The sequence below is a fragment of the Labeo rohita genome, chromosome 22 (assembly GCF_022985175.1).
Source record: "Labeo rohita strain BAU-BD-2019 chromosome 22, IGBB_LRoh.1.0, whole genome shotgun sequence".
Taxonomy (NCBI): domain Eukaryota; kingdom Metazoa; phylum Chordata; class Actinopteri; order Cypriniformes; family Cyprinidae; genus Labeo; species Labeo rohita.
In genome coordinates, this window is record NC_066890.1 from 59,617,495 (window position 1) to 59,761,673 (window position 144,179).

At 34.0% G+C, this 144,179-nt stretch overlaps 4 protein-coding genes across 9 annotated transcripts; 2 read left to right on the plus strand and 2 right to left on the minus strand.

Moving 5' to 3' along the window:
* Window positions 1-6,506: 6,506 nt before the first annotated feature.
* On the minus strand, window positions 6,507-76,378 carry kdm4b (lysine (K)-specific demethylase 4B). Of its 5 annotated transcripts, XM_051094917.1 has the most exons (22): window positions 76,276-76,372; window positions 71,236-71,641; window positions 69,469-69,644; window positions 69,132-69,246; window positions 68,751-68,944; window positions 60,395-60,444; window positions 52,913-53,016; window positions 39,938-40,075; window positions 33,307-33,503; window positions 32,134-32,369; window positions 31,848-32,035; window positions 31,637-31,760; window positions 25,993-26,171; window positions 25,614-25,815; window positions 19,499-19,575; window positions 19,287-19,342; window positions 19,063-19,171; window positions 14,353-14,538; window positions 14,113-14,280; window positions 12,572-12,691; window positions 11,365-11,457; window positions 6,507-8,641 (listed from the first exon to the last, which is right to left on the minus strand). In XM_051094917.1, the coding sequence occupies exons 2-22, from the start codon at window positions 71,626-71,628 to the stop codon at window positions 8,297-8,299; spliced, it is 3,450 nt and encodes a 1,149-aa protein (XP_050950874.1). In that variant the 5' UTR covers window positions 71,629-71,641; window positions 76,276-76,372; the 3' UTR covers window positions 6,507-8,296. The 5 variants fall into 5 exon arrangements, with proteins under 5 accessions (XP_050950874.1, XP_050950869.1, XP_050950872.1 ...); XM_051094912.1 differs by having other exon boundaries at window positions 14,113-14,538; window positions 76,276-76,378; XM_051094915.1 differs by having other exon boundaries at window positions 14,113-14,538; window positions 31,914-32,032.
* Window positions 76,379-77,570: 1,192 nt separating this feature from the next.
* Window positions 77,571-94,532, minus strand: uhrf1 (ubiquitin-like with PHD and ring finger domains 1). Of its 2 annotated transcripts, XR_007825314.1 has the most exons (18): window positions 94,382-94,532; window positions 91,506-91,668; window positions 91,114-91,374; window positions 88,724-88,872; window positions 87,602-87,817; window positions 85,132-85,247; window positions 84,856-85,042; window positions 84,622-84,745; window positions 84,428-84,535; window positions 83,346-83,450; window positions 83,156-83,262; window positions 82,889-83,051; window positions 82,015-82,152; window positions 81,806-81,923; window positions 81,575-81,726; window positions 81,358-81,456; window positions 79,088-80,598; window positions 77,571-78,921 (listed from the first exon to the last, which is right to left on the minus strand). XR_007825314.1 is itself a non-coding variant. In XM_051094918.1 (17 exons), exons 2-17 carry the CDS (start codon window positions 91,656-91,658, stop codon window positions 80,449-80,451), a joined length of 2,346 nt encoding a protein of 781 aa, XP_050950875.1. In that variant the 5' UTR covers window positions 91,659-91,668; window positions 94,382-94,532; the 3' UTR covers window positions 77,571-80,448. The 2 variants fall into 2 exon arrangements, 1 of the variants encoding a protein (XP_050950875.1); XM_051094918.1 differs by having other exon boundaries at window positions 77,571-80,598.
* Window positions 94,533-95,226: 694 nt separating this feature from the next.
* On the plus strand, window positions 95,227-100,661 carry ticam1 (TIR domain containing adaptor molecule 1). The gene is made up of 3 exons (XM_051094919.1): window positions 95,227-95,326; window positions 95,407-95,460; window positions 98,080-100,661. The coding sequence occupies exon 3, from the start codon at window positions 98,191-98,193 to the stop codon at window positions 99,892-99,894; it is 1,704 nt and encodes a 567-aa protein (XP_050950876.1). The 5' UTR covers window positions 95,227-95,326; window positions 95,407-95,460; window positions 98,080-98,190; the 3' UTR covers window positions 99,895-100,661.
* A 1,313-nt stretch (window positions 100,662-101,974) lies between these two features.
* timm44 (translocase of inner mitochondrial membrane 44 homolog (yeast)) lies at window positions 101,975-111,315 on the plus strand. The gene is made up of 13 exons (XM_051094921.1): window positions 101,975-102,053; window positions 102,591-102,698; window positions 102,776-102,949; window positions 103,039-103,119; window positions 105,323-105,472; window positions 105,629-105,765; window positions 106,178-106,263; window positions 106,631-106,723; window positions 108,339-108,463; window positions 108,550-108,600; window positions 108,690-108,779; window positions 108,967-109,077; window positions 110,449-111,315. The coding sequence occupies exons 1-13, from the start codon at window positions 102,024-102,026 to the stop codon at window positions 110,566-110,568; spliced, it is 1,356 nt and encodes a 451-aa protein (XP_050950878.1). The 5' UTR covers window positions 101,975-102,023; the 3' UTR covers window positions 110,569-111,315.
* Window positions 111,316-144,179: the final 32,864 nt, after the last annotated feature.

The window sequence follows — 144,179 nt, forward strand, 5'->3', positions numbered from 1 at the left end:
CCGAAATGGTCCCGGCGGATCTGGAACAATTGTGGGGTGTGATTCAGCAGCAGTCGGGGGAAATCCTCAGTCTGCGGCAGGAGCTGGTGGGGCTGCGGGCGGAAGTCAACGCGCTGCGCGTCGAGACCGCGGGTTTTCGGCAGCAGTGCGAGACGCTCCAGTCCGACCTCACCGCCCTGCAGGCGGACTATGATGACCTGGCTGCTGCGCAGATCGCCCCCGCAGATCCAGGCCGCCCCGCCCATCAACCCAAGATCGCACTGCCGGAGAAATGGGATGGATCCGGAACCCGGTGCGATGTACTTTTAACTAACCTCTCCCTTCTGTTTGAGTTCCAGCCAGCACGTTATCCATCAGATCGCAGCCGGATTGCTCTCCTCGTCTCTCTCCTCACCGGGCAGGCAGCAGAGTGGGCTGCGGCGGTCTTGAAAGCTGACGGGATCGCGGCTCACTCGTATCCCGAGTTCACCACCCAGCTCAAGGCCGCCTTCCAACATCCTGAGAGCGAGGTGGAGGTGGACTCTCGTTTGTACCATCTAAGGCAGGGCGAGCGCAGCGTCAGCAAATACACCATGGACTTCCGTACGCTCGCCGTCCAAACCAAATGGAGCGACGCGGCACTCCGCACAGCCTTCTACGAGGGCTTATCGAACCGTCTGAAAGACGAACTGGCTGTGCGTGAGTTGCCGGCCACCCTGGAGGGCATGATCCAGCTCGCCCTCCGGGTGGATCAGCGAATGAATCATACTAAACGCTCTTTCCATGTCTCCACAGGCTCCACCCTCCGTCACCGTCATCTGGATCCACCCGTCACCCACGCTGTCGCTGCGCCATCTGCACCTCCACCGGCCGCTCCAGAGGCCCACTCATCCGGAGCCGGGGAACCCATGCAGATAGGGCGCACCTCCCTGACGGCAGCAGAAAGGGCTCGACGCTACCGCGAAGGTCTCTGTGCCTATTGCGCCTCCCCAGACCACCACCGCGCTATCTGCCCTCTGCGTCCGGGAAACAGCCAGACCAGGTGAAGAGGGGGAGGTCTTCATCTGGTTCCGCTGCCATCAAATCCTGTCCCGCCATTTCCCGGCTGCTCCTTCAGGTATCAATCCTCATGGGCCACCAACGGATCGTGACCACCGCATTTGTTGATTCAGGTGCGGCTGGGAACTTTATCGATCAGGCTTATGCCGCCCAGTTGGGGATTGAGACTGAGGTGTTATCCCAGCCTCTAAATATCACAGCCATTGACGGTCGCCCCCTCAACTTCAGTCCCGTCACCCAACGCACTAAAGAGCTTCACCTTCAAATCGACAATCACTCAGAAAAAAATTCACCTCTACATCACCTCCATCACGTCACCGCCGATCATCCTGGGGCACCCCTGGCTCATCAAGCACGATCCCTTCATCTCTTGGACCACCAACCGCATCGTCCACTGGGGGGCGACCTGTCAGGAGCTCTGTCTCCGGGCGGAGGCTGGGACGTGTTCCGGGGAGTCCGGGGTCCCCGATGTCAAGCTGGAGGAGATTCCCGCTCCGTACCGCGACTTGGCCGAGGTCTTTAGTAAGGGTCGCGCTGCTCGCCTACCACCTCACCGCCCCTACGACCTTGCTATTGACCTCGTGCCGGGCGCGGTGCCTCCCCGCGGTCATCTGTACTCCCTGTCGGCCGCCGAACACCAGGCGATGGAGGAGTACGTGGCGGAAGGACTCAGGGCCGGCACTATCCGTCCTTCCAGCTCACCGGCGGCCGCGGGCTTCTTCTTCGTGAAGAAGAAGGACGGGGGTCTTCGGCCATGCGTTGACTATCGGGGGCTTAATCAAATTACCATCAAGAACCGTCACCCACTACCTCTCACTAACACCGCCCTGGACGCCCTCTCTGGTGCCCGCTTCTTCACGAAGCTGGACCTACGGAGCGCATACAACTTGGTCCGCATCAGGGAGGGTGATGAGTGGAAGACGGCCTTCATAACCCCCACTGGTCACTACGAGACCCTGGTTATGCCGTTTGGTCTGTGCAACAGTCCGTCCGTCTTTCAACAATTCATCAATGACGTTCTCCGGGACATGCTGGGTCGGTGGTGCTACGCTTACCTGGACGACATCCTCGTATATTCCAAGACGCTCGAGGAACACACCCAGCATGTCCGAGCAGTACTCAGAAGGTTGCTGGCCCACCAGTTGTACTGCAAGTTGGAGAAATGTGCCTTTCACCAGCACACCACCACATTCCTCGGCTTTGTGATATCATCTCAGGGTGTGGCCATGGATCCCCAGAAGCTGGAGGCTGTGCGCTCGTGGCCCCTACCTACGTCGCTCAAACAGCTCCAACGTTTTCTGGGGTTCGCCAATTTCTACAGGCGATTCATCCAGGGCTTCAGCGCAACTGCGGCACCTCTGACTGCTCTCACCAAACCATCACGTGGAGACTTCCAACTCACACCTGAAGCCGTTCAAGCCTTCAAGAAGCTATGTCACCTGTTCACCACCGCTCCGGTTCTCATTCATCCTGACCCGACTAAACCCTTCGTTGTCGAAGTGGACGCTTCCGATGTGGGCGTAGGAGCGGTCCTTTCGCAACGCGGTCCAGACGAGAAACTACATCCCTGTAGTTTTTCTCAAGGAAGTTCAATCCCACACAGCAGCGTTACGGGGTAGGGGACCGTGAACTGTTGGCCATCAAGTGGGCTCTAGAAGAGTGGCGTCACTGGCTCCAGGGCGGCAGCGACCCATTCACCGTCTGGACCGACCACCAGAACCTCACCGTCATCCGCCAGACCAAACAGCTTAACCCCAGGCAGGCGCGGTGGGCTCTATTCTTCGAGCACTTCAATTTCCAGCTCTCATACCGGCCCGGCTCGAAGAATACGAAAGCGGACGCCATCTCACGCCAACACCAAAGAGACACCACCTCCTCGGATCCCGCGCCTGTCCTGCCTCCACACATCATCCTGGCTCCTCTCCAGTGGGGGTTAGAAGAGAGAGTCCGCCAGAGTCACAGCCAGGCCCCTCCTCCACCCGAAACCCCCGCTGGACGCCTCTTTGTGCCCGACCATCTCCGCAGAGAGGTTCTCCAGTGGGGGCACGATTCCACCTTGGCAGGTCACCAGGGGGTCCAGAGGACATTCTCGTTTATCGGCAGGGCGTTTTGGTGGAAGACGTTGAGGAGAGACGTACAGGAGTACGTCCAGGCATGTAACATCTGCGCTCGCTCCAAGACCATCAACTCACCTTCCACCGGCGAGCTGCAGCCCCTCCCCATCCCCAAGCGCCCCTGGAGTCACATCTCGGTCGATTTCGTCACTGGACTCCCTGACTCGCAGGGCAAGAACACCATCCTGACCATTGTGGATCGTTTCTCTAAGGCTGTGCACCTGGTGGCTCTCACCGGACTCCCCTCGGCCAAGACCACCGCGGAACTCATACTCGAGCACGTAGTCCGCTTGCATGGGTTCCCCAAGGACATCGTCTCGGACAGAGGGCCCCAGTTCACGGCCAAGTTCTGGCAGGCCTTCTGCCGTCTGGTCGGTACCACCTCCAGCCTATCGTCCGGTCACCATCCTCAGACGAACGGCCAGACGGAGCGGGCCAACCAACAACTGGAGCGCTTCCTTCGATGTTTTGCGGGTGAACATCAGCGCTCCTGGGCACGCTACCTCGTCTGGGCTGAACTATCTAACAACCTGCACACCTCCTCGGCCACCAATCTAAGCCCTTTCGAGGTATGCTACGGGTACCAACCCCCGGTGTTCGAACATCAAGAGCCGGAGGATGATGTCCCGTCCGCCCAACAGTTGGTCCGCCGGTGCCGGCGGCTCTGGAACCACGCTCGGACTGCCATCCAGAAGGCCAATCGTCGGTACACCATTCAACACCGCCGCCGGCACCCTCCGGGACGATTGTTCCATGTAGGTGACAGGATCTACCTCTCCACCCGCAACATCAACCTAAAGACAGAGACCAAAAAACTCACTCCACGATTCATCGGACCCTACAAGATCACGCACCGACTAAACCCTGTCACCTTCCGGCTCCAGCTGCCTGCCTCTCTCCGGATCCATCCTGTATTTCATCAATCTCAACTTAAACCTGTCTTCTTCTCCCCTCTGTCTCCCCAGGTCACTGCACCTCCCCCGGTCCGGATCATTGACGGTGGTCCTGCGTACACCGTCCGGCGGATCCTTGACTCGCGAACCCGGGGCCGTGGCACCCAATATCTCGTTGATTGGGAGGGCTACGGTCCGGAGGAGCGTTCCTGGGTCCCCGGGCGGTTCATCCTGGATCCAGCCCTCATCCAGGACTACCGTCGTCGGGTATCCTCCGCCTCGGGACCGTCAGGCGCCGGTCCTGGAGGGGGGGGGGTACTGTCACACACACCGGATCACGTGAGGTCACGAGGACCCGGAAGTAACTTCACGCAGGTATTTAAGCAGGAAGCAGGTGTTGTTTGGCACCAGACATTGAGCTCATGCTCACCTCATCGTCAGGTCCCTTCAACTTCGTCACTCACGTGAGTAAACTCTCTGCTCTTCGGAGCGCTTATTTGCCTGTCTGTGTGCGTGTGAGAACGCGGATTTCTTGGTGGAAATCTCTACTCCTTATCGGAGCGTTCTCAGACCAACTGCGTGATTTACCTGCTCACTCGTGTGTTTCCGCGTTTGAGTTTTCCGTCACGCTACAAGGGGACACATCTCGAACCTTTCATTTCTCGTCAAGCCTCCGTGACAGCATTACTTTTGAATTTCTAAGAAAATATCTAAGTTACTTTTTCAAATAAGTAACGTCAGTTACTTTTTTCCCCATTTATTGACTGACAAGTCTCCTGTGGGGAAATCGGGAGTAAACATGATGTTGTATTCTAGACTAAATGTGAACATGCATTAACTCATCTCACTCACACAAAAAAAAGATTCAGTATTCCTCAAAATGAATAAAAACAGTGAAATGCAAACTCAGATTATGACGCAACCCTGCAATAATTAAATATGTTAAATAAAACAAATATACTTTATGTATTTAATACCATTTTATTAATCAGTGTCTTTGCTGCTGACCTTCGATGATGCAATTCAGCCATAAGCAAAAATTACTTTAGATAAACCAACATTTGTGCTTCATTTTTTATAGCTGAAGAGTGATCTCCTGCATAAATGTACTTTTCTTTCAGCCTGAGGTGAATTCATTCACTTTTGGTGTAAAAGGGTTTTTACATTAGAATTATTTTATATTAAAAACAAAGAAGCAAGCCCTGCCCAGATTTAAAAAGTAATGCAAAAGTAACGTAACACATTACTTTCCATAAAAAGTAACTTATTTCGTTACTTTCTCAGGCAGTAATGCAAAATTGTAATGCATTACTTTTAAAAGTAACTTTCCCCAACACTGGCATTAATTGCTTTATGTTTTGGATAGTTTCCGTTAGTCCAGATCACTTAAAAAAAAAAAAAAAAAAAAGAGAGAGAGATTTAGAGCCAGTGAATTTCTGTATGTGATATGTCGTGCCATCCGAACGAGTCTATTTATGCAAAGCGCTTTCATAAGACACTACTTATGTCTTTAGCAGCGGCTTTATTTCCCGCGTTCTGTTCTATTATGAGGCGCAGCTGCGCGTGTTTGATACGCGTCGCGCTCCGGCGGGTTAAAGTCATCCGAGCTTGAACTTCCACACAAACACACGGAACTAATGAAGATACGCAGCAGGTAATGAGCGCAGGTGTCATTTCACATCTCCTCAGTTCGGCCCCTACGGAGGCAGCTGTGTCTCGAAATATCTCCGAGCGTAAGAGGATTCATAACTTTATGAACAGAGTTTGCGCGGGGTGCATTATGGGATGTACAGTGGCGCCAAACAAATCCTGACTGACGTTTAATTTTGGTTGTGCGAAACAATTAGCCGATATTTTAAAAGCCTAATTGGTTTTTAATCAGATAAAGGCACTTTTAGAGCGGCTAAATGTCAATGAGGCCTCGATTTGACAAAACAACACTCAGCCAGATTAATCTTTTTGCCTCGGATGATTCATGGCGTTTTTTCCATAATGGTTTATTTTTAATGACTCCGGTCTCCGAGAAAAGCTTTTAATCTGTTCGATTGTAATCGTTTGAAATGAATAAACAGCAATTTACTGACCTCTGAACTTTAGAGAACTACTTTTCAGAAACCAATTTATAAAATGCCACATTTTCAAGCCAAAGCTCACTATAGGCCAATTGATTTTCATGACCTTTACAATCATTTGTGATTACTAGATAAGGATTTGAAGAAGCATTTTGACTGAATTTGGTGAAAGCAACTAATTTGTGAACTGGGTCAAGTGATTCATTGTAAAAACCAATTCAATTGCTCACAAATTGGATATGACTTAATACAAAACCTAGCCAATTTTCTAGAAAAATAAATAAATTCAACATTAAAATTCCACTATACATTTTCTTCTTCTTCTTGGTCTTATTTAAAACAGGCTTTTCATTGCTTTCCCAGGGAAATAAACGCAGTCAAACACAAAGCACAGTTTCACTTCACATTTTATTAGAATCTTTCCTAGTACTTCTGCACAGATAAACATTTGCCATCATCAGTATGCAAGCTGTGGCGGGTTATTTCATTAAACCTGCCTCTTGTGACGTTTCTGTTAATGCAAAACAGAAACCCTGGGAACAGAGGAGTACAAATGCCATCGACACACCGCATCTAGTGTCAGAGCGGCCGTAGGCGTCACTGGCGGGCGGAAAACAACAAACGCTGTTGAGACGAGAACGGTGGTAGTCACATCAAACGGAAGGGAAGAGGATGCGCTCGCTAGGTTCGAACCACAGTATGCACTTCATCTGTAAAAATTCATTATCTTAGAGCTGTAATTCAGATGAAAAAATAGAGAACATTTTCTGCACTTATTTTTTAATAATGCAATAAAAATGTATGCAATTAATCATTTTTCAAAATGTCTACTTAAAGGAATGATAATTAGATCCTAACATGTGTGGCAGCTCTTTCGGTTTAACGAAAGAGGCGGAGCTAGGGATTGCGGGAAGGGTCGGAAGAATCAGGCGTCCCCCAAGGCTATGTACTGGGTCCGTCTTGGCTTCAATCTAAAATGACGATCCAGTCTCGTCCCAGAGTTTGTTTCCAAATTATTTGGAGGCCTTCCGATCGATAATCGCTCACCACACAAGACAAAACAACAAAGATGGGCAAACAACAAAAAGAAGAAAGCAAATCCGTAGCGACAACCCAGACCCTTTATTTCAATGTGACATGGCATTTGAAAAGAATAGAAGTTACACTGAAGAAAATTTTTTCCAATTCGCGAGCAGGACGTCTAGTATGTACACCTCATAGTGGGTCACATGACCCGGATCGCCCCTCAGTAGTCTAAGACCTCTATAGCACCTTGAGAAGGCGGATTGCGTGTGTGTTTAACATCACCTATGACTATACGCTTAAATGTACGCCACTTCAACCTCTTGAATAAAAATGATAAATTCAACTTCCTTTTTTTTTCATCTTTTAACATTGTGTTGCAAAGATTCACCAAAATAAAAATCAATAAAAATAATAATCATAACAACAACGGTAATCATAATAAAAAACAGACAGGGTGAATAGTATTCAATATCAACGTCTACCAAGTATGCTACAAAAACAAATCATCTGGCGCTGAAAAACATTGTATCGTCGATTATAGAAGAATACATGAAGACGCGCAAATCTATCGGACACGGATGTGAATGCTAACTGAAAACTGTAGCTTCTGATGCTGCCATAATCGTGATTTTTCTTTATACAAATATTAAATCTATATGTGACAAAAGACATTTAAATACTTGTTAAATCCCACGACCCCTGACTAGAACTCTTCCTGTGACCCCTCCGGACACTTGAGTACAGAGAAAAATACCTGAAACTGTACAGATATAGACTGTCTTTTTGATCTGTGACCGGGTAGCGTGACATTTTGGCTCGAGTTAGAAAAATATTTAGCACTCGTTAGAGAAAACAATCAGGTATAAAGTAAACAGCACGTACAGTGAATGATTATCCCATCTGAAAACGTATGGCGGCTCAAAAGAACCGGAGCGAAGGATTGTGGGAAGGGTCGGAAGAGTGCGGCGTCCCCCAAGGCTATGTACTGGGCCCGCTTCAGTCTATAATGACACACATGCGTCCCACACGCACCGTTCACGGGTGGGAGACTCGGATTAGCACGACAGCGAATAAATGAAACAAAGACATGCAGTGGATGAATCAAAAGTCCGTACGAAGCGTCGACGAACAGATGGTGCCGCACGGCAGCGCTTCAATACATCGGCTCGACACCTTGTTCGCCCTCCTCTGGAGGGAAGTCCGAGTTGAGGAGAGACTCCATGTAGGCTATGTAGCTGGAGCTGTGAGTGTAACTCTCGCTCGGTTCCGGAGCAGAAAGTGTGGGTGCTGAAACAGGAAGTGAGGCTGGGGGAGGCAGGCAAGGGGCAGTGCTGGTGTTTGAAGTAATACTAGCGGGCAGGAAAGCGGTCACTATTTCTGGAGGTAGCGCCGAAGGCTCGATGGCTAACGTAGGCGGCGGGGTCGGCAGACGTGGGCGTTTCGCAGCCAGAGGTTCGTCTGACGGTTGCGCCTGAGGTTGCTGTTGGTTCACAGTTGCCTGTTGAAAAGAAAACAAGATAATTATCCTTTAGCGATGTCAATCAATCACTGTTAGCTTGAAAAACCTTCTGGTTTGACAACCCACAGAAGCTGTAAAGTGTTAAATGAAACGTATATAAAGCGCAGAAACAAACTCGCCCCAAAGTGAATAAAAGCGCGTACTAGACGAGACATGACCCTCTTGGGCAGCTCTTGGGTCAGAGAGTGAAGCTTGCAGTGCTTCAGTAAGATCTGACTTTTTTTTCTTGCAGTCGCAAGTTTATTTCACGCAACTTTTACTTTTTACTGGCAATCTCAAGTTTATATCATGCAGTTCTGACTTTTATGGCAATTTCGAATTTATATTATGCAAATCTGACTTTTCTCACAATTATGAATTTATATCACACAATTCTGACTTTTTACGCAATTACGAATTTATATCTCACAATTCTGACCTTTCTCGCAATTACGAATTTGTATCACGCAATTCTGACTTTTCTCACAATTACGAGTTTATATTATGCAAATCTGACTTTTCTTACAATTAAGAATTTATGACACAATTCTGACTTTTCTTGCAATTACGAATTTATATCACACAATTCTGACTTTTCTCGCAATTACGAATTTATATCACGCAATTCTGACTTTTCTCGCAATTACGAGTTTATATTATGCAAATCTGACTTTTCTTACAATTAAGAATTTATGACACAATTCTGACTTTTCTTGCAATTACGAATTTATATCACACAATTCTGACTTTTCTCGCAATTACGAATTTATATCACGCAATTCTGACTTTTCTCGCAATTACGAGTTTATATTATGCAAATCTGACTTTTCTTACAATTAAGAATTTATATCACACAATTCTGACTTTTCTCGCAATTACGAGTTTATATTATGCAAATCTGACTTTTCTTACAATTAAGAATTTATATCACACAATTCTGACTTTTCTCACAATTACTAGTTTGTATCACACAATTCTGACTTTTCTCGCAATTACGAGTTTATATTATGCAAATCTGACTTTTCTTACAATTATGAATTTATATCACACAATTCTGACTTTTCTCGCAATTACGAGTTTATATTATGCAAATCTGACTTTTCTTACAATTATGAATTTATATCACACAATTCTGACTTTTCTCGCAATTACGAGTTTATATTATGCAAATCTGACTTTTCTTACAATTATGAATTTATATCACACAATTCTGACTTTTCTCGCAATTACGAGTTTATATTATGCAAATCTGACTTTTCTCACAATTATGAATTTATATCACACAATTCTGACTTTTTACGCAATTACGAATTTATCACACAATTCTGACTTTTCTCGCAATTACGAATTTATATCACGCAATTCTGACTTTTCTCGCAATTACGAGTTTATATTATGCAAATCTGACTTTTCTTACAATTAAGAATTTATATCACACAATTCTGACTTTTCTCACAATTACTAGTTTGTATCACACAATTCTGACTTTTCTCGCAATTACGAGTTTATATTATGCAAATCTGACTTTTCTCACAATTATGAATTTATATCACACAATTCTGACTTTTTACGCAATTACGAATTTATCACACAATTCTGACTTTTCTCGCAATTACGAATTTATATCACGCAATTCTGACTTTTCTCGCAATTACGAGTTTATATTATGCAAATCTGACTTTTCTTACAATTAAGAATTTATATCACACAATTCTGACTTTTCTCACAATTACTAGTTTGTATCACACAATTCTGACTTTTCTCGCAATTACGAATTTATATCACACAATTCTGACTTTTCTCGCAATTACGAGTTTATATTATGCAAATCTGACTTTTCTTACAATTATGAATTTATATCACACAATTCTGACTTTTCTCGCAATTACGAGTTTATATTATGCAAATCTGACTTTTCTCACAATTATGAATTTATATCACACAATTCTGACTTTTTACGCAATTACGAATTTATCACAATTCTGACTTTTCTCGCAATTACGAGTTTATATTATGCAAATTGACTTTTCTCGCAATTACAAATTTATATCACACAATTCTGACTTTTTACGCAATTACGAATTTATCACACAATTCTGACTTTTCTCGCAATTACGAGTTTATATTATGCAAATTGACTTTTCTCACAATTACAAATTTATATCACACAATTCTGACTTTTCTCGCAATTACGAGTTTATATTATGCAAATCTGACTTTTCTTACAATTAAGAATTTATATCACACAATTCTGACTTTTCTCGCAATTACGAATTTATATCACACAATTCTGACTTTTTTTCCCCCTCGCAATTGAGTTTTTCTGGCAGTTGCGAGTTTGTATCACCCAACTGTGACTTTTCTGGCAACTGCAAGTTTATATCACACAATTTAGACGCAATTCTGAACTTTTTTCACAATTCACAACTTTTTTTTCCTCGCAAATCTGACTTTGTCCTTGCAACTGCGAGTTTATATCATGCAATTCTGCAACTCGCAATTGTATGTTATAAAATCAGAATTGCGCAGATATAAACTCAATTCTGAGAAATTAAGTCATAAACGTGACTTTTTCGTGAGTTTATATCTTGTAATTCTGAGAGAAAAAAGTCAGAATTACGAGGTTACATAAAGCAGTTCTGAGAAAAAATAAGTCAACATTACTGTCAATTTAGTGTGTAGAAACATACACTACTCGCCCCAAAGGAAATAAAAGCGCTTACCAGACGAGACATGACCCTCTTGGGCAGCTCTTGGTTCAGAGAATGAATCTCGCTACGTTTCAGTAAGATCTGTGTCTCGTCCTGAAACTCCACCTTGAAAGAAATACAGATAGTTTAGACACCTCAAATCATTTTTTGTCAGTTTGCTCAGAGACCATCTTTGTAACACTGTGGAAGAGCAGAATGGAAGAGCATCCAGCAACAACATAACAAGCTGCAAACTTTCAACCAGTTTGCAATCAACACCCTATTCCAGATCAATTCCCAACAGCTTCAAGACCTGTCAAACGTACAGACATCCAGTTACAGATCGCCCGCGGCAGGTGGGAGAGCGCTGCCGCGTCTAGCAAAGGTAAAAGTGACGTCATGAAAGCGATAGGCGCTTGTTACGAGTGCCGTGACTCACGGATCTGATAAATAATGGAGTCTTCTGGCGGAGGAGAGAATCAAGCGGTTCGTTAATGCTGACAGAGGAGTCTCTCAAGAGTTCAGCCGAGCAATGAAACACTGTGTGTGTGTGTGTGTGTGTTTAGGTTTTAATGAGAAAGAATCTGACGTGAAGCAAAACTAGTTCATCCAATGTGTCAACCAATGTATTAACATAGTTTGGTAAGGCAAAAAACTAAAAGAAGAAAACATCTGATTTAGCTTTCTGGTTGTTTTCTGAGTCACTTTTCTATTCAAATGTGACCCAGATGTGAATGAAACCATCGGCCCATCACTGCACAAGAACACAACATCACTTCCTGTAATGAAGCGGCGGGTGTATGTGAAACAGCAGATAAATGGCGGTCTGCTCTCCCCGTCTGCGGTCCATCACACCTCATAAGCTTCATCTACAGACTCCGTAAATCCCCCATGCACCACATCTGCCTAGTTTTCTCATTTTCCCATTAATCTTGCCTTCCTTCCTCTCAATATGTCAGCGGCTCCTCTGTGTACAAGGAAAGCAAACTTTGCACCAAATGTGGGACTCCTGAAAGACTCGGATAAGGCTGGGAATCACAAAAAAGTTGACTTAAAGATGTAGGTTCTTGACCTAGACGTTGCGTGTCTTTACTGGTACAAAAAAAAAAAAATACACAAAAAACAAAGAACGAAAGAAGATGAAATGGCCTGGTTTGGTTTGAAATGGATTACTCTAATCTAAGAATTGTAAAATGGGGGATACATAAATACAAATAAAAATGTAAGATGTGCCGATTACCTGGTAGTATCGGTGGACGTGTTCCTTGACGAAAGACGCGTTGAGAACCCGTCCGTCGACTGTCTTGACCACCACGAGTTCGCCCAGTTCTGGAGGGCCGTTCCTCAGGCAGTCGTGACTCTGAAAGAGAGAAATCAGAGATGATGGATCAAACTGACAGTTATAGCTCTGAAGTCGAACTGGATGAGCCCAATTAACGCGTCAGAGCCACTTGACGGCCATAACAACCTACAGGTAGATTTAGCCAATCTAAAGTTCAACCAATCAGCATCCAGGACAAGAATTATGCATTTAGATGGCAATAAGCTACAAGATGCCATACATTACAGTTATTTATTTTTATGATTAAGGAGGTTTCAGTAACCAAAATCTCTAGAACCTGATTGGGTGAGCCAAATGAATGCGCAAAAGTATGGAAGCCCATTTTCACCACTGAATTAAAAAAAAAAAAAAAAAAAAAAATTGCAACTTTTCACAATTCTGACTTTTTTTAAACTCAGAAATGCATGATATAAACTTGCAATTCTGACTTTTTTCTTGCATTTCCAAGTTTATATCATGCAATTCAAAGTTTTTTCTTGCAGTTGCGAGTTTATATCACGCAAATCCCCCTTTATTTTACAATTCCGTTAATATCTTTCAATTCTTACTTTTTTTCTTGCAACTGCAAGTTTATATCACGCAAGTCTTACTTTTCTCTCACAATTAAGAGTTTCTCTCACGCAATTCAGACTTCTTACTCGTAATTCAGACTTTTTTTTCCCCTCACAATTCTGTTAATATCTCATACTTCTGACTTTTTTTTGTGATTGCGAGTTTATATCTCTATAACTAACATTAACTTGACCACTAGTAAAACTACTAAATATATTGTAGAAACTTCAGTTTTCTGTAAAGCTGCTTTGCAACAATTTGTACTGTGAAAAGTACTATACAAACAAACTTGAATTGAACTAAATTATGACTTTTTTCTCATATTCATATTATGCAATTGACTTTTCACTCACAAATCAGACTTTTTACTCGCAATTCAGACTTTTTCTCACAATTGCAAGTTTATATCACTTTTTACTTGCAAATTCTGACTTTTTTTTCTCAAATTGCAAGTTTATATCTCGCAATTCTGACCTTTTTCTCACAAATGAGAGTTTGTTCTCGCAAATCTGACTTTTTTGCAACTGAGTTTACATCATGTAATTTTCGTAATTTAATTTAATTTATTTATTTTTTAAATTCAGTAGCGGAAACAGGGTTCCATACCAAAACCACTTGGCAACCATAATCACCATAATAATAAAAAAAAACTATAATAATAATAAAAAAAAACAACATGATAATAATAAACCATAATAATAATAATAATAATAATAATAATAAAATAATTAAACAAATCTAGATTTCCACCAGGACTATGCATTTTATAAGGCAATATGTCACAAGAGGCTGTATGTTAGTGATTTTATCATGATAAAGGTGGTTTTAGCAAATAAAAACCACTGTAAATTCCTAAAAATGACTATTTGTTGGTGTTTCTTGCTCACCAGCAGGTTCTCTGGGAAGACGTTGTCACAGTAGGAGCCGTCGTCAAAGTTGACCTCGTAGTAGTTCTGCGTGCCGATGCCGGTGATGGTACAGCGGTAGAACCAGCCGTTGCTGCTCCTGCCGATGACCTCCTGACCCAAAGACAGCTCACGCGAACTATTTTTGACCTGCAGTGGAGGTAAAGCGTCAGTTTGAGGATCACCATGTGCATTAAGATCCCTTCTTAAGTGGCTACGCACCTTCTGATTGGTTTGTTTGTGTTTGTGGCAGGTGACGGACACCACGTACGGCCAATCGGCCGGCTTCATGACCACTCCGGCGAGGAGGGCGCAGGTGACGTGGAAGGACGTGGAGCAGTTGTCCAACGAGCACTGGATGCACGCACCAAAGATCTGCTTAGTCGTTTTGTGGCAGTAGACGCACTTCTGCAAATCATAACAAGGAAACGTAAACATGAAACATGAGTTACAGCCTTTGTAATGTGACAAATTGTCAAGATACTCAATGACATAAAGTGATTTATCAAATAAAGAATGGGAATTCAAGTCAAGGCTATAATGGTAAACTGAAAAAGCAGCTTGCTCTTCAATAACAGATTTCAAATAAAAACATTTATTAATGTGTGAATTATAATACACCTTAAGAAACATTCACAAAGAGTGAATTTTAGAAAACAAAACAAAATTTAAAAAGATGAAAGAAACAAAATGTAAACTGTAAACAAAACGAAAAACTAAAGCACAAAAAAAAAAAAAAAAAAAAAAATGAATGGAAAATGGAGAACAAAACAATAAAACAAACTAGATGAGTAAAGTTTAGGAACAAACTTTGAAGCTGGCTTGATAAAGCCAAGTCTGAAAGTTTGGAGCAATTGTAAAAGCTTAAAGTTTGAAGGTTTAGATACAAAGATTAGAGAGACATTGCTAACATGTTGCTAGCATGTTGTTAGCATGATTAACATCTCATTAGCATGTTATTAATGCGATTGGCATGCTGATAGCATGATTTACACATTTTAACATGTTGCTAGCTTGTTTTTAACATGGCTAGCATGTCGTTAGCATGGCTTTAATGCGATTTAGATGTTAACATTCAGGTAGCATGATTAACATGTTTTGATGTTGCTAGCTTGTTTTTAACCTGATGCATGTTGTTAGCACGTTTCTAGCATTATTAACATAGTATGTTGCTAGTATGTTGTTAACGTTGCTAACAATTAAAATGTTACTAGCATTTTGTTAACATGTTTTTGACATGATTAACATGTTTTTAACATGTTGCTAACATTTTACTAACATGTTTATAACCTGATTAGCATGTTGGCTGCATGTTTCTTAACATTATTTACATGTTTTAACACAATTAGCAATTAACATCTAGAATGATTAATGTTAACATGTTTCTTAATGTAATATGGTTTTAACATATTGTTAACATGTTTTCAATGCAATTAGCACGTTTTTAGCATGATTAGCATGTTGTTAAAGTATTGCTAACATGTTTTTACCACAATTAACATTTTTCTAACATGTTTAACATGTTAACATGTTTCTTAAAGTCATTAAAATTTTTTAACATGTTTTTAATGCAATTAGCATGTTACTAACACGATTAGCATGCCGCTAACGTATTGCTAACATGTTAACACAATTAGTATTTTGTTAACATTTTTAACGTTTAACGCAATTAGCATGTAAGCATATAGCTAACATAATGCTAACATGTTAACAATTAACATTTTGCTAACATGTTTCTAATATGCTTAACATGTTTAACATGTTTCTTAATGTGATTAACATGATTTTTAACATGTTTTAAAAATATTTTTAATGCAATTAGCATGATTATGTTGCCAACGTATTGCTAACATGTTTTAGTGCAGTTAGCATTTTGCTAACATGTTTCTAGCATGCTTAACATGTTAACGTGTTTAACGTGATTAACATGTTTTTAACAAGTTTTTAATGCAGTTAGCATTTTAGTATGTTTTTAACGTATTCCTAACATGTAACATTTTGTTAACATGTTTCTAACATGCTTAGCATGTTGCTAATGTTTCTCAACATGATTGTTTTTAACATGTTTTTAATGCAATTTGCATGTTAGCTTATTGCTAACGTATAGTTAACATGTTTCTAACATGTTTTTAACATGATTAACGTGTTGCTAGCATGAATTAAAAAAAATCCAGCTAAAACCAGCTGATTTAACAAAATTCAGTTAACCTTTTAAACCAGCTAACAGGTCTCAACAGGTTTAATTTGAAAATTGCTCGACCAGTTTAGCTTGCTCTGCTGAAAAAAAAGAAAAAAAAGAAAACCAGCCTAGGCTGGTTGGCTGCTTTTAGCTGGTTTAAGCTGGAAGTAGCTGGTCTCCCAGCCTGACCAGCTAAGACCAGACTGGATGACTAGCTAAAACCAGCCAACCAGCTTAGGCTGGTTTTAGTTGTTTTCAGCAGCAGGGTGACCAGCAAAAAAATGGGCAAAAAACACTTTAAACCAGCCTGGGAGACCAGCCAAAACAAAACACCATGTGACTGAACAAAAAACAAACAAAAAAGTAGATGTTCAGTAACAAACAAAGATATTAAATGAGGAAAAAGTGATTTTATGAATCCATAAATGGGTGTTTCATACCAGAACTGTGCCTGAACCGTGCTAAGTCAATGCTAAACAGCTATTTGGCTTTTGGCTAACATTATTTCCATGTGTCAGCTGAAAACCAGTCATCTCCAGAGCACAGCAGCAGCTCCAATGAAAGATTACAAAGATGAACATTTACTATTAGTTATGTTCACAAAGACAGTCTATTTGGATTTCACACTGACTTAAATGCAGAAATCAGGGTTGATTTTATAGCATGAGACTATTTAAAATAAAAGCACTCAATATTTTAGCATTTCTTTGCGAAGATCCTCTCAAATGGAAACATTTTGTGTCTGTTCCTCCCTGTGTGTCTCCTCATCTCCTTCATTTCCACATAAACCACCTCCAAAGCGCGCGCACACACACAGATATCGACAGGAATAAAAATTCTTTATTAAATTGTCAATACTTCATTTCAGCCCCCTGTGGCCAAGCGGCCGTAATGTACGGCGGCCTTTCGATGCGGCGCCGGCTCGGAAATATTTCATCGGCCGGTGAAAGCCTCTGATTTATCATTTGCCGGGGATTGATCGCAAGACAGGCCAACGGACAAGGGAAGAGGAAAAAAAACGTGTGATTTACGAGCATCGAGCTCGCAGTTATTTATTCATACATCAAGAGCCGGCATCCATTTTGTGTGGTGGCGAGCGGGAAGATAAAGCGGCCTCCTTTTAATCTACAAAACGACGCCGTTTCTTGTTCTAGAGCGAAAACGTGCAATTAACGAGACTAAATGTTTCATCTTCATTCGTTACTGGCGTTTTTCTGCTTGCTAATGGCGAATGGAAGCTGAAGTTGTATGTATGAGAGGTTTAGAGCATGTTTTTCATTGCATCGTGTGCTGAAGCAGCTCTGGGTTGTGTGTTTGTGCCGACGCATTGAGCAGAGCTGAGACGTGCGGCGGAGGAGGAGAAACCTGCCTATATAATCAATGCAGTTCATTTAGCACAGTGAGGAACGACACCTGATTATTCAGGCATTGCATGTCATTAATAATGCATCATATCCTCTGAGAAAGAGAGAGAATGACAGCAAAATGACAAAAGAAAACAAACTTAGAAATGGAAGAAACAAAAAGAGTGAAAGAACGAATAAGACAAAAAAAAGAAACTAAATAATGAGCAAAAGAAAAACAAAAGTGCGAATGAATGAAAAACAGAGGCAGTCAAATGAAAGAATGAAAGGGAAAAGCAAAAATGCATAAATGAAAAGGTAGAAAAAAAAATGCCAACAAATGACTAAAGAAATGAAAGAAACAACAGAAAAAAGCCAAATGAGAAACAAAGAACAAATGAAAACAGTAGAAAATGAATGAAACTACAATATGAACAAAAAAAGAGTGACTGGAAGTAACAGAATAAAAGAACAAAAACAAGAAACAAAAGATCAAGAAAAATGATCTAAAACAAAAAAGCAGAAAAAAATCCCCAAAGAGTATGAAAGGAATAAAAAACATGTCTAAGAAAAACAAACAAATCATAAAACAAAAACAAAACATAAAAAGGAACAAAAGAATAAAAAACTAAAAGAACAAACAAAAACTAATGTAGAAAATGAATGAAATTAAAACATACACAAAAAAAAAACAATAAATGACAATGAATGACAAAAAACAAATCAAAGTATAAAAAGAGAGAAGCAAGAAAATTAGGAATAAACAAGTTACAATGCACAAATTAAATCGAACAAACGAACAGGCGAAAAATGTATGAACTAAAATGAAAAAGTAAAAAAAAAACAACAACAAAACAGCAAAAATGAGAAAAATTTGTGAAATTACGAGCGAAATTAACTAACATGGAACAAGTTGAAAAAAAAAAAAAAAAAAAAAAAAAAAAAAAACTCTACAAACAGAGCAAAACAAGAGACAACGTAAGAAAAAAAGAAAAAACAAATCAAACAAATGAGCAAAAAATTTACAAATTAAAAAACAAAATGGCAAAAAGAGAAAAACGTAAGAAAAACAAAAGGAATAATAAAAACAAATGAAACAAACAAACAACCCAAAAAATTATGAGTGAACTAAAACGAAAAAAGTAAAAAACAATGCAAGAACACAAATAAAAGGAATGAAAAAATGACCTAAATGACAACGTGAACAAAAAAAAAAAAAAAAAAAAGCAAAGCAAGAAACAAACAGAAGAATGAAAAAGAAGAACAAACATAACTAAACAGATCAGTGAAGCCACAAATGAGCAAATGAACGAAACCAAAATATAAAACAAAGCAAAAACACAGAACGAACAAAAAGTGAAACCTCCATTTTAACTCATTAAAATAACGAGGAGGCGTGTCTTGACTCACCAGACTCTTCCTGGTGTCGGGTACGGCCGTCACGTCCACCGGCTCTCGCTCCACCGCGTTAACGAAACGAGCCTCGGCCACAGCGACGGCGCAGATCACGTGAACCCACCTGCGGACGAGACGCCAAACGCACGGTTCGTTTGTCAAATTAGCACGAGCAGATGCCGTGTAGCTCCTCGTAATTGACGTGTGATATGAGAGAAACAGAGGCTAAAATATTAGACCTGTCATCTGTGGTTTTCTTCAAAGCTCCTCCTCTTAAACTGCACAAACAGCAGGCCTGTGACAATAAACAAACACCAATCAACAATAACAAACAAAACTTTACTGCAACAATAACAGAGGTTCAGTAAACAGATTTCTGCTTAAGACTTACATGATTTAAACTACTAAACAACTAATCCATGTTTGCGTGAAAGGCGTTTGCGATACTTACAGCTGTCCATTCGGCCGCAGTACATCGTGAACACGTCCAGCCCTCCTGTTTCGTGTCGGGATTGACGCCGTAACAACCTGACGAAAACAACAACGGAAACTTAGCCATCTACAAATCATACCGATAAATGTACATTTGTACTTAGTTATTTATTAAACAGACTGTGTTTGATTCATCAGTGTATGTTATTTACAAAGATAAATTGTTTCTTTAATTCTTTTTGCATCAAAAACAACTTCTGTTTGATTTAACAAAAATGAACGAAGAATGAAAGAAAAATTAAAACAAAAGACTAAACAAAAAAGCGAAACAAAAACAGATAAGCTGAAAAGTAAACAAAATGTAAATTAAAAAAAAAAATAAAAATAAAAGCAAAACAACAAAATGAAAATCAACAACAAAAAAAAGAACAGTGAAAAAAAGTGTTATTTAAAAAAAAACATTTTGTGATTTGTCATGAAATAAAACTTAAATATTAACTTTAAAAAAAAAAAAAAGTTCAACAAACAAAAGAACGGAGAACAAACAAACAAGCAAAAAAAAAAAAAAAAGAACCAAAGTTAAAAAACAAAAACCAAAAAAAAACAGAACGAACAAAAATTAAAAGATTTTGTAATTAACCATGGAAAAAAAACATAATTTTTTACATTTCTAAAACTTTCAAAAAAGTTTAATAAGAAAAATTAAAACAAAAGCTAAACTGAAAAAATATCCAACGAAAACAATCAACAAAAAACTAAGAATAAGCACAAAATCATAAAATAATTATAGAATACTAAAAAAGCCAAACAAACCAATGAACGAAAACAAAAGTAAAAACAGACAAAACTAAAACAAAACAATGTGTACAAATGTGTAGGTTTTTATAATTTTCTATTTAAAAAATTGCTTTATTCACCTACATTTAATATAAAAGAAATGAACAAAAAACAAGATCAAAGAAACAAAATCAAGCAAATGAAAATCAAACAAACACGCAATGAAATAGAGCAAATTCATTAAAATCAGTAGCCAAACTGAACAGAAACAAATCAAAGGGGAAAAAAAACAGAATTAAAAAAAAAAGCGTAAAACGTAAAAACAAACAAAACTAAAATATATTAAACATATTGTGTAAGATGTACTAGTGTATGTTAAAAAATAAACAGGTTTTTATCATTTTCTATTAAAAAACTTTCTGCACTTACATTTAATTTAAAAAGAATGAAAAGATGAAAGAAACAAAAATCGAGCAAATGAAATTTGAACAAACGAACAACGAAATTGAGCACAAAAAAAAAAAAACAAATTCATTAACACAAAATCAGAATCAAACCAAAAAGGAAACAAATTAAAGGAAAAAAAATAAAGAATGAAAAAGCAAAGACGAAAGTAAAAACAAACAAAACTAAAATATATTAAACATACTGTGTACGATGTACTAGTGTATGTTAAAAAATAAACAGGTTCTTATTTTCTATCAAAAAACAACTTTATTCACTTACATTTAATATAAAAAAATGAAAAGATGAAAGAAACGAAATTGAGCAAATGAAATTCGAACAAGCAATGAAATTGAGCAAAAAAACAAATTCATTAACACAAAAATCACAAATCAAACTGAAAAGAAACAAACAAAAGAATGAACAAAGAAAACAAAGAATGAAAAAGCATAAAAGAAATGGAAACGAATGAACGAACGAAACTAAAATATATTAAACATACTGTTTACGATTCACTAGTGTAGGTTACTTTTAAAAAATGTAGGCGGGGACAAATAATAATAACCAATAACATCATAGCACAATTTTTACTAGCCAATCAAATCACAGCTAATAAAATCAATATTCACTTTCAGTTGGAAACACGTTGTGTTACGCAAATTATACACGTCGCAGAGCCATTTCGAGTCATTAATCGTTAAAATATTACAACTTGTTAGTTTCTAACAAAACATAAAGAAACGAAAACGTCATATTTGAGACTGGAGCAGCACAGGAGAGCCCTGATGTCGTCAAGTCGCCGTTCCCCATAATTACCGCAGACTCCCTGCGACTATAAAATGGCCCGTGATACGGCTCACGCGAACGGAAAGCCACCGTTGACACGTTGTCATTTACAGCTCTGCCCCGTCTTATCGAAATCAGCAGCTTTCAGCCGCCGCGCCAGGTAAACACGAACGGCGGGGCGTCGCGTCCGAGCCCAGCCGGAGCCGTAATGGAGGACGGGATACAAACACGGCCTCCGGGCATTAGTTTAATATGCGACGCGCGCGCATGTTCCGCCGAGCCGTTTTCATAAGCGCCGCTTGTGAGTTCAAGCGTACGAGCGCTTAGCAAAAACCCCAAAATAGCACGGAGAGACGAGGATGCAAAGACAGCGTCGACTAACAAGCTGTCTTTCACTTCACGGCCTCCTCTTCAAGTCTTTGGAAAGCAAACAAGCTGGAAATGCTGCTGTTGTTGTTTTTTTTTTCTTTTGTCCTGGAACGGTTCATTTGTGTCGGTGGCTCGCTGTCGCCTCTGCAAGAGGAAGTCAAGGGAATCTGAGCGTTTAAAACACCTCCGGGGAGCCGCGGGATCTGCTTTCAGCGGGAAACTCGTTGCATGGAGACAGTAAATGAAAGCAGTGAGGCACTTCAGGTCAAAATGGAGTGATTTTATTATGGTAAAGGGAATTTTTACCATACTAAAGGGATGTTCATGCAGTAAAATCTCTATTACATAGATTTGAGTGGCTTTTTGGTTACATAAAACCAAGTTAAGAGTAAAATGATTAAAGACATGATATTTTTCTGTAAAATATTTGTAAAATTATTAAAAAAAAAAAAAAAAAAAAAAGTATTATTTTTTTTATTATATTTATATTATAATAATTTTTAAAAAAATAAGGAAACGAATAAAAAATATATTAAGATAAAAAGAAAAATTAAAGAAATAATGACATTAACAAATAAAAAAAAAAAAAAAAATATATATATATATATATATATATATATAAACTAATTAAAGAGAAAATTCATTTGAATAAAATAAAATAAATAAATAAAAGTAAAGAAAAAAAAAAAAAGCACAAGAAACCAATGAGAATTAAACATGACAATAACAAAAAAAAAAAAAAAAAAAAGACAGGTGAAAAAGACAAAAAAAGAAACAAATTAAAAATGTATTTAAAAAAAGAAAAATAATGACAGATGAAAGACAAAAAAATTAAGAATAAACAAAAAAAAAGCAGAAACAAAAGAATGAACAATACACAAAACAAATTACATAATATATAAAATGTATATATAGACAGATAAAAAAGCTAATAATATCCATTTTTATTAAAAGCAAACAGAAAGAAGAAAATGAGCAAATAAAAATAATCATATTTTTTATTTTTATTAAAAACAAAAGAAAAAAGAAAAGAATGAACAAGTGAAAAAAGAAAACATTTAAAAATATGTCTTTAAAAAAAATTAAAGACAATTTAAATAAAAAATAAAAAATACATAAAAATAAAATTAAGAAAAAAAGAAACAATGACAGTCAAAAAAAGAAAAAAAACAATGACAGACACAAGACAAAAAAGAATGAACAAAAAAAGCAAAGAAAACAAAATGAACTATACAAAAAAAATTACATAATACATAAAATGTATATATACACAAATAAAAATGCTAATAATAATATTTATTTTTATTAAAGAAAATACAGAATATAAATATCAAATGAAACAGAAACAAAGGAATGAAAAAATGACAAAAATAAAGATAAAAAGAACCCAATTAACAATAAATGAAATTAAAAACTAAAGAAATAAATTAAATAAAAAACAATAATTATATAATAATGATCAGTATTATTATTATTATTATTATTATTATTATTGTTAAAGAAAAAACATAAAAGAAGTGTCACAAAAAATACTTTAAAAACATTAAGTATAAAAAAAAAAAAAAAAAAAAAACAGAACAACAAACAACAGAAGAAAAGAATACGCCAAATGAATTAATAAACAAACAAAAACAACAACAAAGGAAAAAATTAACAAAGCAATAGTTTTATGTACAAAAATATATTATTACTATTATTTCAGTCTTAACAAGAGTTGCATAAACTATGCTTCTACTAATTAATACAGCAACTGTAGGCCATTTACCATACCTGGTACAGTAATTTATAACCGAGCTGACGTATGAACACAGGTGCGTGTTATATATCAGCTATTTCAATCAAGCGTGGGTCACCGGTTGAGATTTACGAGCCAGAAATATGTTTCATAAGCTGTGCTTCTTTCAGAAAGCCTGAGCGGAGCTGACAGCAGCGCAGGTAAAATATGAGCAAGTACTCTTCTGACACACTGACGACTTGAATTAGTTTGACAGAGTGAAAACAGCGACGGTAAAGTGATTAGCGCCGCTAAAAGCAGACTAACACGCCACAGCGATCGCACTTCATAAATCTGAACGACTCGCCGTAATGAACTTACAAACAGCCACCGGAAGGTATCTGAGCGAAACCGGGCGCTTCGTTCTTTCGCGGGTAAATCTAATCACGTCGTCAGCCGACGGCAAATATCACGGCCGGATGCGTCAGGAAAACACAAAAACATCATGAAAACTTAAATCGTTTGGTCTAAACTGTCATTTTTCATTTAAAAAAACCCAAACGGGCCAATCAGAGCGCGGCGTCACCTCGATGCTCCCAACACGCGGCTAATTGGCTACGCGGCTTAGAGAGAAACCGTCCAAACAAGCCGCTTTCCCGTCTGTGTTTTCCTCTTCGGGAGTTTCTTTTCTGTCCTCGTCTAAATAAATAAGTCAAGTTCAGCCTGACTGACGGTAAATTGGCTGGAGTGACGGCCGAGGCGCCGTAAGAGGCTCTCGAGGCCCCGCGACCAGATAAACACAGAATCAAGGGCGTTTATTAGCAAACACAGACTGAAATCTGAAATATGCAGATTTGTGCGAAGGAGGCAAACAAACAGCTGGAGACAGAGATGCAGATGTGAAAGACAGGAGAGATTTTGAGTTAAACTACTTCCTTTTTAAGAAGGAAGTGAAAGAAACTATTGCAACAAAAATATTATGTTAGAGGTGTGTAGATAGAACAATCTGTTTATTTTTGGACAGGTGTTAGCTATATTTGACGAAATACATTTGATAAAACAGTACATAAAATATATTACGAATAATTATTTTTATTTTTAAAAAAAGGACTCAATCAATTAAACCAATTAACCTGAAAACAAACAAATAATAATAAATCTATTTAAAAAACTAAAATAAATTATTTTGTTATTTTGTTATTATTTTTGTTTGTATTTTGTTATATTTGTTTTTTTATTTACTTATGTTTTACATGTAAAAATGCAAATGTAAATGTATTTTTTTTTTAACATTTATATGACTATATTAATTTTTACAGGAACAAGTGCAACACTTTTTACTTGTACAAGAAAGTCAAAATTTTACCAACAACTATATTAAAAAAAAAAATAAAAAAAAAAATTCTTTATTTTTGGACAGACGTTTGATATATATATATATATATATATATATATATATAAAAAATACAAAATTTTATATATATATATATATATATATATATATAAATAAAATATATAAAATTTTGTATTATATTTGTATATAATCTAATATATATATATATATATTCTTAGCAATGTGTATTACAATAAATATATAATACATACATACATACATACATACATGCATACAGTAAGTCATTTGAAGTGGATCAAAAAGGTGCATCAAAGTTGTCCTAAGACAAGAACAGGTATTGTTTTGGTTTTAGGACAACTTTTTTAGGTTTTGATCCACAATGTTGACTACAACGTGTATGTGTGTGTATATATATAAAGTTGTCCATATATATATATATATATATTTATATATATATATATATATGTAATACGCATTGCTAAAAATATTTGTATATAATCTAATATATATATATACCTTTATGACTGGTTTTGTGGTCCAAGGTCACATATATAAACGAAGAACTAAGTCATGGAGTAACAAGTTGAAGGAATTCATCTTGCACATTTGTATAGAAAACCGCATAACACATCAAAGCCATGACAAAACTCTTCGGATTATGAGAAGCACATGTGAGGTGTGTGAACTCACTTGCGTGGACCTGTAGTCCGCAGCTCCCGCAGGACAGGAGGACGCTGGTGCCGTCGTCGCCAATGTGGGAGTTCGACGGCAGCGGTTCTGTGTTCTCGGCACCCGCGCTGAAGCACATCTCTGGGACCAGCGGACGCGTGCGACAGCCGACCCGGGACACCAAGCCGGATGTGTCTGAGATGTGGAAGGCGTCCTTAATGGGCTAAACACACACAAAAACATATGAGAGAGGAGAACATACTAAACTAGAGAAATAAAACAACTTTCTGTCTAATTGGTCCAAAAAAGCACCAAAGTGGGCCAGATTTTGTGCTGATACTCATAAGTCTGATTATGAAAGGCTCTTTCGGTATTTTGCAGTGTGCAGTGTGTACGTTACCTGTGTGTACGGACAGAAAAGCGTGCAGATGGCGCAGTGTGGCTCGATGGTCGCCATCGCGGCGTTGAATTGTTTCTCGGCAAGGAAGTTTGGCGAGCGGTTCTGCCACAGCGCGATCTCCTCAGACTTCTTGGCCTCCGGCTGGACGCCGCCACCTACAGGCAGCCCAGAGTACAACTCTGAGAGAGAAAAAAAAAAAGACGACAGGTGAGATTCACACATCAGAGGAGTAACACACGAGAACAATCACTGAACAAAACCTTACAATCAAAACATCTTTACTAGACAAACAAATAGACAAGGATGGATGGATGGTAGATATTCGTTCTATAGATAGATATTGTTTAGATAGATATTTGTTTGCTAGATATTCGTTCATTCGATGTAGACAGATATTGTTCAGACTGATAGATATTTGTTCGTTCATTCCTTCGATAGATATTTGTTCGATAGATAATAGATATTCATTAGATAGATATTGTTCAGATAGATAAATAAATGAATATTTGTTTGATAGATAGATATTCATTTGTTCGTTAGATATTGTTCAGATATATATTTGTTTGATAGATATTCATTAGTTCAATAGATAGATATTTGTTCGATATAGATAGATAAATAGATATTGTTCAGATAGATAGATATTTGTTTGATAGATACTCATTCGTTTCATAGACATCGTTTAGATAGATGGATAAATATTGTTAGACAGATAGATAGACAGATAGATAGACAGATAGATATTTGCTCAATAGGTAGATAAATAGGATAGATATTTAGTTAGACTTGTTTAGGTAGAGAGATATTTGTTTAATAGATATCCATTCGTTTGATTGACATTGTTCAGATAGATGGATAAATATTTGTTAGACAGACAGACAGACAGACACACAGATAGATATTTACTCAATAGGTAGATAGGATAGATATTTAGTTAGACACGTTTAGGTAGATAGATATTTGTTTAATAGATATCCATTCGTTTGATAGACAGTTTAGATAGATGGATAAATATTTGTTAGATAAATAGATGATAGATGTAGATAGAAAGAAACAGAGATATTCATTTGTTCGCTTGTTCATTCGAATAGACATTCATTCAATAGATAAACAGATATTCATTCGAGATAGACAGATATTTGCTCAATAGGTAGATAAATAGGATAGCTATTTAGTTAGATGTGTTCAGGTAGATAGACATTTGACAGATATACGTTTGTTCTTTTGATAGACTGATAGATATTCGTTTGATATTTGTTCGTTTGACAGATATTGTTCAGACAGATATTTGTATGATAGATATATATTTGTTTGTTTGATATAGAGATATTGTTCAGATAGATGGATACGTGTTTAAATGATAGATATTAGTTTGATAGATAAATATTTATCAGATATATAGATATTTGTTAGATATTCGTTCAATAGAGAGATATTGTTCAGATAGAGAAACGGATAATTGTTTGATAGATGTTCGTTTGTTCGTTCGATAGATCGTTCAATAGATATTTGTTCGACAGATATTGTTCAGATCGATATTTGTTTGATATATATTGTTAGATAGATAGATGATAGATAGATATTTGATAGATGTTCAGTCATTCGCTTGTTCATTTGTTCGTTCGACAGATAGACAAACATTCATTCGATAGACATTCGTTCGATATAGATATTAGACGTTTAGATATTGAAAAAGATTGTTCATATACATTTGTTTGATAGATATTTGTTTGCTCATTCAATATAGATATGTTCGTTTGATAGACAGATAGGCAGACACATGATAGATATTTGTTCGATAGATATATATTAATTCGTTCAATATTGATGGATATTGTTCAGATAGATAAACAGATATTTGTTTGATACATGTTCAGTCATTCGCTTGTTCATTTGTTCATTCGATAGACATACGTTCGATAGACAGATATAGACAGGTATTTGTTAGATATCTGTTCTATAGGAAGACATTAATTTCGATACATAGATAGACAGAGAGAGAGATAGATATTCATTTGCATGTTCGTTTGACACACATATATTCGTCCAACAGATATATAGACATTTGTTTAGATAAATAGACAGATAGATAGACACAGGTTACAGGTAAATTAATTATATAGAAGTGAAACACGGCTCAGTATGAGTGCTGTCCTCCCTCTCTGAGCTGTGACTCTACAGACAGCAGGTGAAGATGTATTTTTGGAGAGTTTTGATGCCCCTCTGTCCTGTATTTTGCCCCCTACAGTGACAGCGGGCGGTGCAGGTTTACAGCTGTCTGTCTGTTCATAACACGCAGCACAGACAAATCAATAACGGTCTTTCAGCCGCCGTCTTATAAAGCGCTGATTGTTTGTGGCTGCTTCCTTTCATACTTTATTGCTTTTGCTCTTTGTGCTCGCAAGCACACGCTTTCACAACAAACAAACACAAAACAACATCTCGCCCATCAAACCAGAACAATCTGAAATGAAACGCCAGCCTGAAATGTTCTAGAAACATTCATATTGCAAAAACATATCTAACTTTAACAACTTGTTCCTCAGTGGAAAATGTGCCATCAGACATTTATTTAGCATGCCAAGTTTTTTATGTTCTCCTGAACTACATGTGACGACAAAACTGGAGTATTTCTTATATTACTCCACTAAAACAAATAGGTTATTGGCTTTAAAAAAAAAAAAAAGAAATCATACGAAAATACATAAAAATTTCCATTTTTTTCACATCCTTTAAAAATGTCATTATGAAAGTAATTTATGAAACAAACTAATGAAATGTCTCTGAGTTGTACGTTTTTTTTTAACGTTTAATGTTGTTTGATTTTACGACTTACGATTTTACATTTTTACCATTTATATATGAATGAATGCACAAATAAATTTAACTACTATCATTTATGAAACAAACAGATGAATCTAGGTACATTTTTTCGTAAAACGCAAATTCAACAATTTAAGTAAGAATGGTTTCACGAACGTCATTTGATTTTTATGGATATTATTACGAACTGCATTTAAAAAAAAAACAAACAATCAAAACATGTAATTCAAGAATGGCTTCAAGAACAATTTAACGTTTTTACGACTGACATTGCTAAAGCTATCTTTTAAAGAGGAGCAAAATAAATTAAGGTAAATCTTTCGCAAAGTTAGCGTTACATCAATTGCCACATTCAATTCACGCACATTTGCATGAAGTTGTAAAGTTGTACGAACAACCTTAAGAACATCATTCCATTTTTTTCATACGTTATTCTGAATTTCTGAAAAATGAGAGAAAGGTTGCTGTACATGCAAGAACAAAATTTACATGCGTCACCTGATTTTAAGAATGTCATTACCAAGTTTTTGCATCAAATTCATCAAATTACGCAAAAATCGTTTTACGAACTTCATTCAACTTAACAGACTTTATTACAAACTGCATTTCTAAAACACAAGCAATACATGTAAGTTAACAATAGCTTTATGAACTAATCGCTATTTGTTGTATGTATTAAATTTATACACGTCATCTGATTTTACGAACGTCTTTTAAAAAAAACGAACAAAGGAAGTTTAGATCAATTTTTTTGCAAAACTACACTAACGGAAATTTCTGCATTAGTTTCAACGAATTATGCAAGAATAATTTATGCAATCTGCATTTAATTAAAAAAATATTATTTATGTGTTATTTTGAATATAATTTTTCAAACATGCCAAAAACGAGTTTCTGTGCATGCAAGAATAGCTTCAATAAACAAATTTACACACGCCATCTGATTTTAACAATGTCATTACGTACTACTTTCGAAATTTGACAAAAAAAATCCGGCATATTTTTCGTAAAACTATACTAACGCAAATTTCTGCATTAAATTCAACTAAATATACAAGAATAGCTCACGAACATTACATTTTACAGACATTATTTCAAACTGCATTTAAAAAAAAAAAAAAAAAAAAAAAAAAAAAAACATAAAATAAACATGTAAATGAACAATAGCTTTACGAACAATTTTAAAAATATCATTACGAACCACCTTCAGAACATTATTAAATTTTTCAAGTTATTTCGAATATTATTTTTCAAACACGCAAAACGTGATTATGTGCATGCAGGAATTGCTTCAGTAAACAAATTTTCACACGGCATCTGATTTTAAGAACGTCATTACGCACTTCTTTTGAAACGTAAACAAAAATTCTGGAAAATGTTTTGTAAAACTATACCTAACGCAAAATTTCTGCATTCAATTGAACGAATTATGCAAGAACAGTTTACGAACATTCCATTTTATGGACATTATTACAATCAGCATTTAAAAAAAACGCAAGCAAAACATGTAAATTAACTACAGCTTTACGAACAATTTAAAAAATAAATAAATAAAAAATTACGAACAACCCTCAGAACATAAATAGATTTCTTTCGCAAGTTATTTCGAATATAACTTTTCAAACATGCCAAAAACGAGATTATGTGCGAACAAGAATAGCTTCAATAAACAAATTTACACACGGCATCTGATTTTACGAACGTCATTTTGAAACGTGAACAACCATTCTGGAAAGTTTTTAGTAAAACTATACTAATGCACATTTCTGCATTAAATTCAACTAAATGTGTAAGAATAGTTTACGAACATCACATTTTACAGACATTACTACAAACTGCATTAAAAAAAAAAAGCACAAGCAAAATGTAAATGAACAACAGATTTACGAACAATTTTAAAAATATCATTACGAATAACCTTCACAACATAATTATTATCTGATATTAAGGACGCCATTACGAACTTGAAACATGAACAAAACAAATTCAGCTAATTTTAGCAAAACTATACTAAATGCAAATTTCCGCATTCAATTTATTGATTTAAGCATTTTATTATTACAATCTGCATTTAAAAAAACCCAAGCAAAACATGTAAATTAACTACAGCATTACAAACAATTTTTAAAAAGTAAAATAAAAAAAATAATAATATTACATTACGAACAATCCTCAGAACATAATTACATTTTTTGCAAGTTACTTTCAATATAATATTTCAAACATGCAAAAAATAAGACTCTGTGCATGCAAGAATAGCTTCTGATTTTAAGAACGCCATTATGAACTTAAAAAATGAACAAAATGAACTCATGCAACAAATTTACGCTAACGTAAAATTCTGCATTTAATTGAACAAATTATGCAAGAACAGCTTACGAACATTCCATTTTACAGACATTATTTTAAAAACAAGTAAAACGTAAATTAACAAAAGCTTAATGAAAAATTGTAAAAATATTACAAATAAAACTGCCTTCAGAACATAATTAGATTTTTGTAATAATAATAATTAGATGTTACTGTGAATGTAATGACGAGTTTCTTTGCATGCAAGAATGCCATTTTAAGGATAAAATTACGAAAATCACTTTTTGTCAAAATTCAAAACAAATCCATGAAAATCTTTCAGAATTCTGTTCTTGCATAAAATTTAGCATCAAAACGAATTGATAATTAACATAAAAAGGATTTATGAACAATTTACGCCAAAATCTGCTCGTGCTTCATGAATCAAAAATTGTAATTTACTTCAATTTCATACTGAAAGTATATCGCGCTTAACGTTTATCGTTGATGTCATCAAGAAAGCAGTACTCACCCTCATCGCTGGAAGCTTCCTGTTTGACTATGGAGTGAGGCGAACGCATGGGAGGCTTGCTGAACGGATGTCTTCGGCTCTTCTTCACCTCAACTTTCTTCTTCAGCTTCGTAAAGGGACTCGGCTGAGAACAAAAACATTTAACAATAATTTACCTCAACATTTAAAATCCCCTAAAAACCCTCAGAGAAGGGTCAGAGAAAGAGCTGACCTGCAGGCCAGGAGCAGCTCCGTTACTCTGATTCTGAGTTTCGGTGGAAGCGAACTGCTCAAACACCTGCTGAAAGGAGAGCTCGTCGGGATGCTTCGGCTTCTTCTTTTTCTTCTTCTTCTTCTTCTCCTCCTCCTCTCCGTTTTGCTGTGGAGGATCCTGAGATTCTGTTTTTCCATCTTCGCCTGCTGAACGACAACAAAGATGAAGGAATTTGAAGAAAATGCCATCACACGTTCAGTAATAACAGTTGCTGGGGTGTTACTATGTGGTTGCTAGGGTTTACCTCCTTCGCGAAGGGCCGCTTCCGCTTCCGCCTGCTCCTGCTCCTCCCTCTCCAGCGCCTCTAGTGTGAGGAGCGCCTCTCGCGCCATGCGCTCGTCCTTCTGCTGCCGTCGCTGCTGCTCGCGCTCCTCCACCTTACGCAGGTACTCGCTCATGTCCAGGTCCACTCCCTCCTCCGCCAAGATCTTTACCTCCTCCAGCTTCAGACGTCGGAACTGTTTCACCTTCGCCTGAGCTCTACGATAAAACACGCAAACAGATAATGAAGTTTTTCTGCAAACTAAATATTTCCCACATGAGTTCTTACGTGTTACTATTCAAACGGTAAAGGTCAAGTCAATAAAAACTTCACCTGAGTTCTATGACAAACAGCAAAAATGGATAAACTTATTTCAACCCAAACATTTCCCACCTGATAGGCTTTATTTATTACGATTTAAACAGTAAAGGTCAAAGGTCAATAAAAACTGTATCTAAGCTAAATAAAAATGCAAATGGATAAACTTATTTCAACCTAAACATTTCCCACTTGATAGTCTTTACGTATTATGATTTAAACAGTAAAGGTCAAAGGTCAATAAAACTTCATCTAAGCTCAATAAAACAAAACAAAACAAAACAAAACAAAAAAAAACACACAAATTGATAAACTTTCATTTCAAAGCAAACGTTTCCTACTTGATAGTTTTACATATTACAATTCAAACAATAAAGGTCAAAGGTCAATAAAAACTTGACCCAAGCTCAAAAAAAAAAAAACAAGGCAAATGGATAAACTTATTTCAACCCAAACATTTCCCACTTGATAGTTTTTACGAATTACGATTCAAACAGTAAAGGTCAAAGGTCAATAATGAACTTATTTCAACCCAAAACTTTCCCCATTTGAGAGTTTTTACGTACTACGATTCAAATAGTACAGGTCAAAGGTCAATAAAACATTGCCTAAACTCTGCGACAAACTATGGAAATGGAAAACGAACTTATTTCAACCCAAAAGTTTCCCACTTGATAGTTTTTACATATTACGATTCAACCAGTAAAGATCAAAGGTCCATTGAAACTTCACCTGAGCTTTACGACAAACAACGGAAATGGATAATGAACTTACTTAAAACCAAACGTGAAAAGATATTTGCAGCGACAAGATCTGAAAACAAAACATTTTGGGCACCTGCGCAGGAGTTTCTCTCTGTATGTGACTCTGTTTTTCCTCCAGTGCTCCAGCTCGGGGCTGGTGAGGTTCGTGGGTTTGAGGTGGTCCAGGACCGTGTTGTCTTTCCCCTGTTTCCACAGATCATAGCGGTCGGGCTGCAAGCAGCGGACAAAGACGTCCATGGAGATCTTCACCATGTCTTTACGACACGAGCACTGCAGAAGACAAACGGAAACCAACAACTCTAAATAAACAAAGTCAACAATTGGAAAAAAAATTGACAGTTCTGTCTCTAAATTCTGATTGGATGATATGTGACACAATCACAGCCAATCAGAACGAATTTAAAAGTTTAGTACACAACTGGAATAATATTTTTGAAACAAGGAGATTCCAGGGTGGCTGGTCTAATCACCAGAAAAATATGTAATTTTTTTTTATTTTGACTTTATTCTTGAAATATTTTGACTTTACTCTCATAGTATTTCATCTTTATTCTCGTAGTTTTTCGACTTTATTCTTGAAATATTTTTACTTTATTCTCAAAACATTTAGACTTTACTCTCATAGTATTGCGGCTTTACTCTCGTAGTATTTCAACTTTCGTAGTTTTTTTGACTTTACTCTCTAAGTGTTTCAACTTTCGTAGTTTTACGACTTCACTCTCGAAACAATTCAACTTTACTCTCAAAACATTTCGAATTTACACTCAAAACATTTCGACTTTACTCTCATAGTATTTTGACTTTCTGAGTTTTTCAACTTTACTCTCGAAGTGTTTCGACTTTACTCTCGATACATTTTGACTTTACTCTCAATACATTTCAACTTCACTCTCGTAGTATTGCGACTTTACTCTCGAGACATTTCGACTTTCGTAGTTTTTCGACTTTACTCGAAACATTACGACTTTACTCCCATAGTATTTTGACTGAGTTTTTCGACTTTACTCTCAAAGTGTTTTGACTTTTGTAGTTTTATGACTTCACTCTCGAAACATTTCGACTTTATTCTTGTAGTATTTTGACTTTCGTAGTTTTTCGACTTCACTCTCGAAACATTGCGACTTTACTCTCGAAACATTTCGACTTTACTCTCATAGTATTTTGACTTTCGTAGTTTTTCGACTTTACTCTCGAAACATTTCGACTTTATTCTTGTAGTATTTCGACTTTCATAGTTTTTCAACTTTACTCTTAAAACATTTCGACTTTACTCTCGAAACATTTCGACTTTACTCTCATAGTATTTTGACTTTCGTAGTTTTTCGACTTTACTCTCGAAACATTTCGACTTCACTCTTGAATCATCTCAACCTTCGTAGTTTTTCGACTTTACTCTCGAAACATTTCGACTTTATTCTTGTAGTATTTCGACTTTCATAGTTTTTCAACTTTACTCTTAAAACATTTCGACTTTACTCTTGAAACATTTCGACTTTACTCTCATAGTATTTTGACTTTCGTAGTTTTTCGACTTTACTCTCGAAACATTTCGACTTCACTCTTGAATCATCTCAACTTTCGTAGTTTTTCGACTTTACTCTCGAAACATTACGACTTTACTCTCATAGTATTTTGACTTTCGTAGTTTTTCGACTTCACTCTCGAAACATTTCGACTTTACTCTCATAGTATTTTGACTTTCGTAGTTTTTCGACTTTACTCTCGAAACATTTCGACTTCACTCTTGAATCATCTCAACTTTCGTAGTTTTTCGACTTTACTCTCGAAACATTGCGACTTTACTCTCATAGTATTTTGACTTTCGGAATTTTTCGACTTCACTCTCGAAGTGTTTCGACTATCGTATTTTTACGACTTCACTCTCGAAACATTTCGACTTTATTCTTGTAGTATTTCGACTTTCATAGTTTTTCAACTTTACTCTTAAAACATTTCGACTTTACTCTCAAAACATTTCGAATTTACTCTCATAGTATTTTGACTTTTATTCTCGTAGTATTTTGACTTTTATTCTCGTAGTATTTCGACTTTTATTCTCATTATATTTTGACTCTTATTCTCAAAACATTTCAACTTTACTCTTGTAGTGTTCCGAATTTACTCTTGAAATATTTAGACTTTACTCTCGTAGTATTTTGACTTTATTCTTAAAATATTGCATAGTTCTCTGACTTTACTCTCAAAGTATTTCAACTTACATAGTTTTTCGACTTTACTCTCGAAACATTCCAACTTTATTCTTGTAATTTGTGTTTTTTTTTTTTTTTTTTTTTTTAATGTGGCACTAAAACACTGATGGTTTTTTTGTGTATATTATCCTAGACAGTTTTGAAATGCGTATGAATTATTCTTTTTGGACTTTTTTGTATTAGGTTTTAACTTTTGTCAAATAAAACAAAGAACATTTCTATAACTAAAAAAAGATGTTATTCTAATATATATGCAAATTTATTGAAAAAGCTCCTTAAAAACTACAAAATATTGGGGTTCAAACAGATGAAACTGTATAAAAGATGAGAATCAAATGAACTGCATCATGGGAGTCGTGTCTGAAACAATGATTGAGAGGAAAATGAATGCGATGGAGACGAGACGTGATGATTAGATGAAATAAGTCTTCATGCAGGTGCACAGACGTGAGATTATTAAATCATCAACGCCGACGACTGCGGGGGAAAAAACACGCTTTTAATCGCAGAGCTTGTGCGGCTTGGACCGAAGTGAAAAACGCACAAATCAACATCTCTCAATCAACAGCGAGAGAGAGAGACGGATGGAAATAAAAGTCATTTTCCTGCGAACTGCTGTTGGCTGTATTACACGGAGCCCTTATTTCCTGCGCCGCGCCGGAGCTGCTGTTCAATTACCAGAAACATTCTGCAGCTGAAGTAAAGACAAACATTGCAAACCCTGTGTGCGTGTGTGTGTGCGCGTGTGTGTGTGTGAGGGCGTAATAACAGCAACAAGCGCTATTCTTCACTCCGAAATGTCAATGTCTCGCAGCGTAACTCCAGGGCTTGCCATATTATGCTCAGAAATGCAATTCCAGCCCAACTGGAAGGATCCGACTCCACCTGGAAAACAAGTGGCGCCGAAGAGAGGAACCAACCAAAAACTAAAAGTACAATCATGCTGCGAATATTCTTCAGCAATGTAACTGAGGCTGTTTCCAAAATGCTGCAGCGTATGCAAGATACATTTTCTTAATGAAATTGTGACAAGAGGGTGATATATATTATAAATAAATAAAATAAATAATAAATAAATAAAATTAAAAATAAAAGGATGGATTGAGAATACACTTTCATCCTTTTGAACCCCAATATTTTGTAGCTTTTAAGGTGCTTTTTTTTGTGAATTTGCATATGCATTAGAGTAGCTTTTTTGTTATTGAAATATTTTACTTCAAATTTATTTTAAATCTGCTCTTAGCAACCTGTAAAAATGTCTTTATGTATTTAAAGCATTTACATTTAAGTTTTTAATGTAAATCTTTGTATTAATGTATAGTATTCATTTTTTAAATCATTTATTTTATTTTAATTTAGATTTTTATTTATTTTTAATTAATTTTTCAATTTATTAATTACATTTTAACAAAAAAAAAAAAAAACTCTAAATTAATAACATAGTTTAAATAAAATAAAATAAAATTACATATAAAAAATAAATACATCTTTAAACGGCACCAATTGCAAAGTATTTAAGTAAAATTTGAATACTTTAATAATGAACCAAAAATATGTAACTCCATATATATGCAAATTGGCAAAAAATCCATAGAAACTACAAATACTGATAAAAATTATAAATATATATATTTTAGAGGTATATATTTTATACTTGTATATTTCATTTTATTTAGCCAATCTGAACATATATTACAACAATAGTTTATTAACTTATTTACTCATTCATTCATTTATTATTATTATTATTATTATTATTATTATTAGGTTAATGAAATATTCCACTTCAAATTTACTTTAAATCTGCTCATAGCAACTTTCAAAAAATGTTTATATATGTAAATAATTTATATTTGAATTTTATTTTATTTAAATGTTTCTATCATTGCATAATATTTAATTAAATTTAATTTCTTATTTTTATTTATTTTTTTATTTTATTAATTAATTTTATTTTTTGAAAAGACATCTACTCACCAAGGCTGCATTAATTTGACAAAAAACAATTGTATTGTGAAATATTACAATAATTTAAAAGAACAGTTTTCTATGTGAACTTATTTTAAAATATAATTTATTCCTGTGATTAAAAGCTGAATTTTCAGGATTTCTTGATGAATAGAAAGTTTAAAGAAACAGCATTTATTTGAAACAGAATAATCTTAAGATTACAATGTAAGATTATAAATGTCTTTACTTTGTTTTTACTTTAATCAATTTAACGTATCCTTGGAAAAAAAAAGTCCAAATTTTGCATGTCACAAAAAAATTTAATATCACAATGATTTTAATGTGCTATTCTGTCTGATTCAAGGATTAACTCGTAACACCATTAAGAAATATTATTTTTTCATGCACAAAATTGTAAATACATATGTGTAGGCTACAAAATGCATATTTAAATCAGCAACACCATTACTGCAGATAAAACATTCTGTAACAAGCCAGAAATCAGTATTTTCTCATGAATGTGCAGGTTTAAAGCTCTCTGACTAATGAGGCGCTCCATCAAACGCCTGTAGAAGTGGAACTGAAATAATGAGTGGGACTGCGAGCGACACGAGAGAGAATCAAACCGAAGACGCGCTCATGTGCTTTAATTAGCCGCGCGTCTGTGACCCGACATTCAGCACATCGCTAATCATTACAATACATGCAGATCATCAGCCGTGTGAGTCACGTGTGACAAGAATCTGTAAATGCCAGAGCACAAGACGAATGGGAAAAAACGTGTGGGATATATGACAGAGAGAAGAGAATTACAGTAAAAGAATGAACGAATGGAAAAATGAAATAAAGACAAACAAAAACAAAGCACAAATGTAAAGAAAAAAAAAGGAACGAACAAACAAAAAGAAAACGGAAAAAAAAAGGGACGAACACAAAGAAAGAAAAAACAAACAGGACAAATTTAAAGAACAAATTAAAAGGACAAAAACTGTAAGAACAAACAAAAAGGACAAAAAAGAAAGAAACGAAAAGAACCAAAAAAAGACAAACAGAAAGAACAAACATAAAGGGCAAACAAAAAGAAAGAACAAGTCAAAAGCACAAACAAAGAAAGAAAAACTAAAAGGACAAATGAAAAGAAAGAACAAACAAAAAGGATGGATTAAAAGGACAAATGAAAACAAAGGACAAATATAAAAAACAAACAAGGACAAATTAAAAGGACAAACAAAGAAAGGACAAACAAAAAGAAATAAAAAGGACAAATAGAGGACAAACAAAAAGAAAGAACAAATTAAAAGGATAAACAAAGGACAAATGAAAAGGACAAACGAAAAGGACAAACAAAGAAAGAACAAATGAAAAGAACAAACAAACAAAAAGGACAAACATAAAGGACAAAAAACAAAACAAAGGACAACCAAAGGACAAAAAAAAAGGACAAACAAAGCAAGAAAAAACAAAGGATGGATTAAAAGGACAACAAAAAAGGGACAAACGAAAAGAACAAATTGAAAGGACATACAAAGAAAGCACAAACAAAAAGGACAAACAATGAAAGGACAAGTGAAAAGGACAAATTAAAAAGGACAAACAAAAAGAACAAATTAAAAGGACAATCAAAAAGAAAGAACTAACAAAAAAAGGAACAAACAAAAAGGACGCAAAGGACAAACAAAAAGAAAGAACAAATGAAGAACAAATTAAAAGGACAAACAAAAAGAAAAACATGAAAAGGACAAACAAAAAGAACAAACAAATGAAAAGGACAGATTAAAAGGACAAACAAAAAAAGGAAAGGACAATAAAAGGAAAGAAAAAAAAAAAAGAACTAATGAAAAGGAAGAAAACACAAACGAAAAGGACAAAAGAAAACAAACAAAAAGAAAGAACAAATGAAAAAGAAATTAAAAAGGACAAACAAAAAGAAAACAATGGAAAGGACAAACAAAAAGAACAAAAACGACAAAATAAAAGCAAAAAATAAGGACAATAAAAAAAGGACAAAAAAGGAAAAAACTAACAAAAAAGAACAAATGAAAGGACAAATGAAAAGCAAGAAACAAAAAGATCGGAAAGAACTAATGAAAAGGAAGAAAAAACAAATGAAAAGAACAAAAGAAAACAGAGCAATAAAGAAAGAACAAAAAGAACAAATGAAAAAAAAGAACAAACAAGAAAGTATGAACAAACAAATGAAAGAAGTTTAAAAGAATGTGAAAGACATGAAATAAACTGAAATGGCAAAAGAAGAAATCAGCAAAAGAACAAAAAAATTGCGAACAATACGAACAATCAAAAGAAAAGTTAAATGAAAAATGAATCTGACAATTGACAAAAGAATAAAAATGAACAAACACAAAAAGAAAAAACAATAACTGTAAAGGAATGCGAGCAAACATCCTGAATCAGGAGTGAAGAAGCAAAAATGAAAGGAGCATGCAAAAGAACTAATGAAAGCACAAATGAATGAAACGAAAGAAAGGAGTGAAGTGAGTCATGTAGTCAATCGTTCAGTCTGAGAGCGTAAAGTCAGTCTCTCACCAGTGTGGCCATTTTGCCGTAGTCGATCCAGCGCAGGGTTGCGAAGTTTGTGGACTCTGCGCAATTGAAGCCGTGGTTGAATCCGGCGTGATATCCGTACGGAAACGTGATCATGAACTCACCCTCCTCCTGCGTGATCTACGACAGAAAGAAAATAACATTAAAATAATTACAACGAGGCCCACGTGTAAAAATAAACCATTGTTTTTTCGCTATGTGTGCTGATTACAGTGTAAAATCCTGTTCATTCCACAAAAGTAATTTAATATGACAAACTATGATAATTCTTGTTGGGGAACTGTAAAAAGTACAGCATTTTGTTATTGTGAAAACTACTAACCTAGCATATACACAAAAACGAAAGAAAAAAAGAATATGGAAAAAAAAAAAAAAAGTACAAATTAAAGAAAACATTTTAACAAATTAATAAATAAAAAGGAACAAAAGGAACAAACAAATTACGTTACTTTCATTAGTTTAATAAATAAAAAAATAAGTCAAAATAAATAAATTATTATTATTAAATTACTTTTTATTAACTTTTAAATTAGTCAGGTAATAAAGTGTCAAATTAAACGCAAATAATATTTAAAAAAATTGACGTTAATGACTAAAACAAAAAAAAGAAACAAACACCTTACATTCATAATCTGTAATAAATTAATTAAAAAAGGTACAGCATTTTGTTATAGCAAAAAACTTCTAAAGTAGTAGAATAAAAAATAAATACAAATTAATAAATAAAAAAGGAACTACTTTTGTTACTTCATTAGTTATTTAATGAAAAATATATCTAAAAAAAGTAAAATTAAACAAATTAACATTTTAATTTAACTTTAATTTTAACTTCTTTTTTTTTTATTTACATTATTTACATTATTTTTGATTAACTTTTGAATGAAATTAAATTATAATGAAAAAGTCAGGTACTAAAATAAAGTCAAAACAAATGCAAATAATATAATTAAAGGAATCTGTACTGTTATTAGTTATAATAACTGCTATTAGTCATTTAGTTATCAGTTATTACATGAAAAAAAAAGTCAAATTAAACGAATGAACATTTTAATGAACTTTTTTACAATTTTTATTTTTTTATTAACTTTTAAATTAAATTAAATTATAATTAAAAAGTCAGGTACTAAAATAAAAAGTCAAAACAAATGCAAATAATATAATTAAAGGAATCTGAACTGTTATTAGTTATTATAACTATTATTAGTAATTTAGTTATTAGTTATTTCATGGGAAAAAAATTACATTTTAACTTACATTGTTTACTATTTTATTAACTTTTAAATTAAATTAATTTATAATTAAAATGTCAGGTAATAACATAAAAAGTCGATAATATAAAATAAATGAAAACAAAAGCAAATAATATAATTAAAAGAAACTGAAGTTAACAAATAAATTAAAAATGGAACAAAAGGAACAAACAACTTATTATATTTATAATCTGTAATAAAAAATATATAATTTAAAAATAAAAAGTTAACTCAATGAAAAAAAAATTAATGAGACTAACTTTTAAATTTGATTCAATTAAAAAGGTATTAACTGTAAAAAGTGCAGCGTTTTATCATAAAGAAATAGCTAAAATACTACATATGCAATCAAATAATAATAATAATGTGAAAATACTGAATAATGCGAAAGAACAAACAAACAAATAAAAGAAAAATTATAAACTAATTTAAAAAAAAATTTCTTTTAGGTTTAATTTTTAAATGAATTAATAGATAAATAAATAATTTAAAATAATTCAGTTGTCAATTAAAAAAAAAAAGCAAAAAAGACTTATTACATTTTATTTTTAAATGACTAAATAATTAAAAATAATTAAAATATCAACTACACTAAAAAATAAAAATGAACGCAAGAGAAAAAAAAATTATAAAAGGATGAGGAACAAATCAGTGAACAAAAAGAAGAAATGGGGTAAAAATTGTAAATAAATAAAATTTAATTTAAATAAATAGTCAGGTATTATTAACATCAGAAAACAATCAAACTGCAAAAATATTATATATTTTTTTATAAAAAAAAACAAAAACACAAGTGTCTTATATAACTGTATAACTGTAGTGTGAATGTGCAGATCTGCAGCAGTTTATTGTGAATTCTGCACGTGTGCTAATAATCATGAAGCTCTCGGCTCATCCTCACGGGACGCATGTGTCTCTGAAGATGGAAGTGCTGGACGTTTAATTTTTCTCCAGCTATTGCTCCGTTACCCCACATATTATTAATTTCAGCGAGCTCTACAGTAATCTGGGCGAAGGCAACATTTAAAGGACTCAGTGAACTGTACTTTGATGAAAGAGCCAATAACCGCTGAATTAAGCTGCAAACGACACTTCAGAGGGAGGAAAAGCCGTCGCGGGAAAATCAGCCGAGACCGAGAAACGCGCCGGCTTCCAGCGCTAATATCTGTAGCCATTAGCGGCTGATGGGAAAAGAAATTTGCTGTGAGAAATCTGCAGCCTCCCCTCTCGTTTTCTGCCTCCATTCATCGTCTCCTTCAGACCTCGGGCTCCTCGACTGCCGCCGGCCCCCAGACCGAACGCCGCAAAGACATTTTCAGACGCGACGAGCGCAATTAAGGTGCAGGCGCGGAGCATGGCGGAGAGTTAGCCGGCCTTAGCTAATGAATATTTTCATTTCGCTCCGTTTTCTCGCTTTGCGATCGGCGGAGTCACGCTTCAGCGTCACGCTGGCGTCCATTAGAAAGAAAGTCAGATTCATTAATGCCGTTCGGAGTCGTATTTCACTGTTACGTGTCTGGTGTTTTTGTAGAATTAGCCCTCGGGCCTGTTCGTACGTTTAACGAAGTTTGATTATTTACATATTGTGTTAAAGTGTGTCGATTACAGCTCAGACAAAATAAAGAAATAAATATTAAATAATACATTAAATATATTTGAAATGCAACTTTAAAATATTGTAATTTTTCTCTAAATTATTAGTTATTTAAAATAAAACGTTTAAAATAAATAGTAAAACCATTTAAAATGAATTAAAATAATACTTTTTTGCAGACAAAATAAATAAATACATTCATAAAGATAAATAAATTTTTTAAATTACTAAAAACTAAACATATAAAATAAATATTTAAAATGCAATTTTAAAATACTGAAAATAAAATATTTTCATTACATTCATTAAAATAAATAAATATTTTTAAATGAACAAAAATTAAACAAAATAAATTATTTATAATATTTAAAATGCAAACGCAAAATATTGTTAATAAAATCTTTTTAAAACGACATTTATTTATAATAAAACATTTAAAATAAATAAAAAAGTATTTTTTTTTTTTTTCACAGTATATGTATTCATTATGGCAGAAAAACTTCATAATCACACATAATTGGATAAAGTAAATTAATAAAGCAAAATATTTTAAACAGTTTCACACTCTTATGGTAGTGTTAATATAAAACTAAGGAAAAAAGTAAAACTAAATTAATAAAATAAACTTTTACAATAAAATTTGTACATTTTAATTTAAAAAAATTAACGTCAGGCATTATGGTGTACATTTGTGTTACAATAAAAATCTGATTGCGAAAATGTACATAAATACTAAATATTTAATAAATACATAAGTGACTTAATCATTAACTGACATTTGAATTTTGCAGAAATGTATGTAGAAGTATTAATTCCTTTAAATAAAATAAAAATAATTTTCGTTTAAACTAAAATGAAGGGGGGGAAAGTCAAGTAAATTAATAAAATTAACTTTTAAAATAAAATTTAATTTTAATTAAAAAATAAAGACAGGTATCAAGGTGTATATTTGCTTTACCAGAAAAATCTGACAATATATAAAACACATTATATATATTTAAATAAAATATAAATAATTTAAATGTAAACAAATGAATTAAAAGTAAAAATGAATTAATTTTGCACTAATGTATATGAATGTATTTTATATTAAATAAAATAAATAAAACATTTAAAACATTTAAAATAAATAATACAAAAAAAATTAATTTGAATTTGAAGTTTGCAGAAATGTATACAGAAGTACTATTTATTTAAAATTAAATAAAAAAAAACAAACAAACAAAAAAAAAAAACATTTGAACCGAATTGAAGGGGGAAAAAAAATTAGTAAAATTAACTTTTAAAATAAAATTACATTTTAAAAAAATATAATAAAGTCAGGTATTTTGGTGTACATTTGCATTACAAAATTGTAAACAAATGAATTAAAATTAAAGTTTCTCCTCCAGCCATTTTAATTCATTTGCATTGTAATTGCAAATATTTTAGTTAATTTTAATAAAAGATAAAGTCAGATAAATTTGGTGAAATGTTGTAAATTTGCATTACAATAAAATCTGACAATATACAAATAAATTTAAATAAAAAAATAAATAATTTAAATATAAACAAATGTAAATATAAACTTAGAAAATATTTAATAAAAATGCAAATGACTTGGCAAAAAACTGGCATTTTAATTTTGCACTGATGTATATAAATGTATTTTAAATTTAAATAAAACAAATCAAAAATTAAAATCATTTAAAATAAATAAAAAAAATATTTTTATTATTTATTTTATATCAATGTATTTATATTAAATAAGTAAAAAATTAAAAACATTTAAAATAAACATAAAAAAATATATATATTAACTTCAAATCAAATCCACACCTAAACGCATATCTATACATTTACTTAAGTTCTTTAAAGTTTTTTTTTTTTTTTTTTTGTCTAAAATAGACCAAAAACAGAACGTAAAAGTCACGTAAAAACAAAAACTTTATATAATACAAGATACTTTGAAATCCCTTAAAATCAACATGAAATAATTTGCAACCAATTTTAAATTTTCCTTCCATAAAGAGTCCTATTTCAGAGGTTAACAGGTTATTCAAGAAAGAAGTGAATTTTAAGTTCATGTTAACATTACTGTAAGGTACTTCAAAGAATACCACAGTATAGCATCCAAAAAACATGGTATATTGGTATTAAGTCTAGTATTATGTTTCATACGGTCTTAACTGTCAACATAATGGCGAAGCGGATGAGATTTAATGCAGGATTCCTGGATTCCAGAATTTCTCCTCACACCCTCGCCGATTGTTTGCTAGCAGGAGTTTTGGAGCTGAAGCTCTAATAACGTCCCCAGACACACGGAGAGAGACAGACAGACAGGAAACCTGCTGAGATCAACACTTCAGCCGTCTCCCTCTCCGTTTCATCTCGCTCCAAACCCAGCGAGTGTCAAATCGACTCAAAAGTGACAATAACATCCATCGCACGGAGGAGCGGCAGAAGTCAAAAATCAGGATTGCAGCGGTTAAGCGTAACGTATAGCGGCGCTGAACTTTATCTAGCCTCATTACAGAGATTTATTCCCGGTTTAATCTCACCGTGAGGGGCCCGGGCTCCTAACAATGGGAATTATCTGTAGAGAAGGAAAAAAAGAGACTAATTTGCGTGGACGGAAACGGGCGGCGGAGTAAATTGAAATGTAATCCACGACCCGGGCGCTAGCAGGGGTTCGTGGTTGGCGTATAAAGCGTGTTTGTTTGCGTAAACACACATAAAATGATGTGTGAGTGGTTACAGTGCTTTAGTTACCAAACTCGTCATCTTTGTATGCAAAGCTAAGCGCTAACGCTACAATTTCTGCCCACAGGCGGCCTGTGGCATTAGCTCTGCGGCTCACATTAGCATTAGCATGTAAAATATGTCTTCAGAGACTCCCACTACTGTGTGAAATAGCTAAGTGACCAAGACTTGTTATCGAAAAGACACTTTTTATTTAATAGAAACTGAAAAATGTTCAAAAAATGCGCTGTTAGCATAGCTAATGTAATGCTAGCCTTGCTTCTAAAAGATTATATTTATTTTTAACGAAAACTACAAAATACATTCAAAAAGGCTCAAGTGTGTGTGTATCGTTAACGTTTGCAGAAATTGTTCGTAAAACCATTCTAATAGAAATAATCGCAACAAATTCCATTATTACGCCAATGAAAAGCTAGCAAAATTAGCTTTGTTAGCTTCTTTTTACTGCTGTATTAATGAAACACGAGCAGAATGTTTGTGACAATTGTCTGTTAAAAACATTAATGAAAATAGTCGTAACAAGAACCACAGAAAATTTACTTTGCTTGTGTTTCATTAACAAAACAAAGAGAAGCTAATAAAATTAGCCTTATTAGCTTCTTTTATTGGTGTATTAATGGCGTATGAAGTGTGTTGCGTATAAAGTGCGTTGCGTAAAATACATATAAAATGATGTTTGAGGGGTCACAGTACTTTAGTTTACCACCTTTGTCATCTTTGTCATCTTTGTATACGAAGCTAAGCGCTAACGCTACTATTTCTGCCCGAAGGCGGCCTGTGGCATTAGCTCTGCGGCCCGCATTAGCATGCAAAACGTGTCTTCTGAGACTAACACTACTGTGTGAAATAACTAAGATTTGCTATCTGAACAAAGCTTTTTCTTTAACAAAAACTGAAAAAACATACGCTGTTAGCATAGCTAATGTGCACAACACATGCCTTACTTCTAAAAGACGATGTTTATTTAACAAAAACTATGAAATATACACTCACAAAAAAGGCTACAGTGTGTGCACTGTTAACATTCACGTAACGAAAAAAGTCACAACAAATTTCATTAATAAGCCGATGAGAGAAGCTAGTAACATTAGCTTTATTAGCTTTTTTACTGCTGTATTAATGAAACGTGAGCAGAATGTTTGTATAAATTGTTTGTTGAAAACATTTCTAACGAAAATAGTCAATAATTACCACAGAAAATTCACTTTCCTTGTGTTTCATGAACAAAACAATGAGAAGCTAATAAAATTAGCTTTATTAGCTTATTTTATTGGCGTATTAATGGCGTATAAAGTGTGTTGCGTAAATACACATAAAATTATGTTTGAGGGGTCACAGTGCTCTGGTTTACCACCTTCGTCATCTTTGTACGCGAAGCTAAGCGCTAACGTTACAATTTCTGCCCGTGACATTAGCGCTTCGGCCTATATTAGCATTAGCATGCAAAATGGGTCTTGAGAGACTCCCACAATCTAAAAGACGCCTTTTCTTTAACAAAAAACTGTAAAATATGTACGAGAAAGCGTACACTGTTAGCATAGCTAACGTGTGCAACATGCCTTTCTTCTAAAAAATGATATTTATGTAACAAAAACTAAGAAATATACACTCACAAAAAAGGTTAAAGTGCGTATACTGTTAACGTTTGCGTAATGAAAACAGTCGCAACAAATTTCATTAATAAGCCGAGAGAAGCTAGTAAAATTAGCTTTATTAGCTTTTATTACAATTAGCCTTACTACAATTTCTGCCCACAGGCGGCCTATGACGTTAGCGTTGCTGACTATATTAGCATTAGCATGCGCATCTTTAGAGACTTCCACAACTGTGTGAAATGGCTAAGTGACCAAACCTTGCTACCTAAAAGACAGTTTTTGCTTTAACAAAAACTGCGAAATATGTACACAAAAAAGTGCACTGTTAGCATAGCTAATGTAATACTAGCCTTGCTTCTAAAAGATTATATTTATTTAACGAAAACTACAAAATACATTCAAAAAGGCTTAAGTGTGTGTGTGTATCATTAACGTTTGCAGAAATTGTTCGTAACACCATTCTAATGGAAATAATCGCAACAAATTCCATTACTACGCCAATGAAAAGCTAGCAAAATTAGCTTTGTTAGCTTCTTTTTACTGCTGTATTAATGAAACACAAGCAGAATGTTTGACAATTGTCTGTTAAAAACATTAATGAAAATAGTTTTAACAATTTCCACAGAAAATTCACTTTCCTTGTGTTTCATTAACAAAACAATGATAAGCTAATAAAATTAGCTTCATTAGCAGTTGCGTAAATACACATAAAATGATGTTTGACGGGTCACAGTACTTTAGTTTACCACCTTTGTCATCTCTGTATACAAAGCTAAGCACTAACGCTACAATTTCTGCCTGCAAGCTGCCCGTGACATTAGCAATGTAGCCTACATTAGCATTAGCATGCACAACGCGTCTTCTGTGACGACCACTACTGTGTGAAATAACTAAGATTTGCTATCTGAACAAAGCTTTTTCTTTAACAAAAACTAAAATGTACACGAAAAAACGTACGCTGTTAGCATAGCTAACGTGCACAACACATGCCTTACTTCTAAAAGATGATGTTTATTTAATGAAAACTATGAAATATACACTCACAAAAAAGGCTACAGTGTGTGCACTGTTAACATTCACGTAACGAAAAAAGTCACAACAAATTTCATTAATATGACGATGAGAAAAGCTAGTAAAATTAGCTTTATTAGCTTTTTTACTGCTGCATTAATGAAATGCGAACAGAATGTTTGCGTAAATTGTTAAAAACCTTTTCTATTGAAAACTGTCGCAACAATTTCCATAGAGAATTAACTTTGCTTGTGTTTCATTAACAAAAGAATGAGAGAAGCTAATAAAATTAGCATTATTAACTTCTTTTATTGGCGTATTAATGGTGTATAAAGCATGTTTGTTTTATGAATACACATAAAATGATGTTTGAGGGGTCACAGTGCTTTAGTTTACCACCTGCCTCATCTTTGCATGCAAAGCTAAGCGCTAACGCTAAAATTTCTGCCCACAGGCAGCCCGTGACATTAGCGCGGCAGCCTACATTAGCTTTAGCATGCAAAACGTGTTCAGAGACTTCCACTACTGTGTGAAGTAGCTAAGTGGCCAAGCCTTGCTGTCAAAAAAGACGCTTTTTCTTTAACAAAAACTGAAATATGTTCACGAAAAAGCGCGCTATTAACATTGCTAACATACGCAACACATGCCTTACTTCTAAAAGATATTTCTTTAACAAAAACTACAAAATATGCTCTCGCACTAAAGCGTGTACTGTTAACGCCTGCGTAACTAAAAGAGTCACAACAAATTTCATTAATAAGCTGAGAAGCTAGTAAAATTAGCTTTATTAGCTCTTAATAAAATTAGCTTTACTACAATTTCTGCCCGCAGACGGCCCGTGACATTAGCATTGTTGACTATATTAGCATTAGCATGCGTATCTTTAGAGACTTCCACAACTGTGTGAAATAGCTAAGTGACCAAACGTTGTCTAAAATAGTTTTTGCTTTAACAAAAACCGCTAAATATGTACACAAAAAAAGTGTACGATGTTAGCATAGCGAACATGCGCATGATTTACTCCTAAACGATTTTTATTTAACGAAAACTATGAAATATACTCTCACAAAAAGGCTAAAGTGTACGGTTAAGGTTGGCGTAACAAAAATAACCGCAACAAATTTCATTAAGACGCCGATGAGAGAAGCTAGCAACATTAGCTTTGTTAGCTTCTTTTTACTGCTGTATTAATGAAACACGAGCAGAATGTTTGCATAAATTGTTTGAAAAAAAACATTTCTAATGAAAACAGTCATAATTTCCAAAGAAAATTCACTTTGCTTGTGTTTCATTAACAAAACAAAGAGAACCTAATAAAATTAGCTTTCGTTAGCTTCTTTTATTGGCGTATTAACGGCGTATAAAGCGTGTTTGTTGCGTAAATACACATAAAATGATGTTTGAGGGGTCACAGTGCTTTAGTTTACCACCCTCGTCATCTTTGCATGCAAAGCAAAGCGCTAACACTTCAGTTTCTGCCCGCAGGCGGCCTGTGGCATTAGCGCTACATTAGCATTAGCATGCAAAATACGTCCTCAGAGACTCCCACAAGTGTGCAAAATAGCTAAGTGACCAAGCATTGCTATCTAATAGACACTTTTATTTAACCAAAACGGTGAAATATGTAGACAAAAGTGTGTTGTTAACATAGTTAATATGCTAAAAGATGATATTTATTGAATCAAAACTATGAAATATACACTCACAAAAAAGGTTAAAGTGTGTGTACTGTTATCTTTTGAATAACGGAACTAGTCGCAATAAATTTTCATTAATAAGCTGATGAGAGAAGCTAGTAACATTAGGTTTGTTAGCTTCTTTTTGCTGCTGTATTAACGAAACATGAGAAGATGTTTGCGTAAATTGTTCGTTAAAAACATTTCTAATGAAAACAGTCATAATTTCCAAAGAAAATTCACTTTGCTTGTGTTTCATGAACAAAACAATGAGAAGCTAATAAAATTAGCTTCATTAACTTCTTTTATTGGTGTATTAATGGCGTACAACGCGTTTGTTGTGTAAATACACATAAAATGATGTTTGAGGGCTCACAGTGCTTTAGTTTACCACCTTCGTCATCTTTGTCATCTTTGTATGCAAAGCTAAGCGCTAATGCTACAATTTCTGCAGACTGTATTAGCATTAGCGTGCAAAACGTGTCTTCAGACAACTGTGTAAAATAGCTATTTGCTATCTAAAGGATACTTTTTCTTTAACAAAAACTGTGAAATATGTACAAGAACACGTACACTGTTAGCATAGCTAACGTGCGCAACACATGCCTCATTTCGAAAAGATGATATTTATACACTCACAAAAAAGGCTAAAGTGTGTGTGTACTGTTAATGTGTAAATTGTTCATAAAACCTTTCTAACGAAAATAGTCACAATTTATCAATAAGCCAATGAGAAAAGCTTGTAAAATTAGCTTTATTAGCTTCTTTTATCGGCGCATTAATGGCGTATACAGTGTGTTTGTTTCATAAATACACATAAAATGATGTTTGAGGGCTCACTGTGCTTTAGTTTACAACCCTCATCTTTGTATGCGAAGCAAAGCGCTAACGCTACAATTTCTGCCTGCAAGCTGCCCGTGACATCAGCAATGTAGTCTACGTTAGCATTTTACTGCCGTATTAATGTAACACAAGAAGAACGAAATTAAAACATTTTAGTAAAACCACTGTTGAATTGGAAATTGTCACGTTTAATTTTATGGATTAGCATTAGCGCTTTAGCATTAACATAATTAGCACAGTCAGATTCAAGTTACGTTAGTTAAGCCAGAATTTTTTAGCATGCCAAAAAGTCGTTAAACGCGAACTTTTAATTTAAGTATTTGTAAAAACAAAAAAATCAGTGATTATAAAAGAATAGACTGAATTTTTGTAAATTTTTGTAAATTTGTAAATTGACTTTACAAACAATTTACAGAGAAATTAAGCCACACTGGTTGATATGCTCACATCCAACACGCACGTGAACCATATGTGATGCTCTCACTGATCTTATACGGCTTTTATAGATTCGCTCTTTACGTCTCAGTCAATATAAACGGCACTGTTGTGTTGCTATGGATGCGCTGATATCTATAAGTTCCATCAGATGCCGTTACTATGGCAACATCACAACACACATGGACTTATATAAACTGGTCTATATTTAGATAAATACTGAACCAAAATGTAAGACATGAAGATCACATGATGATTCTGCAGGAAAAAAATACATATAAACTAGCTTTTGTGAAAAATATTATTAGTTCATTAAGTTGGCTTGAGAAATCATGCTAGTAACATGCTAGTAACTTGCTAATCGTGTTAGAAACATGTTAGCAAGATGCTAGTAACTTGCTAATCATGCTAATAACATGATAACAGCTTGCTAATCATTTTAAAAACATGCTACTAACTTGCTAATCATGTTACAAACATGCTAGCAACTTGCTAATCATGCTGTAAACATGCTAGCAACATGCTACTAACTTGGTAATCATGTAAGCAACATGCTAGCAACTTGCTGATCATGCTAGAAACATGCTAATAAAGCTAGCACCATGCTAACAACATGCTAGCAACATGCTACTAACTTGGTAATCATGTTAGCAACATGCTAGCAACTTGCTAATCATGTTAGAAACATGGTAACAACATGCTAGCAACTTGCTAATCATGCTAGAAACATGCTAGCAACTTGCTAATCATGCTAGAAACATGCTAGTAACTTGCTAATCATGCTAATAGCATGCTAACAACATGCTAGTAACTTGCTAATCATGCTAGAAACATGCTAGCAACTTGCTAATCATGCTAGAAACATGCTAGTAACTTGCTTATCATGCTAATAGCATGCTAACAACATGCTACTAACTTGGTAATCATGCTAGAAACATGCTAGCAACATGCTAGTAACTTGCAAATCATGTTAACAATTTATTAATTATGTTAGCAACATGCTAACATCTTGCTAATCATGTTAACAACATGCTAGCAACTTGCTAATCATGCTAGAAACATGCTAGCAACATGCTGGTAACTTGCTAATCATGCTAGCAGCATGCTAACAACATGCTAATCATGTTAGCAACATGCTACCAACATGCTACTAACTTGGTAATCATGCTAGAAACATGCTAGCAACATGCTACTAACTTGCTAATCATGCAAGAAACATGCTAGCAACATGCTAGTAACTTGCTAATCATGCTAGCAATTAATCATGTTAACAACATGCTAGCAACTTGCTAATCATGCTAGAAACATGCTAGTAACTTATTAATCTTTCTATCTATCTCTGACAGACTGTATTGCTTTCAAAACATTCAAACTTTAACCTTTTAAAACTACTTTAGACTTCAAACTATTTCAGACTGAAAACCATCAAACTTAAAACTTTTAAACTTTTTAAAACTTTCTGTTCCGGCTTTCTCAAGCCAACTTAAAGTTTGTCTTGACAAACTTTTTTATTTAGTTAGAATTATTACTGCATTATCCATCTTTTTCTTCCTGTACGAGTGGGCGTGGCCATTTGTAGATTTTATGGGTGTGGTTTCCAGTGTCATCCGCATCCAGTTATTTTCAACTGTACAAAACATCTAACTTTGCTGCTTGATATTGTAAATTGATGTGTCTTACCATATTATTTTAATGTATTAACTTAATAATGAACACACGCCTAACAACTTCTGCGTTGATGAAAAGGTTGATGATGAACGTTTGTGCAGTGTCCATGTGACAGGAAGTGACGTAATGTGTGAGTAACTCACTCTGTCAAAGGGGATGCTGTATTTCTTCAGGATGGATGGAGAAATGAGGGTCATCTTGTGACGGAGAAACGCGTCGCAGCCCTGAGAACTTCCTGGGAAAAATCCTGCAGAAAATGACAAACAGGAAACAGAGGAAGAGAATGAGAAAATGCCAACGGATGAAACACTAAATAAACAGAATGATGATCTTCAGAGGACAAACTGTGTAGTGTGTAGGCATAAAATAAAATAATAACAACAACAACATTTATGTAATTTATGTTACAATTTTGCTATAATAATAATAATAATAATATAATTGGAATTTATTATTATTATTGTTATTATTATTACAGTCAAATAATGTATTATTAAACCATAATTAAATAAATATTAATTTAATAATAATAACAACAATAACATTAATAATAACAATAGTTATTTTATTATTATTATTATTATTATTATTATCATCATCATCAATAAATAATTTAATTTTAAACAATTATTAAATAATTACTGACTTAATAACAACAATAATAATAACAAATAATAATATTAAACAATTAATTGATATAAAATAAAATTATTATTCCACTTATGTAAAATGAGAATCATAGTATTATATACTGCTTTTTATGTTACTGTGTCAAACTTTGACAATAAAAAAAATAAGGCACCATAAATATATTAAATGAAATAAAATTGTGAGTATATATATATATATATATATATATATATATATATATATTATTATTATTACTATTGTATAAAATAATATATATATATATATATATATATATATATATATATATATATATATATATAAAATTGTATAAAATAATAATAATAAAATGTATATATATATATATATATATATATATATATATATATATATATATATATATTTATTTATTTATTTATTTTTATTTATTTATTTTTTTTCACTATTTTATTATTTTAAAACAATTCACACAGAAATGAATTCCATAAACACTGTAAAATGGAAATTTATGGAAATTTGTTTATTTTATACAATTTGTTTTATGTTATAACAAAATTTGTATACTAATAATAAAATAAATATAACAATTACAATAAATATATTAAATAAAATATATAAAACATATTATTATTATTATTTTTTTTTTTTTTAAGAATATGAAGATTACATGATGTTTCATATACATTTATTATACAATTTATTCCATATAAATGCAGTTATTTTTAACGTAATTATGAAAAAGGAGAATAATATATACTGCAAAATCTTTATAGAATTTGGGTCATATTAAATGATAATTTAATTTGTTTTATATTAGTTCAAAACTTGTATAATAATAATAATAATAATAATAATAATAATAATAATAATATTATATTAAATAATACATTAAATTAAAAAAAATGTATATATAGTTTTTCACATATATGTTGCTGTTATATTATAATTATTATTATTATTATTATTATTATTATCATTATTACGAAGATTGCATGATGACTCTTATAAACTGAACAAAAAAATTTATTTCAAAATTTGCATACTTGTAATACACTTAATAAATAAAATGCATATGAAAGCATATTATTATTATTATTATTATTATTACTACTACTACTACATTATACCTACACATATTTTGAAGATTGCATGTTTCTTATAAATGCTGTTTATATAAAAACTAATTCTATAACAAAAAGTATTTGTAATTAACTCCAGTACATAATAATAATAATAATAATAATAATAAATAACAGCAACAACAACTAATTGTAACTTCTTTATGGAATTAGTTTCATATTATTATATAACAGCTTGAAATAATCACAATAATAATTAGTATTATTGTTAATGTTAATTATAGTTGGCATATCTCACTAAAATATTAAAAATTGATTATTTAACCCAATATGACCATGTTCTGTGTCTGTTTATACTAAAGTCTATAACGTCATTAGCAACATGCTAATGCAAAACTACTGGAATCAACTTTAACTCCTGTTCCAAATCAGCCGTTTAGCATGAATGTTGGCGGTTAGCACGGCGTCAATACAGAGCAGGTTTTTAGCACCGAGCCAATGCAAGTCCATTAAACTGAAATCATCTGTGGAGATTCAGTAAAGCGAGAGTCAGCGATGAGCGAGCGCCGATTACGCGCGTAACGTCTAATCACGGGTTTGGAGGTTACGGGTAAAAGCTGCGCGCGTCAGACGCTCCGGTGTGCCGTGGGTCACTACATCATCCGCGCGCTGAATCACGCTGAAAGCCTTTAATTATTATAATCGTCTCCTCGTTCCTGCCCACAGACTACAATAAGGGTCATTACGACACGACCGACACGTCTGAAAAACGCCTCAACAGCGCAAACACGCCGTTTCGGAGCGTGTGATTCATACGCGGCCTCTATCATTAGCGAACACACCATTAAGTGGCTTCACCAGCTTAAATGTGACAGATTTGGGGTAATTTTCACTTAGCGGAAACTTTAGCCACAGTAAGTTGATGGTACGTCCATCCATCTGCCATTTTTGTTGATTTTAGCATGCTACTGTTTGTAAGATCTCACTAAAACAAGCAAAGTTTTGCGTCTCTTCGATCAATGTCCCTCAGTAACAGTGTAAATGTGCGTGTTTGTGCACAAAACCTGCATCTGAATATTTTTTATACAGAAATCATCAACAATTAACACTTAAAATTATATATATATATATGTATATATATATATATATATATATATATGTATGTATGTATGTATGTATGTATGTATATATATATATATATATATATATATATATATATATATATATATATATATGTATATATATATATATATATATATATATATATATATATATATATATATATATATATATATATATATATATATATATATATATATTTATTTATTTATTTATTTATTGTTACAATATTTAATATAAATTAAATGTATAATTCACAAAATACAAAATTAAATTATTTATTTGCAATACATTGAGAATCAAAAAAGTATTATATTTTACAAAAATTACATTTTATATCTAAAAAGATCAAATTCAACGACACGTTCAAAACAGAAAAATATTTACTTTATGTTTTAAGTATTTCTTCCAATATACAAATATATAAATATTTAATGTTATATTTATTATAATATAATATTTAATATTATAATTATAAAATATAATTTATATATAAATAAAAGCATATATTTTAACATTTATTAAATATACATTAAATATTTAATATAAATTAATATAAAAATAAAACAACAATTTTTAAATAAATATAAAAGTGCATAATTTATATAAAAACGTAATATTAGGATTAAGGATTATATCTGTAATGAATGGATGTTCAAAAAAATCTACTACAATGTTAAACAAATAATAACAAATATATACATAGGAATAAATATAATAAATGTATAAAATGAATATTAAAAATCATCTAAAACATATATCGATAAAGAGCAAATGAAATATGTTAAAGAAAACCAAAAGCTGCAATTTTTATTTTAAATATTTGTTTATATATGAAAACACATAAATATTTAATATTTATTATTATATAATATTTATTAAATATTTATAATATTTAATATTAACTAACATAACCACATATTTGTGGATATAAACAAATAATTAAAATAAAATTATTTAATATAATCCCTATATATATATATATATATATATATATATATATAAAAATACTTAATTTAATATATATATATATATATATATATATATATATATATATATATATTAAATACAACATAATAAATAAATATATATATATTTTAAAAAATTTGATCAAAAAAACAAAACAAAAAAATCAATGACCAGATATTAATAAAAAAACCTAAAAAAAAATATATATATATACATAAAATAAAAAAAAAAAATTACATTTTATATAAAAAAATATTATTACAATGTTTAATATAAATAATAATACCAACAAATAAAATAACCATATTTTGTGTCAGTCCATGTTTGTTAGGTTTGAGCTCATCTATATAAACTATATAATCTCCTAAAATATTGAAAAAACATTTCCAGCCAAAAATATGGGAAATCGTGCTAGTTACACTAGATTTTTCTTTCTGTTCTCGAGTTGCTGTACATTTCCTCCACTTCCTGTTACTTGTACAGCAAAAAGAGAGCAGTAACTCTTGTTAAACCAAGGTATATGACATAAAAACAGGCTTTGCACTTTCACAACAACATCAGACGTCTTCAAGAGCTGCGGAGATCGTCCAACTGAGACGCGTCTCTCCATATCGGCGTTAGTCACTGCGAGCGATGATAATAAATCGTCAGACGTTGTGTCATTTGTTGAAAACGTTAGAAGAGCAGGAGAACAGAGCGGACCAAGAGCAATGCTGAGGTGCGTCTGTCATTAATTTATGCTGAAGAGCTGCGACTGCCTTTGTTTCGTCCTTTAAGGTAGATTTAACAGATGAAACAGACGCGGCGACGGTGAAAACCAGGCGACTGACGCGATGGAGTGTGAATTCATGCTCTTTTATGAAGTACGGGAGTTTTGCATAAACCATTAGCGGCGTCAGGCCTTGCATAACAAAGATTTAGCACAGATCGCCGCCATTCACAACTCACATGATTCTCCAACTCTCTTTAGGACGGTTTAAGTTTGACGCAATGGTTCTCCTTCGGTAACACGCGTTTGTGTGCGAAATCCAATTATGAACAGTTTCATGCAGAAATCAGAAAGGTTAACATTTAAATTCACTCTAAATGCATTGTAAAATACACTTTAAATATTTATAAAATATTAAAATATTTAATATAAATAAATGAAATTACATACACATATATAAGAATAATAATTATATATATATATATATATATATATATATATATATATATATATATATATATTTATATATATTTATATATATTTATATATATATATATATATATATATAGCACTTAAATTTATTCTAAATATTACAAAAATTAATAAAATAATAAAATGTCAAATTTATACAATGTTAAAATATTTAATAGAAACAATAACTATAAAATAATATATAAAGTAGAATTAACAGTTTATATAAATAAAATAAAATACATATTAAAATAAACAAATACGAATATTTAAAAATATATTAAAAAACATTACAGTCGTTATATAAATATATATACACTAAATGTAAAAAAAATAAATTTACTTACAAATGTTTATAAAATCCATTAAAATATTTTATATAAAATATATAAAAAAAAGAAGTTATGAATATTTATAAAATGTTAAAATATTTAATAAATAAATATTTAACAAATACATATTAAAAATAAATATAAAAACAAACTCAAAAATCATATTGTGTTGACATCTACAAAGAACAGAATAAAATATTATTTATAAGATATAAGATATAAATATATACACTACCGTTCAAAAGTTTGGGGTCAGTACATTTTTATTGTTTTTTTTTTTTTTTTTTTTTTTTTTAAGAAATTAATACTTTTATTCACCAAGGATGTATTAAGTTAATAATTAAAAGTTTATTAAAAGTTAATAATAAATAATTTACATTGTTATAAAATATTTATATTTTGAACAAACACTGTATTTTTTAAACTTTTTATTCATGAAAGAATCCTGAAAAAAAAAATTACAGGTTCCAAAAAATATTTGGCAGCACAACTGTTGATATTATCCAACACTGATCATTCTAATAATAAATCTGCATATTAGAATGATTTCTGAAGGATCATGTGACACTTAAGACTGGAGTAACAGCTGATAAAAATTCAGCTTTTCATCACAGGAATAAATTCTATTTTAAAATATGTTAAAATAAAAAAAACATTATTTTATATTGTAAAAACATTTTGCAATATTACTGTTTTCTATATTTTTAATCAAATAAATGCAGCCTTGATGAGCATAAGAGACTTCTTTAAAGACTATTACAAGTCTGACCCCAAACTTTTGAACGGTATATATATATATATACACACACATACATATACATACATATGTATATATATCTATATATATGTGTGTATATATATATATATATATATATATATAAATAACAATTGTAATTCATCAATAAGTTAGCGTTACAATTTATTCAACATGTTGCATTAAATAATGCATACAATTTTAAATGTGTTGTTATATGTAATTTTAAAAATTTATTTATTTATTTATATATATATATATATATATATATATAATGCACATATTACAAAAATTTAAAAATGAATACTTAAAAATATCTTGTTTGTTTCTATAAATAACAATATTATTTAATATTAAGATATTTATTTTTTATTAAAATATAGATTACAATGGATACAATTTACCAATAATTTAAATGTAGCATTTAAAAATAAATAAAATAATTATATATATATATATATATATATATAATTATTTTTTAATTATTACAGTCTTATTTCAGAATAACAAAAATGAAGTGCATTATGTCTTCTAGTAACGTGGTAAAGTAAAACAAAACAATTCATAATAAATCTCCCAAGAACAGTTGTTCAAGACCAAATGAGGACATCAAAATACTGTTTGCGTTTATAAATATGGTTGTTCTCGGTGTGAAGTGTCAGTGCTGATCAATGAAAACCCAGCTTCGCGTCGAGTGTTCGTTCGTTCGTTTAAAGTGTAGTGTTTGTTTAGGTGGGACAGGAGCGTGTGTGTATGTTTATGTGGGTTACGGTATCGTTTTGAAGTGCAGCAGCCTCAGATCTGTGAGACGCACAAGCATCTTCACATCTCATAATCCACACAACCACAGGCAGACGCCAGGGCTTTCCTAGACAGCACCGCAAACTTTCGGGAGGTGCCAAGAGGATTTTCTGCCAGCGCCGACTCGCACCTCATTCAGGATTACGCCGATGCTTCATCTGTGTAATTTGGGGCAGGAAGAGACCCGCGGAACAGGATTTTCACTGTTTCAGGCAGGAATAGCTCATCCCATAATTAACTACCGACATTATTTACTCAATATCAGACCTGCGAGACTTTCATCCTTCGGTAAAACGCAAAGAAATTTCACAGAATATTCCTCACATAAATTTATCACACGACTTCAAAAGACGTGAAATATAGCATACAGCTCATATGGACTACTGCTTTTTAGTTATTTTTCAAAAATGTTTAATTATGTTTAAAAAATAATAATATATTTATATGTAATATATATATATATATATATATATATATATATATATATATATATATATATATATATATATATATATATATATATATATATACATATATACATATATACATAAATAAATGTAAAATATTATGCAGAATAATAATATATTTCTGAATATATAGATAAATGAATGTAAAATATTTATAGTTTCCAACATTAATTATCCCTGCTACCGCTTCTTTTCCTTTCAGACTTCTGTATGTAAATGACCTCCGTTTTGATCGCCTAACCTACCACGCTCCTTTTCTACATGGAGTCATGCTAACGAACGGATGTGAGGTCTTACCTTGCGCCAGCCTCTCCAACCTCTTGCCGTGCTCGGGAGGAATCGCATACCTGTGGTGAGGAGGAAAAAACCGAGATCAATTAATGGGATCAATGGGAAAGACGAGAGGGAAAGACACTGGAGGGACGCGCAGCGAGACGCCTCTGTGAGAATCGCCCTCTGATCATCACACGGCCCTCGAAAACACATGAAACACAGAGAACATTTCACCCCTATTTCACATTCACCAGTCATACGCTAGTTTAAAGACAAAGCACTCAAACGTCACCAAGACAAAGCCTGGAAAATTACTGCGCAAGAGCCAATTTATTTTGGCTAATCGGCTCAAACGCACGCAATGCTAATACAGGCTGTGCCGTGCTGCTTAATTTGAAATGATTTCGCCGGTGAAGGAAACAGCACAATATCTTCTGAGCCGCTAAAGGTTCAATTCGCTTGACGTTGTTATTGACATTGTCTGTATTAGCCTAATTATTTCCTCAAGTTTCCGGAGAGCCGAAACCCTCCTGAGGCCTCGAACACAAATGTAAATCCGGTGCATCACCCTCCCTTGGGCTCCGGCTCCAAATCACACATTCGCAATGAGGGAAACAAGGCTTCGGTCGGGTTTTGAACAGCGTTGCACTGCCCTCTACTGGCGGCAGGAGGCCAAACGGGGATTTTATGGGCGAGTGCCACTTTCTAGTTAAACACAAGCCAATTTCACAGCAGTGGTTTTCTCCACACAAGCGCAGGATCGTTTGGAAGTCAACTGAATACCAAGTGGAGGGATTAAAGAGTTGTGTTTGTATGCAGCTGATGGGATGTACAAGAAGAGGTTTGTTTTATTTCACAATGTGTTGTGGCTTTCATTGAAAAGTTACAGGGAAAAAAAGTACAAGATTTATGGAGGGAAAACAAAGAGGGATGAGAACGGAAAGTGCTTGATATGGCTACGCACTAACCCAGGAGTCCCCAAACTCGGCCCTGGAGGGCCGGTGTCCTGCAGAGTTAAGCTCCAACCCCAATTAGACACACCTGAACCAGCTAATCAAGCTCTTACTAGGCATACTAGAAACTTACTGGAAAGTGTGTTGAGGCAAGTTGGAGCTAAACTGTGCAGGACACCAGCCTTTCAAAACCAAGTTTGGGCACCCTGGGTTAGTTCATAGCCATAATCAAGCAATTTCTGTTCACATCCCTCAATTAGTAGATATGGGGATTGTTAGGAGGCCATGATGGTCAGAGACCAATGGGCATATTAGACCAGGATGCCGAGGTCACACCTCTACTCTTTTCGAAAGACCACAGAGAGTCAGGACCTCAGTTTAACGTCTCGACTGAAAGACGGTGCTTTTTGACAGTATAGTGTCCCCATCACTATACAGGGGTGTTAGGACCCACTTACTCTACAGGATTAGCATCCCCTGCTGGCCTCACTAACACCTAGTTTTCCCAGGAGGTCTCCCATCCAGGTATTGACCAAGCTCAACCCTGCTTGGTTTCAGTGGGTGACCAGACTTGGGCTGCAGGGTCAAATGGCTGCTGGCTAGTTTGGGCACCCCTACACTAACGAAACGTGAACAAGATGGAAATAAGATCTATGGAAGTGGAAAGAGATGGATTTCCATATTCATATAATTACAGAATTACCTGAAGCGCAATATCATAGTTCACCATATCTGAAATAAACTCTGTTCCTGCTGAACTCAATAACCCTAAACCAGGGATAGGCAACGTCGGTCCTGGAGTTTAGTTCCAAGTCTAATCAAGCACACCTGAACAAGCTAATTAAGGTCTTAAGGATTACTAGGGCTACAAGCAGACAAAGTTTTTTTTCAGGGTTGGAACCAAAATCTACAGGACTTCTGCACTCCAGAACCAATGTTGCCTATCCCTGCCCTAAACTCAAAAGATTTGAAAACAGTGCCATTGTGTAGGCAACTCCATGTAGAAATTATTCTACAAGTATCTGTACACACATACTCCTCATTCTTGCAATCAAAAACATTTAAGACCAAATCTGAGCACAATTTGAGTACACGCAGGGATCTTGAGACTAGAGTTGAAATGGCTCAAGACACTACAAAATGAAAGGATGCCACTAAATGGCCTCCACCTGCAACAAACATGAATGCCAATCAATTCCCACTATGAGGTGCACTGTTGCACATATTGGGAACTGGCCTGAAACACCAAAGACAGAAGCACTGGAAAATCGAACGGCTGGCCACAAGCACCCCAACTCTGGGGACACTGGTGAGAGTAGATTCAATTTGGTGTTTGAGGTGCCACCACAGATCAATAATAATTAGATGGCTCTTTCTTTCCTTTCTTGCAGATAAAAGCCGTATCTGACTGATGGGCGGCTGTAATTAGGGTACGAATGCTTCCTGCCAGCAGGAGTATCTTTACACCTTACTAACCCAACCAGATCAAGCTGACAGTAACTCTATCTGGCAACTGAACGTTGCAAAGGCTTTATTCGATCAGAGATTGTCTGGGAAAGGCAAATATTGATGAAACTCTCACTGGGGGCACCAGAAACCAAGGTAAATCTGAGGGTCTTGGACTTGGTGTGAGTGGAAACACCCACTTGGAGGAATGCCTCCAGTTTCTAGAGGTTGCTCTAGCACTACCAGAAAGAAAAAAATAAATATAAAGCGTCCACTAAACACCGTTTGAGATTTTGAGACAAGTGTACCGGTGCCTGGGCGTATGTAAGGGACGCATCCCATTTACCTTGTTTACGGCCCATGAAACAATTCTGTACTTGACTTCCCAGATGCAATATCTCTCCGGTCCCATGGCGGCTACACGAAAGCCCTACCTGCCAATCGGCGTTGACGCCACTGGCGGCGGTAAGGTTTTATTTGTCATCATATTGAAGAGGACAAGAACAAGAAAACAAGCAATAAGAATCAAGCTATCCCCTCGGCTGCGGCACTCCCTCTCTCGGCGATTATTTCCGGCAGCATGCGCACCACTTTGGGCCACTCCGCAATCTTTAAGAATCTGACACTAGATCTCAGGAGGCGGCGAGAATTATGACTTTGATGGGAGGAGAGTTGGAGGCGAATGAAGTTAATTTCACAGTGGCTGAACAGAGGGTTAGGCAAACAGCTACCACACACACTTTAACATACTGTAATTACCAGAAAAGTAAAACGGATTCAATTTCAAAAGCAGAAGGGGGTGTTTGGGTGGGGAGGACGAGCGCACGCATAGTTGCATTAAGCCGAGTTGAAGGGTGAGTAAATTTTCTCCTCTTTCCTTTTTTTTTTTTTTTCCAAGCACGAGTCTTGCCGTTTCTCCGCTATGCGGAAAGTTAACTTGAGATAAGGCCTCCGGAGAGCGGGAGAAAGAGAGAATGCTTAGCTAGAGACATCAAGAGCTAACACTTCAGAGAGATATGAGGACACAGAAGAAATGGAGACGGAAAGATACTCAAGAGAGCAAGCAAGACTTACGCAAGACCTCTTAAAGAATCACAGTTTTGCACCCTTATCCATTTGGACACCTGTGCCTACCAGAGCATGACCCAAAAACATGCTACAACCCTTTTAACATTATTCTTAAACTCCACAGAGACAAGTGTCAAGTACCAGCATTAAACCTGGCCCTGATGCAACTTTCAAATAAGGAGTTGGCTTGTGCATTCACTATTCACAGTTTTAGGGTTCCCACATCTTTTGATTAGGGAACTAAAGGTTTCTCATTACAGAAACATTTTTACATGCAGACTCTCATGTTACAAGGTTTTTTTGGAATTGGTAGCTGGGAAGAACAAAATAAAACAACGTGGAGGGCAAGTGTCCTGCAGAGTTTACCTCCAACTTGCCTCAACACACCTGCCTGGAAGTTTCTAGCATGCCTAGTAAGACCCTGATTAGCTGGTTCAGGTGTGGTCTATTAAATTCTGCAGGACACTGGTCCTCCAGAATCGAGTGTGGAGACTCCTGCTTTAAGGACTTTCTTTCTTAAAGAAAATGATGTGGATGTAACTTATGCACTTGTGTAACATTTACTTTCGTGCATTTTAACTGATTAAATTCTGAGGATAAAAATGACTGATGTTTGACAGAAAACACAGAGCCTTTTTTTGGTACAAAAAAACAAAAAAAACAAATCAATAGTCGTTGTCTGTGTGCTTTTATGAAAGGATCTGACAAAAAGTTTATTATGAAAAACAAATTAGTTTACAATCTTGAACTGAATGGGGCATGTTCCCATTTTCCATTACATAATAAATACAACTCAATTTCTGAACTATTTTAATACCTACTTGTGACCAATGCATTTTAACGACCTGCCTTGTCGTTTTTGATTATTGGTTAGCAATTTTTAAGTGCACAAAACACTCTACCATTTTGTTGGATCCCTGCTGTTTACTGTGTACACTTCCTACTTTCTACCTTCCTTTCGTGATGCAACCTATTATGCTTTTCACCTCACGCATGTTTTGAAGCCCCAAAGTTGTTCACTTTACAGCTCCCTCAACATTGACCAGTTTTAAATTAATTTTTCCAAGGCACAAAACACCCTTGATTGACTACTGCTTTCCAGCTTGATTAAAAGACAAGAGACACACAGCTGGATGAAATACAGCCCGTGATGCTGACAGAACAGCTGCGTCTAATGAACGCTCTGTACAGGGTTTCTTTAAGACAACACGAGCCAAGGGCATCAAGGACTAGTGCGCAAGTATGCAAAACACTTGCGTCTTTCTCGAAAGAGGGAAAAAAATGAGGGGATACACCAGGGAGAAGATACATGAGAGCCAAGGGGGATGCGATAAAAAGAAAAAGTGAAGAAAAAAGTCTCACATGTGGGGGGAAAAAAGGACACTAAAAGCATGTTTATTTGAACTCTTTCAGCAAAGGGAAGACGCCCAGCCAGAAAATTGTGTATTCTGAACCTCAGAATTCAGTATTAAAGCTACTCTCTGCAAGAACGGAGGGGAAAAGTCATGTTGAACTTCAGGAAAACAAACCAACAGAATATCAAGTAATTTCAAAAGCATTCTGATTTGGATCAAGTGCTCTTCTTGGTTTTCACATCTTTTAGTCAACCATTGTCAGTTTTTCTTATCTAAACCTTGATTTCAATGTACATTCATCCCTCTATCCATTGAATAAAAGCATGCCACATATACTTCAAACATTATCTCATTCACATACATCATCCCTAACAATGCTCTAGTGGATTTACTTCCCAACCAAGTGCTTCTGAAACGACCAGCTCCATTATAAAGAGCCTGTTGTGCATTTAAATGCGGCAAGAGCGAGATACAGTGAGACAAAGCACAGGCCACATGATTCATCTCTCACGATGACATCATTCTGAATGTCTACAGCTGATGTAAATGGCAACAGCGCCCCCAAGTGTTTAAAAGTGGATTTTCCACTTTTTTCCCACTTTCCAATATGTAAGTTCCTACATTTTGTGCCCATGGTAAGTTGGTACTGTAAAATCAAGCATAAAATCTAGTTTGTGAGACACTTATTGGGCCTAAATGTCAATAAAACTGATGGACCGCAATTTTATCTTCGCAATACCCATATATGCCCATGGTCAGAGTAATTTTCAGTAAAATAATCACTTTTTTCCAGTCCATTCCTTTGAATCTTCTGAATTCAACTAAATGCACATATCAAACTTTTTAAAATATACTGAAAATGACTTCTAAAATATATGGAGACATATTAAAAAAAAAAAAAAAAAAAAAATATATATATATATATATATATATATATATATTAGGGGTGTGCAAAGCAGCCGGTATTTGTATCTGTATTTGTTGAGGGGGAAAAGTATTTGTATTTGTATTTGTATTCGAGTAAAATTCAAAATATATAGGCGTAAAAATCCATTTTTTTTGCGTTACACTTCTACACACTTTTTTTGGCTGGTGGAGGACTCAGAGATCTCAGCAGCAGCCACACTCTTTTCTATTTGGTTGCCCAAATCCATGTGAGGAGTTTCAACTAAGTTAATGAGTGACGGGAAGCTATGCTAAGGTTAACTGGGGAGTCGCTCTCTAAACGTGGGGTATTAAAATTGCTTTTGAATGCGCGCGCGCGTTTTACTTTCGGTTTCGTTTTAACGATGGCGCTAAACTCTCTGCGGTGCTGAGCGTCCATTCCACAATACAAGACATTAATTTAACAAAACTATTTAAAAGTGGTGGGACACAAACGGGATTTTGAAAAGTGTGTCCCCAGTGGAAATTACGCCCCTGCGTGAGTGGAGTTATCATTTGATGTGAATGTATGCCAGAACGTGCGCTGTAGCACAAAATATAGTATATTTCTTCAAAAGCAGATTGTGGAGACATTTTAATTCTCCACAATCAAAAATCGTCATATCACACACCCCTAATTGCAATGTAGTTTGTGCAAATCTGGAACAGAGGTTGGTTAAGAGAGAAAAAACGGCTCCGGTTCCGAGTTTCAGCGGAGCGCAGTGTCAGTGACAGGGAGTGATTGACGACTAATATCTAAATTCTGCATTAAAGTTAAGAATGTAAAGATCAAGTTTAGTTAGTTATGTAATGTTGGAGAGAACGGCGAAACTGTCACTGTATCAGCTCACAGCGGTCTGGGCAGTATTAGGCTAGCGAAAGTTTTGTAAAGAAATAAAAACAAGTCGCACCACAATACTTTCTTGCACTCGCACAAATGCTTCCGAATATATTTTGAGGTCGCGCAGATTACATTTTGGGAGCATATGCGACCAATACAGTCGCAATTTCGAGCCCTGCCCCCAACCCCTCCGACTCCTGATTGTCACTCACTCACTCATGTGGGCATGCACTGCGGTCTCATGAGGAAACGCAGCTTTTTGATATAAAGTTTTTCTTGTTCCCGAATACAAATATTTTTTTTAAGTATTTGTTCGAAATAAGTATTTGTAAAAAGCACGCTATTTGTGCCTTTCCGAATACCGTATTCGGGTTCGGCTCCAACCCTAATATATATATATATATATATATATATAACAATTTTAACTGTCATGACTTATTTTTAACAGCAATTAATGAAAAATTATTTAAAACCCCCTCAGATCTGAAAAAATATAACAAAATATAAATGCTTTCTAAAGCATTTGTGTTATAATATTGTTTACCACAAAAAGAAAAAAAATAGATTCCTGAAATACATATAAAATATTATAATTTTAATTACAGACAAATTACTGAATGCACATTAAAAGAAGGAAAACACTATTTTACCTGCAATGGCTTTTCAATTGATTTACAAACCCTCCAGATACGGAAATATTTAACAATATATAACAACGTTTTTGAAAGAATTTGTGGCATAACACTGTTTACCACATAAAAATGATTTGTAGAATATATTTAAAAACTACATAATTATACATAAACTTATTGAAAACACATGAAAAGAAAACAAATATAAGTTTAACTGCAATGACATGTTTTTAACTGTAAATAATGCAAAATCATTTATAAACCCTCCAGATATAGAAATATGTTAACAAAATCTGAATGTTTTTATCAGCATTTTTGGCATCATGTTCTTTACCTCAAAAAATATATTAAAAAAATAAAATTATACACAAATTTATTGAACACAAGAAAAGAAAACAATTTTAACTGCGATGACTTGTTTTAAATTTAAGTAATGTCAAATGATTTATAAACCTCCACATATGGAAATATTTAAAATATTTATGTTTTCAACAGCATTTGTGGCAGAATATGGCTTACCACATAATAAAACTGATTCCTAAAATATATTTGTGATTTATTGAACGCACACGAAAAGTAAACAAATATAATATAATTTTAACTGTGATTACTTGTTTTTAGTGTAATATAAAATGATTTATAAACCTCCAGATATGGAAATATTTTAACAAAATATTAATGTTTTCGACAGCATTTGTGGCAGGATATCGTTTACCACATTAAAAAAAAACTAATTACTAAAATATATTTTTAAAAAAGATTGTACACAAATTTATTGAACGCACACAAAAAATAAAATATAATATTATTTTAACTGCAATAACCTGTTTTAACTGTATATAATGCAAAATGCTATATAAACCGTTCAGATATGGAAATATTGGAACAAAATATTAAAGTTTTCATTAATATTTGTGACTATTTTTTACTATATAAACACTTTATTTTTTAAAATATATTAATAAAATTATGCACAAATTTATTGAATGCACAAAAATAACAATTTTAACTGATGAAGAGTCACTTTTTGCTAAAACACTGCTGAAATCTGATCAAACTCAGTCGTTTTTATATAGCTCATGTGTTAAAAATGGGTAACAAACTCCTCTAAATCTTTTGTACTCAACTAAACACACATATAGTAAACTGTAGGACGCTCACCAGGACTTTGGTTGGCCGAAATGCAGGTAGTTGATGCTGTAGAGGTCCATGTCCTCCGTGTGCCAGGCGAAGGTGGTTTTCCACATGCCGAAGTACAGGTAGGGTGTGTTGACGCCCTCAATAACAATCCCACACTCCTGCTCCACCATGTCCAGAAGAGTGTTCAAATGACCGATGTTCCACTCCGTAATGTCCTTTATCAAAAAAAAAACATCAAACACATGCATAAGACTAATCATCAGGGTAATTACAGTAACTAAAACCATAAATATTTTCGTTACTTAAAATAAAATAAACTTTAACTGAAATAAATTATTTTTTAAAAACTTGCTGCAAAGGGAAGTTTCATTGTAAACACTGATCACAGTAACGGCGACTAACCGGGTCATAGAGGGACCCGCTGATGTCTGCGCCGTAAATAGGCGACACAAACGTCAAGTTTTTCCAGTATTTTCTCTCCAGGTCGTCAAAGTCTTTGTGTTGAGGTGTGCAGTACCTGAGATCGGTCAAGAAAATACAAAGTTAAAGTATAAATTCAGCTTGAAGGACCAACGAAAAACTACCTGTAGTAAAAATGCAAACTTCTCAAATTATTTCACTTTGAAAAAACACCCCCAAAAAACAACAATTTTAATCTTAAATTTTAGTCAGAATTAACTTCACAAATAAACCACAATGTATACGTTATAAAAAGTGGCTTTGATCAAAGAAAGCGTACTTTTTACTATTAGCCAGTTTGCGATATTCTCCGACCGTCATGGACTTCTTCTGGATGTTGTATTGTGTGAAGAGTCCCGATTGACCGGTCACCACTTGCATGATTGGAGCGGGAATGACCATCTCCTCAATGGTCTCGTATGAACGCCGCGGCTTCCACTCCTTTGGTGGAATAACCTAAAAAACAACGCATAAACAACAAAAATAACAGTCTTGTTATTAAGAATATATGAATAAATGCAATTACAGACCTTTTTATTCAAGGTTAATTTATAAATATATTATTGTTCATTGTTAATTCATTATCATTCATAATACATTAATGTTAATTTATACAACTTGAACTGTTAAAAGAAATGTTAAATTAAGATATGTGGAAATTAGCATTAACTAAGATTATTAAATGCCATTAAAGTATTATGTATTGTAATTTTATGTGCATTCTTTAATTTTAATGATGAGCAGAGAGTTTGGAGAAGGTAAGTTTGAAAAAAGTTTAACATTTAAAAAAGTAAATACTGTTATTTACTAAAATAAAATCATACACGACTGTACACACACATTGACAAAAAAATAACAAAATTGCTAAACTGTGATTATTTGGATTCTATTTTGATCAAAAAAATGTCATAAAAGTATTTTGTATTGTAATTATATTGTTAAATATTGTTGAAAATAATTTAGATAATGTTTATTTAACATTTAGCAAAAATAAATATTGTACAACAATAATTGTTTTTAATAGCCAATGTGTTGTTGTGATATTTACAGAACTGATATAAAGCTAATATATGTACACACATAATTTAATTAAAACAAATGAGAAAACTTCTAAATTTTGTGATTTGTTTCATTATATTTAGATTAATAAACGCTGTAAAGGTATTATGTATTATGTATTTTTTATGCATTTTATGTGCATGTGTTTATTTTAAAGTGTAAAGTAAAGTGTTTGGAGAAAGTAATTTAGATAAAAAGTTTATTTAACATTTAAAAAGAAAATACTGTTCTATAAACTTTTTTTTTAATAGTGAACACTGAAATTTACAGTACTGATATAAAACAAATACATGTACGAACAATTCGTAAAAAAAAAAAATAAGAAAACAGCTATTTTTTATTTTAATTATATTACATTATAATATTTTATTAAATTGAATACAGAATTAAATGTAAACGTATATTACACTTAGCATTTTTTATTATTAACATTAAAAACAAAACACTAGAATCATATTGCTGTTGTCATTGTTTTATAAAAGTAATAATCCACTTGAATTATATACTTTAACATTAGTTAATGTAATGAAATATACTTGACAGTACAATAAATAATGCTTTTACAGCATTTATTCATCTAGTTTTATGTTAATATTTTACATATACTAGTTTAACATTAAGCTGTACAAATGAATTTTGTTAAGTGAACATGAATTAACAATAGCACATTTATAAATATTTTAACGTTTACCTAGATTAATAAATACTGCCAAAAAGTTGTTTACTGTTATTCAAGATACCAAACAAATAATTAAACTTTATGTTTAAATGGAAACGTAATTATTTTCATTTAATGTAAAATTAATTAAATTAAAAAAAATTCAAATTCAAAATTAAATTCAACTTAAATCAAACTTCTATTTAGTTTAAAAGTTACATTTAAATCTAACCTAAATCAAACTTATATTTAGTTTAGAATTTTAATTTAAATCTAACTTCCATTATTTTAAAATTTAAATGTAACTTAAACCAAACTTCCATTCGATACCTTTGCAAGACCAGCACGATGAGCTCCTTGGGTCTCAATGTAAGCCATGTACTTCCCAAAGTCCTTGAACTCCTCCATGGTGGGTCTGAAGGTCATGATCTTGTAGGAGGAGTTGGCTGCTGGAGGAGGTCCCAGGGCCGGAGCCGGGGATGGTTCTGGGATCGGTGGTTCTGGTGTAAGCTCTGGTGCTGATGGTTCTGGCTTTATTTCTGGGTTCAGGGTCAGTTCTGGAGATGGTTCCTGGGCTGGAACTGAAAGCGGTTCCTGGCATGGCTGAGGGTTCAAATCCAGGGTGGGTTGGACAGGTGAACCGTGAGGGGCGTCTGCTTGTGGAGTGACACCTAGAGCCGGTTCAGGCTCGGGGTTCGGGTCCGGAGGTAATGACGGGTCCATGACTGCAGGTCAGCTAATGTTGCGGATGCAAATATAAAACAACAATCAATAACCACAGCACTTTTTTGTTGACTTCACCCATTAATTACAGTTGGTAGCAGAATTGTTGAAGAACAATTTTTCTCAAAATGTTTTAATTTTTAACAGCATTTAGGTTTTAATTTCTATGAATGTATATGGAAAAATAATTTCAGCAGAAATAAAAAACAATCATAAGAAATCCTGAGATTAACTAAAAAGTTAAAAAGCTAATTATAAACTTAAGTTTGAAACTAACCTTTTTTTGTTAAATTCGCTCATCATAAATTATAGTGTTTTAGTTGATGAATAACTTTTCTGCAAAAGTTTTATTTTCTAACGTCAATATTTTAGGTTTCAGTTTACATATATGAAAGGGTGTATTTATTTCAGTTCCCGAAATACAAAATATATATATATAGAAACCTTTTTTTTTTTTTTTGTTAGAGTTAACAAAAACAACCCAATTCATATGTTTCAAATACAAATATTTAAAACCATTCAGAGAAAAACTGTTCTAAGAACTAATTTTAAATCTTAGGTATGAAACTGAACTTCATTTTGCTATATTCACTCCTCATAAATGATAGCTGGTAGTTGACGAAAAACTTTAGTTTCAAAGTTGTATTTTCTAACATCATTTTACGTTTCAATTTATATGAATGAATGAAAAAGTGTATTTATTTCAGGCATTTACAGACAGAAATACAAATATCTAAAAATACATCTGAGATTAACTACAAGGTTAAAAAGCCCATAATAAATTTAAGTATGAAACTAACATATTTTTGTTAAATTCACTCATCATAAATTATCATTTTTAGGTTGAGGAATAACTTCTGTAAAAACTTTTCTACCATTAATATTTCAGATTATGTTTCAGGTTACAATTTATATGAATGTATATGGGAACATTCATAATTTTTAGGTCTTTAAAAAAGAAAATACAAAAAACTAAAAAAAAAAAAAAAAAAAGTCTGAATCAATAAACATCACTATCAGAAACCTGTTTTTAAAGGTTAACAACAACAATTCATATTTTTCAAATTTAAAAACTTTAAACCATTCAGAGAAAAAAATTGTTCTAAGAACTACTTATAAACTTAAGTATGAAACTGAACTTTCTGTTGTTAAATTCACTCCTCATAAATGATAGTTGGTAGCTGACGAATAACTTTACTGTATAAGTTGGATTTTCTAACATCAATAATTTAAGTTTAAATTTACATGAACATATATGAAAAAGTGTATTTATTTTCAGTTCCTGAAATAAAAAAATAACAGTAATTTATATAACTATTTATATATCATAAGTATAAAACTAATCTACAAGTTAAACTAACTTTTACCTTCAATTTAGTGATGATTAATTGATGAAAAAGTTTTTCTAACATCAATATTTCAGGTTATATTTCATGTTACAACTTCTATAAATGTATATATGAACATTTATAAATATTAGGTCCTTTAATTAAATCACTATCAGAAACGTGTTTTTTAAAGGATAACAAAAACAACCCAATTCACATTTTTCATTTGAAAATAAAACCATTAAAAATGTAAAACCATTTAGAGAAAAACTGTTCTAAGAACTCATTTTAAACTTAGGTACAAAACCGACATTTATTTTGTTAAATTCACTCATCATAAATGATAGTTGATAGTTGACGTATAACTTCACTGTAAACATTTTATCTTCTGACATCAATATTTTAGGTTTCAATTTATTTCTATAATTTATATGAACGTACGAAAAAGTGTATTCATTTCAAGCGTTTAAAGACAAAAATACACATATCTAAACAATAAGTCTGAGATTGACTAAACAGTTGAAAACTAATTCTAAACTAAAACTAATCTATGAATCAATGTAATTTTTTTCTTTAATTCCATCAATATTTTAGGTTTCAATTCCTACGAACGTATATGGGAAAGTTTTACAAAAAAGACAAAAACAGCCCCAATTTATAATAATATTCAAATGATAAAAACCACAGTCCTGAAATTAAGTGAAAAGCTGAAAACTATTAACATATCTGTCAATAAAACTAATCCACAAAACATTTTTCTTCAATTCAATCATAAATGATAGTTGAGGAATAAATCAACTGTCTAACATCAATATTTTAGGTTACAATTTATATGAACGTATACGGGAACGTTTATATGTCACTTCACAAATTTTGTTTGCATTTGTATTTTACAAGTATAAATATCTCAATTAATCTAAACTATTAAAAACTGCATTAATACAAACTATTCAAGAGCATTATTTCAGTGTGAGATGTGGTCTGTAAGGCGCTTTAGATAAAGCCCCAGTCATGTAGAAACGTATAATTTGGGGGAAAAAAATGGAAACGTATGATGATGAAGGATAATAATCTACTTAAAAATTACAAAATAAAAACCTTGAAAAAGAACTTGCACTAAACACGCCAATTAACAAAGCGCCAAAAGCAAAAAAATCCCACAGGTATTATTACTGTCACTACGCGGAAATCCTCGTCTGACCTGTTGAGTTGCACACGCTTTCATCAGAAACACGCCAACCGTGAGCCCAACAACCACAAGAATGATGAAAACACTGTACAGCCACGAAAAACAGATAAAATAAGTGGTCTTTGCATGATTTTGCATAAGAAACCTGATTATTGTGCACATCAATAATAGAGCCTTTTAATTTACTAATGCAATCTGTTTGGACTGAATTTGCATGTTTTAGCAATGAAAATTTTCTTTAAAGCACATTTTAAAACGGATACTATTTTAAAGTAAAGTAATACTAACTTCAATTGAATATTACAGATTTAAAGAAGGATGTAAACACATTTTTGCACACAATGACGTTGCCAACCATGATAAAATAACACATCAAAAAAACTAAATTATATCTGAAATGCACAGAATAGTCAGCTGGCTATCAAAGAGTCTGGCAGCCATGATGCTTTGCATAACATTTTCGTATGTACAAGTAGATTTCAGTGACAAGTTGCTTAAGGCATTAAGATTTAAACAGCATGGAAATACTTGCATCGCACATACAGAAACTAGCTAAATAATTTTTAAAGTAATAAATAATGCTATTATGAATAATAACTGGAAAGCAAACACAGGCAGTGAATTAGGTTTTCTCTTTGCTTGTCAAAACCAAGCAGATGTGCATAAAAATATGATTTTATACCGTCTCTGACAGCGAAAACATTAAATCAACATGTTGCATTTGATTATATTTTAATAACTACACTATAGTTTGTGTGGTAGCATAAACATTATGCATGCATGAACTAAATAATTAATAACCGCATTAAAATTCATCCCCCTTCACATACAAACCAAGCAGACATGCACTTGCTCACCAATGGATGTGAATGGGTGCCGTCAGACTTAAAGTCCACACAGCTGATTAAAAACATCACAATAATCCATAAGTAATCCACACCACTCCAGTCTACAGTTAACATCTTGACAAGCCAAAAGCTCCATCACTAAAACATTTTTAACTAAAATACGAGTCCGTAATTCATAATAACGCTTCCTTCATTGAAAAAGTCTGTCTACTGTTGTCTCTCACATCAAAATCCAGCCACATATTTGTTTAGAGCTATTTTGGCTTGTAAACGGTGCTTGATCTGTGCAGATTTCACTCCTGATTCAGATCAGATCACTTTATCACTGGAGGCAGCATTATTACTAGTTTAAAATATCTTTATGATGGATTTGTTTCTTGCAAACGCAGTTTTTGGCTTTACAAGATTAGTCAGATTACTTATTGGATTATTGTGATGTTTTTAATCAGCTGTTTGGACTCTCATTCTGACGGCACCCATTCACATCCATTGGTGAGCAAGTGATGCAACGCCACATTTCTCTAAATCTGACAAAGAAATAAACTCATCTACATCTTGAATGGCCTGAGAGTGGTTAAATTTTTAGCAAAATATTCATTTTTGGATGAGCTACTCCTTAAAAAATAAATCAACAACTGCATGCAAGATGCATGCATACTATTTCATTTGATTAGATATTACTAAAGTCTCTGTGTTATCATAAAAACCACGCATGCATGGAATAAATAATCAATAATTGCATGCAAAATCAAGCTCAAATACGTCTTCATAGCTTACACAGGTTTCTATGACTAACTTTCGACTACTATATCTTATTACATATCGAAACTACGCTTGATGCTTAACCATGAAGGCAAACAATGCATAAAAGAAAGAAAAAAAATAACCAATCGATGCAAAACGCATGTCAGATTCCTAGTGTTCAGCTCAGCTCAAGTTCAAACAGCATGAGAGATGGAGGTTTAAATGGCCTTTGTGTATGTGTGCAGCCTACAGCAGAATGCATCATGGCTATTAAAGCGAAATGCATGAAAAATCATACGCGAAACGATTTAAGCACTTCATATACATCACGTACTGTGACTTATGTGTCAAATGCACGTCTGTATTCACGTACAAACGTTTTAGCATGCTTATATTTCTCACTAGCAGCGTTTATCCTGCTGATTTGACAAGCATATCAACACAGCTGCTCTGAAACATCGCAAATAACAATAAAAACTCCTCCGATGTCGGCGGACTCGATCCGAAAGCGCTATACAGAGAGTATATATCGCATTACCTCCTGCTCTGGGTCGTTTTCTCCTCTTTTTTCGCTATTTTCTCCTCGATTCTGTTCGTTTTCTCGATTCCAAAGGCTCGGTAGTGTTACAGCAGCGTTGGGCCGCGTCTCCGCCCACTGCAGCGCGACGTGCGCCGTGATTGGCTGGATCGCACCAAAGCATAGTCTCCCATTGGCTGGCGCGCTCGATTGACGGCTCCACCGGCCTTTCGCCTTGTGTTTGTGCATTCTACTATCACGGAAATCACGTATTTCACGTAATAACAGAGTGTCTTCCGGTATGACATACTCGACTGTACGTCTGTTTGATGGCATCTGAAATATATGTCGTTTATATCCCAGATTCGTCGCGTTTTAAGCGCGTTTTGCGCACGTTGCGTTATAAAAAGAAGAAAACCCTCAATTTAAACGACGTTGAAATATGCTCCCACACAAAGAACAACGTATAAACCACCTATCATCCCCACTTCTCCTTTTTTGACATTTAAATTTGAAACGAAACCAAATCTGTGGTATAAGACGTATATGTGTCACAAAATGGCCGTTAGGATTACAAATTTATATTTTACGGTTTTAGATTAACTTTTATCATATTAGCTATGACCAGAACTTAACTTGCTTATGGTTTTAGATAGTTAAGTACTTAATCACCCCAACGTTACTGATTATACAAACATTTTGAGAGCCTTATCAGCCTTATTTTTAGCAACTGAGCGCCATTTATAGTTTAAATAAGACTTCCGGTATCATCCACTTCGTTATTTTTAAAAACAAAAACAATTATACTGCTTAATATTGCAAACTGATATTTACGTATCATTACCAAACGCACTGGTTTGTAGCACAAATTGACTTAGTTTGTTTTAAATTATTTATACCTTATTTAGCTCCGCCCCTTTTTTAACGCTGCGCACGTCGTCTTCTGTCTTCCGTTTGTATTTCTACAGCTTTACGGTAAGTTTGTACGAATTTATGAATTAACCTCATTTTTTTTTAAAAAAAAACGTACTGGTCTACTGACATTTAAGACATCAGTTACAATGTACATGATCAATTTCGTTAACTTTATAATAAGTAAATCCACTTTACAAGCTAATTACTCTTCAACTGCTATGCCATAAAGCTAATGCAAAAAAAAAAAAAAAAAAAAAAAAAAAAAAAAAACCATAAGTTTAAAGACAGAATTCTAAAGATGGCTGCACAATTTATCTTTGAACAATATAAGGTCTATAGCAGGTAATTAAGTCTTGAACGTTCAAATAAAATGTTTCGCTTTTCATTGCAAAATAAGAGAGCCACACACAGGGTTTTATTTTATATAAAAGTTCAATACAGTTTATTGAAAAATATAGCACTTACTCCAGTGCAAGAAAATAGCTATGCACCAACCACTACATAAAATGGCTAAATACAAGTGCTAAAAATATACAATTTCAAATTTCAGAATATACAGCTCCAGTCTAGCAAATATTAGAAATAGCTGAGGTATAACTAAGGAAAACAAATAATAAAACAAAAGGTAATTATCTGCAGCCTTAGGCATTTTATTTAGCAAATTCTATAATAACTCTTACAACAAGCAAAGAACGTCAACGGGCGAAAAAGACGATACAATTAAATACTTCCTGAATGAGAGACTGTCGGATTTGTGCGGAAAACGGTTTGAGGATTTCCCTCGAAAACCTTCGATAAATCAAGGCAGACCAGGAGCGCTTAAAACCGGATCCGGGATCGACTCAAAACAGCACCCAATATGCAGACCGCGGATCAGTTCTACGCGCGTGACCACTGTTTGCATAACGGCAGAAGTTAGTGAGGAAAAAAAAAAAAAAAAAAAATATGACACGCCATTTCTAAAGCACATACAGCAGTTAAACAGCGAAGCAAATAAACGAAATGAAAAAAAGAGGGATAATATCTATTCATTTCAGAGCGTATTAAAATTTATTTGCTTATCAAAATGGACGAGGACAAAAAAATACGTTCAATGAATGTAGCGCTTTTACGTAAATTACTATTAGGTTAAAAATGAATAGATTTTTTGATTAAATTTAGTTAGTTACCAATAACGGCAGTATAATAAAAAGATTTAATAAAGCCAAGAAGTCAACAAACGTTTTTGTGCGCTAGTAAAGCTACGGCATCTTAAACTCACGGATCTTAATAGCATTTGTACGAAGTCTTGTCAACATCATAAATGACGAAAAAACGCTGGCGAAAAATTACGATTTACGTCGCAAACATTGTAAGTGCATAGCTAGTTCGTTCACATTTAGTTTGCGCTAACGATGGTACAGTAAAAACATTACAGCTACAGCACCTTAAGCTCTTGGTTAACATTTGTACAAAGGCTCACCGACATAAGTGACGAAAAATCTAGTGTGACATTAGCATCGTAAACGCTGTAATAGTGCATAGCTAGTTTGTTTAAATTTAGCTAGCGCTAATGATAGTACAGTGAAAACGTTACAGCTACAGCACCTTAAAATGCTGAATGTTAACATTCGTACGAAGGCTTAATGTCATAACTGATGGAAAAACCTGATGGGATATTAGCACCACAAACATCGTAATAGCGCATAGCTAGTTAATTTGAATTTATTTAGCGCTAACGATGGTACAGTAAAAACATTACAGCTACAGCACCTTAAACCTGTTGGATGTTAACATTCGTACGAAGGCTTAATGTCATAACTGATGGAAAAACCTGATGGGATATTAGCACCGCAAACATCGTAATAGCGCATAGCTAGTTAATTTGAATTTATTTAGCGTTAACGATGGTACAGTAAAAACATTACAGCTACAGCACCTTAAACCTGTTGGATGTTAACATTTGTACGAAGGCTTAATGGCATAAATGATGGAAAAACCTGATGGGATATTAGCGTCGCAAAAGTCGTAATAGTACATAGCTAGCTGGTTTAAATTTAGCAAGCGCAAACGATGGTACAGTAAAAATATTACTGCTGCAGCACCTTAAACTCATGGATGTTAACAATCGTACGAAGACTTGTTAACGTCAAAAATTATGGAAAAACCCGTTGGGATATTAGCATCGCAAACATCATAATAGCGCATAGCTAGTGCAATTTAAATGTAAAAGTTACATTTAGCTAGCGCTAATGATGGGACAGTAAAAACGTCAAACGCACCGATCACAATGTGACTGGATGGTTTTAACAGGATTCTAGAGCCAGTGCTTTCGTACAAATTACCGTAATGTCACATTCCTGTTCGCAAAAAAACATCAACGTCATTAGCCAATGTCGTAAACGTAGCGTTTAATTAACGCTAACGATGGTACAGTAAAACTGTTACTGCTACGGCACTCACAGATCTTAACATTTGTACGAAGGCTGGTTAACGACAAGAAAGTTGTTGGAATATTAGCGTCACAAATATAATACAGCGTAGCTATTTCATATAGTTAGCATTAGCATTGGTACAACCGATCGTAACGCAATGGGATCGTTGTAATGGGATTCTACAGCCAGTGCTTTCGGACAAATCATCGTAATGACAAATTACTGCTTGTGAAAAATTAACAAACATCGTAATAGTGCATAGATAGTTCATTTAAATTTAGTTAACGTTAACAATGGTAAAAAAACGCTACTGCTACAGCACCATAAGGGCAACCATTCTAAACAGCATTCGTACAAAGTCTTAACATTAAATTTGATGGCATATTAACGTTCATTAAATTTAGTTAGCGCTAATGATGGTACAGTAAAAATGTCAAACGCACTTATGAAGCAATGGGATTGTTTTAACGGGATTCTAGAGCCAGCGTTTTCGTACAAATCATCGTAATGACAAACTGCTGCGAAAAATGATCAACGAACGTCGTAATTGTGCATAGCTGTAGTTCATTGTGCTGGTGTAGGGTACAAGGAGGCAACGTTACGTCACTTGAGGCGGCTATAGCTAAAAACACGACTAGAATCACTTTACTCGTAAATACGTAGATCGCAATTCAGCAGAGAAAAAGCTACAACGTACAGATAGAGGCAAGATCACAAAACAGGGCCAAATCAAGTAGCGGTGTTCAATCAAGGAGGTGATTCCATCAATCCTATAACCTGAAGCATTTGTTAAATAGATTTAAAAAAAACAACAAAATCCAAGTTTCGGTTGTGAAATTGTCGCGCCGTGCCGACGGCGTCAGCGTCAACACCGGCCGCTGCTGTATCCGGGGAAGAGCTGGGTGAGGATGGCTTGGAGAGGTTTGTTCACCGTCATTTGGTAGTTTTTGCCCAGGTCGTGTCGGCAAGCCGGACAGGTGTAGACCTCGGCTTTAAAAGATCGTTGAAGGCATTCCTGCGAAGAGAAGAAAATCGTTGTCGTCGTATTCAAAAACATAAAAACCACGGCACGTGCCATGATGAAATTAAACGCTCAAGCGTTGTCATAAATCCTGAAATTAGACGTCATTTTGCCGCTAACAAAAGCACATCAAGCCAATTTTCACTATTTTTATAAAATTTCAGAAATAATTCTATTAAAAGAAATACTGTACACCAACAGGAGGATGAATTGAGTAAATAAATATGCAAAATGTATCAATCAAAACATTAATACACCTTAAAAGTATAATTAAAATAAAAACAAATAAAAATACTTAAAATAATTAATGTATAAAAAAAAAAAAAGAATAATTAAACAAAATAGATGATAAAATTACCTGAAATACGCAACACTGAATATACAAATAAAATTACATTTATTTTGCTGCTAACAAAGAAAAAAAATAAACCAAGCCAATGAGTAAAATACACAAAATGTATAATTATAAAAAAAAAAAAAAAAAAATCTTATTTTAAATAAATAATTCAAAATGTACTAAAGCACAACTAAAATAAACAATTATCTAAAATATAATTATCTAAATCTTATTAGATTATCTAAAAAAAAAAAAAAAAAAAAAAAAAAAAAAAAAAAACACACTACTATACATATATAATGTATAGTTAAGAATTTCAAGATCCATCACTGGCATTCACATGAGAATAACGTCCTATTGTCCACTCCAAAGTCTGCTTTGCTGTATAACAAGTGTGTGTGGTTTCTGTCTCTTACCCTGCAGACGTTGTGTTGGCATTCTGTGGTGATGGGCTGATAGACGACTTCTTGACAGCAGATGCACAGGAAAACTTCCTCCACTTTGTTGATGAAGCGCTACAGAGCGACACAAACAAATTAATCCGACATTCATCCTCGAGCGCCTTCATTACAAGGAAAAAAAAAAAAAAAAAAAAAAATGACACGAATGAGGAAGACGTTAGTCTGTACTTACAGGTCCGAGGTTCAGAGACTCCATGGCTTCGTCCCACAGCTTCTTGTTGAGCTCATCATCCTTGATCAAGGCCTTCTGCTCTTTGCTCAGTTTGTACGCCTCCACCTTCATCTTCTTAGGCGTGCTTTTGGCCGGAGAACTCTTTTCTTCCACTGCCATTGAGAAAAACGAGGATGAAAACTTATAGCTCTTAAGATTTGGTCAATATTAAATCAGGACGTTTTCACCTACCGGTCTGGGATTTCCTCTTCCTCTTGCCTTTAGTGGGCGTTTCATCAACTTCTTCCTCGTTTTTGTTCTCTTTCTCCTTTTCTTTCGCAGCCACTGCTTCCAGATAACCTTCAGGATACTGAAAAACATGAGAATAAGGATTAGCAGGCGAATCTCATGAAGAAATGGCTATTTTGAGGGTGTAACATGAGTGAAAAAGCAGGCGTTACCTGCATGGTGAGCCCAAGTTTCTTAATGCGCTCTTTTCCGTCACGGGTCCACGGCGCCGGTTCGTCGTCATTTCGTTTTAGCAAATATCTCCAGACGAGGAAACCGGACTTGCCCTTTTCTGGCCAATACTTCACCACCTGATAAACATGCAGATTAATTACTTTTCACATACAACAGCACAAAAGTTGATTAAAATAGTGACAATTCAAATATTAACCAAAAAAAAAAAAAAAAAAAAAACACACTGGCTTAGTTAGAATAAATAAAATCCATTTAATTAATTAATAAAATACAAAAATAAAATATATAATAGAAGTACAAATAAAATTTATACAAATATAAAATCATTGCATAAATACATAAAATTATAATTACAATGAATACAAAAAAAAAAAAAAAAAAAAAAAAAAAAAAAAAAAAAGAGGAGTACAACTTATTTTAAACAATTAACCAAAATATAATTTTACAACAACATAATTAAGAAGTATAAATCACAATAAAATACATAAGTATAATTAAAATACCAATTACCAAGTATACGTAAAATGCATTTAAAAAAAAAAAAAAAAAAAAAAAATTAAAAATATTTCTTCAATTTAAAAAAAAAAAAAAAAAAAACGAACAAAAAAACAAATATTTTTAAAGTTATAATAAAAAACTAAACGATGATTAAAATAAATGCATATAAAAACGTAAATAGTGAAAATAAATACATGTCAAAAGTATAATTAAATACGTTCTTATACATTTCTGTATGAATGCATGTGATGGTCCTTGATGTATAAATATAAAATAAACGTGTAAAATAAATAAAATGACAAAAACAGTGCAAACTGGCCCGTCAAGCTCGAAACACACTGGCGAGTTGCTCACCTTGTAAATGCCGTCGTATCGATTGCCGTCTTCAGGACAGTATTTGCTGTGTTTGCGTCCTTTGGAGCTGCGCACGACTCTCACGGGTTTCCCGGCCTTCCAGTCTTTGGCCTCTGCGCCTTCCTTCTCGTTCACCGCCGCGTTACAGTTCAAAGCGAGAGCCCTACGAATCACAAATCAATAATAAAAACAACAGAGCTCGTATAACTTGCACTTCTTCCACTTTTGATGCGATATTTAATAATACGCCGACGCTGCGTTTCGGACCTGTTCATGTTGGTGAGCTTCTGATCGCAAGACTGCTCGGCCGTCCTCTTGTTTCCTGAGAGGTCGCGACCCCCGGAGCCCGTGTAAGTGAACTCGTTACCGTCATCCTGATAAAGACAAAGTCACAGGTTAATAGAGGAAGGGAAAGACTTCTTGAAGGAAAGTTTTGGGGTGAGTTTTACAGACGTACCACATCGTCTTCGTAACCTCCGGCGAGAACCAGAGAATAAGCGCCGTCGTTACTTCTGCCGTGAATGCCGGCGACGTGAGGCCTGTGAACGCCAGATTCACTCACCTGAACATCACAAACACAACAAGGTCAGTCATGTACAACATGAGTTCATGAAAATGAGCAAATTCTATAAATTATATGTACATTAAATATGAAGTATGAAGACATTTTAATTGTATAAATAAACAGTTAAGTGAATTGTAATTAGCTTGTTTATTATGCAATTAATTTTACAGCAATGTTTTACAAACACTATAATCTTTATTTAAAAAAAAATTAATTGGGTAATACAATTATTAAAGTTGATTATGAAGTTTGTAAAATCATTCAGATTAGATAAGTAAATTTTAAATTAAAAATCTAAAAGACATCTAAATTGTAAAACTAGAATTTACTATTATTCCATTATTATATAATGGAATATATACATATATATATATATATATATATATATATATATATATATATATATATATATATATATATATATATACATATATATATATATATATATATACACACACTTAAAATATTTTTTTCTTCTTTCAAAAGTTTCCATAATTATAGAGAGCCTCTAAAAATAAATTAGTATTTTTACTTTACCCAATTATTACAACTAATAAAGGAAACTATAAATACATTTTTTTAATACTTCATTGTTGAAGTTATTTAAACATAAAACTAATACTTTCTAGGGTTTCAATGATTATAGAAAGCCTATAAAAATAAACTAGTTTTTCCTATTAGTTTTTCTAAATTAAACCAATTAAGAAAACTAAGTTTATTATTATTATTATTAAAAAAAAAAAAATATATATATATATATATATATATATATATATATATATATATATATATATATATATATATATATATATATATATATATATATATATTATATACATGTATAAAAATAATATATTATATACCTTTAGGGGTTTTAAGGGTTAAATGTTAATAAAAAAAATAAATAAAATAAAAAATAAACAAAAAAACCACAACACAAAAAAAGAGAAATCGAGCAGATTATATTTTCCCACCTGCACTCTAAACTTCCAGAGCGTTCCCACTGGGACTCCAGGAACGGGACCATAATGGTTGGAGGGAACGATGGTGCACTGTTTAGTGCGTCCGACACACGCCATACCCTGACAAACAAGACATAAACAACTCCTGAACCAAACCCACAAACATATTGCCTTTTTTTTTTTTTTTGGGTCCATCTAAAACACACCTTCCCCCAATCCCTCTGACTGGACGAGCTCGCCGACGCCATCTTGGCCTTCTTCTTGCTTTCCTTCAGCTTCTCTCCGGCCAGAACCACCTCGCTGGCGTCGTTACGGCATTCAGGACAATACCTGCGAAAGAAAAACACATTCTGAATGGAAACACGGCAGTAGAAATACAGATTTTAATGCCATATTAGCATCTGAAGGTTAAATATTTAAATTTGCATAAACCGGTTTACCAGTCCTCGTCGGCGGGGATGGTGGTGAGCGGCGGGTTCAGGCAGTAGGTGTGAAACGCCATGTCGCATTCGTCGCACAGCAGCTGTTTGTCGGGATCCTGCTTGACGCCGCACACGTGACAGTTGCACATGCGGCAGTTCTTCTTGGGGTCGTCTTTGCAAACCTTGCACTCGGGCCCGTTTGACCCTGATTCGACAAAAACGAAGCATCTTATAGTTTGCGCTGAACAAGTGGAGACTGGATTTTGTGAATAAAGATACTCAAGGCAGACGCACTCTTGAGAGGGCTGTCAGAAGAGGCTCCTGGGCCCTCCGAATTTCCTGGCTCCTCGATCTTGTAGATCTCGGTTACGAACATGATGCGACAGTCATTGAGAGAATCACCAGCATCTCTGTAGAAAGTGCAGACAAACAGTTTTTTAAATATCCTTAAATATTTTTAAATATCGAATTCGCTCGATAATTTGCACAATGGTTTTACAACCAAATTTGTTCTGCTGATGGTGACAACTTCCAGAAAAAGTGGATTTAATGAACTATTCGTTATACAGTTAACTGCTGGTTTGTTCACAACGTTTGTCTTTTACGTTTAAATTTATTTCTCTACAAAACTTTAAATCGAAAAATAAGTTTAAAATAAGTTACACTTAAATTTAAATTCAGTTTAACCAAATACAGTTTGCATAAGAATAGTTTCATGAGCAATTAACCCAAATTCGTTCTGCCAGCTAAATGTGTAAAAAACAAACTTTGATCATTTATGATTTCTAAGTTTGAATTTTTACGAAATCTCTTTAAATGCATAATTTTACTCATATAGTAAAACTACAAAGTTCTTGATTAACTTATGTGCTAACTAATGCAATTAAAATAAGTTAGTAAATAAGTCAAATTAAGATTTAGGACAAACTCATGTTAGACCACTATAAATTTTGTGATAAAACTTAATTAATTGTATAATAAAACTTTATAAAGTTAATTTACGTGCTAAGTTGTGCAATTCAAATTAAGACAAACTTATATTAAAACCACAATAAATTGTATAATAAAACTTTATAAAGTTCATAAATAACTTTTGAAAAGCCACGTGTGTCAGCGGATCCCTAACACATCTGCATATATAGACGGATCCGCTGACAGACGCGGCTTTCAAACGCTCCCGTTGTGCTTATTTGTGAGCACTCGGTGAGGAGCCTGAAGCGCTTATCATTGTAGCCAATCACAGTCATGTCTGTTGAGAGCGTGAACACTATGGCCAATCAGCAATGTTTAAAAATCTGCTCAACAGTGCTCAAATGTGAGCGGGAAATGGGCGTTTTTAAAATTTCAGTACCAAAAGTACCGAACCCGGTACCGTTTGACAGCCCTAGCCCCTTGTTATCCAAGATGTTCATGTCTTTCTGTCTTCAGTCGGAAAGAAATGGAAAACATTTCAGCATTTTTCCTCATATAATGGACTTCAATTGTGCCCCTGATTTTGAACTTCCAAAATGTAGTTTAAATGCAGCTTCAAAGGGTCTAAACGATCCCAGTCGAGGAAGAAGGTTCTTATCTAGCAAAACGATCGGTCATTGTTTTCAAAAAATAAAAATTTGTATACTTTAAGCACAAAAGCTTGTGTAGCACAGGCTCTGGGATGTGAGCTCTTGAATGATTCGTTCATTTTGAACAAATCTTTAATGTGACTCGGGAAGAACGAGTCGTCTCGGGGGAGTGATTCGTTCTGTCGCGCATGTGCAACATCCTATTAGGTTCTGTAGTGATATTAGTTCACCTGTTTCGAGTCTTTGGGTTTGGGAGTCATTCGTTCATCTTATGGAGCCGTCACATGATGAACGAACGATTTAAAACCCGAAAACTTGTCAGATAAGAGGTGAGGTGAGCTAATCATAGACTAAAGACCCAGGTAAACAATGAATGAATCTTTTCTGTTTCTTATAGCATTACAGTTTTGTCTTGTTTGTAGTGTGATCAACGTTTGTGTAAGCAGTAGATGTGTTAGGGAAGTGACATTTTAATTATATTTTGCTAAAATGAACGAAATGACTCAAAAAGATTCGTTCATTTTGCTGAACGAGACTCAAAGGTCCGAGTCGGTAAAATGATCCGAACTTCCCATCACTACTACGAATCACGTCTAAGTTCATCGTCTGTGTACTCCGACTAAAAAAGGTAGAGTATGTCGAAAAACTCCATCTTATTTTCTCCTACAACTTCAGAATCGTCCGACATCGTTGTAGCTTTTTGTTTGTAAACAGCGTTTGACTTACTTGCATTTGCTTAGTCTTTGCGCGTTCGCTTTGTAAACACTGGATCTGTGGTTCCGCGTGACCTTTCCACGTGATTCAATAGTTTGTGAACGCGCATCCCAGAGCCTGTGCTACACAAACTTTTGTGCTTAAAGTATACAAATTTTTATTTTTCCGACCCTTCTTCCTCGGCTGGGATCATTTAGAGCCTTTGAAGCTGCATTTAAACTATATTTTGGAAGTTCAAAATCGGGGGGCACAATTGAAGTCCATTATATGAAGAAAAATCCTGAAATGTTTTCCTCAAAAACCATAATTTCTTTACAACTGAAGACAGAAAGACATGAACATCTTGGATGACAAGAGGGCGAGTACATTATTTGTAAGTTGTTGTTCTGGAAGTGAAGTTTTTTCGTTAACAGCTGAATAAAATCCATAGGCTTGGAACAAGCATGACAAAACTTTCATTTCATTTTTCGACTAAAACATCATCCTACCCGAGCAGGATCTTGCCGTAAACCTCGCGTTGAGTGCGCGTCTCCCTCTTCCTCTGGATCTCGGCGTCGTACCAGTAGCCGCGCTCCTTGGGCTCGTCGGGGTTGTAGTTCACCATCACGATCATGCCCTGCTCCAGCTGGTGCCACTGGTAGACGGTGCGCGCCCGCGGACGCACGTCTTTCCCGCGCAGCTGCACCACGCCGTTCTCGGGGTAACTGCACAGAGCACAGACGCACATTAGCATTCAACAGCGCGGGACGTTTAAACAGACAGCCTTTGATGAACCGTTTAAGACGGAGATCAAAGGAAAGACTGACACTTGGAGATGTTAACGGGTGCACGAGGTGCTCGCAGTGAATCCAGGTGTTTTGTCTGTTTGAATTTAGAGGGAAAACAAAAAACTATTTTGTAGATCAAAAGACAAACGTTGATTGTTATTGAACTTGTAGTTTTACTCCTAAAGTTTCTGCTCAAAGTCAATTCAACCTTACAACTGAGCCATAAAAACATCTGAAAATGACTCACGATTCAGAACGTGAATCTGTTATTAACTTCAAATGATTCAGAATGATAACGACTCCAGAATCTTTTGAATCGTTCATGACTCACTGAATCATTTAAATTTGGATGTCAAATTGTATTCACTGTTGCACACACACACACACACATAAAATAAAGTCACAATGATTAACACAGAGCATTATTTAAGATTTCTCCATTTGATTCGATTCACAAGCTCTCTTTTTTCAGTTTGATTCAAAATAACTTTTATATTTCAGTTGTAAAGTCCATTTTGCGCGCAGAAAGAGATTCTCTCAATTCTGATGTTGTAAACTACATGTTCTTGTTTGAACAATTCATTAAAAGGAATCAACTCTCAGGAGTCATTCGTTCGTGAATCTGACTACACTAGTCACATTGCGAGTTCGTTTTTGTGTTCAGCAAACAAGGAATTGACGTTTAAAGGCGTTTGACATTGTGTTGTAAATTGAACATTTAATTAGTTTAATTCAATTCAGATGGCAAACTCACACTCGCAACTTAAATGTAAAATGATTCTTTTTCATTGGAGCAAAAGATTCACAATCTGATTCATGTATAGTGACAATATTTAGACTCACTCTTCGTATTTGACGTGGTAAAGGATCTCCTCTTCCCCATCAGTGCCTCCGTCTTCATCTGAAGATTTTGCCGTTTTGGTCACGTTGACAATCTGCGCCTCAAACCAGGCGCCCATGTTCAAGTCTCGAGCGTCCACGAACTCATTTATCTAACGAAAAATTAAAGATTACATTTAGTACACAAAAGGAAATAAAGCCAGCAAGATGTTTGTGGTGGAATCGATATGATGCAAATCAAATGTGGAAATTTTCAAGGAAAAAAAAAAAAAAAAAAAAAAAAAAAAAGTAACAATGAAATTTTACGTTTTAAGTTGTCGCATTCGCTTTTGTTAAGTTTTGTTTTTGTTAAGCGAACAAAGCAACTTTTTTTTTTTTTTTTTTTTAAGTTACTTTACAAACCTTTAATGTTAGTTTTTGCATAAAAATGGTTTTACAAACACTTTACAACCGATTTACACAAATGACGATTTCGAAGTTAAGGCCTATCATAAAAACACTTTTCAAGTGTTGAAATATCTTTAATATATTTAAATACTGAAAAATTGCTTTTTTTCCCCCACTTTTGTAAATCACTTTGTACAAAATAGTCTGCTAAATGTACTGTATAACAGTAAATAAAACAACTAAAAACTTCAATATATTAATTTAATTAATTTTAATATTTAAACAAACTCTTTTGTTTAAATAAAAGCGTCTGCTAAACATACTATATAATTGTAAATATAACAATTAAAAACTTAAAATGAATTTAAATATTTGATATTTAAATACTGAAAAACTGCTTTTCTCTTAAAGGAGAACTCCACTTCCAGAACAACAATTCACAAATAATTTACTCGCTGCATTTAAAATAGTTTAAATGCAGCTTCAATTCAAAAAATATTTTTTTTTTTTATACTTAAGCACAAAAGCTCGTGTAGCACAGGCTCTGGGATGCACGTTCACGACGCTACGTACTATTGAATCATGTCGAAAGGTCATGCCGAACCACAGACCCAGTGTTTACAAAGTGAACATGCAAAAAGTGCAAGCCACTCAAACGCTGTTTACAAACAAAAAGCTGCAACGTCGGACGATTCTGAAATTGTAGGAGAAAATAAGATGGAGTTTTTCGACATACTCTACATTTTTTAGCCAGAGTACACAGACGATGAACTTAGACGTGATTCGTAGTAGTGATAGGAAGTTCGGATCATTTTACCGACTCGGACCTTTGAGTCTCGTTCAGCAAAATTAACGAATCTTTTTTCCGAGTCATTTCGTTCATTTTAGCAAAATATAATTAAAATGTTACGTGTCACTTCCCTAACACATCTACTGCTTACACAAACATTGATCACACTACAAACAAGACAAAACTGTAATGCTATAAGAAACAGAAAAGATCTTTAGTCTAGTCTAGCTCACCTAATCACTTATCTGACAAGTTTTTGGTCGTGAGTCGTTTGTTCATCACGTGACAGCCCCATAAGATGAACGAACGACTCAAAAACCCGAAGACTCAAAACAGGTGAACTAATTCCAATACAGAACCTAATAGGATGTTGCGTACGCGCAACTGAACGAATCACTCCCCCGAGACGACTCGTTCTTCCTGAGTCACATTAAAGATTCGTTCAAAATGAACTAATCATTCAAAAACGATCCATTGCTAATTCGTAGCATCGTGGACGCGCATCCCAGAGCCTGTGCTACACAAGCTTTTGTGCTTAAGTATACAAAGTTTTATTTTTTTGAAAAAAACAAAAATGAACGATCGTTTCGATAAATAAGACCCTTCTTCCTCGGCTGGGATCGTTTAGACCCTTTGAAGCTGCTTTTAAAGTACAATTTGGAAGTTCAAAATCAGGGGCACCAATCAAGTCCATTATATGGAGAAAAATCCTGAAATGTTTTCCTCAAAAACCATAATTTCTTTACGACTGAAGACAGAAAGTCATGAACATCTTGGATGACAACTGAGTAAATTATGTGAAGTGTTGTTCTGGAAGTGGACTTCTTTAAAATATTTAAATTAATTTTAATATTTAAACGAAAATTGCTTTTCTCTTTTGTAAATCACTTTGAATAAAAGCGTCTGCTGAATCCACCGTGTAACTAAATACAACAAAACTTAACTAAAAACTTCAATATTACAATTAATGCAAGTATTTTTAATATTTAAACACTGGAAAACTTTCATTTCTCTTTTGTAAATCACTTTGGATTAGAGCATCTGCTAAATGCACTGTATAACTGTAAATAAAACTTAATTCAAAATATATTAAAAATATTTAAATAAATTTAAATATTTAAACAAAAGCTGCTTTTCTCTTTTGTAAAACGTATTAGACGTGATATTTAATGCAACAACCATTTCATGAGCTTCTAATAAGTCTCCATTTCCTCACCTTGTAAAAGCCAAAGCCCGGGTCGATGAGGTCCGGCGTGTCGGTCTGGCCCGAGGTCCCGGCGCCCTGTCCGTCGCTCTCGCCATGCGTGGAGCCCTTATCGGACTCGCTCTGGGCCGATCCGCAGCCGGAGTCGGAGTCAGAGAGCTCGGCTTCTTTGTCCTTCGGCAGCGCCGCTGCTGGGAGCGCCTGACGCACCAGAAGTTGCACAATGTCGTTCAAGCCAACATTATAGTCGAAGAGCGTGTGACCGTCTTCCATCTATCAAGGCCAAAGACAACATTACATGTTAAAACAACATCATAACAACCCACCCAATCAACTTATGACAGATAAAACCAATCTGTCTCCACTTTACAGAAGTAAAACAGTTTTTGAACGCCTCACTTCACCTGTTTGCCCCTGTAGAAGAGTCGCTGCCTCTCGGGTTCGACGTTGAAGAGCTCGGCGATCTTCACACGCAGCTCGTCCACCTTGGTGAGCTTGGACAGGGAGTCGACCCGATGGGTCTCCTTGCCATCCATAGTGCGCACCTGGATCCACATGGCGGCAAACCTGGAACGAGCGACGTCAGCGAGTGAGATTGCTTCCCGCCTTGCTTTTTATAGTTCAGACTATGGCTTTGAGCCAAGAGCTTCAAACGAGCAGGAAAAAGGTGTTCGTTTCATAATGACGCAAAACGTCACGGAGAGCTTTTTCCTCATTTGCTCCTCCGGCGCTTTTAGGGTTGATACTTTAAGAAGCTGCTTTAAAGCGATCTGTTTTACGACTTTATGTAGAGTTATATTACCTTCACAAAAAGGCATTAACATGATACGTGATGATACCGAATGGTAAAATCCAAGATACTTCGATTTACAAGCATTTTCACACCATTTGACCAAGATTTTCCACTAGCTTATAGTTTCCATGAACATGCAAACATGGACAGTGCATATATCGTGGTATTAAATGATTACACTATTTATATACTATGATATTACAAAGATACGCCAAAGAACACTAATGAGAAACATGGTTTTACCAAGGTATATGCCTAAATAAAACAGGGTTTTACCATTATACGTGCCCAAGAGACAGTTTCACCATGGTATAGACCCAAAAACACAGTTTTACCATGGTATAAACACAAAAACACATGATTTATACTAAGACATATCCCTGGAAAAACATTTTATCATTGTACATGCCCTAAAGATAGTTTTACCATGGTAACATCTCAAAAACATGGTTTTACCAAGGTATATGCCTTTTCAAATAAAAATGTGCCCAAAAGACAGTTTCAGCATGGTATAGACCTAAAAACATAGTTTTACCATGATATAAACACACAAAAAAACATGATTTTACTAAGACATATGCCTGGAAAAACATTTTATTATTGCACATGCCCTAAAGATAGTTTTACCATGGTAACATCTCAAAAAACATGGTTTTACCAAGGTATATGCCTTTAAAAAAAAAAAAAAAAAAAAAAAAAATGAAACGTGGTTTTACCATTGTACATGCCCTAAAGACAGTTTTACCATGGTATAAGCCAAAAAAAAAAAAAAAAAAACAGCTTTACCAAGGTACCATATGCCTTAAAAAAAAAAAAAAAAAACGTGGTTTTACCATTGTACATGCCCAAAAGACAGTTTCACCATGGTATAGATGCAAAAACATAGTTTTACCATGGTATAAACACATAAAAAACATGATTTTTTACCAAGATATATGCCTTAAAAAAAACGCAGTTTTACCATTGTACATGCCCCAAAAGACAGTTTTACCATGGTATAAGCCCAAAAAAAAAAAAAAAAAAAAAAAAAAGGTTTTACTAAGGTATATGCCGAAATAAAATGTGGTTTTACCTAAAGACAGGTTTTTACCATGGTACAATCCCAAAAAAAACATGGTTTACCATGGTATAAGCCAAAAAAAAAAACCATGGTTTTACTAAGGTATATGCCTAAAAAAGGTTTGTTTTACCATTGTACGTCCAAAAGACCATGGTATTAGACCAAAAAACAGTTTTACCATTGTTTAATCCCAAAAAACATGGTTTTACCATGGCTCATGACCAAACAAATGTGGTATTACCATGGTGGATGCACAAAAACATGGCTTTACCAAAGTATAGGCCCAAAAAATATGGTTTTACAAGGATATGTGCCCCAAAATACAAGATATCTTCAAGGTACATGCCCAAAATACACGATATTACCAATGGTACATGCCTATACACACTTTTACCATGGATCATGTCCTAAAAATATGGTATTACCAAGGTACATGCTAAAAAACATGGTATTACCATGGCTCATGCCCTAAAAACATGGTATTGCCAAGGTACGTGCCCAAAATAAATGATATTACCAACGATACATGCCTAAAAACCATGGTATTACCATGCTACCGTCTAGATTACATGTCAAAGTGTCGTGAGATCTTATTCTCCATTTCTATGGGTGAAGTAATGTATAATGGCGTAAAAATAATGGTGTTGACATCTCAGCTCTCCAAACCACGCCTGTTATTGGCGGAAATAGATGGAAACGCCCCCTAACGGTGCGCAATGGTAGTGCAGTGGGTGAAATAACATCAGTCTTTATGTTGTCGAGTTTAAACCAACAACAGGAAGCTGGAATGAGACGTGGACTTCATATACGAGTCTATTTGAGGTTTATTTGCAGAAATCAATCCGTTTAAACGGGAATGAACGCGAGGCGCGTTCATGTAATTAAGGGGCTGTGAGCTGGTCATGATGTGGGTGGTCTTGTATCAAAAACAAAAACACTCAAATGTCAAATATCAACTAAGACGAAATGAAAATGTGTCATATTACTAAGCATCAATCATCTTAATCAGATAAAATGAGTTTATGTAATCCTAACCCATTCTGAATGTCTGCAATACTCAAGTTACCCCTTCACAAACACTTTCCTGTCTGTTATGGGCTTGTTTTGATCTGTTGTGCACAGATACGCTTATTTATTTCAGCATGCAAGACATTAACAATGCAAATTTTAACAACAAAATCGCATTAACCTCACAATTAGAATTCATTTAGGATATGCGGCTGATACAAAATAAATTCAAAGACAAAGACGGAAAGTCAAAGACTGAAACAGTTGAAAAGCTCAAAATATTACATAAATATTAACATGCACAAAATAAATATGCAAATTTATTAACATTTAGAGAGTAAAATAAGGCGCGTGCGCATGGTTTCACAGACAATACCTTTAAATAAAAACCGAAACTGATTTTAAAAACGGCTCTTTACCTGTAATCTTCCTCTTGAGAACAGAAGACGTGATTTTAATTCAATAAAAGCGCTAAAAGTCTGAAAATGTTGCACTTTTGTTACAGTTCAATCCTGCCGCGAAACGCACTGAAACTGGGGCTCGAATCAATAAAAGTGTTCAACAACGTGTTTCCCCTCCTGCCGCGGGCACGGCGCGCCGCTGATTGGCGGAGAGGAATTCTGAGCCGCACGCTGATTGGTCGGGCCGCGCGTCACTTACGCGGGTTGCCGGAGCTTATGCTCAGCGCGCGAAACCCTGCTCTCGTTATCGCACATGCTTGGCTCCTTGGCACCTCTGTAATCTCGCGAAATTTGGCGGTAAATATATATAATAAAAGCACAGGTTCGAAGAATCGCTTATTTTAAATAAGAAACGACCAACGCCTTGTTTATTACATTTACAAATGAAATAAATATTCAGCGTTAACTGACTTAATACGTACATAGTGAATTTATTAAATTAATGATATTAACGTTGCTCTTAATGTTAAATGTTTTTAAGAATAAAAAAACATTTGTTTCAAATATGGATATTACAGTTACACTTGGAGAAGTCGCGGATGTTTATTGTTAATATGTTATCAATAGTTTTACATAGCAAAACATAAAGTAATTGCAGTAGCATACTGGATATATATGTAGTAAAAGCGTACTGCGTTGTTAAATTTAAATTAAAAATATATTTTTATTTTATTTATTTATTTATTTATTTATTAACTGATGCTAAATAACGTATTAGAATATTCAGTAGATCAACAAATGGTTTTATATAAGACAACTTTTCCCAGTCAATTTTACTGCCATCTTCTGGTCATCTTCAACTATTAAGTTTTCCAACGTCCACAGTGTTTTACCTTCTTCCGCATTACAGTAGAAAACGAAAAGACAAACGTTCAGTCTTGAAACGTTCATGTGTCACTTAAGGTAAAGCTACCGGAAAAATAAGCGTCTTTATGTCTGCTGATCAGTCCATTTCTACAAGTTCGCCGTTTATTCTGTGAAAGCCTGTTTCTGTTTTCCAGTTCCTGCTTCTGGATGAATGCAGAACTATTACAAAGGTAAGACAAGAGGTTTTGAGTGTTTCTGTATAATATTTACAAAATACAAAGGAATGTCGTAGTATTTATTCATTAAATATTTGGTGAACGCCACGTCCGACGGTCATTTCGGACTTCGCTCAAAGCTGTCGTTGTGTTATTACACACTTAATTGGGATTATTTTCGAGTCTTAATATACTATTTTATCATTCATACGCTATTTATAGATTTGTTTTGTGATCTAGTCAATGTAACTAGCCTGACAGGGAAAGTTCTCAGAACTTAAGCTAACGTTCTGGTAAAGTTCTCTCAAAGTCATAAACAAAAGTTCTATTAGTATACCTATGAAAATTAATCATGGTTTTACTACAAATTAAACAAAAAATTAAAACATGATTACTATAGTTAAACCATGCAATCACAAATTAACCATAGTTATGGATTATATTTATATACAACAATATTACAAAGGTACTCCAAAGAATAATGATGTAAATTCCCCAAAACACAGTTTTTTCATGGTTTATGCCCAAAAAACATGGTTTTCCTGTGGCTTGTGCCCAAAAAAACATGGTATTACCATACATCTACATCGCTAAAAATCTACGTCTTACCATAGTTCATGCCCAAAAACACAGATTTACCATTGCTCATATCCTAAAAAGATGGTATTACCAAGGTACATGCCAAAAACATGGTATTATTATGGTATATGCCCAAAAATCATGGTTTTATCAGGGTATATACCCAAAATACATGGTTTTACCATGGTGCATGCCTAAAAACCACGGTATTACCATGTTACCTTTCAGGATTCAATTCCAAATTGGCGTGAGAGCTGATTACCATGTTAGATGCACAAAAACATGGCTTTACCATGGTATATGCCCAAAAAAACATGGTATTACCAATAGTACATGCCTAAAAACCATGGTGGTACCATGCTACCTTTCAGGATTCAATTCCAAATTGGCATGAAAAGTGATTACCGTGTTAGATGAACAAAAACATGGCTTTACAATGGTATATGCCCAAAAAACATGGTTTTACCAGGATGCATACCCAAAAACCATAGTATTACCAGGGTATGTGCCCCAAAAACATAGAATTACCATTGGTACATGCCTAACAAATGTGGTATTACTATATTAGATGCACAAAAACATGGTTTTACCATGGTATATGCTCAAAAAATGTTGTATTACCAAGGTCCAAGGCCAAAAAACATGATATTACCAGTGGTACATGCCTAAAAACCATGGTATTACCATGCTACCTTTCAGTAATCCAAATTGGCATGAGAAGTGATTACCATGTTAGATGAACAAAACCGTGGCTTTACAATGGTATATGCCCAAAAAACATGGTTTTACCAGGATGCATACCCAAAAACCATAGTATTACCAGGGTATGTGCCCCAAAAACATAGTATTACCATTGGTACATGCCTAACAAATGTGCTATTACTATATTAGATGCACAAAAACATGGTTTTAACATGGTATATGCCCAAAAAAGCATGGTATTACCAATGATACATGCCTAAAAACCATGGTATTACCATGCTACCTTTCAGGATTCAATTCCAAAATGGCAGGAAAAGTGATTACCATGTTAGATGAACAAAAACATGGCTTTACGATGGTATATGCCAAAAAAAATATGTTTTTACCAGGATGCATACCCAAAAACCATAGTATTACCAGGGTATGTGCCCCAAAAACATAGTATTACCATTGGTACATGCCTAACAAATGTGCTATTACTATATTAGATGCACAAAAACATGGTTTTACCATGGTTTATGCCCAAAAAAAACTTGGTATTACCAAGGTCCAAGGCCAAAAAACATGATATTACCAATGGTACATGCCTAAAAACCATGGTATTACCATGCTACCTTTCAGTAATCCAAATTGGCATGAGAAGTGATTACCATGTTAGATGAACAAAACCGTGGCTTTACAATGGTATATGCCCAAAAAACATGGTTTTACCAGGATGCATACCCAAAAACCATAGTATTACCAGGGTATGTGCCCCAAAAACGTAGAATTACCATTGGTACATGCCTAACAAATGTGCTATTACTATGTTAGATGCACAAAAACATGGCTTTACCATGGTATATGCCCAAAAAGCATGGTATTACCAAGGTACATGCCCAAAAAACATGATATTACCAATGGTATATGCCTAAAAAATATGCTATTACCATGTTAGATGCACAAAACATGGTTTTACCATGGTATATGGCCAAATAAATTAAAATTCTGTCTGTACACTTATGAAACTTAACCATGGTTTAACTACAAATAAAACAACAACAACATGGTTACACTATAGTTAAACCATTCATTCACAAATTAACCATGGTTTTTTAAAAATGTTACTTGTTTCAGAACATTCAAAGAACATTGAAAAGTAACGTTTTCATAATTTTTGCAAAACAATAAAATGAAATGTTCCCTTAACATTCGTGTAACTTAATGGTTTAATAATGTTAAAGATAATAATAAACTTAAAAGTTGTCATAACTTAATGGAAAACGTTAGCAAAACGTTGTTAGAACGTATTTTTGTTAGTTGGGGAAATATTACTATTAAAATTGAAATCATTTTTCTTTATGTTTCTTTCAGCATTTAGGAGCTCACGCTCATCTAAGTGACTTCAGGTTGAAGATTGGAATGGCTTGAAAATGTCATATGAGAGCCCATATTCAAGTACAATCGCCTGCATTTCCATAAACAATGGCTGACGGTGGAGTAGAGCCAATGGATAGAGGATACGCGAATCTCGCTAAGGCGTTTGAGATCATTTCCCGGGCTGGCCAGGAACGATGGCTCAGCTTGACGTTCAAAATGGTCGACACGCGGGCCGAGGAACTGGTGAACGCAATGTGCTTGATTCTCCTGAAGAGGATTGCAGAGGCGCACGCTAAGCTAACGGCTAAAAGCGACAGCAGCATTGGAAAATTCTTGGCCGAAATGGTCAAAATGCACGGAGAACGTGTAAACGGTAGCCACATTGGCGGTTTTAAGTCAACAGATGCCAATACGCTATTGGATATTGCAAGAATTTTCGCTGTGTTGGTGCAAGAGAGATTGTGTGACAAGTCGCTACGAGATCAAGCGTACCGTGAGGCGCTTGCGTCGAGCAAAATGGCTGGTTTGCTATCTTTAGACGTCGAGGAGGAAGTAAAGCGAGTCTGTGGACCTGATGTTATCAATAAAACCAACACTGAACTTCCTACAGAAACTTACAATCTGACATCGCTAGAGCACAACGATACTTTGCCATCATCAAGTTCACGTTATAGTCTCGAAATTAGCTTGCCAAATGCAGCAGAATCCAAAATGGAAGAATCAAAGCCAATGAGTCTACGAACACCAACAGATAGCGAAGCTACAGCGCATCAAGACCAGGTACGACATTGTCTTAATAAATCAACGAATATTTGCACAACGAAACAACTACCGACTGCGGAAGCCAATGACGCCCGCAACGGAAGCTCCCAACATATGACATCCAAAAACACGAATCTCGATTTTTCGTCCACCCCAAACAATGGAGAGAAACTTAAAGCTCAACCGCTAACTGCTAACAATCACAAACCGACAACTCAACCGAACAGTTTTCGTTCTCCAGAACCGAGCGAAAGCGACGTAGACGAAACATTCTACGACTTTGTGATCCTACACGAAGCTGAAGATGCAGACGAGGCGCATAGACTCAGAGACAAACTTGAGCGAATCATCCGCGGAGTCGGCGCTACTTTTTCCGACGACTTCGCGGAAGCGGGAAGGTCGACGTTGCGATGTTTGGAAGACGCCATCGAGAATTCGGCGTTCACGCTTCTGCTTCTCACCCAGAACTTCAACTCCAATCTCAGCGCGGCTAGCGCTGATTCGGCGATCGTGAATTCGCTGGAAAACCACCACAAAATGAACTCCGTAATTCCGCTGCTACCTCGCGAGAACCGCTTGTTGCGCAAAAGTTTTCCGTTAGTGCTCCAGACAAAAGTCCCTCTCGACGAAAGCAACAGAACGTTCGAACGCAACGCCTTAAAGGCCATCGCACCAGAAAAAGTGGCAGCTCAAAAGAAGATTTGGATGAACAAACAGCGTTGCAAGAAACTAGTCGAGGAACAGAAGAGACAACGAGAGGAGAACGCCATAAATGCGGAGCTACGACGAGAGGCGGAAAAATTAGCACGACTGAGACTAGAAAGCGAAATGCAGCAAAGTAACATGTTTTATCCGCAAACTGCACCAATGCATTCACCTCCACTCCATGGAGCGATGCATCCGCAACACGGCGCATGGCAGCAGCAGCAGCAGCAACCGTCATGCATCCACATCGAGAACGCTCAAAACGTTATGATCGGAAATCACTCGACGATGAATATTGACCACGCTAAAAACTCGGCTGATGAGTTTGATTTTCAAACCTAAAGTGTTTTTATGAACTGAACTGTTTTAGCCAATCAGAACACTCTCTGACTGGCAGTCTTTTGGAATGCTCAGGTTTGCTGACATCTGGTTGGCTTATGTGTTTTTGGGGGTGGGGTTTGGGAAAAGGCCTGATGATCATCTACAACAACTGCCAACTTAAAAATATAAGAAATAGTGTTTCATATCATTGTATTAATTTAACGTTACTGCTGTCGGTATGTTTATGCTGGTTTATGGTTCTCTCTTAATAATTTTTTTAAATTAATAAGCTTAATTTCCATCTTTAACGTAATTCATATGTTCATTATAATTTATACAATATAAGTTTTGCTTTAAAAGTTGATACAGAAACGCAAAACGTTAGTTAAAAGCAAAATGTCTGTAGCAGGGGTGCTCAACCCTGTTCCCGGAGATCGACCTTCCTGCAGAGTTCAGCTCCAACCCTGATCAAACACACCTGAACCAACTAATTAGGATCTGAAGGAGCACTTGATAATTACAGACAGGTGTGTTTGATAAGAGTTGGAACTAAACTCTGCAGGAACAGCGTTGAGAACCCCTGGTCTTTAGTGCTAATGTGAGGTAAAAGGTTGAATGAAGTCATAAAATCATTGCCATATGACAGCAAGGATTGATGTTTACAATTTTCCTGTTTTAGAATTTAAAATAATTCAATAATATTTTAGGAAAAGTAGAACAGTTTTCTAATGACAAAACAATGCTAAATTATTCTGTATTACTGTGCTTGAAGGGAAATGTTTGAATAAAAAAAGAAGTCTTCATAAAATGTGTGTTTAGTGGATTTATCTATCTGTAATCTCTATCTATCTGTCTATGTATCTATTGTTTATCTGTCTATCCAACTGTCTATCTATCTATCTATCTATCTATCATCTGTCTATCATCTATCTATAATCTATCTATTGTTTAAAAAATCTGTTTATCCAACCATCTATCTATCTATCTATCTATCTATCTATCTATCTATCTATCTATCTATCTATCTGTCTATCTATTGTTTATCAATCTGTCTATCCAACTGTCTATCTATATGTGACCCTGGACCACAAAACCAGTCTTATGCTGCATGGGTATATTTGTAGCAATAGCCAAAAATACATTGTATGGGTCAAAATTATAGATTTTTCTTTTATGCCAAAAATCATTAGGAAATTAAGTAAAGATCATGTTCCATGAAGATATTTTGTAAATTTCCTACTGTAAATATATCAAAACTTAATTTTTGATTAGTAATATGCATTGCAAAGAACTTAATTTGGAAAACTTTAAAGGCGATTTTCTCAATATTTTGATTTTTTTGCACCCTCAGATTCCACATACTGAAATAGCTGCATCTCGGCCAAATATTGTTCTATCCTAACAAACCATACATTGATGGAAAGCTTATTTATTCAGCTTTCAGATGATGTATAAAGCTCAATTTCGAAAAATTGACACTTATGACTGGTTTCGTGGTCCAGGGTCGCATATGTCTATCTATCGTTTATCAATCTGTCTATCCAACTGGCTGTCTGTCTATCTATCTATTGTTTATCAATCTGTCTATCCAACTGTCTGTCTATCTATCTATCTATCTATCTATCTATCTATCTATTGTTTATCAATCTGTCTATCCAACTGGCTGGCTGTCTGTCTGTCTATCTATCTATCTATCTATCTATCTATCTATCTATGTATCTATCTCTCTATTGTTTTTCAATCTGTCTATCATCTATCTCAATCTATCTATCCAACTGTCTATCATTTATCAATCTGTCTATCCAATTGTCTATCTATCTGTCATCTATCTATAATCTGTCTATCTATAATCTGTCTGTCTGTCTATCTATCTATTGTTTAACAATCTGTTTATCCAACATCTATCTGTCTATCTATCTATTTAATAATTAACAAAAAAAAAAAAATATATATATATATATATATATATACACACACACACACACACACACACACACACATATTCTATTTAATACATTTACTAATAAAAAACATTTTGTGAGATGTCAGAGAACAAGCGTCTGTTCATTGGCTGCTCTCTGACGTCGCCCCTCCCCCGGAATTGCGTCGCAAGGTCACCAGCCAAACAGGTCACTCGCAGCGCTTCAAAGATGGCGGCCTCCTTGTGTCAGTGTTACCAGGTGAGTTTTTCATTTAAACTGTTTATAAAGCGCTCATCAACAGCGCGGTTGATATCGGTGTGATAAACACAGTGGTCGTATTTAGAGCAGCACGGGAACGCGCTTGGTTCACCAGAACTGCGCGTGTTTAATACAGAAATGTGAATAGATTGATCAGTCATGCTTGTGAATCATGATTCTGGCCTTGTAGGAGTATTATATATTGTAATAACATAACAAAATAAGCTCTTAAATTACATTACGCATGTATAAATCGCAAGGACTGCTAAACAGAAATTGATTATTGTGTTTAGACCGCTTCACCATAAAGTGCCATGTTTTTACCATGTTTTTTTGGACATGTACCATGGAAATACCATGGTATCCTTTGGAGAGGCGTGTAAGATTTCTTAAATATGAATAATGTGTGTATAATATCTTGTTTGACAGTAACATTAGTACCTGAGCATGTTTATCTGTGACCAGACTGTCAATAAATGTTACTTTTCAGTAATAATTATGGAAGTACTGTATTTTTATGCATGTTTTTCTCCTCAGCTGTGTGTCAGGAGAAGTTCTGCGCTTTTAGTTGCTCGTCAGTATGCGTCATTATACAACAGAGCTCATGTGTACAGGATATGTGGTCCGGCGGCTGCTACGGCACAGGTGAGTGTTTCGCATCATTCTTTTTTTGGAGAAATGTGTGATTTTTACACTGTTTTTCACATGCATTTGATCTGCAGACTAGGTTTATGTCCTCCGGTGGTGGTCGGAAAGGCTTCCTAGGAGAGTTTCTGGACAATCTCAAGCAGGAACTGAGCAAGAACAAGGAGATGAAGGAGAACATCAAGAAGTTTCGTGAGGAGGCCAAAAAACTAGAGGAATCGGAAGCCCTCAAGCAAGCTAGGAGGAAATATGTACGAATTTAATGCCTAATGTGATTCTAAAATAGACAAATATATGATCACTCCATTGTAAAATGTGTGTTTTTGTGGGTTTCTTTCAGAAAAACATAGAGTCCGAAACAGTTAAAACTTCTGAAGTGTTGAAGAAGACACTCGGGACGTTATCAGAGACTGTGAAGGAGGTGAGTGTAATTAATGCTGATTTTTGGGTGTTCCAGCACATCTTGACATGCAATTTTTCTCATTTCAGAGCACATTTATATTTATGTATTCATTAAACGTGCAGCGATTTGCATAAGTGCTGAACGTTATGTTTCTGCAAAGTGTTGCACTGCAGTATTTCGATGTTCTGTGAAGGATTACGCTGCAAAATAATCTGCTAGATTTTGTTCTGATTTTATGTGCAAAACATAATTATAAGCTTTTGCTTAGTACAGTACAGACTAGAACATGTTTTTTTCAGTGTTTTTTTTAGTATAATTATGTTAGTAATATAGCTTTTATTAATATTTTAAAACTGTTTATATTTTATAGTAATATTATAATAGCAATTTTGTTGTGTTTTTGTAAGTTTTTTTTTTTTTTAATATCTCTCTACAGTTTTTATTAATTTCAGTTTTAGTTATTTTAGTACATCAAGCTTAGAAGTTTTTTACCTTTATTTTTATTTAAATTATTTTTTTGATTTAAAGTAATGAAAATAGTTTTAATTTTAGTTTTAGTTAACTATAATAACCTTGGGTCAGTTTTGAGAATCAGTCTGTTTTGCTTCCATAACATGTCCATAGCATGTCCTCTTTTATAACAGGTTTTGCTTTCCATAACATGTCCTCTATAGTGAAAGAAAAAATGAAAATACACTTTTATTTTTAAATGTTTGTTTTGTTGCACTGTATCTATTTGTGTCTGTAGATTGCATTTATCTCATTAATAACTAAATAATTAGTTTTTTCCCCCTTCATTTCAGTAGCATTTACATACACCAAATTTTACAGTTTTATTCCTCTCTATATTCTGAAAGTTTTTACTGAAGGGTTTGTTCATATATCATTTGCATGGTTTTATTATTGGACTATCTATTTGCATTTGTGGATTTAATTTAAAATATGTATCCTATTGGGCGATTTCCTCAAAATGAGTTTGTTTTTTTCTTCTTTTCAGCAGCGCTTACATACACCAAATTGTACAGTTTTATTTCTGTCTAAATTCTGAAGATTTTTACTGAAGGGTTTTTTCATATATTGTTTGCATGTTTTTATTATTTCTCTTTATCTACTTTCGTCTATAGATTTCAATTACAGTATTTATCCTGAAAGGTGATTTCCCCAAAATGAGTTTGTTACTCTTCTTCAGTAGCACTTACATATACCAAATTTTACAGTTTTGTCCTCTCTATATTCTGAATGTTTTTACTAAAGGGTTTGTTCGTATATCATTTGCATGGTTTTATTATTGCATATTATTTATCTATTTGCGTCTGTAGATTTCATTTATAATATATATCTTATTAGGTGTTTACTCAATTACAGTATTTATCCTGAAGGGTGATTTCTTAAAAATGAGTTTGTTTCTCTACTACAGTAGCATTTACAATCACCGAATTTTACAGATTTATTCCTGTCTATATTCTGAAGCTTTTTACAGTGGGGTTTTTCACATATTATTTGCAAGATTTTATTATTGCACTTTATCTATTTTCGTCTGTAGATTTCAATTATAATATATATTTTGAAAGGTGATTTCCTCAAAACGAGTGTGTTTCTCCAGTTCAGTAGCACTTACATACACCAAATTTTACAGTTAGAAGGGTTTGTTTATATATCATTTGCATGGTTTTATTATTGCATTTTATCTATTTGCATGTGTAGATTTTAATTACAATATGTATCTTGAGCAATTCTCAATTTCTTCATAATGAGATTTTTCTCAACTTCTGTAGCACTGACATGCACCAAATTTTACAGTTTTATTCCTATCTATATTCTGAAGATTTTCACTGAAGGGTTTGTTCATATGTGATTCCCCTTGTTTTTTTTTTTACAATATTTATTCCTAAAAACATGGCGAAAACAGATTTTCCTGTCTGTTGACAGTATTTTCTGATTTATGATGTGATAAAAAGAGATATCCAGAATCCCTTCAGTAAAAACATTTGACTCTAATATGTAAACAAAGTCAAACAAGAATTTTACACCTGGCTTTACAGATTTCTTTTCTGGAAATGTTTGAAAATGAATGTATATTTAATAAGCTAATGTCTCGTGCATATTTAAACATAACATTGTGGAAAACTTGTATTACAAAAATGGTTTTAATTTCTTAATGTACTCAATCAACTGGGTGAGTATGGTGATGTCTATTAGTTTCATTTTTACTTCTTCTCAGGGTTTGGAAGAGGTCGGCCGTTCGGACATTGGAAAGAAAATCAAAGAAGGCATGGAGGAAGCGGCCAAAACAGCCAAACAGTCGGCGGAGACGGTGTCTAAAGGTGGAGAAAAACTTGGGAAGACCGGAGCCTTTCGGGCAATATCACAGGTCTGTATCATTATATTAAGCCTTCAAAGCAAAGAACTGATGTTTATGTTATAAGCAATTAATTATCTAACTTTTTCTTGCGTTTTTGTTGTAAAAGTGGCATGTAAAAGCACAGAATGGATCAATAGTTGCTCAATCAACTCTTGTTGTTTTCAGGGCGTCGAGAGTGTCAAGAAAGAGATTGGTGACCTAGGACAGATTGGCCCGTACCGGCCGCCCACCACATTGAGGAAGAGGAGCGATTTCTCTTCGAAGGCAGGAGGCGCTGAAGCCAAAGTCTTCGAGGCCAATGAGTATGTTACTTCAAAAGGGCTAATAAGCTGACCATATGTTTATGTTATCAAAAATGTATATTGTTGCATGATACATTGAAAAATAACTTTTAACTATTTCTTTGTATGTTGGGCTGCAAAATATTCAATATACCAGATAAAATATTATAGAAAATATTTAATGGTTGTAATTAATATTTAATAATATCATTATGAATGATATGTCACTATGTGACCAATTATTTTAACATCTAAAATATTATGGAAAATATTATATACTTGATATATTAAGATAACTACTAAAATATATACTTAGCATTTAATTTCCTTTAAATTAACAATTAATATGAAATTTAGAGCATCTAAATTACTTAGAAACATTTAATCATCAAGGTTTTAACACGGTTTTTAACGTGTTTTTTGTCTTTTAAAGGGAGGCGATGGGTGTTGTGCTGCACAAGGACTCTAAATGGTATCAGCAGTGGAAGGACTTCAAGGACAACAATGTTGTTTTTAACAGTGAGTTTGACTGAAATGCTCATGTGTGAACAATAGATGGCGCTGTGCAGCAGGGATTTGCTGTATGTTCACAGCTGCTCTGTTCAGGAGCGGCTCTGGGTGTTATTTGGTAGTTATGTGTTGTTGAAGAGTTCACAGCATCAATTAGAGGCTCGTTAAGCCCAGTGATAATGAGGCTCAGTAACGAGCAGCCACAGCCCATTGGCTCAGAGAATGTGTTCTCTTCATGAGCGAATGCTTTTCGTGTTGCCCTAAGCATTATGTGACATGGTTGTTTTTAGCGTCTCGATTGTTGTACTGAGAGAACAACTCACAATATGTGGCGTGTTTTTATCCTGAGTCATTTCATGTGCTTTTCTCCTCCCAGGGTTCTTTGAGATGAAGATGAAGTACGATGAGAGTGACAACGCCTTCATCAGAGCGTCACGCGCCGTCACTGACAAAATGACAGACATCATCGGTAAAAACACCACTGCATTTCTGCTCACACTTTCAGACAGACAGATAGATAGATAGACAGTTGAATAGATAGTGATGAATGGATAGACAAATAACAGATAGACGGATGGATGATAAACGGACCATTGGCTAGATAGATTGATAAACGGATAGCAAATAGACACACAGATAGACAGATAGAAAGATGGATGGATGAATGGATGGATGGATGGATAGTTGGATAAATATGGATGATATATATGGATGAATGGATAGACAGTTGGATAGATTGATGAATGGATAGACAAATAACAGACAGTTGGATGGACAGATGTATAAATGATAGATTGATTGATTGATAGATGGATGGATAGACAGTTGGATAGATATGGATGAATGGATAGACAGTTGGATAGATATGGATGAATGGATAGACAGTTGGATAGGTAGATTGATGAATGGATAGATAGATAGATAGATAGATATAGATGGATAGACGGTTGGATCGATATGGATGGATGATAGACAGTTGGATAGGTAGACTGATGAATGGATAGACAAATAATAGATAGACAGATAGATAGATAGATATGGATGGATAGACAGTTGGATAGATCGTTGGATTGATGAACAGTTGGACAGATATAGATAAATAGACAGACAGACAGACAGTTGGATGGACAGTTGGATAGATATGGATGGATAGACAGTTGGATAGATATAGATGAATGGATAGACAGATAGATTGATGAATGGATAGACAAATAATAGATAGATAGATAGATATGGATGGATAGACAGTTGGATAGATATGGATAAATGGATAGATATGGATGAATGGATAGACAGTTGGATAGATTGATGAATGGATAGACAAATAACAGACAGTTGGATGGATAGATGTATAAATGATAGATTGATTGATAGATGGATGGATAGACAGTTGGATAGATATGGATGAATGGATAGACAGTTGGATAGGTAGATTGAATGGATAGATAGATAGATAGATAGATAGATAGATAGATAGATAGATAGATAGATATGGATGGATAGACCGTTGGATGGATGGACGGTTGGATAGATATGGATGGATGATAGACAGTTGGATAGGTAGACTGATGAATGGATAGACAAATAATAGATAGATAGATAGATAGACAGATAGATAGATATGGATGGATAGACAGTTGGATAGATGGTTGGATTGATGAACAGTTGGACAGATATAGATAGACAGACAGACAGACAGACAGTTGGATGGACAGTTGGATAGATATGGATGGATAGACAGTTGGATAGATATAGATGAATGGATAGACAGAGATTGATGAATGGATAGACAAATAACAGATAGATAGATAGATAGTTAGATATGGATGGATAGACAGTTGGATAGATATGGATAAATGGATAGATATGGATGAATGGTTAGACAGTTGGATAGATGGATGAATGGATAGACAAATAGACAGTTGGATAGATAGATTTGTAAATGATAAATAGAAATAGTTGATGGATAAATGGATAAATAGAGTGATAGATGCACAGTAAGTAGGTAGATAAATGGATAGTTGGATAGACAGATTAATAAATAGATGGACAGACAAACGAATGAAGTTTTTTGCTCTTCTCAGGTGGCTTGTTCTCCAAAACCGAGATGTCTGAAGTTCTGACCGAGATCCTGAAGGTGGATCCCAACTTCGACAAGGACTCGTTCCTGAAGCAGTGCGAGCGGGACATCATTCCCAACATCCTCGAGGTGAGACACCAAACTCCCAGCATGCTTCGCCCTCAAGCACCAAAAAACACCAACAAGCAACTGCTGAACATTCGCTCTGTTTGCAGGCCATGATCCAGGGAGAGCTGGACGTCCTGAAGGACTGGTGCTACGAGGCAGTGAGTGTCCCACAAACCACCTCTGCCGTTTCAGATTCTGGTGTAAATGTGATGGTCTAACGCTGGTTTTTCACTGGTTTTGCTCACAGACGTACAGTCAGCTGGCTCACCCCATCCAGCAGGCCAAAGCCATGGGTCTCCAGTTCCACTCCAAGATCTTGGACATTGATAACATTGACGTAAGAACCATTGGAAAGATGCATAACATCCATCTGCTTAATGCTAATGGCCCAGTAACTCCATCAGAGCATCCTGATGGACATATAATGCAGAATAATGGGATCTCAGAGCGTCTGAATTTCATTATGACATCATTTTCTTCTCCACATGTATAAAGTAACTGGTTTCGGTTGTTTTTCGCTGTAGTTGGCGATGGGGAAGATGATGGAGCAAGGTCCCGTTCTCATCATCACCTTCCAGGCTCAGCTGGTGATGGTCATCCGTAACGTCAAGGGTGAAGTGGTGGAGGGAGACCCGGTGAGTGAGCGCTCGCATTAGCGATGACGTTAGCCATTAGCGGTTGTGAATCAGTGGCGCGATTCACCTCTGGAGCCGCCGTGACTGGGCGGTTTGCAGAAACCGCCATGTATAAATCTGAGAAAAGGCCAAATGTAATGACACACCAGGGATGTTTCTGCGTTAAGAGTTTGTAGTTAATTATTGCCACCCGCCGCCCTCGAGTCGCTGAGTTCAGACGGCTGTGGATATTAGAAACGCTGTTTTATTTCACACGGCTGACGTAGCTGTCGTGCGTTTGATTAAATCTGACCGGCTAAGAGCTCATTTTCAGTTCCTGCATAAAGTATCTTGAAAGAGTCTAATTCTCATTAGCACGTCATTTTTATCTCTAAAATAAATCTCAAAAAAATTATATATTAGATTATAAAGATTATAAGTAAAATACTATCAAATAAAACCTATTTTTAAAACTATTTTTTTTATTTTATATATATATATATATATATATATATATATATATATATGTGTGTATATTTTACATTGTAATTACACATATCAAATGTTTAATTATATATCAAATATTTATGACTTTAAATTTAAATGATAAAATACATAAAAATGACTTAAATATAAATAAATAGAAAAATATTTATTTAACAATTATTTAATATAATTATTTTATATAATAAGTTTATATCTCGCAATTTTGACCTTTTTCTTGCAATTCTGACTTTTTTCTCACAAATGCGGTTTGTATCTCTCAATTTTGATGTTTTCTTGCAAATGCAAGTTTGTATCTCGCAATTCTGACTTTTTTTTTTGCAAATGCGAGTTTGTATCTCGCAATTCTGACTTTTTCTCACGAATGAGTTTGTGTCTTGCAATTACGGCTTTTTTGCGCAAATGCAAGTTTGTATCTCGCAACTGCGACTTTTTCTCGCGAATGAGTTTGTATCTCGCAATTTCGTTTTTTTTGCACAAATGCAAGTTTGTATCTCGTAATTCTGACTTTTTCTTGCGAATGAGTTTGTATCTCGCAATTACGACTTTTTCTCGCGAATGAGTTTGTATCTCACAATTAAATTTTTTTTCACGCAAATGCAAGTTTGTATCTCATAATTCTGACTTTTTTTTTTCCTCACAAATGAGTTTGTATCTCGCATTCTGACTTTTGCTAATTTGCAAGATGCAAACTCACAATCGCAAGAAAAAAGTCAGAATTGTGAGTCACAATTACCTTTTTTATTTTTTATTCATGGGTGGAAACCTTGAATAAAATCTTGATGCAAAAAACTTTAATTTTACTAAAACAGAATACAGATTTTTCTTATTTTCTAGCAAAAAGTTTTCATGAAATTCACTCATTCGTTGCATTCGTTCGTTCCACAGGAGAAGGTTCTCAGGATGATGTACGTCTGGGCGTTGTGTCGAGACCAGGAAGAGCTGAACCCTTACGCCGCCTGGAGACTTTTGGACATCTCCGCTTCCAGCACTGAGCAGATCCTTTAAACCACAGCTTCCTCAACGGGGACATGAGGGGAGGGGTCAGGGGCGTGACTCGGCTGGGGGCGGAGCCACACACATCAGCTTGTTTTACATAACCCCGCCCCTAGAGGTTACTTCCAGAGCTCCTCCACGAACCGCAGGGTTGTTCGCGGTGAGCCAGTATGGCCGACAGTTGGACTCACGCCATTGGACCGAAACCCCATCAGTCTGAAAGACTAAGAGACTCGTTTTTGTTTGTGCGTACTGTCTGTTTAATTGTTCTGGAAGAAATATGTAAACTTGAGTGGTTATCAAGTGCCATTCTACCATGCTATCAATAACAATGTTTAATAATGATAATTATAATAAAAGTACTTAATTTCTATTGGATTGAATCTGAAGATACCTAGACCTTCCAAGGCGTCATAAACCGAGATACAGTCTGGAATTGTTGCGACAATGGTAGATGTCTCTATTTATTAAAGATTTGGTCCAGGTTATGTAGTTTACAGATTGTATCTTTAACGTCAGCCTTCACATTTTCTTCTTTAAAAGAGTTCAGTGGATTGATTAAGCCATTAGTTAGCCGTTAGTTTTTTTTTATTCATTTCCGCCTCAGTTATGTGGGGCTAAAATAACGGGGTCATCTTCAAAATGACAATAAGATAATAGAATATAATTTGATTTTCCTTCCATATGAAAAAGAGTTGCTGGTTGATGTAGAACTTGATCGTAAACATGTAATGTATATTAAACTTATTCCACGCTTCACCACGAAAGATGTTGATATGTTGATTTTTTTTTTTTTTTTTTCTTTTTCTATTTTACGGTGTTTCCAAAAGGTAAGACAATATTACACTAAAGTGCCCAATAGAAGCATTTTGTAGTGTTTGAAATGCTAATTCATACTGTTTCACATAATAAAAAAAGAAAATACAGTATGTTACAGCTACTAGCAAAAACTAGCTAACTGCAATGAGGGCACGTAGCTGCTTAAAGTTGTTTAAAGTTAAGCTACTCTTTTTAAGCGCAGTTAGCTACACATACCAGCTACTAACAAAAACCAACTACATCAAAATAGCTACAAGTCTAGCTAACCGAACTGAAGGTACGTAGCTACTCGATTTAAAGTAGTTTAAGAAGTAGCTAAGCTACCTATTTAGCTACACTACAAGCTATTCCAAAAACTAGTTAATTGCAATGAAGATATAGCTACTAAATGTAAAGTACTTTAAAATTAGCTAGCAGTTAGCTAGTGTTTTGCTAGTAGTGTAGCTAACTGCTTCTTAAAAGAGCAACTTTAACTATTTGAAAGGACGTAGCTACTAAATTTAAAGTCGTTTAAAGTTAAGCTACTAATAAAAAGCAACTAATTACGTTGCAAGCTACTACCAATAACTAGCTAACTGCGATGAAGATACATAGCTACACAAAGTAGCTATTCAATTTAAAGTAGTTTAATAAGTAGCTAAGCTACGTATTTGTAAAAATCAGTTAGCTACACTACAAGCTATTAGAAAAACTAGCTAACTGCAACAAAGATATAGCTACTAAATGTAATTCAGTTTAAAATTAGCTAGCAGCTAGTGTTTTGCTATAAGTGTATGTAACTGCTTTTTAAAAGAGCAACTTTAACTATTCGAAAGGACGTAGCTACTCAATTTAAAGTCGTTTAAAGTTAAGCTACTATTAAAAAGCAATTAACTATGTCACAACAAGCAATTAGCTACTAGTAAAAACCAGCTAACTGCGATGAAGATACATAACTAATCAATTTAGTTGTTTAACTTTAAACTTAGCCTATGCACTATAGGCTACTAGTTTACTGCAGTGAAGGTACCTACTAGCTACTAACAAAAACTAGCTAACTGCAATGAAATAGCTATGAAAACTAGCTAACTGCAGCAAAGGCATAGCTACTAAATTGAGGTTTTAAAATAGTAGCTAATTAAAAAGCAGTTAGTTAAACTACAAGCTACTAGCAAAAACTAACTTACTGCAACGAAGGTACGTAGCTACTCAAAGTAGTTTAAAGTTAAGTTACTCTTTTAAAAAGCAGATGGCTACAAACGCCGCTAGCTTACTACAATGAAGGTACATACTAGGTACTAACAAAAACTAGCTAACCGCATTGAAAGTACATAGCTACTCAGTTTAAAGTAGTTTAAAAAGTAGCTAAGCTACACTATAAACTATTTAAAAAACTAGCTAACCGCAATACTGGCTAACTGCAACAAAGGTGTAGCTACTAAATTAAAGTTTTAAATAGTAACTAATTTTTTTAACTATAATAGTGACTATAATATTTAGTTACTGTTTTAAAAAGTGGTTAGCTACACTATAGGCTACTAGTTCACCGCAATGAAGGTACATGCTAGCTACTAACAAAAACTAGCTAACTGCAATGAATAGCTAAGAAAACTAGCTAAATACATTGAGGATGCGTAGCTATTCAATTTAAAGCAGTTTAAGAAGTAGCTAAGCTACCTACTTAGCTACAGTACAAGCTATTAGAAAAACTAGCTAACTGCAATGAATATATAGCTGTTAAATTTAATTTAAAATTAGCTAGCAGTTAACTAGTGTTTTGCTATTAGTGTAGCTAAATGCGTTTTAAAAGAGCAACTTTTAAATATTTGAAAGGACGTAGCTACTCAATTTAAAGTAGTTTAAAGTTAAGTTACGCCTAAAAAGCACAAGCTACTAGCAAAAACTAGCTAACTGCAATGAAGATCCATAGCCACTCAGTTTAGTTGTTTAAAGTTAACATACTTTTAAAAAGCGGTTTGTTATTCTACAAGCTACTAGCTAACTGCAATAAAATGGCTACAAACAAAACCTAGCTAACTCCATTTAAATAGCTACAAACAACAACTAGCTAACTGCACTGAAAGTACATAGCTAGCTTAAAGTTAAGCTCATCTTTTAAAAAGCGGTTAGTTGCACTACAAGCTACTAGCAAAACAAGCTAAGAAGGTATGAAGTTTAAAGTTTAAAGTAAAGTTACTCTTTTAAAAAGCAGTTAGCTTCACTATAGGCTACTAACTTACTAGCTTATTGAAAGTATGTACTAGCTATTAACCGATAGCTAACTGTAAAGAAATAGCTAAAAAAAAAAAGTAGCTAACCACATTAAAGGTATGTAACTATTCAGTTTAAAGTAGTATAGAAGTAGCATTATTGCAGTTAGCTAGTTATTGCTGGTCATTTGTACTGTTTTTAAATGGTAGCTTGACAGTTTAAACTACTTTACATCATGTAGCTTGTAGTTTACCAAGTTATAATTTTAGTTTTTAAGACTTCAGACAGAAAACTAATGTCTCTGTCAAGGTACATTTACGTTAGCAGCTGGCTTACCTCCTATGTAGCCTAAACATTGCTAATTTTGCAGAACTGCTGGCAGTATTTGGCCGTTTACCTACACAGTGAGTGAGAAAATGCTGTTATGTAATGTGTTTCAGAGAATTGTTCTCCACAGGTTTCTGTGGGCAGATGCTCGCCAACGTGCAACGCTCGTCCGCGAATGTGGGCGCGCCGTTTTGACACGGTCAGATTTATTGCCTGAGCTCTAGAAACGTGGAGGAAGCCTGATAAACAGGCCTTCCTATTTGTTCATTCATACATCCCCATGACAAGCGCATATGTCTGGTGATGGATCTCCTCAGCTTGAGGAGACCGCTGAGGTGTGCGCTTCTGCGTCCTGAAGTTTTCCTACATCTGCAGATGGATGGTCTGGATGTGCGATTATGACCTGGCACAGTGAGGAGGCCTACAGAAAATACACAAAACCCACCTAGAAACATGAGATAATATCCTAAAATAAGGAGTTTACTTTCATTTCAAGAAGGCAACACTACTAATCATAGTTTAACCATGGTGTTTGTGAAATAATAAAATGTGATAATATGCCAAAAAAAAAAACATGGTTGTTATATTTTACTATAACAAAATGGTTAATCTTCCTAAGGGGTGACCCGCCATTTTTAAGCAAATTAATTTTAACCACACGCTGTCATAAATACACAGCTGAAAGCTGTATGTATTGATTCACAAAAGAACCGAGTCATTAGAGTCATTCGTTCGGGACTCAAACTACACAGGCTGTGCTTTATAAGAAAAACGGCTTATAAGAGTCGCCTAAGAAGAATGAATCGTTCGGCAATCGGAGAAAGACATCTGTGCGGTGCAAAATGAAACTGTTTATAAGAGTCGGCTCATAAGAATCACTCGTTCGCGACGCGGTTTAGTTGTGAATCACTAAAAAGAATCGAATCAGATGCGTCGTGCGAGAGCTGAAAATCCCTAACCCAAAACGACCATTTAATAAAGCTAATATAAAATATGTAATAAACACAGTATAATATAATAATATATAATACCTTAGGCGCGACCGTCTGACCGGATGTGATGTATTCTAATCAAAACTACGAGCGCGAAAATTTCTCCTCATGATATATCGTTACGAATATTGGTGGTTATGAATAATTAAGTCGTAAATAATCATTTATAATGATGAACTTATTTATAATTATATTTATGTAGCTCTGCAAAAATCATAATATTTCTCCTCCAGATGTATTTTTTGGTCATCTGTGTGAATAAATTGTTTAAGGTAAATTAATGCTCTCAGATAATGTTTTTTTAGCAGTTTAATGACTTTAATTAAGGTTTGGTATTGTTTTAACGTTTAAACTTTAAATATGATTAAGCAACAGCCTTCACCAAACTGTTTCCATCCCAGTAATTACCCATCATGCTCAAAACATCAAGTCCTGCCATTACTAGCATTATGCCAATGAAAATGTTTTAATTCTCTCTTCATCTTCATAGTGTTCCCGTACATGTCGATAAACACTTGCTCGTCCAGTGGCTCGATGGGCTCTGCAATGCACATCTTGATTTAATGGAACCTGGAGATTCGTCATAAAAACGTAGTCAATTATTATAAGGTGGCCTACGGCCGAGAGAGACTCTTCTGTAACTGTTTTCCCAACCTCCAGCCATCTGATTTAAACCCATAGATTAGCTGTCACTTTCACGGAGCAAACAAATGCCTGAGAGGGCGTAAGTAACTGCCCTGGGGGTAGATGGGAAGATATATATAGGGCCGAACTGGGCATGCTCAACGTCTACACCCACTTCCCACAAGGTTTGCCACACCATTAGGCTTGTTTTTCAGACACTCAAGCCTGATTTCCTGCTTCTTGTCGGTTTCTTGGATCAGGCTGTTCCTGGAGTTGTCTAATACAATCTAGGGATTCCTGAGGGATTTTTAGATGTTTCTCAGAACAAGCTAGATGCAACACAAAAGTCTATGTCACCTATAGTTGCTAAATCTCTTTAAAAGATCATAAGGTAGCCAAAGTGTTTAGTGCACAGTTCAGTTGAATGATAAAGTTTACCCTCTTTAACTTTATGTTATTGTCCTGTTTTGTGTTCATCTGCTTCTCATTTGCTCTTTTTACATTGACTATCACTGTATAACACAATCACATACAACAATAATTTCTCAAATATTTATTACATACTGATGAATTGGTTTAAACTATTTAAAGTATAGTGAGTTAAGCTTTAAACTCAACCACACAATTTTTCCATCTAACATGTATTTTGACCTGCAGCTCGATATATTTAATGGAGTGTTTTCAACTAGTTAGCAGTAAACCAGGTTCACCTCAATATGTTTGTAGATTTGTGTTGGATCTTATCTTTGGAGCGGAAATATGGAAATTTTTATTTTTACATGACAGTTTTTTTATTTATTTCAATTAATCTCATAAAACTAGTGAGTTAAACCAGTAGAAGTACTGACAGTATCGAGTAAACACGGCTGAAGACGCGAAAAGCGGAGAAACAGACCAATCGAATCAACTGAGTGAGTCATTTACGCTGGAAGCGCTCCGATTGATTCAAACTCGTGACTTCGATCATTCAGTTCAAGCAATTCACTTGCAAAAAATAAAAAATAAAAAATCAGATCCGCGAGGGCGGATCACGAATATCATTTTATTCAGATTGTGTTTCGGATCACGGATCGCAAATTATTTGATTTAAATCGGGACTTCGACACACGGATCGCGAATCATTTAATACAAATCGGGACTTCGGCGAGTGAATTGCGAATCATTTGATACAGATTAGTACTTCAGCGCGTGGATCTTCGATCTTCGGAACTTCGGTTCGTAAAACCCGAATCATTTGATTCAAATCAGGACTATGGACTGTGAATCCCGAATCATTTGATATAAATCGGGACTTCGACACGCGGATCGCGAACCATTTGATACAAATTGGGACTTCGACACGCAGTTCGCAAATCTTTTTTTTAAATCGGGACTTCGGACTGTGGATCCCGAATCATTTGATATAAATCGGGACTTCGACACGCAGATCGCGGATCATTTGATTCAGATCGGAACTTCGGCAAGCGAATCACGAATCATTTGATACAGATCGGTACTTCGGCGCGCAGATCGCGAATCATTTGATTCAAATCGGAACTTCGATTTGCAAAACTCGAATCATTTGATACAGATCAGTACTTCAGCGCGCGGATCTTTGATCTTCGGAACTTCGGTTTGTAAAACCCGAATCATTTGATTCAAATCAGGACTTTGGACTGTGAATCGCGAATCATTTGATTTCAGTTGGGACTTCGACACGCGGATCGCGAACCATTTGATACAAATTGGGACTTCGACACGCGGATCGCAAATCATTTTATTTAAATCGGGACTTTGGACTGTGGATCCCGAATCATTTGATATAAATCGGGACTTCGACACGCAGATCGCGAATCATTTGATTCAGATCGGGACTTCGGCAAGCGAATCGCGAATCATTTGATACAGATCGGTACTTCGGCGTGCAGATCGCGAATCATTTGATTCAAATCGGAACTTTGATTTGCTAAACTCGAATCATTTGATACAGATCAGTACTTCAGCGCGCAGATCTTCGATCTTCGGAACTTCGGTTCGTAAAACCCAAATCATTTGATTCAAATCAGGACTTTGGACTGTGAATCGCGAATCATCTGATTCAAATAGGGACGGTGCGTGGATTGCGAATCATTTTATTTAGACGCAGGAACGATCGAATCATTTGTCAAATCATTTGATACAGATGGGATTTTCTAACCGTGAATCGCAAATAATTTGATTAAAATCGGGACTTCGACATACAAATCGATCGCGAATCATTTGATTAAAATCGCAAATCTTTTTTTTTTTTTTTTTTAATGAAACAGTTGAAAACAAATTATTAGTTCAAAGTAAAAAAGAAAGAAAGTAAGCACAAATAAATCAATGAAGAAAATGAACCATGAAAAAAAGTAATACATTTATGTCTTAAGAGGGCACAAAGAAAAAATATAGAGATACAGTTCTGACTGCTTGAGAGATGTGTAGGCTTGTTTCCATGTACTCATCTAGATCAACTTTAATAAAGAAAAGGTTTAGAGCCAGATTTTTGTTTATGTAATTGAAATTTAGCAGCAAAAAACAAATTAATGAAGTTATATTTTCCTATATTCTCTTTTGTACACTCAAACAATCCAAAGAAAACATCTTAAAACAGAAAGAAAAGTCACTTACAGAATGAGATTAGATGAACATTTAAAAATCAGACCAAAATTACTCCGTGAGTACACTGCCACATTGTAAAAACAGCAACTCACTTCAATGACTGATTTATAGAATAATAACATCCGTAAATTTTTGCTAAATTTGGTTTAACTCATTAATCCGTTGTTTGACCTCCTCATATTTAAGCAGAAATCAATAGACATCACTTATTATGTTATTTTCAAGGGTGTAGAGTTAAGTAGAGATGCTATGACATGTCCCTACAAATATCCAGTGACTAAAATTGTCCTTAGCAATCATTTTGATCAAACAATTAAATGGCTGTTGTCTGCAGTTATGTCCCTTGTCAAGTTTACATCTCACAACTCAGACTTTGTTCCCATGATTATTGAGTTTACCCAATCCTTTTTTAGCTTGTTTCAGCCAAGGAACAAAATAAATAAATAAAAAAAGGCAGTAGCAAGTTTTTATTTATGAGAACAATCAGAATTGTGAGGAAAGAAGTCGCAAGCATCCATAAAGATTTCCTGAGATAACTGTGTAAAAGTACTAAAAGAATCTGTAATGCAATTGTTAAAGAACTTGAATCTGAACCAATCCATTAAACTCAAAGCACGCCATCTATTTGCGATCATCTGGAGAAAGCGTTCTCAGTTTCGACAGCTGTCTGCGTAGTTTTAAGGCTTCAGTTGAATTTCCACCAGCAGAAATCTCCCCCAGTCTCAAGTCCTGACAGAAACAAGTCATCCTCCGCATTAAACCCGTGACAAATTGCCGTCCTGAAAGCCACTAACAGGAGAACCGCAGGCAGAGGACTTACTGATCAATAGAAACCGGATTTGCCATTGTTTTCGTCCTCCAAAGCACAGCCATAGATCCTCATAAAGAATCCGCCGCTGGGATGAGGAGATGGCCGTGTCTGCGGCCGGTCGTTCATTTCGTTTTGGCCGAGGATACGCCGACGCAACTCATGAGGAGATCGTATGCAGCTCCACAGCACAGAGTGTTTAAACACCCGTCGATTTGCCGCTAATTTGCTGTCGTTGAGTAGTCACACGTCTCCTTGACCTCTGACCTAACAGCACACCTCTCCTCGACAAGACAACAATTATTTGCTTTCTGCAACATGCAAAGTGACTCACAAAGCTGCCTAAAGGTCTAATAAATGAGCACTGGAGGGGTCTCATTAGTGAGCTGCTAACTGAATGCCAATGCTGAGCCTTATTTGCATATGTAAATGAGTATGCCTGTAAGTGTATGAGCGTATGTTCCTGACAGGTCCGTGAAGAGACAGTGGGTTCGTTTGGAACGTGCAGTGTGCAGTATGCAAACAAGCTTGACCTTCCATTTCTAGTATAATGAAAGGCAAAAGATCTTGTTATAATTCAAGTTATGTTTAAAAACAGGATACGGATTTCGGTAAGTTGTACTCTTTCTTTTAACCTACCTTCGGATGTTCATTCATGTTTGTTTTACGCTGTAACTTCTCTTCCGTGGAACATTATAGCGGCCAAAAGGCATTTATTGTTTGAAAATTTGAATAAAATGGACAGAATTTGAAATCTGAGACTTTGTTTCATATCAAAAGTAACAAAGCACAAAGCTTATTACGATTTATTAGATGGGAGGTGCACTATATGTTCCATTCATTAACTGAAAACAAGGCTAGGCTAATCGATTCTTGGTATTTAAGAATCAGTGCTGTTTCATAAAAATGAGAATCGATTAAAAGATCGAATTGAGTTAATACCGAGACTTTTTCTCGTAATTGCGAACTTGCATCCCGCAACTCTGACTTTATAACTCGGAATTGTGAGTTTATATAATGTAATTCAGAGAAATTTCAGAATTACAAAACATAAAGAGAATTGCAAAAAAAAGTCAGAATTGCAAAAAAAGTCAAAATGTTTATATTTTGCAATTCTAAGAAAAAAGTCAGAATCGCAAGATATAAACAGATTTCCAAAAAAAGTCAGAATTGTGAGTTTATATCCCACAATTCTGACTTCATAATTAGCACTTGTATAAATAGAATTGTGGAAAAAAATCTGAATTGCGAAAAAGTCAGAATTGCAAGTTTATATTGAGATTTAAACCGCAATTCTGTTTTTTTTTTTCTCGTAATTGTGAGTTTATATCACGCATTTCTGAGAAAAAAATTGAATTGCAAGATATAAACAGAAATGTGGACAAAAGTCACAAAAGACGTCAGACAAAAGGACAAAAGAAGTCAGAATTGCGAGTTTATATCGAGATTTAAACTCGCAATTCTGACTTTATAACTAACAAATGAGAGTTTATATGCTGCAATTCTAAGAAAAAAGTAAAAATTGCAAGATATGAACAGACTTGCGAAACAGAATTCTTGTAATTGCAAGTTTACATCCCGCAATTCTGACTTTACAACTCACACGTGCAATTTTATGTCTTGCAATTGTGACAAAAAGTCAAAATGGCAAGATCTAAACAGAACTGCGAAAAAAGTCAGAATTACAAGTTTATAGAGTTTTTTTCTGGTAATTGCGAATTTATATCACATAAAATTCTGTAAAAAAAAAAGTCAGAATTACAAGATATAAACAGAATTGTGAAAAAACTCAGAATTAAAATCTCAGTTGAGAGTTCACATCCTTCCACACATCCAGTTGTTCCTTCATAACTTACAATTGCAAGTTTATATCATGCAACTCTGAGAAAAAGTCTCAGTTACAAGTTTTATCTCACATTTATGATTTAACTGTGAGTTTATATTTTAAAGTTCTGTCTTTCTTTTTTTTTTTGGGGGGGGCGCATTTTCCACTTGTTTTTTTGATTGGACAGTGGAAATGAGACAGGAAACTAGGGAGAGGGGTTCGATCTCGGGACACCCGAGGCACATCTTTACCATATGTACCATCTATACCACAAGGCTAAGTCTGACTTTTTAACTCGTAACTGTGAGTCCATATCTCAGGTGAGACAAAAAATCGCAATTACCTTTTTTATTCTTTATTCAGTGGCTGAAACCGGCTTCCATAGTTTTGTCAGTAGTACATTAGACAAATGAATTGCCATTCATTTCTTTTTATAAAAACGGCGGCGACAGCCATATTTATGTTTAAAGACATGACATGCACTATATAGTGCTTTGCCCTCCGTAACCCTAACTGACGCTCACACTCGAGGCATAAATGTCAACATGACTAGTCTTAATGTTAACCGAATTTTCTTGTGTCGGTAAATGTAGAGGGTGACGGATTGCGCAATGGTGCGTCTGTTGGGATAAATAGTCACATTGGAGTCGCCGCAGCCTGAGATGAGCGTCGCTTACTGGCCTATGAAATCTGCAAGGTCCTGCTCTACATGATAAATGAGCCATAATCTGCTGTAAAGCATATTAAAGTCATATCGCATGATAGATAACAAGACGGAGCAGAGGAAAGGGGGGAGACCGGGATATTTAGGAAGCCAGGATAAAATATGAAAAGAGAGGAAATTTAAAACCCAGACAAAAATATCAAAATCAACCCCCCTCCTCTCTCTCTCTTTAAATTACTGATGAAATGTGCAGATCTAATTTTAATTTTTAATGCCTCACGTCCAGGTTGGTGCTAAATACAGATCTGCTTTGCAATCATAAAAATGCTCTGATCTGTTAATTCGGGAAATCCTGACGTGTCCTTCAAACCCAAGGGATCTCGTTGCAACGTCACTCTCAGGTACAAAAGTCAATTTTAGCGTGTAATTAAATTAGGCACAATCAATAATATCCATAGCGGAGTTCACGCAAAATCCACATGCAACTCGTGAGCCATGCATTCATGCATTATTTACAGCCTAGCGGTAATTATGAAATGTCATTTAATTATTTCACTGGACTGTGTAAAGTTTGGGCAATAAATCACCTTCTGATGGTTTTGATATCTAGAGGCTCAAAATTTGACTTGCACGTATTTTGATGGATATAAAATACTCGCCTTAGATGGGCAGCACGCGACTAGCTAATAGTTTTTACCTAATTTACTTTCACACACCTTGTACCTAGGAAATTATTGTTAATACTGGTATAAAATGCTTGCGTCCATTATGCATTCATGCAATATTAATAATCTTATGCATATCGGATGGAGGCAGGCTCAAAACGAGCGCCTTGTTTTTTGTGCCGCGGCTCAAGGAAACGCATAAATCCTCCAAACTCAATTTCCAAGGTCGTTGAGAGACATAATGTGTTTATCGCCTGGCTGTTTCGCTCATAATAAAACCATTCCCATTGCAATATTGGGATTGATGGATGTCTATGGGATATTGATCGATACCTGCTGGCCTTGTGCAAACGGGGAAATGAGTGACCATTAGTCCAGCTCAATTCGGCGAGCTCTGATGGCGGGACTCTATTTCACAGCAGGGCGCGACACAACTCAAAGACGCCGCGGGACGCTGGTGGAAATGTGAATGAATCAAGCCCTTTGGCTGGGCGTTATGAAACGCCTGCGTTAGAATAACCGTTAGAGATGTTCAGATGCTCTGCAGGTGTCTTCAAGAGCGAATTTGCAAAAACAAAGTTTGGGGTTTTACGTCAACATCTTGGTTGGTTGTATTTTCAGTTAGCAAACTGAACATAAACTCAATCAAATATTTTATTTTTGTATTTAACCAACCCGATCTCAGCTGAAACTAGACTTGACAGAGTTTTAGAAACATTTAAAAACACATTCAACGTTTTTATAACCTAAATTTGCTACTGGGATATATGGTGAGATTTTCATTGGTTAAATCAATGCTATCTCACGACCAAATTAGTACATATTTTATGAGGTGGCAAATTTCTGCTAAATAGTAAGTATTTTACGATTCCCCCAATTCGTATGAATTCCAACGAAGGACCTACCCCAACCCCGCCCCTAAACCTACCCGTCAATGGGGGTCTAGACAAATCGTACAAAATCGTAGGAGTGAGGTCGTACAAACACGTACGAATTAGCCACCGCGTAAAATACGTACGAATTGGTCGTGAGATAGCATTGATTTAACCCATTAAAAAAAATCTCACAACTCTCCCAGTAGTAAATTTAGGTTATAAAAACGTTGTGGGAATGTTATTTTAAAGTGTTTCTATACTAAAAAGTCTACTGTTCTTGTTGTGATTAAACTGTTATTTAAAGGTGACTCACAACGATCTACTACCTTTACTTTTACCCAAAATATAACGTTATTTGAACGTTTATTTTTAATATTCCAAAAACATTAAAATGTCAATTTTTTGCGATTAAACGTTATTTAAATGTTACAAAAGCGTTTTACAGCATTTATACTTTACTTCTACCCAATATATATATATATATATATATATATATATATATATATATATAATATTCTAGGTTAAAATGTCCGGTTTTCATGTCGCGATTAGAACATTATTTAACAATACAAAAACGTTTCACAACATTCTACTAACTTTAATTTTACCCAAAATATGTTATTTGAATGTTTATTTTTTTCAAATTTCTAGCATATTTAAAATGTCAAGTTTCATGTTGCGTTTAGAACGATATTTTAAATTATACAAAATCATTTATTTTTAATATTCTAAGAGCGTTAAAATGTCAGTTTTTTTTTTGTCATGATTAGAACGTTATGTGAAGGTTACAGAAACACTTTTTACAACATACTACTAACTTTATTTTAGCCCAAAATGTAACGTTATTTGAATGTTTATTTTTAGTATTCTACGAATGTTAAAATATCCAGTTTTCTAGTTGTAGCCTAATTGTAATTCTTGTTGTAACATTATTTAGAGCTTACAAAAACATTTCTTAGAATGTTCATCAGGTACAAACAACGTCATAAAACATTCTAAGAATATTTATCTTAGAACGTTTTCTGCCAGTGTTATTCGAATGCTCATGAAGTACAAATGACATCATAAGGACATTCTAAGAATGCTGGTCTCAGAACATTCTCTCTCAATGTTATGACAACATATATCAAATACTAATAAAGTTCTAAGAACTATAAACCTTTCAACTTTTAAAAAACGGTAAGTGAATGTTGTGAGAATGTTCCCTGCTAGCTGGGTAAGTGTTAGTAAGCTAGTCAATCAGCGGCCAAGTTACTGTAAAAGCTTCTGAAACACTTGTCAACACATTTAGGGTGAGGTTGTCAAATGCCTGAGTAAAATAAAATAACCAAGAAGAAAAAGAGGTGATTGAGTTGTTTATAGTTAACAGCTCGCAGAGGAAGTGACCCAGAGGCGCCTTCCTTTCTCCTGTCAGCGTGGTGTGGTTCAGCCCTCATCATCTAAACAGTACGTCACAGACTTTGATTTGGCTGACAGTCTTGCTAAATGATGGAGCTCTAACTTTTGAGTTTAAATTTGTTTTACCTGTATAAAGATATTCTATTTAACCTTTAAAAAAATGAAAAACCCAGATACCTTCATAAAAAAGACAGTACATACATATCTTGAGGAAAAGGAGAGTGCTCTGAGAGCTGTAAAGGTTAATGAGGTGCGTTTTGCGCTAGACAGAGACAGCGCTCGTCACGGAAGAAGGCGCATGTGCGGCCGGAGGGGGTGACAGTAATGACGCCCCACGGATCTCATTATCAGGGTTATTGATTCGATCGGCCCACCTGCTTTCGCTCCGACACTCCGAACGCGTTCGCTTTTTAACGGGCAACACGCTGCGAGGGTTTCCTCTGAGGAGTCGTCCGGTCCGTCACCGGCTCTTTTCACTCTCTTTCACACATACACACAAAGGTCTGTTCCAAAACCTAGCGATGCGTTATTTAAGGCTTTGTGTATCATTTGACAAGGTGAGCTAGGAGGAATAATTCATGCAAAACGGACGAACTAAGAGAAATTATTAGAAAAATACGTCATTCATTCAACATAAAATTCTAAATGATCTATTTTACACAATAGTTGTATTAAATATATAATTTCATGCTTATTTAAATAAGCCATCATTAGCTAAGCAACATGCTAATGTAAAACGGTTAAAGTTAATGATATTTGAGTGTGGCGCCATGACGTGCGACAGAAGTGACGCGGACGCCATTTTCTGGCGAGACGCGGGAATTCGTTTGGAGTGCAGTGTTTGCTAACATAGATAGATAACATCGCTATACATATGGCTCATTAGCGCTAAACATAAGTTGCCCGCCATGTTAAAACGGTTAAAGGTGATACGAACAAATGTTCTTTCAGAAATGTTAACAGAATGCTCCAGTTTTAATAATGTTCTCATACAGTAGCGCAAAATGTTTTTATACATCATTCATGAAACATTTTATTTCTTAAACATGTTAGTTGGAGGTTCCTCTAACAGTTTTTACTACTTGTTTAAAATCATCCAGAGAACATTTAAAAATAACATTCCTATAATATTTGCAATTTACATGCTCACTTAATGTTCGTATAACCAAGAATTTTTTTTTTTCAAAACGTTTGATGTTTTAACTGTTCAGAGAACATACAAAAGTATCATTCCCATAACATTTTATTTTTAATATTCTACGAACGTTAAAATGTCTGGTTTTCTTGTAGTGCTTAAAACGTTATTAAAAGATTCCAGAAACGTTTTACGTTTTACTAACTTTTAGCCAAAATATAACTTTCATTGAATGTTTACTTTAAAATTTCTAGGAGCATTAAAATGTCCAGTTTTCATGTCGCGATTAGGAAATTTATTAAAGGATACAAAAAAATGTTTTTTTACAGTGTTCTGCTAATTTTAACTTTACCCAAAATATAAGCTTATTTGAACATCTACTGATTAAAACGTTATTAAAACGTTATAGAAACGTTTTTAAAACGTAACTTTACTTCTAGACAAAATATCACTTTTTTAAATGTGTATTTTTAATATTGTAGGAGCATTAAAATGTGAAGTTTTCATGTCGCAATTACAGCGTTTATTAAAGGATACAAAAATGTTTTTGTATTTTAACTACGTCCTACTAACTTTACTTTTAATGTTTATTTTTAATATTCTACGAACGTTAAAATGTCCGGTATTCTTGTAGTGATTAAAACGTTCTTAAAACGTTACAGAAACGTTCTTACGTTTTATTTTACTTTTAGCCAAAATATAACTTTTTTTGAATGTTTATTTTTAAATTTCTAGGAGCATTGAAATGTCCAGTTTTCATGACGTGATTAAAAAAGTTTATTAAAGGATACAAAAATGTTTTTTACAAAGTTCTACTAACTTTAATTTTACCCAAAATATAATTTGAACTAAAAATATTATTTTAACGTTTATTTGCAATATTCTACAAACGTTAAAATGTCTGGTTTTCTTGTAGTGATTAAAACGTTATTAAAAGGTTACAGAAACGTTTTTACGGTGTTTTACTAACGTTATTATTAGGCAAAATATAACTTGTTTTGAATGTTTATCTTTAATATTCTAGGAGCATTAAAATTTTCTAGTTTTCATGTCGTGATTAGAACGTTACTTAAAAGGATACAAGAACGTTTTACAACGTTCTATTTATTTTATTTATTTATTTATTTTATTTCATTCTACTTATTTTACCCAAAATATAACGTTATTTGAAAGTTTATTTTTAATATTCTATCAACGTTTAAATGTCTGGTTTTCCTGTAGTGATTAAAACATTATTAAAGGGTTACAGAAACCTTTTTACAGCATTTTACTACCTTTTAGCCAAAATATAACTTTTTTTTAATGTGTATTTAAGTTTTTAGTTTGTTGCGATTAGAACATTATTTAAAGGAAACGTTACATTCATAAGTAACATTTTCATAACTTAATCAGAATGTTAGCACAACGTTCATATAACATATTTTTGTTCACTAGGGTTATGATATTACATTTCTTATACCTTGAAACTCATTTTAGTGTTATTGTGGTATGCACTGTTGTATTGTCTTTGTATGTGTCTGAAAAGCAGTTAAAGTTGGAATTTGACCAGCAGAAATTAAATTTTGAATCATATGCCTAATGAATCAATTCCCAGCTGGCTTGTCAGTGGCTTTGGCCGAAGCGTTTGCTGAAGAACATTTTGATCTCTCCTCAGAAAAACATACATCATCTTACAAGACAGCTTTGGAAAGATATATGAGAAACTGTTAATTAGCACCTGAGTAATTTGTGTATTTAACGGTATCAGAGAAAAATTAATGACAAGACAGACTGACAAGGTAATTTAAGGAGATTAGCACACGCTTGCCAATACACCTCCTTGCAGACTGTTTCTGCGAGGGTTCACAGAGACAAATCTTGCTGTCTGACCTGCGGGAGAGACCGGCGTCCGTGTGCTTGGCACAGGCGAAGATTGGCAGAATGCGGAGTAGATGGCAGCAGGTGGCGCAGATGGCAGAGTCGCCACCCTTGGTTGGATGATTCGCCGTGTTGGGAGTAAGTTCTGGAGGGTTATGACTTACAGAGTCAAAGGGCCTTCGGTCAGACCGGGGAGCCTCAGTAAAACTCAACAAATGTTGATGATTTTCCATAAATACTGCACTTCATTGTGTGTAACTGGGGAATATGAAATGTATTTTCATTTTTGGACACTTACTTGGACGTTCTGTACGATTTTGGTGACTTAGAACGTTCTGGAAGCGTTCGTTTTTGGTTAGGAAACCTCAAAACAGCCATTATAGAACCTCATGTGTTGATTCCCTTTAGGTCAGCTTTTGGTTATAAAGCAAAGAACCAACAGAAAACGTTCTCAGAACGTTCTTATTTGGTTCCCAACAAAATAACCAAACAGGAACCAAATGGGAATGCTAGGGGAATATTCTGTGTTTGCTATGAAGATATCAAAGTACCATCTCCAATGCAAATAAAATGTTGGTTCTGTTTTCCATTAAAAATACATTTTAAATATATAGTCCACCTAATTAATGTCTGTCATTAATATTCACCCCCATGTCATTCCAAACCTGTACAACCTTCTGTGGATAACAAAAGAAGATATTTTGAAGAATGTTGGAAACCAAACAGCCTTGACTGTATTTTTTTTTTATATAAAGAAAGTCAGTGTGAACTAAAACTTGGATTCTTGGATTCAAACAGAGTTTGTAAGTGTATTTTCTAACCTACCTTTTCTTTGATCACATTGTGTTTTGTCTATATCCTTATTCATTTAAATTTAGTCATTTGGGAAAGATCCACATTATGTAATTGGGTGGATGTGGTTTCTTGTTGGCAACAGATGGCCGACGCTGTCACGAACAGATGGGGGGCCACGCTGATCACAGAGGGACGTGTTGTGTTTTTATTTCCGAGCAGTCAAAACATAATTTTTATGACACTTCACACAAACCCCTGATGCTGGCGACTCTGTAAATAAATTCATAATTGGTTAATAGATTTTTTTTTGTCTTATCTTAGCATTGCTGTTGAAAAAACATTATATATGTGACTAAAACAAGTCAAAATACCAGTAAAATATCTGTTTATAATTTACAGGTAATGTACTCACCCCCTTGTCATCCAAGATGTTCATGTCGTTCTTTCTCCAGTCATAAAGAAAACATTTTAGGATTTTTTTTTCCATATAATGGATGTCTATGGTGCCCCCGAGTTTGAACTTCCAAATGCAGCTTCAACCGTTTATTATTATAGATTTGTTCGTGACTTTTTAATGATTAAGTATTTATTTATGAAGTGGTATCACCGTGTTCACACTACTAAATCCAAAACAAGCCAATATCTGTAAATAATAATAAAAGAACTCGCGATTCTCTGCTGTGATTGGTTTCGGTGGTGCGTGCGGGTTCTTTAAGAGCAGGTCGCGCGCCCGCTCGCTCGCTCTCTCGCTGTCTGTTGGAACGGCAGCGGGAGCGCGCAGCGGCAAAACGCGCCCAAGTTTCCCCTCAGACGCAGATGAGGCGAACCTCCTCACAGATTAGACTTAATAGCGGACAGGTGAGTCTTTATATTGTTTATATTTCATTTTATTCGTGTTTAGTACATATTCGAAGGCGATTTAAATGTGTAAAGCGTTTTAAACGAATATACGTGAGCTCAGGCGAAATGTCAGTTATTTTACAGAGAACGAACTCAATATGTAGATGTAATTTAGGACAAACTTTAATTTATTTGGTTATATAGAGTCAAAAATTTCACAAAATCTCAAGGAAATCAATATGATTGTATGTATTTGTTTACAACTTGACGATATATAAATATTCTGACTGAAAAGTACGAAAAAGTACCATGGTTGTTGGACATTTACTATGGTATTACCATTGTATTCTTTAAGGTACCTTAAGTATTCAATCGTTCAGTAGATTATGTATCAAAAACCATAGTAATACCATACTTTTGTGTCATATATTACCTTATGTTTTACACAATAATATGAATACCATTCAATACCATGGTAATTTTCAAATTTTCATCTTTGTATTATGATTATTACCGTACTATGTTCTTTTGGATATGTACTACAGTATATTTTCACCTTTTTTTTTTGTTCATATTTTTGCATTAATACTAATATTATGTCACTTTCAATACACTAAAATCTGTCATTTTAGAGTACTTCATCATTTTGAAGACTTTGTGATGATAATGCACTTTATTAAATATTTACATCATTTCTCACACCATACATTTTATGAATATATATTAGAAACCTTGAGATTTAATTAATATTTGATGAAACTCTGTAGGTGTATATCAAACCTAAAGAACTGAATTGATATAAATCATGGATTATACAGTACACATGGCTTAAAACCAAGTACGAAAGCACTGAAATAATCTGCTTTTAATAGAATAAGACTATAAAACACGAGCCTGCTTGACATAATGCGGATGAAATGGCACAGAACTGATACTGTGATCCAGGATCATTTTTTCTCATTGGGAAACTTTAGCTGATCTACTTCTATTCGATTAGATCGGTCTCCCACATCCATAAAGCAGTGCTGTAAAGATCAGCGTTATTAATCTTGCACGACAGACACAATTCATAAGGTTTTCGGTGCAAAAATAGTACATGCTTCAGTCAAAATTAATTACAGCGTCAGGCGATTACACTCGAAAATTAGCTTGAAGTGACGGATGGGGCGTAGCCGTATGATAATACGCCTCTTTAGGCCTGATCAGATGAGCGACGTGAATTTAATCACATTTGAATCAAAGAAAGCACTTTTTCATTAGTTAATGCACATAGTCACATTTCCATTGCGTTTGTAGAGCTGGCTGTGTTTTACAGTATAGAGTTAAAGTGAATGACATTTATCACCAAATACTCTAAAAGTGTTTGATGATCGACAGGACTGGGGTTGTATTATTTCAGTGTATTTATGTTATAATGCATGTGTTTGGCTTTAAATTTGTTTAGTGTTATTTTTGTGAGGCGAAAGCATTTGGATGAAAGAAAACCGGCATGTTAGTTTTAACATGCAGGGAATGTTCTGGCAAGGTGCTCTCAAAGTTATGAACAAATGTAAGTCCAGTAACATTAATAGAAACTTCAGGCATTATACTGTTCTCAAAATGTTAGCACAAAAACATACGTTTTTTAATACGTTATTCCTGGAACTTTTTTTTCGTAAAATGTTTTAGTTGGACGTTTGACATTTTTTGAATGTACTACTTATTTCAGATCATTCCAAGAACTTTCAATCGTAATGTTTTCAAAATGATAAAATTGGATGTTCGCATAGTCAGAAAAAAATTTAGGAACATTTTAATATCATTTCACAAACATTCTAGGAATGTTACTCTTGAATGTTTTTGGAACATTTGAAATGTCCAGTTTTTTAAGTGCTTAAAAAAAGTAATTTATAAGTAATTAAAGTAAAATGTCTGGATTTTCAAATTTTGACATTTTGAAAACGTTTTCGCCCAGTTTTGAGCGTTCAAAGAGTATTTAGAAAACAACATTTTCATAATTTACGCTTTTAAAACATTTAAAAACCTGGATGTTTTGAGTGCTCGGAGAACAATCAATAGTAGTGCTTAAATCATTTTTGCTAAATTATGAAATGGAACGTTCCTTTAACATTTGCATAACCATGAAAAAAACATTTAAAAAACTGGACATTTTGAACATTCAGAGAACTTTCAGACAAGAACATTTTGATGACTTATATTTTTAATACAAAACTGCATGTTTTGAACATTCAGTTGAAACGTTTCCCATAATGTTTGCAAAATGATATAATGGAGTTTTCCCTTAATGTTTGCATAACTATTAAAAAAAAAAAAAAAAAAAAAAAACTTTTGTAAACATTTAAAAAAAAAAAAAAGAGGATGGTTTGAATTTTTGATGAACATTCTGAAAATAATGTTTTCATAACTGACATTTTGAACATTCAAAAAAAAATTTCAGAAAATGTTTTGTAAACTTAAATATTTAAATATTAACATTCAATTTTAATGTTCCTATAATGTTTGCAAAATGATAAAATGGAATGTTCCTTTAATGTTTGCATAAAAGCGAAATTGACCTTTTAAATGTTGAGAATGTTTCGAAAATAACGTTTTCATAGACATTTTTAAAACATTTTAAAAAATTGGATGTTTTGGGCTTTCAGAGAACATCCAATCATAACGTTCCCAGAATGTTTGCAAAATTATAAATCTGAATGTTTTCTGTACATTTACATAGCCATTAAAAAATTTACATTTTGAGCATTAGAGAACTTTAAGAAAACAATGTTTGGTAAGTTGTATTTTACAGGGTTAAAAAAATGTGTGTTTTGAATGTCCAATTATAATGTTCCCATAATGTTTGCAAAATTATAAAATAAAATGTTCCCTTAATGTTTGCATAACCATGAAAAAAACACTTTTAAGAGAACATCCAATCATAACGTTCCCATAATGTTTGCAAAATTATAAATCTGAATGTTTTCTGTACATTTACATAGCCATTAAAAAATGTTTTTGAAACATTAAAAAACTGACATTTTGAACATCCAGAGAACTTAAAAAAAAAAAAAAAAAAAGAAAAAAAAAAGTCTGATAAGTTGTATTTTACAGTATAAAAAAATGCATGTTTTGAACGTTTAATTGTAATGTTTGCAAAATTATAAAATAACATACTCCCTTAATGTTTGCATAACCATGAGAAAACATTTAAAAATAATTTCGAAAATAAAAAACGGGGTTGTTGAGCTTTCAGAGAACATCCAATCGTAGCATTCCTGTAATGTTTGCAAAATTATAAAACTGAGTGAATTTTTTTTAAAAACATAAAAAAACAACATTCTGAGAACATTCAGAAAATAACGTTTTGATGTTTTGACTTGATTTTTTTTTTTTAAAAACATTCAAAATCCTAAAATAGAATGTTCCAAGAATGTTCCATAACAGTGAAAAAAACATTTTTAAACATTTAAAAAATGTTTAGAACATTTCGAAAATAATGTTTTTATAAATTACTTTTTAAAAACATTTAAAAAAACTGCATGTTTTGGGCAATTAGAGAATGTTCAATAGTGATTGTTTCCATAATGTGCAAAATTATGATTTTTTTTTTAATTGTTTAAAAAAAAATGGATGTATTGAATGTTGAGAACTTACATTTTTAAAAACATTTGAAAAAAACTGGATGTTTTGAGCTTTCAGAGAACATCCAATCATAACATTCCCATAATGTTTGCAAAATTATAAAATAAATTGTTCCCTTAATGTTTGCATAACCACGAAAAAAACATTTAAAAATCCTTTCGAAAATAACGTTTTAAAGCTGAAATTTTAAAACATTTAAAAAACTGGGTTTTTGAGCTTTCAGAGAACATCCAATCGTAACATTCCTGTAATGTTTGCAAAATTATACAACATTCAAAAAAAAAAAAAAAAACGTTTTGATGTTTTGTCTTGATGTTTTGAACATTCAAAATGATAAAATAGAATGTTCCATTAATGTTGCATAACTGTGAAAAAATATTTTTAAACATTTTTTTAAATGTTTAGAACATTCCGAAAAAAATGTTTTTATAAGTTACTTTTTAAAAACATTTAAAAAAACTGGATTTTTTGGGCAATCAGAGAATGTTCAATAGTAATTGTTTCCATAATGTGCAAAAGTATGATATTTTTTTTTAAACATTTAAAAAAACTGGACATTTTGAACATTCCAAAAAAATTGTGATTTCTTATATTTTCAGAACACTGCATACAGTTGTAATGTTCCCACAGTGTTTGCAAAATGATGATGAAATAAAATGTTTCGTTAATGTTTGCATAATAACATTTTTAAAACATTTTAAAAAAAACAGATGTTTTGAGCTTTCAGAGAACATTCAATCATATGTTCCTATAATGTTTGCAAAATTGTATAACATAAAAAAAACTGGACATTTAAAAAAAATTCTTACGAAAGTTCAGAGAATAACGTTTTCGTAACTTGCATTTTTAAAACATTTAAAAACTGTGTTTTCATGACTTGCGTTTTTAAAACTTTTGAACGTTCAGAGAACGTTTAGTAGTAACATTCCCATAATATTTGCAAGGTGATAAATTAGATGAAAAATTAAACGTTCCATAACATTTGCAAAACCAGGAAAGAATGTTTTTTAAACATTTAAAAAAGGGGACATTCTGACATTTTGAGCTTAATGGAAACATAAGCAAAATGTTTCTAGAACATATTTTTGTTAGCAGGGTGTCCTTTGCCCTCCAGCGCTGGCGTCTCATTCTCCAGCTTTTTTTTGACTCTGTAGAAAGATGAATTTGAGCTTTCAGGGCCGAATGTGGACGCTGGCAAAGCGATTGTTGCGTTTGCCTGGAATCAGCGTTTTCATTTCCATCTGTGGTGATTTAATAATCCGTTCTTAATAGCCGCGCTCGCGTTCATCTGCGCTGGGATCTCCCATTGTCAAGATTTGGCTGGAATCGTTTTATCTCCTCTGGCGTCTCCATCTTGCCCTCCCGATGGCGACGCACACTTCTCATCTCATATTTGCTGAGGTTTGACATGACACAGCGTCTCTCCCTCCCCCGCGGAGCGAGAGCTCTTCAGTATTCAGTTGCGTGCTCGTGTTTGTTGCCCGTGTTAGCTCACCTTAGGCAGCGATCGTGTTGTCCTTTTGAATTTCGACCCGCTGACCTTCCCACGATCGGCCCCTTGACCTCTGACCTTGCTGAAAAGACCTAGACGAGCCTGGCTGGATTCAAAACCTTCTCATTTGAGCATTTATTCCACTTATACGTCCATTTTGCATTCAGATGAAGAAAAATAACTCTCTTAGCTAATTCTGTTTCTTGTACTGGAGAACTTTTGGGCTTGGTACATTACACAAATACTCATTTTAAATAAATACAAATAGGACACTAAATATTTAACAGATTTAATGATCAACATAACCAAAAACAGTGAGTTTATTATTTGTTTTTGAATAATTCATTGAAAGGACTGATTACGCTGAATGTTTAGATTCACTAAAAAGAATCTGTTTAAATGAGTCATTTGTTTGTAAATCATACAATACTGATTGCACTGTATGTTTTTGATTTACTTCACTAAAAATTACCAGTTTAAATGACAATTTTGTGAATCGTAGTTCACTGATTAAGCTGCAAGTTTTGATTCATTAAAAGAATCATTTTAAATGGCTAATTTTTTGTGACTCGCACCAGATTTACTATACTGTATGTTTTGATTCACTAAAAAGAACCGTGTTAAATAGGGATACACCGATACCACTTTTTTCAGTACTCGCCCGATACTGATACTTTTATTTTTGGTACTTGCCGATTCCGAGTACCGATACCGATACTTTAAAATTTACAGGTAGATTTGTAAAATATAGGGTACAGAAACTAAAAGAATATGTATAATTGTTAGTTGGTCAACTTTGTTTATCAAATAGATACAGTCAAACCAAAATGTATTTAGAATCCATTATCATAAACTGTGTCCTGCACCCACTAGTAAAAAAATAAATAAATAAATAATAAAAATAAATATATATCAAAAATTGTCAAAAGATGGTGTATATCTGCTGTCTAAATAATTTTTGGGTTGACTATATATCACTTAATTATTTTTACACTTAATTATGCCCATTAAAATGTGTTTTGTTGCTTTAACTGTTTTTTTTTTTTTTTCTCCTGCTCTATGGTTCATCATCTTCAATTTAATAGCATTAAACTGCTCAATTGCAGCGGCTCAGTACTGTAATCACGTGAACCACTCATTATGAATCTCCTAACTCTGATATTTTCAGAATTATAAGTCACGTTTTTTTATCTGAAATATGCTGCTATTTGGGCTACAATCCAAAGCGACTCAAATAATGGAGAATCACTCGTGAAGCAAAACATCGCATCGCATTTCACACAGGCTGCTATAGTTTCACTTTCGCCGGACATTCGTGTATGCTTAAGGCTGAAAAAAAACGATGTTTATAGCGAATGCCCCTATATATATATATATATATATATATATATATATATATATATATATATATATATATATATATATATATTCTTATATCTACGATTTTGTTTTAATCCAAAAGATGCGTGTGCTAAATATGCGAACATCAATGAAGATCACGCAACAGCGCGTTTCTCTCTCGCTCCCTCTCTCTCTATACCGTTAAATAACTTGTGCATTGATTTACTTAAATTGTTTTTGACATATCATACCGAACTACAAACTTTCCAGTGATGTCAAGGCGGGATATTAACTCGACAAGCCCGCACATCTTGGCCGCCGCGCGCTCAATCCAATCTGCGTGCTTTGCCTATCTGCTGACGCGCACCAGTTATACAAGCTTAATACTGAATGTTTAACATTATTTTACTTACATACACATACTTCGTGGACATCTTTATACTCTAATGACTCCATTCTGCTGTCTGTCGTTTTGTTGTCGGTGTTTCTTTGCCTGCATACGCACTTGTCACATGATGTGGTATCGGCGTTTGGTATCGGGGCATTTTAACGAGTACGAGTACAGGAGCTCAGTATCGGCCCGATACCCGATACCAGTATCGGTATCGGTGCATCCCTAGTGTTAAATGATTCATTACATGTGAACGCACCAGACAGATTGTGCTGTATGTTTTGATTCACTATAAAGAATTGTTTTAAATGACAGATTTTTGTGAATCGCACCTTACTGATTGTTTTGATTTACTATAAAGAATTGTTTTAAATGGCTCATTTTGTAAATCACACTAGACTGATTGTGCTGTAAGTTTTGATTCACTACAAAAATCATTTTAAATGATTACAATTTTTGTGACTCGCCCCAGACTTCCTAAACTGTATGTTTTGACTCACTATACAGAAATGGGTAATTTTGTGAATCGCACCAGACTGATTATGCTGTATGTTTTGATTCACTAAAAAAAAAAAAAAAACGTTTTAAGTGATTCATTTGATTTGAATTGCACCCTACTGTAAGTTTTGACTCACTATAAAGAATTGTTTTAAGTGACTCATTTTTGTGAATTGCATCAGACTGATGGTGCTGTATGTTTTGATTCACTATAAATAACTGTTTTAAATGAATCATTTTGTGTGAATCGCACCAGACTGATTTTGCTGTAAGTTTTGATTCACTAAAAAAAATAATTTTAAAAGATTAAATTTTTGTGACTTGCACCAGACTTACTAAACTGTATGTTTTGATTCACTATAAATAATTGTTTTAAATGGCTAATTTTTGTGAATCATAGTTCACTGGTTAAGCTGTATGTTTTCAGTCACTACAAAGATTCACTAAAAAGAATTGGGTTCAAAGGGTCATTTATTTGTAAATCGGACGACACTGATTGTGCAGTTTGTGATTTACTAAAAATAATCGTTTTAAATGACTCAGTTTTTTGTGACTTGCACCAGACTTACTATACTGCATGTATTTTGATTCACTAAAAATAACCATTTTAAATGATTCGGTTTGTGTGAATCGCACCAGACTGATTGTGCTGTAAGTTTTGATTCACTAAGAAAACGTTTTAAATGATTCAATTTTTGTGACTTGCACCAGACTTACTATACTGTATGTTCTGATTCACTAGAGATACTGTTTTAAATGATTCATTTGGTGTGCATCGCTCCACACTGACTGTTCTGTAAGCTTTGATTCACTAAAAAGAACCGTTTTAAATTATTTGGTTTGTGTGAATCGCACCAGACTAATTTTTCGTGAATCGCACCAGACTGATTGTGCCGTTTGATTTGATTCGCTATAACGAATCATTTTAAGTGGCTAATTTTCATGAATCGCACCAGACTGATTGTGCTGTATATTTTGACTCACTAAAAAGAACTGTTTTAAGTGACTCATTTTTGTGAATTGCATCAGACTGATCATGCTGTATGTTTTGATTCACTATAAATTACCATTTCAAATGATTCATTTTGTGTGAATCGCACCACACTGATTGTGCTGTATGTTTTGATTCACTATAAAGAATCGTTTTAAATATTCATTTGTTGTGAATCACACCCGACTGATTGTGTTGTATGTTTTGATTCACTATAAAGAATCGTTTTAAATAATTTTTTGCGAATCACACTAGACTGAGTGTGCTGTAGGTTTTGATTTACCAAACAAAACCAGTTTAAATGACTCATTTTTTGTGAATCGTAGTTGACTGATTATGCTGTATGTTCTGATTCACTAAAAGAACTGCTTTAAGAGAGTTACTTGTTTGTAAATCAGACGACACTGATTGCGCAGCTTGTTTTCGATTCACTAAAAAGAAGTTTAAATGAGTCTATAAATTACTTTTTTTTAGTTTAAAAGTCACTTTTGTGTTTTAACCCAGTTAAACACGTCTAGTTTTATTAGTATTATTTTGAAGTTGAAGTATGTAGTCCAAAAGTTTTTTCCGAGTCACCCTCACTTCCCGTCCCGACTGACAGCAGGTGAATGTGTCGGATTGTTGAGGTGCGTTATTGTTGAGGACGTCCCGCTAAGGACCAGCGCTGTCCGAAGCGCTCACTCACTGCCATCTCCTCTGTCCGTCAAACACTCGCGCGCCTCAATAATTCATGCTTTGATTTGGGATGTGAATTAAAAACGTCAGGAGTGCTGACAGATCACTTCCTCTGGTCTCCGCAGGCCACGTCCTGCTTAACATTCACCCATTCAGACTGATCTGGGTCCAGACGTCCTACAAAGTTTTGTCGTGTTTTACTCTATATGCAGTGTTTTTACAGCTAAGTATTCCTTGGTTTTAGTTTTGATGTTTTTCACATGGATCTTTTTGATAAAAAATGTTTTTGTAAATATTTTGGGCGTAGCTGATTCAGTGAGTCGCTCTGGTTTTTCTTTCTGAGCAATAGTGTTTTCAAATGAATCCATTGAATAAATGATTCACTGGTGAATCGCTCATGAATGATTCATTCATGAAGGCAGCAACTTTTTTGCTGCTGTATGAATCAGTGCCTTTGAATGAATCAGTTGAAACAATGATTCAGTGACTCCCTCATAAAGACAGTCACTCATTTCATTTCTGAATGATTTGATTGACTGAATGATTCAGTTACTTGCATATCAATACATTTATTTGTTTCTTTCCTAAAAGATGCCTGATTTATTTATTTGAATGAATGAATGAATCTGAAACATAACTAAAATCTCTTTTAGTAACTGTTACATTTTTAAGAAGATGCTTGTATAAAACTTTGAACTTTTTAACATTATTTATTAATGTAAGTAAATTATGTATTTAATATGAATTTAATATATTTTTAATTTAATCATTTTACTCTTATAGATTTTTAAACTAATGGAATAATATATGTAAAGTACATTAAGTATTTAAATGTAAAAAGTAAATTTTCTTCTCTTTATATTTAATGTTATTTAAATATAAAGTGTTATTAAAAATTATTATGACCAAATATTAAAATTCACTGTTTTAATTTAAAACTTTAGATTTTAAATTCTGTATTTATTACGAATTTAATAAAAAAGTTAATTGTAAGAATTTTAATTTTTAAAAGATAAAAAACAATTTTTAAATTAATTAGTTTTTAAAATTTTTAATTTTGTATTTATTATACATTTAATATAAAAAGTTAGTAATTTTCGTATTTAAACATTTTAATACTTTAAAAATGCTTTAAATTAATGCAATAATAAAAGTACATTATTTTAAATATTCAAATGTTATAATATAATGTTATTTAAATATAAAACATTTTTTAAATCAAATATATTTTTATACAGATTTTAAATGTTGTATTTATTATAAATTGTCATCTTCATGCATTTTTAATAAAGCAAATAAAAGTTTTTATTAATGCATTAATAAAAGTACATAATTTTAAATATTTAAATGAAGTTATATTTTAATGTTCTTTAAATATAAAAAACATTTATTAAATGTTAAATATGATCAAATATTAAAACTCACTGTTTTAATGTAAAATGTTTTATGTAGATTTTAAATTCTGTATTTAATATGAATATAATATAAAATGTTAACAATTTTACAAATATGAAGTACTATTAAAATGTTAATATAATCAAATATTATTTTTTTAAATACAGATTTAAAAATTTTATTTATTATAGACATAAGTTAATCATTTTCACATTTAAACATTTTAGTATTTTTTTTAAATCAATGTATAAACAATAGTACATCATTTTAAATATTTAAATAAAAACATTAATGCATTTTAAATATAAAAAATTGTTGTAATAAATGTTAATATAAGCACATTAAAAATTCACTGTTTTAATACATTTTTTTGTAATGTAGATTTTAAATTCTGTTTTTAATAGGAATTTAATATAATTTGATAATTTTAAGTTAATAATTTTAATCTATAAAGCAAAACCTTTTAAATAATATGATAATAAACATCATTTGAAGTATTTAAATGTAAAAAGTAAATGTTTTGTTTTTTTAATATAATTAATTTATTTAATATGATCCAATATTAAAATTATAAAACTTTTTTAAATACAGATTTTAAATTCTGTATTATATAAAGTTAATCATTCTAAATCTTGAAAAGAAAAATAAATGAAATTAATGTAATAATAAAGGTACATAATTTTACATATTTAGATGTAAAATTAAATATTAAATGCTAAAATGATCAAATATTAAAATGTATAAAATTATACAGATGATAAATTCTGTATTTAATATATATTTAATATAAAAAGTTAAGAATTTTAATATTGATCATATTACTTTTAAAAATAAAAACTTTTTAATGTTTAATATAAAAATGTTGTGAGTGTGTGTTTTTTATTTTATTTTATTTTATTTTATTTTTGTGCACGCAAAGGAGTTCAAAGCAGTCTTTTTTCCCCCCCTATTTATTTAAATGATCAGTTATTATGTGCTGCTGGTCTGTATTTCTGGTTGTCTTGTCAGCTGAGAGCCTCGTGTGCAGGAGAGACGTTTGCGTTTGACAGCGAGGCTGCTTTTAAAACCATCTTTATCGAAGGCCCGTCCTGACAGATACTGGTGACAGGAACACTTAAGGGAAAATTGCGCGGCCGTTTTCACCAACAACCGTCTAAAGCGTCTGTCTCATTACTCTGCTCACAATCGACGCTGATAATTCGTCAATGAGAATCCTACGATGATACAGTCATCGCAACTTAGTTTGCGGACGCTAATAACCTCGTCCTAAGAGACAGATCGTCCCCGCTGGACATTTTTCTTGCGCCTGCAAAGGCGTTTCTCAATGGTGTGCGGTGTGAATATGAATGTGTGGTGGTGTTTTGTGGAAGGTCAGCGTTTTGAAGCGTTTTCTCACGCGCGTCTCCTCGACTTGCCCACTCAGCAAACGCGTGGGGTGAGATTTCTCCCGTCTCCTGCTGTCAGGAGACAGATTTGACGGCTTAAGCTGAAAACAATCCATTGTAGGACAGATTTAAAGCGAGGTACATGCGCAGCCGTAGGGAAGAGAATCACAATGGCTAATCTGTGTAAAATCTCTGTTGTGTTTCAGAGACGGTAATGGGGTAAGATGGAGCGTATTTCTCAGAAAATACTCCGGGAATCTCACTTGTGACTCATCTAGAGTCTCAAAAGACATTTCAGTGTCTCAAGCTGCCTTCGGTTTGACACACGACTGAAGTTTGCGTGAAAAATCAAAGATTCAAAGCTCAAACATTTGGCAGATTCTTTCCTACAAAGCATTTTTATTTTGCGTTTTTATTTGTTAGTTTAATTTTACACTTTATGATAGATATTATGTTCTGTCTAGCAGTTTTTTTTTTTTTGCTTCATTTGTTATTCATTAAACATTTTATAATGGGTTTTATGTTCTGTTTCAAATGCAGTTTTATTAATTAGCATTTTAATTGACTTTTTATTTATTATCATTATGATTTCACATAATACAGATTTTGTATATTTTTTATTATTTAGCAAATGTATTATATTTTATTTCACATTTTACTATAGATATTATGTTCTGTTTTACAGCCTTTTTATTGCGCATTTTTGTTTTATTTTTCCAACTGGTTCAGTTTTTCCTTTAGCTTTTTCCTTTTCCTTTTCCTTTAGCTTTAATTTATTATTTTTAGTTGAGTTCATTTTATTATAGAATGTATGTTTTATTTAAATGCATTTTTATTATTTAACATTTTTATTTATTTATTTAATCTCTGATTCATATGCATTTTATTTAGCATTTTAATTTAATAGTATTTTTTATTTTACGTTTTATTATAGATATTGTTCTATGTTTCTGTTCTTATATGCATTTTTATTTTAATCTATTATAGAATTTATGTACTTTGTAAATGCATTTTATTATTTAGCATTTTTAATTTACTTTGTATTTATTATTATTATTATTATTATACATTTCTGATTCATTTGCATTTTATTTAGCATTTTCATTTTGTTTTCTAATTTAATAGTATTTTTATTTTACATTTTATTTTAGATATTGTTCTGTTTTACAGCATTTTTTATTTAGCATATTTATTTTTAATTTATTATTATTATTATTTTTTTTTTTATAGAATTTATATTCTATTTTTTGCTTTTATATTATTTAGTATTTTTATTTTACTTTTTGTTATACATTTTGTGTTTTGTTTTATATGCATTCTTTATTTAGCATTTTAATTTTATTTTCTAATTTAACAGTATTTTACATTTTATTATAGATGTTTTTTACAGCATTTTTAATTATTTAGCATTTTTCTTTTAACTTTTTACTTTTTTATTATAGATTTTATGTTCTGTTTTGTATGCAATTTGTATTATCATTTTTATTTTACTTTATTTATTTTTTATTTTATATTTTGTTATACATTTTATATTCTGTCTTATATGCATTTTGTTATTTAGCATTTTATTTTACTTTTTATTTAATTTTTTTAAATTTTCAATTTCTGTTTCATATTTTTTTTTTTATTTAGCAAATTTAATTTTTAATTTTCTAATTTTAATTATATTTTTATTTTACATTTTATTATAAATATTTTTCAGATTTATATGCTTTTTTTTTTAATTCATTTTACTTAAGCTTTTTGAGTTATTTTACAAGTTTTACTCTACATTTCCAGAATGAAATGATCTGCACTGTTTCCGTATTCATTTGACATCCGTACACTCGTATGACAATGTTTATGTTTGCTTGTACTGAACTTCAGGACAAACATCTTGATCTGAGCACCACAGTTTCGCCGTTTCACTCTTGTCCTGATCTCAAGGTGACCGGGACATTTCCCGCAGACCTGCCGGCGGTGACAGTGATCCGTTACTGACGAATGAACACGGACAAACAGAAATATAAAGCGAAAAATCAAAGAGTGTCAGCAGTAACGGCCGTGATGGATGGCGTCATCTCTCGGCTCGTTTCGAGACGTTTTCCTTTCTTTTCTCTTCCCAGACTCGTTTTATCTTGATAAACACCCGGCCAGCGGGAGAATCGAAGCGAATTCGCTCTTAGCCCGCGGTTAGCGTTCGTTTTAAAGCGAACACCCTTCGTTTGTCATTCGATTGTGGCCTCTAATTAGTTTAGGAGAGGGACAAATAATGACAAATCCGGCTGTTCGGCTCGTCTCGATCCAGCTTTTTCACAGAGAAACCACACGGGCGTTTCCTCCCCGAGGAGCTTGTTCATGAAATGCGGTTTGTTTGCCGGTTTGCTCTGACGTGTAAATGAGCGCCGCCGATTTATTGACGATCATTATGACTAAGATGAGGAGGAGCTGAGGAGAGTTTCCTCCTGCTGATTCACTTACACACACACACACACACACACACACACATTTACTGCTGTAATGGAAAATCTGATGCATCAGGAGAAACTTTTGAAAGAAATGAATGGATTTGTTCAGCGAGGATGCATTAAATTGATCAAAAGTGACAGGAAAGTCATTTATAATGTTACAAACTATTTCTGTTTCATATAAATGCTGTTCTTTTGAACTGTTTTTGGTGAGCGAAAGATGTTTTCTTTCAAAAACATTAAAATATATATAAAATAAATGTATTTATAAATGGATAAATATTTGTGTAGGCAAATATTGTTATAAAATATTGTTATAAAGTAACAATTTCTTTAATGAAAAAAAATAATATTTTTTGTTATTATTATTATTACAAATGTATTAAATGTATGTAAATGGATGAATGTTTTTAGATCTAAAATTAAAATTAATTAATTAATTTGATTTATTATATATATATATATATATATATATATATTTATTATTATTATTATTTATACATATATTTATTAGACATTTTATTAGCAATTATTTTTCTGTTTTATATGCGTTTTGTATTATTTAGCCGTTTTACTTTTACTTTTTAGTTTATTTTTATTTTACATTTTGTTATAGATTTAATGTTCTGTTTTATATGTATTTTATTTAGCAATTTTGTTTTACCTTTTATTTATTTATTTATTTATTTATTATTATTATTATTATTATTTATAATATTTTAATAATACAATTTTTTTTTTTTTACGATTTACCAGAGACTTAATTATTTACTTATTAATTTATTATTATTATTATTATTATTATTTATAATGTTATTTTTGAGTTTTACTGTTTTATTTCTTGCATTTTACTTGGTCATAATAGAATATAAGGTCATAACAAACAATATACATACCAATTTTATAATGTAATTTTATAACTTTGTAATGCATTTTTATCACATTCTATTT

Excerpts from the sequence above, each read along its gene's own strand:
- kdm4b (XM_051094912.1), bottom strand. The coding sequence starts at position 71,628 with ATGGACCCGTCATTACCTCCGGACCCGAACCCCGAGCCTGAACCGGCT. Across the intron at positions 32,370-33,306 it reads AGAGAGAAACTCCTGCGCAG|AGCTCAGGCGAAGGTGAAAC; the intron begins GTGCCCAAAATG and ends GTTTTATCGTAG. Across the intron at positions 14,539-19,062 it reads CCGACACCAGGAAGAGTCTG|AAGTGCGTCTACTGCCACAA; the intron begins GTGAGTCAAGAC and ends TATGATTTGCAG.
- uhrf1 (XM_051094918.1), bottom strand. The coding sequence starts at position 91,658 with ATGTGGATCCAGGTGCGCACTATGGATGGCAAGGAGACCCATCGGGTC. Across the intron at positions 82,153-82,888 it reads GATACGACGGCATTTACAAG|GTGGTGAAGTATTGGCCAGA; the intron begins GTGAGCAACTCG and ends CATGTTTATCAG. Across the intron at positions 81,924-82,014 it reads AACTTGGGCTCACCATGCAG|TATCCTGAAGGTTATCTGGA; the intron begins GTAACGCCTGCT and ends CATGTTTTTCAG.
- ticam1 (XM_051094919.1), top strand. The coding sequence starts at position 98,191 with ATGGCTGACGGTGGAGTAGAGCCAATGGATAGAGGATACGCGAATCTC.
- timm44 (XM_051094921.1), top strand. The coding sequence starts at position 102,024 with ATGGCGGCCTCCTTGTGTCAGTGTTACCAG. Across the intron at positions 102,699-102,775 it reads CGGCGGCTGCTACGGCACAG|ACTAGGTTTATGTCCTCCGG; the intron begins GTGAGTGTTTCG and ends TTTGATCTGCAG. Across the intron at positions 108,601-108,689 it reads AGGACTGGTGCTACGAGGCA|ACGTACAGTCAGCTGGCTCA; the intron begins GTGAGTGTCCCA and ends TTTTGCTCACAG.